General features: G+C 36.1%; 1 protein-coding gene across 1 annotated transcript; it reads right to left on the reverse strand.

Moving 5' to 3' along the window:
* Nucleotides 1-24,023: 24,023 nt before the first annotated feature.
* On the reverse strand, nucleotides 24,024-114,364 carry MMP16 (matrix metallopeptidase 16). Its single transcript, XM_032223050.1, is given in 11 exon segments — nucleotides 24,024-24,392; nucleotides 29,268-29,383; nucleotides 35,939-36,089; nucleotide 44,467; nucleotides 46,132-46,163; nucleotides 46,166-46,268; nucleotides 69,021-69,235; nucleotides 76,468-76,629; nucleotides 89,789-90,093; nucleotides 100,114-100,236; nucleotides 114,222-114,364. Coding segments are annotated over 11 exon segments (1,647 nt in total). The 5' UTR covers nucleotides 114,326-114,364; the 3' UTR covers nucleotides 24,024-24,057.
* Between the last annotated feature and the right edge of the window lie 29,815 nt (nucleotides 114,365-144,179).

A 144,179-nucleotide genomic window follows, 5' to 3' on the forward strand; every position in this document is an offset into this window, starting at 1 on the left:
AGGTGACAAGAAGCACCTTGAAGCGCACCCGGAGATCAATAGGTAGCCAGTGCAGCTCGCGGAGGATAGGTGTTACATGGATGAAACGAGGTGCACCCACGATCGCTCGCGCGGCTGCATTCTGGACCAGCTGAAGTCGCCGAATGCTCTTCAAGGGCAGCCCCATGTAGAGCACATTGCAGTACTCCAGCCTAGAGGTCACAAGGGCACGAGTGACTGTTGTGAGAGCCTCCGGTTCAGGTAGGGACGCAACTGGTGCACCAGGCAAACCTGGGCAAATGCCCCCCTGGTCACAGCTGACAAATGGTGTTCAAAAGTCAGCTGTGGGTCCAGGAGGACTCCCAAGTTGCGGACCCTATCTGAGGGGCGTAGTATTTGACACCCCAGCCTGAGAGATGGAACACTTGGCCAATTATTGGGAGGGAAGCACAGCAGCCACTCGGTCTTATCTGGATTGATTATCTGGATACAAGCTTGTTAACCCCCATCCAGTCTCTAACAGCCTCAAGGCCCTGGCTCATCATGTCCATCGCTTCATTGAGTTGGCACGGGGCGGACAGATACAACTGTGTATCGTCCACATACTGGTGGTATTTTATCCCGTGCCGTCGAATGATCTCGCCCAGCGGTTTCATGTAGATATTGAAAAGTAGGGGAGACAGGACCGAACCCTGCGGCACCCCATATGTTAGGGGCCTAGGGGTCGATCTCTGCCCTCCAACTAACACCGACTGCGACCTGTCCAAGAGGTAAGAGGAGAACCACCGTAAAACAGTGCCTCCCACACCCACCTCCCGCAGTCGTCGCAGAAGGATACCATGGTCGATGGTATCGAAAGCCGCAGAGAGGTCAAGGAGTACCAGAATGGAGGTATGGCCTCCATCCCTGGCTCTCCAGAGATCATCGGTCAATGCGACCAAAGCGGTTTCTGTGCTGTAGCCAGGCCTGAAGCCAGACTGGAATGGATCAAGATAACTGGCTTCCTCCAAGGACCGCTGGAGCTGAAAGGCCACCACCCTCTCAACAACCTTCCCCACAAAGGGGAGGTTGGAGACTGGACGATAGTTGTTTAGAACGGCTGGATCCAGAGATGGTTTCTTCAGGAGGGGTCTCACCACCGCCGCCTTTAAAGCGGGGGGAAAGACCCCCTCCCGGAGGGAGGTGGCAACAACCGCCTGGATCCAGCCCCGTGTCACCTCCCTGCTGTTAACAACCAGCCAGGAGGGGCACGGGTCCAGTACGCATGTGGAGGCACCTACAGCTCTCATAGCCTTGTCCACGTCCTCAGGGGTAACAGCTTGAAAATCAATCCAGCGATGACCTACCAGATTATCCCTTGGTGCCTCGGCTAGTTCTGCAGAATTGGAGTCCAGGTCCGCCCGAAACCGAGCAACTTTATCCGCGAGGAACTGGACGTAATCCTCAGCCCTGCCCTGCAAAGGATCACCCGTATCCCTCCTATTTAGGAGGGAACGGGTTATCCTGAACAGGGCGGCTGGGCGCGACTCAGCGGAAGCAATCAGAGTGGCAATGTAAGTTCTTTTTGACGTCCTGATTGCCCGGATGTACTCTCTGATGCAGGATGTTAAAAGTGCCCGGTTCGATTCGGATTTACTGGATCTCCATTGGTGCTCTAGGCGTCTCTTCCGGCGCTTCATCTCCTGGAGTTCCTCGGTAAACCAAGGGGCCCTCCTGGATCCACTGCCTCGGAGCGGCCGTAGAGGCGCAATCCGGTTAATAGACTCCGTCGCTGCCGAGTTCCAAGCAGCAACCAGAGTCTCCGCCGGACTGCGGGCGAGGGTATCAGGAATAACCCCAAGTTCTGTCTGGAACCCCAAAGGGTCCATAAGTCGCCTGGGGCGGAACCACCTGGTCGGTTCCTCCTCCCTACAGTGGGAGTTTGGTCTCCGAAAGTCAAGCCTCAGTAGGTAAGTCAAACCTCAGTAGGTAGAAGCAGGTCAGAATTGCCAACTAGTTGAAAGGTCAGAGTTGAACAGAATTCACAGGAATAGCACGCTAGACCAATAGATCATACGGTTGTTCCCAACATTGAAATATGGGTCAGGATTGCCTCCTAAGTCAGATTTCAGCCAGCTATCCAATGCCTGGCAAGGAATCCCACTGAGTGTCTTTGCTCTGCTTTGCTCTCCTGTTTTGGATGAGAGGTAAGTTCAGGGCCCATGTGAAGGCTCAGGAAGAGGAAAAACAGACCTCCTGGAAGCTCCAGAGGGCCTCCAGGGCAGGAGTTTTCATCCTCCCAGGAGTTCAATAGAAGCCTATGGAGCCTGGGGAAAGTGAAAACATCCCTCCCGCCATGGTGTAGGATGCCAACTAGGCCACACTCACCATGCCCACCCAGCAACCAGGCAGAGAACCCGTTGCTGAAATTTTCAAGGCCCACCCCTCATAGTTGCTGGTCATAGTTGCAAGTTTTCAAAATGTTCAGGGAAAAAGTTCTGCCTGCAGAAAACCAATTTGTTTCACACATTTGAACAGAAAAATCCCATGCATTAGTTATTTATTAAAGGCATTTATGTCGCATCTATTTGTTTTACTATAAGATGCATAAACTGGATTCTACTGAAGTTAACTCCTACTTTGTCTGAGTTTTGCTTTTATCTTCCAATCAAATTAATAGGTTTGGAGGCTGTTTTAGGCACTATCAAGTCAATGGTGTGTTTCAAAAATTTTTGGAACCTCTTCTGTAGGTGTGGCCTGCTTTGTGGGAGTGGCTTGCTGGCCATGTGACCGAGTGGGAGTTGCTTGCTGGCCATGTGACTGGGTGGGAGTCGCTTGGCAGTCATGTGACCATGGGGGGGTAGCTTGGCAGTCATGTGACTGGGGTGAGAGTGGCCAAGATGATGTCACTGAATTCTTTGCCCCAATGGATGATCTATAAAAAGAAGATATAAAAAAGAAATTTATTACTACTTAAATAAGATTAAAATAAGTACACAAAACAATAAAAGAGCTACTTACAGAAGGAAGATGCCTGTCCTTGCCAGTCTTCAGTATCACTGACTCCAATGAATGGCCTGCACAAAGAAGAGACACAGAAATGAACTCTTCCATTGCATGCACTGCATATGGATGAAACCAGCACATAAAACAATAAAGACAGCTACTTACAGAGGAAGGATGACAGTCCTAGGATCATACTCTGTTGCCTCTTCATCCTGTTAAATAATACTAACTGTAGAAGAAATAAAACAATATTGGACAATCACAATCTTTGCTAACCTATGTAATAATCAATCTAGTATGAGTTTCTGTTACTATTATGGTTCACTGCACAGTCAGCCAGATGTTCAGACTACATTTGGCATTTTTATCCACCTATTGAATCTTTCCCAAGCTCCTGCTCTGCTGATTCCAAGGTAAATTGTTCCTCCACATTCCCTAGGAACTGGGCCTACTACCAAAAGCACTTAATAATTATGTCAATCAGGCAATTAAGAAGCAAATGAAGGCTTGCTGATCTGATTTACTAAACTCAGTTTACAAATGTAATTCAGAGGAGGATGGCTGAAGTAATTCTTGATACAAACTCTGTACAGCCAGATGGGTGAAACTTTCTCTTAAGGAGATCCAAAGCAAACATTTTACTAAGAGACGAGCAAAAATATACAGGACATGCCCTAGGAAATGTAATTCTCAGCAAGTTGAACAAATGGTGTAATAATATCTGTATCCCATTTTCTTAAAGATTTGGTGGGTGGGTGCTTGTGTGGGTGCATTTAGAAACAAATGGAGGAACTGAAACTGCTAAGTCAACAGTAACTCCTGCCAATGATTCAGCATCAACTATAACAACACTTTGGATTACAAGCACTGTTCCTGGGCCTTTGAATCATACTAACACTTTTATTTAAAGTACTCAGTTTATCATAATCCTGAAAATCAAATAACCATATTTCTAAATATAAAAGTACTTAATTTTAGTTATAGGAGTGTAGCACTCAGGAAGCAGTGTAATAATATATAATTATAGGACACTAAGAAGTTAGAATTAGCTCACTAAATTCAGCCAGACTTACAACTAAATGTAAATACAGCTATTGGCTGTAGTGTAGATAACATATTAATTGCAGAACAATCCTTAAGACATCAATATTCTTCCAACACTACTTAGCATTGCAGGACAGCACCCTATAAAGGAAAAGGCATTGAATCTTTTCCCAAGTTTGTTAACCACCACTTTTGTTTATTTGCTTCTTTGAATAACAAATGTATGTTTAAGCTTCTTAAAGAGAAGAGTTAAAAGCTGAGTTTATGATTTTCAGACCGTATATGCCAGCAAATTCTGGGTTGCTCAAGTTCCATAGGAAAAAGAAAGTAGGCCATTGACAACACACCTACTAAAAAGCAGATTTTTACCTAAGAAATCATGTAGTGACTTCATGCCTTCTATTGTTTAGTCTAAATCTTAGGAAGAAAAGATAGTCATTATACCAAGCATTGCAAGTTTGTCATTAGTTTACAAGCATTGCAAGTTCAAATGCCTGCTAACACATAGGATTTATATACTTTGAATTTAAGTAACATCTAGCATCTTATTTTCTGGGTAGGCAGAGAGGAAATGTGGTTCTCTATACTTTAGGATACAATGGGATTGTTGTTCATTTTGCTAATTCTTTGCTAATTAAACATTCATTTGCTGGTATTTATATTTGATAGTCTGTGGTGGCACAGTCAAATTTAGCACTAAGATTTGCTAACAGGTAATGTTGTTTCACTTATGGAGAAAAACCTGATCTGCATTACAAAACTGCTAGTTCTTTTTCATTTAGAATATTTCATAGATGTAAAGAAGATGCCACTAGCAAAAATAATCAGTACATGACCAGTCAGCGTGTCAGAGAGGACCAATAGTTGGAAGAAAAACAAGAGAAGAATTATTCCTATCTCAATACTTTCAGGGTGCTCCCAGCTCTTCAAATGTCTTCTCCAGTGAAGTGGCATTCTGAGAAATGGAGAGTCCTAGTGAAGTAGCTTCATGTGAGGCGTAGGAGACCAATTAGAATGCCTGTCAAATCAGTTTGATTTCCTAGGCTTCAGATCCCTCATCCCTGATATGTTTTTTTTTCAACAACAAAACAATTTTGGCCTTAATCAAAATATTTAGAAATTGGCTTATTCCTATATGAACAAAATCTGGCATACGACAAGGTTGACTTTCTATTTGACAGAAAATATGTTCAGCCAGGGGGCTGTGACAGGGTAGATAAATATCATAAATAAATACATAAATAATGTGTTCATAATACACAGAAGAAGAGAGAATAAAGATTATTTTCCCCTTAAAGTTTTCCCCCTTTTTTCTGTCTTGTGTATTAATTACACTAGCTTCCAAATTCCACCAGCTGCTGCCAGTGCAACAGATAAACAAATCACTTTGAGGAGACATTTAGAGAGACGAACTTTGAATACATATGAGAATTCTCTGGGAATGAAGGTTTTGCAACACACTTTTGGAGAAGGTTAGGACAAATTGATTTCTATGCATAGAAGAAGGTTAACACCTGCACCTGTTGAAATGGGTCAATGAGTTGATGGAAGTTCACATTTAAACTGATTACAGTGGAAACCATTTATTTTAATCGACTTATATTTGCTTTGTAGAACAAAAGTGACTAATGTTTAACCAATGAAGATAAAAAAAGTCAAATGGACATCATTTTGTAATGTTTGGGTAAATCAGATATGAAATGTACTGTAAATGATCGTGAGTTTGTGCTGAAGACTGAGTGAATGACTCCAGAGTGTGTCATCATTACATCCTGCCATAACATAACACTCAACAGTAGTCAGGATGAAAGACTGTTATCTATTCTGTTTACTAACAGAATAAGGTCATTTTTACTCACATGTTGTTAGTCACACTTGTTTAAGGGATCACGTAATGATATAATGGTGGAAAAGATAATCTAGCTCAGGATTGTCAAACTGGCGGCATCATTTTTTCTCCTTCACTAAAATTGGGGTAGGCGTGTTCAGTGTGTGACGCATACGGCCCATGGGCCGTGAGTTTGACACCCCTGATCAAACTGATAGTTAAGCAAAATGCTACATTGATTTTTGATTTTAGTATCCTTTAAAAGTTTTTAGTATAGAATTTTTAAAAAGAATACGTACCATAAAAGGAGCCATGATGGTGCAGTGATTAGAATGCAGCATTGCAGATTAACTCTGTCCACAGCCAGGAGTTTGATCCTGACCAGGTCAAGGTTAACTCAGCCTTCCATCCTTCTGAAGTTGATAAAATGAGGACTCAGGTTGTCAGGAGCAATATGCTAAACCGTTCAAAGAATGCTATAAAGCGCTATGGAGCGGCATATACAGTAAGTCTAAATGCTTTAGCTATTGCTAAAGTTATGTGTGGTAAGTATTTTAATAGAGTATGCTGTCACCTAGCTTGAGATAAATATTAATTAAATAGCACAGCTGTTTTAAAATCTACCTTATTAAATCATCTAAACTTTGTATATTAGACAAGAGAAGGTGCTAGATCTTTAACTAACTTGTTAAGCATGTTAGACCTAGAGTCTAGGGTCATCAATGTTGAAAATAAATCAATAACTGGTCATCATTAACTTCCCTCATCATATTTTCTTCACAGTAAAAATAAGTCTCAATGGAACAGCCATTTTTTTTTAAAAAAACTTGTTCATTCTACTTTAAAATCTGAGACTACTGTTGTAAAAGCATTTAAACTTCTATTTAAATTGGGAAGAAATAAGAGTGTAGACAAAATGCTTGAAGGAGGATGGCTGATTAGCCATGATTCATTTTGTCTGTTGCCATATTAATAGAAAGTGATCAAAATTATTGTTCTATTCAGATAAAGATTTGGAGAAGAGATATTTGATTCAGTTGAAAGTCATTTTGATGATATGGACAACCTGCACTTACCTAGACATGGATTCAATATGAAAATTTGATATTTGTCAGGATGGAGATGGAAAGTGTGACCCTACTTATTGATCCCACTGCAGTTGTGAATAATCATCACCAATAGTTAGATCTATTCAGCAGTTTGTTGTTGGAGAAATCTCAATCAAGTACAGAAGATTATATAGTAGGATTTTTGTTTATTTATTTACATAACTCAATGATTTTTTTAGCTGTTGGACACCCAAAAGTTTATCTTATACCTTGTGCTCTTTAAAATGTATAATAAACTCTGGATAAAGACTTCATATTTTGGAATAAGCTGTGATCATTGTTTGGCTGACATTCAACTCTATTGCTCTCTTATTATTGGAAGTAAAGGGAAACAGTGTAGGTTCTGAGAACCATTCATAAAACTAAAAATGAACTTTAACAAAAAGGATTATAGTAAAACTCAGTGCCCATGGGCTGGATGTATGATGTACTGGCCACGCCCACCCCATTTAGTGAAGGGGAAAAAAGTTGTGCTACGTCACATGAAGAACACTTATTGTCACGAGTTTGACAGCAAATATTACATCATAGTAGACAATTCTTTATGTATTAAAGGAACCATAGTGGCACAGTGGTGCAGTATTGCAGGCTCTTTGCTGACTGCCAGCACCAGTTCTGACCAGTTTAAGGCTGACACAGCCTTCCATCATTCTGAGGTTGGTAAAATGTGAACCCAGATTGTTGGGAGCAATATGCTGACTCTGTAAACCACTTAGAGAGGAACATAAAGCATTGTGAAGCAGTATATAAGTGCTATTGCTATTACAATTGCATTATAAACTACATCATTGAATATTATTAAAATCTTTTTTCATCTTAGATACACAATTTACTTCTGGATGATGAGGTTTAAAATAGATCTGTAAAAGTTGGGTTGAGGTAGTTTTCTTAGTTAACAATTGATTTCTCTGTTTAAAATCATGTTATGCTTGCAACAGAAATGTAGCTACACAAAGATCAAGGAAGTGACAATAACCTCAGGTACCCTTTGGTACTGGAATTTAATTTTATATGATTCTGAAGAAGAGAGCAAAAGCCAGATAACAAGATGGCTAAACATTTCAAAAGGGTAGTGTAAAAGGGGTACATCTTAGAATACTTATAATACTAAAAGAAGGTAGATCAGAGTGACTGCAAGTTAGGTGTTAGCCCCAAGGTCTGGATTTGGGCCTTTCTTACTGATGCAAATGTAATTTATTTGTGATTTATAAAGTATATTTTTCCATACAATCCTTAACAAGTCTTTACTCAGAGCTGTTGGTTTTATGAGCTGGGAGCCTAATAACCACTATTTTAGGGCATTTTAACAAAAAATATTTTGGGACTTCATTGTTTAGTAGATTGCCTTTTTCATAAAAGAAAAGAATAAAATAATACTTGTAAGATATTTTTTGGAGAGATTACAATTACATCTATTTTATTTTCTTAATCCGTTTTTGAGTTTATTGTTTTATTTTCCCTGGGAACTACTATCTGCAAAGTAGGCTCAGCTGAGAAGGAGGAGGAAAAAAAGTTGATAATTTTAATTTAATTTAAATATTTAACTTTAGGTGACATTTCTGAACTCTTGGTCTTTCCATATTTTCCCCATCTATTTCCTTTCTTAACTGCCAGAAGAATGCAGCTGGAAATTCTAAGTGTCCCAGATGTTCAGATATCAGCTTCACTATTTCACCTAATGAAATTATGCCTGGCAGTTCCATATAGCAGATGTCACAACTTCCCAATAAATACCTTTGCTGCGGAAATTGAATAATATATTAAGCTTCTCAGAATGGCAAATGGTACGACTCCCATGCAGAATATACAACTGACATAAATTGGGATTAATTTTCTTTGCGTTTATTAAATAATTTTCAAACTTAATTATATTTTGTGATATAATCAGGATTGGGGACTTAAAGTAATAACTGTTCATAAAACTGGAGTGGGAAACCTATAGGATACCAGATGTTGGTTTTACTTTCTTCAGCCTCAGTTATCATAGACAATTATAAGAGATGATTAGAACTATTTTATAACTTTTGAAAAACTATATTATTGCTGATCAGGCACTGTTTTTATCAGGAGATCTGTTAAAGTATATACAGTAATAGATTCTTAACAGAGGGATTTGAAATTTAGTTTTGTTGTTCGCTTTATTGTTAACTGATTTTTCTTATGGTAAATAGATGGTAAGTCAAATTGGTTGGGCAACTAGAGCTGTAGAAGTGTATAAATTGTCTAAATCCCCCCTGTTTTGCAGGAGGGAAAGTATTATTGTTGAAATATATTCATCAGTATTCAACTAGGAAGGGAAATATATGTGTATTTGTTTTCTTTTTTATGCACAATTTACCTTGTTTAGTTTTGTTTATTGTTTGTTTTCATTTTTCTGTTGAAGTTTGCATTCTAACTTTGGAAATAAAATAAAAACCACCATATAAAAAAAGAATGTGAACAGCAGTGTGTTTTGCAGCAGGAAAAAAGGCCTATGCAGTATTGTGGAAACTATTCGGCAAAGAGTACTATGTCTCAAGATACTGCATTTGATGACTTCTGACACTGGATATGGGTTTGAAATTATTTAACATCCTGTAATATGATAAAGTTTTTGGACTCTTGAAACTTGGTTATCGGTGTTTTAATACCCTCTTTCTCACATTCTCTTTTCTACTTTCTGGAAGCTATTGATGTTATACAGTAAAGTGAATTACGAGATATGTATTAGTTTTGATGGAATAAAACCTGAGCGAGGATAGTGAGGGTTCTCTCAACGGCTATTAGAAATGAAGACTACATAGATTCACCATGTTTAGAGTAGTTTGTCTGAAAAGACCAAATCTGAGTTATCCTTTGACTCTAACTAGAACAGTAAAGCCTGCGAAGCTATGGAAAAGGAAGATATTTGGAGGGCGGAGTTCTGGTAAATGGGAGAAGGACAACGTTGCATGTACTTTATTGAATTAACAGAAATGTTACTTAATGAATCATGAGCTGGAGTGCAAGACAGGAAGAAATAACTCCTTAAACAGTAGTGCATTCACATGCATGAATGTGTCTTCAGTTCACATTCTGTAATCTAAAGTAGGCTGTCTTTACTGACAATGTATTCCTTAAGTCCTCTTGCTACCAACATTCATAGCAAAGAAGACAGAATGAATAAAAAAACCCTGGTAAATGTGATGGCTGTACCAGTGTAAATGGCAGAACTTAAATGTAGGAGAGAGAAATAGGAAATCCTTGTTCTATAATTTACAGTGATATGGAGATGTCTACTGTCACAGTAGCCTCTAGATAATCTAATATTTCCTTTAAGTGTATGTCTCTACCCATAAGAAATATTATCTCGACTCATCAGAAATATTTGATTTTACAGCAGATTGAATTTAATGAGGAAGAAAATTATTCAAAAGGAAAAGCTTTCTTTCCTTCTTTCATTTCAACCCTATGTCAGTGTTCCAAATAGCATACAAAAGTAAACCAGAGTCCAAGACAAAGTATTGCTTAAAATTCCAATTTATTAAGAGGGCCATGTTGGCACATCTGGGAAAACCCGAATCTGAAAGCTTCCCAGTTTTCCCCACCTAGTTGAAAGTTCAAGATCTTGCCCCACACCCACAAGTCCATCACATGGTCCAATCTCCACTGCCATGCTGCCAATTCCACCCATTCAATTCCAGTCAGGTGCAGAGGTGCAGAGATAAAGGGTGACCTTGGCTTTCCAGAAGAAATTTTGTTTTGGCTATATAGCCTCTAACTCAGTACAATCCCTGATCCCATTTTTCCACAATAGAAAATTCATAGTAGAATAATATAAAGTGTGGCAGGCCAAAGATCCAAATGAAAAGATGGCTGCTGGCCTGATACCCTATATATCAGCCAGTGGCTATGCTGGTTGGAAATTTTGAAAACTGTATCCCAGTTTGGAAGGTATTAGGTTGGACAAATCTAATATGAATGTGATCCGATCAGTTTTACTGAACTTAACATCTCTCCCTCTCTCCCTCCCTCCCTCCCTCCCTCTCTCTTTCTGGACTGGAATATGAAGGAACCTGTATGATGTTTATAAAATGGTGTTTGGCCTAAGGCAATTTGCTTCATTCCTTGTCAGTTTCAGTTGTTACTTCCGATAGTAGTAGTTGATAAATATATTTTCTTCTGCATAATTAAGCTCTGTTATTCAGAGAATAGTTAGCATAATAACAGAATAGGCATGTATCAACTGGAAAAAATGAAGAAAGGACAAATGCAAACATAGATTTCTGCTGGAGCTCACCAAAAGTTTTGTCTAGTTTTATTTTTTTTCTTCCAAAATGGCTATAAGAAGGCATGCTCTAATCCAGAAATTATCACCAAATTCATGTGTTTGCCTGAATATTTTAGATAGAATCAGACAGCTACTCACATTTTGTGCACCCTTGGCTAGTTTGCTTACTACCTGTATTCTCCAGTCTTATTATGTTGAGTAATGAATGCAGGACCATATAAGCTAAAATGGGGGGGGGGGACGACTGAAAAAAACAATGTAAGAGGGATGCAATTACAGATCCCCTTTATACCTCTCAGCTGAATGCATGGATCCTGGGCAAACAAGGGAGAAGGATGGATAAATCACAGGTGTTTAGAATAGTGGTAGGCAATTTGTGGCCCTTGGTTCCTCTATTTTGCAGCCCTCAGATCCTAACAACTATTGGCTTTATGCCTATTGCCCATCTCTGTCTTATCACACTTTCAGAACAAACAAACAAACAAACAAATTCAATACAAGCCCACAAAAATACCTCTTTAAGGAGATGCTGATAGGAACCACATGTGGGCTTAATAGACATCCTAATCAGCTGTGCAGGTCTACTCTTCAAACTTTCTGCATTGGTCTCAGCTATTAGAACTAAAACCGTAATGATATTTTTAAGTAAAGTTGTCATTTCCATTTTATTCCCAGCCCATCTTCATGCAGATCCTTCAGGTTGCTATGGTGTTCTTGTCATGTCTCAGGTTTTCACATGCATATTATTGTTGCCTGACTTTTTCATCCTGATAATATTGCTCTCAAATTTTTAACATTATATAGTCCTTCTTGGGTTTCCAAGGATGGAAAATCACTTTTTTAATTTGTTTTTTTCAGAGAGAAAAAAATGGGTCCAAGTGCTGAAAACAGATAGTCAAAGCAACAATGCAGAGAACTCAATAAAGGTATCCAAATTCAGTTCATCCCAGATGGTACCACAAGACCAAGTGTGGGTCCAGCTTGGAACAAATATGAGCAGCATTATCTGCCAAAGAGCTAGAATATTCTTCACAGCAGCCTGTAGATGGTCTCCCCCTCCAATAGGAATAAGGTAATTATAAACAGCCTTTTTTTTGTGAAAAGGCATAATTTTTAAAAATGGTGAATGATATCAATTTTGAGCCAGCAATGTGCAGCAGCTGCCAAAAAAGCCAACACAGTTCTAGGCTGTATAAACAGAGGGATAGAATCAAGATCACATGAAGTGTTAATATCACTTTATAATGCCTTGGTAAGGCCACACTTGGAATACTGCATTCAGTTTTGGTCACCACAATGTAGAAAAGATGTGGAGACTCTAGAAAGAGTGCAGAGAAGAGCAACAAAGATGATTAGGGGACTGGAGACTAAAACATATGAAGAACGGTTGCAGGAACTGGGTATGTCTAGTTTAATGAAAGAAGGACTAGGGGTGACATGATAGCAATGTTCCAATATGTCAGGGGTTGCCACAAAGACGAGGGAGTCAAGCTATTCTCCAAAGCACCTGAGGGCAGGACAACAAACAATGGGTGGAAACTAATCAAGGAGAGAAGCAACCTAGAACTAAGGAGAAATTTCCTGACAGAACAATTAATCAGTGGAACAACTTGCCTCCAGAAGTTGTGAACACTCCAACGCTGTAAGTTTTAAAGAAGATATTGGATAATCATTTGTCTGTCTGAAGTGATGTAGGGCTTCCTGCCTAAGCCGAGGATGGACTAGAAGACCTCCAAGGTCCCTTCCAACTCTGTTTATTCCTTTTTCTGTAGTTTGTGAGATGAAGCATTATGACTGTTAGCCCTGTTCACCCAACATAATTAAGCTTTAATGCATGATACATATATTTCTAATTGAATATGCAAATAATTCCTTCATGAATTCTGTCTAAATAAGACACAATTTTTAAGATTTGCAGAAATATTTGCATACATGTCTGCATACTTATTGCTTCTATTTATTTCTGAGCAGAAGTCATCTATCTTATTATAGTATTTTCTTTGGTGCCAGTTGTGAAATTCATCCAGTAATTCATTTATTAAATACATACATACAATACATTGATACATATGTATTTACTTTCTTTTCTTTTCTTTTTCTGTTTCTTTCTTTTTCTTCTCATCAGTTCTTTCCATGAAGTAGTTGCTGAGGCACCTGTCAAATATTCCCAGTTTACTGTTTCTTCCAGCCCTATTGTAATGGTTCATACTCATTTTCATCATGAAAAATATCCAGTATAATCTTTTCTTCTTGGAGCAAACATATTATCTCTTGTAAATATAAAAACCTACCTGTTTATTAATCAACATTATTTACTGCTATGTTAAATGGGGGAGGGTGTCAATGGATTTTTCTTTAAACAATGACTTACAAGCTCGTGTTGTACTTCACAAAATTCAATAGGTTTCATTTTTTTGTTTTAATTACATCTTATTCTTCTATTCAGTTTATTTACATGCTTGCTTTTCATAGATAATCTCTTGAAAATCAGTTGCAGATCAATTTAGGATTGACAAGGTGGAAGTGCCCCCTCAAAAGAACATCTATGAACTTTCAAAGACAAATTTAACTTGTAAGTAGTACAGGAGATTTGGACATATATGGTGCAGAATGTTCATATTGACTAAAATAATGGAATCGGAATTTTGCTAGATGAAAAAATCTGAAATATTTAAACTAAGTACTATGCTAATATTCAAGATAATTATTCCCAGTAAAGTTTGGTGTGTATCGATTCTGAGCTTTTTGAGTCAGAAGATTCATATAATGATATAGATAATTTTGAACCAATTCCTTCTTCACCAATGCTTCCTCTAAATTTGTCTTAGAATTTTTAGCACTGTGGAAAGAACTTCTAATTTCACTTCAGACAATGAAGGAACATGTATAATATAACTAAGGTATCACTATCTTCAACATGAAAAAGTTTTGTTCAGAAAAATATAAGTACCGCTGTTCAGGAAAAAAAATGAAGCTAAGGGTCAAATTGTGGTGAATAATAAAGGCTAAATAAAATTATCTTTTGAAACATTTTTCTGCTTTCTTATTTATTGACAGTTTTTTTTAATACAACACAATGAAATGATGATAAGTACATAAGATAGTATAAAAAAGCCATTTGAACCCTTCCCTTGGTTAAGACACTTACAGCAGATGAGAACTGCCCCACCCAAATCCCTCCTCAGATAAAAACAAAAAATTCCCCACAAAATAAATAGAAATTAATAAATAGGAAACAAAGCACTGCACAGCCCTTAACTCTTTGATTGCCGAACAAGAACCAAAAAAAGACGATTCTAGCATATGACATTTTTATTTTGTGGTTAAAGGTTGATGCAGCAGTTAATGGGTTATTATACTATTGTAAACATAAGTATTTCATTGAAAAAAAATGCTGAGTTATGTAACTGATTTACAGCAATATGATTAATATCATGACCCTTGACCTTTAATTATGCAATATTATAAAGAATAAAACAATAATAATTTGATGAACTGGTACAGAGATTAATTAATCCATTTTATTTAACAGTGCATTATAAGACTTTGATTTACTAATAAAAATAATGTATGTATAATAAAACACTGTTAAACTCATCAAGAAAAAAAAATCTCTAGAAGCACCACAAATATTTGCCTGCTTATATCTGATGGTCTTTAATATTATACACTTTAGCACCATTTAAGTCAGCCTTGCTTTAGCACACAAACAAATATTGTGTTTGTCCATAGAAAGTACTTGAAGGAATAACATGTCATTTGTTAAATGATTAATGAAGAAATGTTTTGGGAAAAAGACAGTAATGTTGTTTAATTTTGTTCAATTGTCCTATGGTAAATTCATAGAATTTGTTGTTTCTTTACCTGCAGTACTCTGTACCTACTCTGCTCTAAATGAGGGAAAGTCAGAAGGAAAAAAAATGTGGTTATATTTCTACACATAGGTATATAAGTCTGTTTTGCTTGTTAGCTTTTTTTTAATAGCAATTGTACTTGCCTCTAAAAGGACCTTCCACTTACTGAAGAATATTACAACTTGTGGGCAGAGGGTAGGGTGGGTTTGAAAACATAAGTGATACTAAAGTTCCTATATTCTTTTTTGTCTTGTCTGTAGCGTTAAATCAAATACATTTTCAGGTATCATATTGTAAGTGAGAAAGTAAATTAAAAAGGAGGAGAGTTGATTTGTCATAATTAGATAATGTATTACTTCTAGGTCAAAATCTTACTCTTCATCCCTAGAAGCATAAAGGAATCACATCAGAATAATCCTGTTAAATAGTTAAGCGCTCTAGAATGTTCCACTAACATTCTACTATATTGTGTAAATTGATTGACCTTCTAGTGTCTTGCTTGTATCATGTGCCTTACAATATAGAGGTTTGCTGGAAAAAGTTTTTCTTGCAAAGTATGATAAACATCCTTGAAGTAAAGGAAACCATTGATGTAGATCACTTAGCGAAAAACAAAACAAGACAAAGCTACAGAAATTCAGATGGTCACTAGGTGACAGCAATTGATAAAAATTAGCTGTGTTTCTTTGCTGCTATCAACTGTGTAACTGGATATTTTTTTTTCATATGGCAGCTCTAATACAGATAGTGGTAGTAGTGTTTTTATTTTTCAACAACTATTGAGTTAGGAAAAACCTAAAAGCAAGAGAGTGAAAAAGGAAATCAATTCCTTCCAGAAATTGCTGATTTCTGATCAGCAATAAATCATCAGGTAGGAATCATATTTTAGTTGTGAACTTGGGCTAGATCAGCATGTAATTTTGAAGAAATATTCATAAACCTTCCTTTTAATGCATATAGGTAAGTATCAGGATTGTGGACACATTGGAAATGATTCACAATCAGTGCAAGTGCAGCACCTCTCCTGTCAAGTCTGAAAAAGTGTCATTGCCGAGAGAAACCCACTCATTAAAATTAATGTGATTCTTAAAGCAAGTGGAACCATTTTTCAGGTTTCAACAAAAGCCTAAAAAGAAACTACTTCAATGAATAGCAAGAAAGTGTTGAGTTTGTATCAGGTTCAAAGCTCCAGAGTTCTGAAGATGAAGAACCCTACAAAATGTCTATTTTAAAAAAAAACACCTCTGGATTTGTTGTTTTCTTAGAAATGACAAACAGATCAATCACACTACATAAGGTCACCTCTACATTGGGTTTATATATCCTACCTCCCATATTCCTTAAAATAAACTGCTGAAGTTTTAAAATTTCCAGCTTTTCCTAAAGATGCATGAGGTGCTTAGAGCTGGAAAGAGGTATTGCTACAGAGAGGATCAGACCAGAGAAAACTGCATTTAAAGGCCATGTCAACATCTTGTAGTTGAGTAGTCTGGCAGCATATGGATTACATAGCAAAACTAAGACAGAAACCTCGACAGTGCAGAAATACCACCATAAGATTCTTAGTCATAAAGTGAAAATAAGTGGCAATCCCGGGCTCAGATAGAATTGTGTCAATGTTTACAGAATGGTCTGAACAGAGCTTGTTGAATCATAAAGCTGGTGAGAGCATATTCAGAGAATCTAAATGGAATTCTACAAAATAGTAAATAGTTTGACAGGTAAAGGAAAGGACCAACATCTAACCTATGTAATGATGAAACTGTAAGGCACCCATAAAATGTATGCTATTATTATTTAGACCCAGCCTAACTTCTGGAATGATGCCAGGCAAGTACCACCTTGGACACTATACTCATGCCAGCAAGGGTATAGGGAAAAATCACCAACCTACAATATTTAACTTTGTAATTCAAGACTCTATGTATGTTTATCTTAGTCTTATGTTGGTGTGAGTCAATGGCAGACTGAAATCTGAAACCCAAAGACATGTCTCACCACTAGGGGCTGCTTGCACTAATTCAATCAAAGGAAATCAATGGAAAACACAAAAAATACTGTTAGCAGAAGTTCAACATTTTAAGAAACTGGTTAAATTTATTGGGAAATGACCTTTACCCTTTATAGGATGCCAAAAAAATTACAAGAAAAGAAAAATGCATGTCAATGAACTTGCTGAGGACTTTTTTTTTTGCATTTTACTTCATTCTTTCCTTATTCTATTTTAATTGGTTTGCGAATCTGTAGCACATCTTCTATATGCCTAGAGAATATCATAGCACTAATACTGAACATTTTGCTCAACTGGAATGATATATTCTTACACTAATAATTAACTTGAATGTTACATCTATATCCCTGCTTTAAACAGCTCCATCAATGTTGTAGCATGGAAATTTTGCATTTGATTATTTTTCATGAGAAACCAGCAATTTGGGAAACTTAGGGCACTATTAAATTAAAGGTTGTGTTTAATAAATCTACTTAATTTGAGAAATAAATTTTAGTTTGCCTTTTACAATAGTCAACTATTTAAACTCAGAATTTGAATACTTTGAGTATAATTAGTAGGATAAAATGGGAGTACAGCATAGTTTGCATGTAACCCAGATATCAGCATTAATTCCGTTATCACTAGGTGTAATTCCTCTAATAACTTTTTAAACATATTGTTGTAACATAAAGTACAGCCAGTCTACCATGCAGCAATGTCTGACAGATTCCTGCAGTTTGTGAACTTAAGAGTTAATGAAAAAAGAAACAGATCTATGATTTAATAAACTTGTCCCAAAGTATATGGGATTAAGCATTTCCTATTCTTATCTGCTTAATTTTTACTAAAGTAGTCAGGAATGACAGAAAAACAGGTCTTGTTTTTCTTGTTATAGGAGTTACCACTTAATGTGCTTAGTTGATCTAGATGTCCAAAGTTATCAAAATATTAGAGAAGATGCTATTTGCCCAATTATGTAATGTAAAGATGTAAGGATCTATTAGTGAATGTGCACACCAGATATTACAGATATATATTTATATTAATTGATAATTTGAATCTTTTTTTTCCAGTGGGTGACATTCACAAGCCTAGTTACAAGATGAAGAATAGTGAAACTTCATTCAAGATTGTCACTTAGCACAATACATTCATATCAACAAACCAGAACAGAATCCCTTGTTTTATATGATGCGTAGCAATCATTTCAAACACCAGAATTGTGGTCTGGTAAAATAAAATTATGAAGATAGTTGAATAGAAACCTCTCAGTCCTCAAATAAAGAAACTAAACGGCCATTAGTGTATATGATTTGAAGAATACACTATTATAACTAATGTAGTCATCTGCACATTACAGTTTATACATAAGTAAAAACTCTAAAGAACTCAAGAGATGGCAAACAAACATGTATAGAATTGGGTTATATAGTACAAATATATAAGTATCAAAACTGTACTTATTAGATTCACTTATTGCATATGTTTTAGTAGGCAAAATTGGCATGAATACTCAATTATTTCCATAATCTAGTTAGATATGGAAAGTTTCAATACAACATTTAATTAGTTGATATGTTTTCACAAAATTTTGACTACATTCTTCTGCTTCTGTAAGCTGTACTTGTCTTAAAAAAAAAAAGAGAGCCAGAGAGGGCGAGAAAGAGGAGAGAGAGAGAGAGAGAGAGAGAGAGAGGGAGGGAGGGAGGGAGGGATATTTTCAAATTTTAGTCAGAGATTTCAGAATCTCTTATTTGGAGTCATAGCCTATTTTTTCCATATCAGATAATTGAATATCAAATATTTGTTTTTCTCTAAAGTGGTTAAATCAAAACAGTTTATGACAAACAGAACATGCTATTTATCCCGTTACAACTATAGCACACCCTAACTATGCAGATGGGCTGACCTAACAATGTTGATTGAGCAATATAAGCATAGGTGTGTTTATTAAAAATAGGTGTGTGTGTGTGTGTGTGTGTGTGTGTGTGTGTGTGTATGTATGTATGTATGTATGTATGTATGTATGTATGTTGTGAAGTTTCACTGATTTACCCATTGTCCATATTGTATCTATGATGAAGTTATTCTCATCTATATAGGAACATTTGTATTTTTAAATTCAAAATAAATGATTTATTTAAAAGCCAATGCTACTTTTCATTTCTAAAATTGGAATTTTCTTGAATTTCTTACTAAAAGTTACAGGTCCTTCTTTAAAAAAAAATTCTGGAATGTAATATTTTGCTTTTTATGTCATAAGATTTCCATTACTCAATAAATTTACATCCTTATACTGAACTTATATGCATCCACATGTCTGTGGAAGTGAAGATAAAAAATAATTTGAAGACTGGAGTTACAAGAACAGAGGGCTGAAAAAAAAATAAGTTGATTGCTTTATAAAAGAAATAATGACGTAACTTTTCCTTCTATGACAAAAATATGCCCCAACTTTTCATATTTATGCATTCATGTTGTATCTAGCACTATACATTATTACCATTCACTTTTTGTAAAACTATTGTATAACTCCATCAAATACAAATATTTGTTTTCCCTTATTTAAAAAAAAACAGTGGTGTGCCTTCTTCTTCATTGTTTTTAAGGAAATCTGAAAGGGAAATAAAATATTTAAATGAGTAAGGGAATAAATATTGTCATGGTATATTAAAGTAATGGATATATAACAGCAAAGATGCAAAGTTTATTGACTGTTATCCATCTGTCAGTTTTGTGAATGTTCATAATATATCTACCGTATGTTTCCATTTTCCATATACAGATCAGCCAATGCTGACAATCACTTTTGGGAAGTTTCAATTGATGTGTCCAAAGTTTTTATTATTTACCAAACCTGTATGCAATCACCTGTCTTAATGTATCAATATCAACATTCACTTTTAGTTTCTTGCAATAACATATAAATGTTATGGATTCAATCCAACTTCAGAATAGATTCATTCATATGATGAATGCCAAAGCTAACTAATTAGCTCAAATTAAATACAACCAATGTAATTTAATTGTTTTAGTTGAAATTAAGCACAAGAGTACTTGAGACAAAAGAAAAAAATACTATCTTAGTAGCATAACTGATTAATGATAAAAACCTATAATGCCTTTTCCAGCTAACTGATATGTTTTGAAAGGAAAGGGTAAAAAAATGGAGAACTCTGGGATCTGTTCACCATGCATAAGTCATGTAATGCATCATCAGCTGAGTTAGATATAACTGGCTAATATAATGATCTCACAGTGGTACAATTGTTAAAATACCGTATATCATACCTTTAAGAGATTCCAAACCTCTATTTGCAATGCATATGTGCTATAAATGAAGAGATTCTTTTCTCTTTCATTTTATCATCCATTCATCGATCTGTTTATGTTGATGGGAGTGTTGTCTGCGCAATCCTGTATTACATGCCTCTTTTACAAAATAAACCCTCAATTCAGAATAAAAAATAAAGCCCAAAATCATGTTCATTTGAATCATACTAATCTTCATGCTGTACTCAATAGAAATATAAATTCAAGGCAGTCCAGCTAGTCATTACCAAAAAATAATACGCATATATACTTACACTCTCTATAAAATGATTTGGTAATGTTGATTAGGAAATTAGTAAGAAACCGTTTTCAGCCTAGTATATGTCTGTGTATTTGTGTGTGTACACACATGTATGAATCCATACATGTCAACGATGGCTGTTTTCAAGTATTTTAGTATTTGTATGCATTTTAGAATGCATTTAAAACAAGTCATATGTAGAAAGGATTGGTTTCACATGAAACATTTTTATCAAAATTAAATAGAAATGTGTATACTGTAGCTCATTATTAAGAGTATGCATGTATACATAGCAATTTTTCTATTCTCCTTGTACCAGTTACTAATGCTGGGCACATTCCATTGAGAAATTCTCTCCCCATGGAGTCAGTTGGAACTAAGCAGGAATAAGATCAGATTGTCTGCATATATTCCAACTAGAAGAAGGACTTCTCACTCCTTTCCCTTCTGTGATAGAACAGATGAATTCAGACAACATACATTAAGCTTTTTTTCCCCTTGTAAAAATGTAGTCCCAATCCAAAATGTTTGGAAACATCTTATTTCCCATTCAGCTTGTGCCAGTTTGCAAGTTAAAGGTCAAAGAGCAAAGACATCAAATAGTACACAGTAAGGAAATTCAGACAGCAAAGGTTTTTCTCTTTTTCATGAAGACAATGTTTAACTCAGTCATGACAATCAACAGATCAATGAAGTTCAAGGCAAGCTGTTCATTGTATCAAAAGCTACCTCCCTGGAATCCTAGCTTTCATAAAAAGTCAGGTGTCTGTCTAGTGGGGTGCATTCTTTCTGAACACTTTTCATAAATTCACAGCCTAGTGACTGTAAAAAACTTGTCACTGCAAGAAGCAGCTCCTAAAATCAATAAAAGAGGTCTGTCAGTTGCTGACTTTTCTCTAGGAAAAAAATAATAATATATAACCTGCTCTGCAGGTCACATGGAAATGACAATACTGCTGTTAGCATAAAATTACATAAGATGACAAAATGCCAGGTAGTCCCCTGGGTTCTTTCCGTGACTTAGTGCACAGCTAAATGTCAGAGGTCTTGCCAATCCTTTGAGAACCAAGATGAATACCAAATGACCACATTTTGTGAAGAGGGGGGAAGATGAAACAGCAGCCAAGCAGTATCAGATGTTGCTTTCTCTTCTCCTTGATAGGGTTAACTATGCCTATAAGTGTCCATATTCAAAAGCAAGTTCTGTACTCATGCAGAATAGTATTTTTTAAAAATAAAATAAAAAGACAAGCTCTTTTAAAAATAAAAAATGAAGCCAATTGCTACATAGAAGAGTTATGTCTAGTTCCACAATTAAACCCCATTTTCCTATTGTTCTTAAGCTGGAGAAGGACCAACGCTTTCATGAAAGCTGAAGGTAGTATGATAGAGGGACTGTTTCCAGCAGCGTCTCTTTCTCTTCTATTCATCCACATTATACTGCTGTCATTTCTAATCAACAGAGCTCAGCACAAAAAAAGCCCCACAAAACTAGGGAGCAGAGACAATGTAATCCATAGGTAGTATTGCCTCATGCTAGCATGCGGTGTTTGAATTGCTGCAAATTATATGTATCTGTCTCCAGCCAAACTGCAGCCAAGTGTTTAATTCTACCCATTGTGGTTCACAAAGGTACGATGGATGGCCCTCCAAGCACAGTACCAAAGAAAAGGTCACTTGCATGATAAGAACGTAATGCCACTCATCAAGTGCTCTGCCATGTTTTCTGGCAGAATTTAAAAAAAAAAAACAGTTCGCACACCCACTTTTCAAGAGTGTAAGGGAAGCTCATTATTTGTCAATGGGACCCATGGGGTCTACCAATAATGAGATCAATAGTGTTGGGAGAAAAAGAGCAGCAGAGAGACATGGGAGACTGATAAAATGGCTTGGCATAGCACCAGCTGAAGACAAGGAGGCAATGTTGAAGAACTGTCACTACACATTGGGTATGGCAAATTTAAAATAAATAAATAAACCCAGAAATCAATTGGAAAATCCATGGTAACCTTTTATTGTATTATCCCCAATGGGGCTATTTACTAGAAATAGCCACATTCTTATTTCTGCATTCTGTCTAGTATTGCGATGGACTGATTCAATCCCAGGCCTAATAACTGTCTTCCATTATCTGCAAATCCACTTGACCACTGCCAAACCCATTCTGGCTTCCTCTTCATTATGCTACTATGGGGTAACATAAGAAAATGTGTCCTGTAAACACACTAGAAACAACAGTGATAGGAGAAGGTAGCAATGGCATTGAAGGCTCTGTAGATCTGATTTATGAGTTATAGAGTGTTACCTTTAAGTAAAAGCAGAATCTGTGTACTATTACCATTTCAATCAATATTATTTTCCACTCTGAAAACTGGCCTGATAGTTCTCAAAGAAACACTGATTATATAAAGTTAGCACTAGTCTTACATTTCTCAGTAACTTTTAATGTTATTTGATTGCATTTTTAATTCTGGATTTTGCTGTTTTCTAGTCTGGTTTCAAAATAAGGTTTCTGAGAAGCTTATGGAAAGCCTGGGACCAAGTCGCCTGATACAATTCTGGAGAAAAGAGGAAATGGACTGGCGAGAAACCAATAAGTGCTAAACCAATAAGTAAAAAGGATACTCTCTGAATATAGTAATGAATATAAATGTGTGAAAACATTGAGGACATATCTCTGAACAATTGTATAAAACACAAAATGAATATATTATTAAGGCTGTTACTATATTGCAGATATTTTGGCCCCTTGTTTGTTGGAAAATGGCTGTCCAAACAGTCAGAATTCCTGTGTGTCATCCTGATCTCCCACTTGATAAAAATTATATGTAGGAGTATAGGACTATATCTGTAGCTGACAGAAAGTAATCCTCTTTGGAGACAAAGCTGTTTTGGATCTTCACACTTCCTGAAAGTTCCATTGTGATTGTTGTGTTTTAGATATTCTATCTTTTCTCTTTAAAAATGCTTATATGTTTTCTTTTCTTTTTTTTAACCTCACACAAAATTCTTTCAAAGTGAAAAAGAAAGAAAAAGAAAGAAAGAAAGAAAGGAAAGAAAGAAAGAAAGAAAGAAAGAAAGAAAGACCGACCCAACTGGGATGCCAGAGATTCTTCTTTTTTTTCCATGTTGTTCTTTTTTTATGAATATCCTGATTGTTTTGCATTGGGTATATTGAGCGTGCAGAGGAAAGGCTGGAACTGAATGACAAAGACAGACGAAGGACTGGAGAAACGGCAGGTACTGTGTACGACTGAAGCTTCCTACTGGAGAAAATTCTCACTCTTGTGCAGGACAAGCAGCCCCCTGGAATTTAAAGATCATCCCTGGCTGAGACAGACCCAGGCCTGCTCCTTGATAGGAAACTCCGTAACAGCTCTTTTGTTGGATTTCATGTTACCACTACTCCTGGGAGAAAAGAAGAAGAAAAAATATCCCTACATCACACCCACTCTTGCATAGAGCGTTTGCAGTAAAGTATGTGGCGGGGTGTTCCTTTCCTCTTGAACTGGAACACAGTGTAAACCAATACAAGGAGGCACAGGGCCAGTATGCAAGGAATGACAATGGCTATAGCTTTCACAGTGCTGGCTGTGTTGTCCAGTTTGATGACAATGTCTACATCATCTTGAGGGCTGTGTCGGTCTTTGTCCCGGTCTGCTGGTCCATCACAGCCCATAAAATCCTTGAGGATAGATCTAGGATATCCCGGTTCCACCCGGAGCATTTGATTGTTGAATTTCCAGTATTCTTTGCCTTTGTAGAAATATGTAAAGCCTATTTGGAAACAAATATTGAATTATTTCAATGGATTGATATTTGGACATCTCTCAGTAAAAGAACCTAATGCAAGTGAGAATGCAACTGCAATTTGCAAATGAATACAAGAACTCTGCACTTAGTCAAAATAGCATCCTGATTCTATACACTAACTTTAGAATAGATTGCTATGCAATTTTATGAATCATTTTTTCCATAAAACAATTCTTCTATTTCCATAAAATTAGACTGTTTGTGCACCAATCAACAATTCTGGTTGAGTCATGCCCTGAAGTCTAATTTGTTCAATGTGATTGAAGAATTAAGTTTTAAATACAGTTTCAAATTGACATTTGAAAATAACTTGAGTCCGATTTGCTCAAGGAGCAAAGGAATATTGGTTAGTTGTTGCAAATTATAACAGTGAGTTAGTTAAATTGCTCCCACCCTCCTGAATATCTTCCCTGTTGCATCATCATCTTTAAAATGAACTCTGAAACATAAAACAGGTGTACACAGCTTCCTATCTTCAGGAGGGAGTTAGAATTTCATCATTCAAAAGCAAGCCAGGACAATTACAGGGTGCCTAATTGCAGAAATCAACCTCTCTGCCAAAAAAAATGTAAAGATTTCACTGTTTCAGCTGAAAAATGGTATCAATCCAATAAAAACTTTCACAAGGGGTATACAACCTCCTGTTATTTATCAACTGCATGCAAACAATTGGGAGTTTTACTCAGTTTTATAACTTTGCCTCTCGCAATGTGAGAGGTAGTAAAAAAAATAAGTAGAATTAATTTGGAAAAATCACAAAAGTGCATTCCAATAATATAACAAACATATAAACAATAAGCTTTGTCTTTGAATGACAAAGAACACAAATCTTTATTTTTTTAAATCACTTATTCCAGGGGTGGCAAACTGGCAGCCTGCAGGCTGGATGCATCATGGGCAGGACATGCCTATCCCAGGTCCACAAATGGGAAATACATGTGTTAGCAATGTGATGTGGCAAGTTTGACATCTGTGCCCTATTCAAATTAAGCACCCCCACTTTTTTTTTTTGCTTTCCAGTTCAAATTTCTATGACAAGAATGTAAAAACAACTTGGCTTGGCCATTTATTAATTTTCATTATCTTTCTAAAAATTAAATGCAGGTGAAGCTGCTTTGAAATAATTTTATTTTGATGCCAATAGACACAATCTTTCCCCCATTTTTAAATGTGCTTACTAGCTTGGGTGGAATGACAAGGCTTCAAATGAGAGGTAGGAGAAAGAAAATATGTACCTTGACATATTCTGCAAGTTTTAAGTTTCTGCAGTTTCCAAATTGTTTAACAATAAGTTCCACTGAAATCAAAGAAGCTTCTTTCAAAGAATATTTTCAATATTTCATTTGAATGCAAAAATACTTTGGGTGACTGGGGTAATGGAATATCTGTTTTAATGTGAAAACTCAAAACTGTTTTGTTTTACCACTGTGGAAGGACTATGAGTTTCCATGGATAGTTTCCATTATCCTTCCATAAATCTTTTATTATGAATGCAAGTTCATTTATCGACTTACTAATTAGCTTAATAATATGCATTATTTTGACACAATCTATCTTGTTTGGATTATTTGCTTGGATTGTTCTACTCTGAATAATCATTACTATTATTACCCTATACTTTTGAACAATTACTATTATGCTGTGGTATTAGACAATGCACTTGGAATCTTGCTGAACAATATATGTTTGTTATATCCATGAAGGTGATCTAATGCAGCAAAATAATAACATCATGATGATTTTTGGGTTACTATAAGCAAACTCCCTCAGAGTCTGTCACGTATGTCCTACAAAAGCTAAGATCCTACTGGTGAGGATAAAATTCTTATTTTGGAGCAACATAATTTTCTTAAGCTGTCGGACAACATTCCTTTGCACTGATTCCCCAAACACCTTATCCTCCTTGACCTCTTAGTTGCTTCTTTTTTACTCTCCCTTGTTCAGCTCCCATCACAGTGTAGGTGTCTATGAGTCAGTCTTCAGCTGTTTGCAATAGGAGCAATACTTCCTCTCTCTTCATTCTGGTTAGTATGTTCAAAATCCGTTTTTGGCAGTTTACTATTCTTTTTCATATCTGAAGTTGGATCCTGGTTAGCCATTCCTTCAACAGGATAGAGTGGGATAGGGAGAACCAACTTTCCTTAAGGAAAATGGGAAAGTGATTTGTTTCTCCAGCTCTGCAATGCATCTCCCAATGTTGAGAGGAAACTCTACCTTCAATTGCACCGAGCTTGCTGCTTCAAGGAGGCTGTAGGCTTTTATTCCCAGTGAGCTCAATGCAGCTGTTATTTTCCCTTACAGTACTTTCAGTGTAGCCAAAATCATTGGGGTGGAGAAGTTAAAGCTTCCCTGGTGATTATAAAATGCAGCAAAGTTTGGATATTTAACGAAGTAATGTGCTGTTGGATGATTAGCACACTAAATAGAGAATTTGTACTGAATACTCCCAGGGATTAGGAAAACAGATGAGAATGATGCCACAGCACATGATGATTTAGCAAAGGATATAGTATAATACATAGGAGACATGGAGAACTGGAAACAGAAGTGTATGTGCCTCATTTGGATAGCAACTCCAGTTTCTTACATAGTTTAACCCCACACTATAGTCCTACATTCTGCTGAAACTTAGGAGAAATCTAGTTTTCTTGAAATTATTTTTTGTTTTTATGCATTGTACACAAAAAAATGCACATGTATTGTTTAAAGAGAATAAAATTGACTGTGCTAATAAAAAACACTGCTAGCATTTTTATATATTAGCAAAAAGCTTTTAAGGTAGAACAAGATCTATGAGTTAAATAGCTTAAATCTGAACATAGTCTTCTACTTCTCAGTTGGCATGTTTTCCGGCTTCCTTTCAGCCTCCTCCAACTTTCCCCTCATCCAAATGATTGAGAGCCAAAAAGATTAATGTAAGTTGCTAAACTAAAAGCAGGTTGTCTGAACCTTTTCCCCCTAAAGCGATAGGATACAGTTTCAAGTGAAATCTCTGAAGAGGAGAAGGAAATGACTTCAGGCAAAGTTTAATCACAGTTCTGTGAAACTAGGTATGGTGTTTCTCCTGTGTAACCTTGCTTGCTATGCTTGCTTAAGCTTAATGCAATAGCCAATACAATCCTGCTTTTAGGGTACAATCCGCAGCACATTTTTGGTGGGCTTCAGCAGATAACTTGTTTCTTTCTTATTCTATGAGAATCCAAAGCATTTCCTAAGTTTATCTTTTAAAAACAACCCCCCCCCCAAAAAAAAGAAATATGCTTTCTTTTTAGTTTTATTGCCAGATATTTCATTGCCAACATTTTAGAGACTGTGAAGTTTAGTGTGACTGAAGGACTGGAAAACCAATAAATATTTCTGTTATGTACCATATAGATATGAGTCTAACAGACATGTAACTATGCCTACAACATGGATAATTTGCTTTTAAAGATTGTAGGAGAGAGAGAGAGAGAAAGACAGACAGACAGAGACACACAGACACAGACACACAGAGAGAGAAAGAGAGAAGAGAGATAGGGAGGGAGGGAGAGGGAGAGAGAGATATTTGTTTTTCAAATCACTTTCCTTTTTTGAAAAAAGAAAGCAAGAAAACCTCTGTAGTTAAAAGGCTTCATTCTGAAAAGAGATTCTCTTCACGGAGAAGGCAGACTTAGAGCAAGGAACTAATTATTTCTGAGGGAAAAGCTTTTGTTAGAGCAATTGGCGATTTGTGCTAAAGGAAGGAACAATGCTTAATAAGGGAAGAAATATCACATATCATTTACAGAGAAACAAAAATATTACTGGGGACCTGTCATGGATAAAGAGAAAGAAAAGTAAATAAATCACTGATCAATTGATTGCATGTACACTGCTTGCAGCCCAACCATTGATTGCAATTAGCAATAGCAATAGCAGTTAGACTTATATGCCGCTTCATAGGGCTTTCAGCCCTCTGTAAGCGGTTTACAGAGTCAGCATATTGCGCCCACAGTCTGGATCCTCATTTAACCCACCTCGGAAGGATGGAAGGCTGAGTCAACCCTGAGCCGGTGAGTTTTGAACCGCCGAACTGCAGCTAGCAGTTAGCTGAAGTGGCTGCAGTACTGCACCACTGCACCACTGTATTTGGAAATTTAAAACTTTACAATCAAATAGCCAACAGCCCAAAGCAACAATTAATATTCATACAAAGAAGGCCTTCATAATCAAGAATATAATGCACATATTTCTGTAGTTCAATTCAGTTCACTATTTGATATTCAAAAGAATATGCAATATTGTATTTGTTAAATGGACTTATGCAAAGTCTAAGCCTCTAACTCTGTATTACGTGGTTCTAACCAAGTCCAGACTTTTAGAACATTATATTTCCATTTGGGTGGTTTGTGAAAAAAGTTCTGACCTAAAATATTTTGTTATTTGTAAAAGCAAATATTTTCTTAGCTGGAATTGGAAGGGGCTGTTTCCTTTCACAGGAAGTAAATCATAAGCTTTGCCTCTAAGCAAATGGGAAGGAGATACCAGTTCCTGGATGTCTCGCTCATCTGTAGTTGTCAGAAAATGACATTAAAAGAAATAAAACAAACTGAATCATGGTCCCAATATGGCTCCTCCCCCTCCCTCCATCTACATCAGTTACAAGCTTGACACTGAAGATGTGATTTAAGCTGAGCATCAATGCAATGCCATATATTTAGAAAAGCTTTGGGCCTATTCCAATCATTAGATATCTTAAATGTATTTATTGCACTGTTGTGGCGACCCACTTTTAACAAAGAACCCTTTGAATAAATGAGGAAGGAAGGAAGGAAGGAAGGAAGGAGCAAGCATTTGTGTTAACAAGAAGCTACATACCATTTTCTTTATGAACAAAGGCTCCCTGAGGTGATTCTGGGATACCTTTCCAGATTGTGATTGATTTGGGATAACCTGTGTCCATAGTTCTTATATCTTCACTGTATCTCCAATACCTGAGAGAAAGAATGAGGTTAGAATAAATTTTATGAATGCCTTTTTTTCAGTGTGTGAAATGAAGTACTATGTGAAATGATAATATTAGGGCAAGCTGGTTATTTCTATTTAAAGATATACTTATAAATAGTAATAAAGACATTTAAACATTTGATGATTGAATACATGTTTCCAATAAGTACATAAAAGATTAAAGATTAATCTATCCTGAGAACCAAATCAACGAGTAGTTTTATATAATTGAAACAGTTATGATACTTAGGAGTTAAATCCAGCCCTACAATGATGAATTTATACCAATGCTTTATTCAAAATTTTAATCACATTCTGAGTTAAGGTTCCCATAACACTTCTAATTCTATGTTGTACTTTTCAGAGTCTTTTTTTAAAATTCCATTGTGCAATATTTATCAGCTCGAGCAGCTAGACTCCTTACATATCTTTATTTATAAGGAAATAACACACCATTTAAAAAGAAAAAGAAAATTAGATTGCAGTCTTATATATAAGAAGTAAGTCTCACTCAGTATTTACAAGAAAATTTATGGAATTTTCTTAATAAACACTTTTTTCTAAATTATTTATATTTTTAAAAAGGAGGGTTTTTTTTTTTACTCCTATAGCTTCCTCCCCTCAGATAGTAAAAAAGATTACTCCTGGCCTTAAGTACACCCCATTAATTAGATATTCTATATATTTATTTCTCCACATTTATGTCTATCTGTATCTGGTATACATACAGTAAGAATGCAATTTGCAACTGAAAGCATTTAGTCTTATCCTCCGTAAATTTGCAATACACCTTATTTATGCAGTTCTTAAGAAGATAGATTGCCTTATTAACTGGGAGCAGAATCCTGATTTTCTTATTGGCCTCAGAGTATCTACATGTAATGAGCTCTGAAATCCTAATCAAAAGAAATATCAAATTCAGTTTCAGAGATTCTTTGTCAGTATCCATGTACATTGGGAGAAGTTCCATATAAAAGCTCTATTTGCTAAGAAACATTTCATAGGAAAAAAACATTTTTTTCTAAAAAACAACAACAGGTAATCCCTTCCCTTGGACTGCAACAATATCTTAGTATTGTTGGACTGCAACAATATCTTAGTAAACCAGACATATGACTGCAATATGCTCACATTCGTTTCTTCCTAACTCGATGATGTAATTTCTTGATCTATATGCAAAGGGTTGTGATCTGCATCCATAGTGCTTTACAATGTTTATATTTCAAAGGAATTTGAGGTATAATTGATAAAAGTAACTCTCTAAGCTTTTAATAGGGCTTTGTATGGCTGTGAAAGTTGGACCATAAGGAAGACTGAGCACCAAAGAATGGAGGCCTTTGAACTATGGTGCTGGAGAAGACTCCTGCGAATCCCTTGGACTGCAAGGCAATCAAACCGGTCAGTCCTAGAGGAGATCAACCCTGACTGCTCTTTAGAAGGCCAGATCCTGAAGATGAAATTCAAATACTTTGGCCACCTAATGAGAAGGAAGGACTCACTGGAGAAGAACTTAATGTTAGGAAAGATTGAGGGCAAAAGAAGAAGGGAACGACAGAGATGAGGTGGCTGGATGCCACCGAAGCAGTAGGCGTGAGCTTAAATGGACTCCAGAGGATGGTAGAGGACTGGAAGGCCTGGAAGAACGTTTACCATGGGGTCACAATGAGTCAGCACGACTTCACAACTAACAACAAAAATTTCCAAGTGGGAACTGCAGAAAAGAAAGCATCTTAGCACTGCATTGCTGCCTAGAATAAAAGTCCATTATATTCATGTTTTGAAAAATCATGGAAAAGAATTTATTTTTGCATCAATTAAAACAACTGGGGAAAAATAGTTTTTGGAATTTTTTCTATGCACAGAAAAATGAAAAGCTCCATAGAATACCAGGTAGTTACTATGAGGAAAAATAAAATTATGAAGTTTGGAGATTTGTATAATATGACTCATTGCATTATAGATCTTTCAGTATTTTTCCCTTGCCTTTATTCAAGGCATATTCTTGTTATTTACAGATGCAGTCATTTTGAATGCAAAAAAATTTGTCATGTTAAAGAAATGCACAGTTTCGAGAAATTAAACATTCCTTTCATTATATACAAGCAGTGAGTGAGAACCAGCAACAGTCATTTCAATGCTTAAAAAAGGCAGAAATGGAAGGTTGAAATACCTGCAAAGCAGATATGTAAGACTTTTAAGATCAAGGATCAATTAAATTTAACATGGTTTGAATAGCAGAATGCACATAGGTGAAAGTTATTTGCAGAGATTGGGTTTATTCTCACCTGTTTTATAACTCTATGATGCCTATTTTATAACATACAAGACAGTTGTTATATGTTTCATTGAAATGGCTAAAAACAGTGGTGTCAATGTTTAGCATTCACAGTCTTTCGAGGACCACAGAATAATGGGGAGGCAAATGGGAGTGACTGCCATGACCAAAAGATGCAAAACAATCCAATAAGAGGCAGAGGAATAGCAAGTTGAAATCGATATATAATTCAAGAGGTGTGAAGACCCAAATGTCTGCCTCCTGCTTAGTTGAATAAATTTAAGATTTATGCAGGGAACATGCTCCTGCATTTGTTTGATTCTTTGCGATTTGCTTGTTTGTCTGTCTGTCTGTCTGTCTGTTCCTCCATCCATCCATCCATCCATCCATCCATCCATCCATCCATCCATCCATCCATCTAGCCATCCATCCTCATTTAAACTAAAGTTTACTTTATTGTCATTGCACTTCGTAAAATGAAATTAAGTGCCACCTTCAGTGTACATTATAACTATAAAAATAAAAACACAAACACACATCCTTCACATCTTATAATAAATTAAAATTGAAAACCTGCTATTGCATTAATATTGCACTTTACTGTAGAATTCAATATACTGCCCTGGGATAGAAGCTGTTTTTCAGCCTATTTGTCCTTGTTTTTATTATCCTGTACCATCTGCCAGATGGTAATAGTTAAAAAAAAGGCGCCCAGGATGAGATGGATCTTTAAGAATGTTTTGAATTTTCTTAAGGCAGCGGGGAGCTATAAAGCTCTTCCAAAGAGGGGAGAGGCAACCAATGATCCTCTGGGTAATGACATTGACCCTCTGGAGTGCTGTCCTACCTGTCACTGTGCAATTGGAAAACCATACACAGGTGCAATAAGTTAAAATACTCTATGGTGCAGTGGTAGAAGGTCACCATAGAGAATATTTTAAAGAAATACATTGTGTTGAAAAGCTGTGAAGCTTCTAATATAATCTGCCAAAAAAAGTGCTTCAGAGCACTGGAAATTACCTGCAATGTCTACATCTTTTCCCAGGATCACCTGGAAGTAGCAGGAAAAAGATGCTGCTAATTTAAGGTATCGCAGATTGGTGCTACAATCTGTTCCCAACACATTCCTCAAAGACTGAAGTCAAAATGTTATCCAGCAATACTGTATGGTTTCTCAGGTCTATCTTTCTCCTGGGAGGTCAGAACACCTTTTCACAGCCTTTGCAGGAAGGCAATTTTCCTCCTTTGGCTTTGTTATCACCTTTTGCCTCACTTTTTTTATCCCTACCAAATCATCGCAACTAAAGAAGCAACAGTGGGCTGTTCTCAGTTCAGAAAGAACTTTGTAAGAGGCTTATATGTGCAATTAAAACCAGTGGGAGAATTCAACCTATATTACATTAAGAAGTAAAAAAAGTGGGGGGATATAAACAATATGTGCTGAAAAGCTTAGTGTGATATGGCCTTATTCCCACTAAGTGGTCAATATCCTGTAATAGCTCAATTATCTTAGCATGGCTGGTATTTTTCAAATCTCCTCCTTTATACACTTTATTGCATTTATGACCTGCTGGGTCTCATTATGCTTGTTCTGGATCTAAAAAGTAACCTTCTCACCAACAGAAGTTTTTTCTGTTATTTTCCCTTGGTTTTTTTTTTCTTTTTGGACACAGTTTTTTTTCTCTTTCTCATCACTGTATTTTAAAGAAGACCTCAACTTTGTAAAATTGTCAATGGAAAAAATTCAAATGTATAATACCTCCAATTTCAAACATACAACTAGGATGCCTAACATTTAAATAGTCCTCAAAGCATGTGGACTGAACTAATATATTAAATATATTAATATTAAAATAATATTCACATCCATAACAAGCAGATTATAAAAAGTGTTTTCTCCTCCATAGAAGTTGATGGCAATTTGCTTAATGAACTTCAGCTTCCCATTTGCTGCCTGTTTTCTGTCCACACAATTGTACACTCTGAAGCAGGGGTCCCCAACCTTTTGGACCCCAGGGACCACTAAATTCATAATTTTAAATCCTGTGGACCACTAATATGATCTGCCTAATGACTGGCTGAGTGGGCGGGTCACTGAGTGGGAGGTCATGTGACTGAGTGGGTATGGCCAACTTGATGGCGCCTCATTGGCCTCTACTTGCTCCTCCCCTCCCAGCCACTTCTCGCCTGCCTGCCCAGGCTCCTTATGGCCCCAACAGAAAGCAGATGCTGGAGCTAAGCAGCCACCATGAGAAAGAGTTGGCAAAACCTCTGGCTCAGTTCAAATTGGATCTGACCAAGAAGGAGGCTGAGCAGAAGAACCTCACCAAGGATTATGAGCATAGGCTTTCTAAGCAGATGAAAGACCTTTAGGACTGCAAGGCCAGGTACCAGGACATGGAGGCTAAGTGGGCTGAGATGGTCAGCCAGTTCCAGGCCATGATACATTCCCACTATAAAAAGGCCCTCCAGCTCTTTTCCTCCAGTGGTGCTTCCTTCCAGTCTTCCCTTCAGCTTCCCCCCGTACCAGGAGGCTGAAGCAGACCCCAAGTCAGAATTTCTGCCGTTTCATTTCTAAAAATTGGATTGCTATCCTCTTAATAAAATCATGCAAGTCAAACTCAAACAAGAAAACAAATTGGTGAGATTGTTGAAAGTAATGCAAGATTTGACCAATGTTGAAGTTAGAAGGCAGAATAGACAACTGCACCTGTAAGTATCCCAAAGTCAAATGACCATCTATATAAGCGCATCTAGTATAACTAAACTGGCTTAATCTTTACTGCTCAACACTAAGCAAATGATAGACAGAGCTCAACTAAAAAAATAGGCAAACTGTAAAAAGTTTGATTTAATTGAAGACAACGTTCCTTATGTTCCTTTGGAAGTAAATTAACAGTATATCCATGCTGTTAGATTTTCTAGTCATTAGTGCAGGCTCACGATTGCAGATCTCCACTTATGTCTTTCTCCTATCTCCAACCCATGTAAATGCAATTTTCACCCATTTTTCTTGTTCCAGGTTGAAAGTACTGACTTCCTACTTGTGCCAGCTCCAGTGCAACTATGTGGTGTGCTTTCTGTGCTTTATTTTGTTCTAAGAAACCTTTGAAGTTTGATTGGCAATCATAACCCTAACCCTAACGGTAGAAATGCCAGCTTTTCTTCAAGAACACCTAATGAAGTTTTCATTACAGTTGTAACATTTGGTAGACATATAGCATGTTCCCAACTCAGTTTGGAACCTGATAGAAATATGTTGTTGTTTGTGTGTGATTTTTTTAAAAAAATATTATTTTTCCTTTCCTATGTGCTACCTCTTCATATGCCTTTTTTTAAAAAAAAAAAATAAGTCTATCAACAATGTACTGGTGGATTAATTAAGTAAAGAAATGCCAACTGGAAAAGTATATAGGTAACTCAAGGGAAGAAAATAATAATTTAAAAAAACAGCTGTGCAATTCTTCTACATTTCAAACTGGGGATACTTCAAATATTATATGAACCAAACGTCCAAAATAAAACACAAGCAGCAACAAAGCTTCCTGTAGAAAAGCTGAGAAAATACAACAAAGAATACTTATTTTAAAGGGTTTTTTTTAGCCTGGCTATATGTATAACTGAAACTTTAACGTCATATATAAAATTAATGTCAGCCCTAGAAGCCACCTTTCTTGTTGGAGCTTCAGGATTCCCACATTTAGTACCTGGGAAAATGAAAGGGGGAGTTGCAAGGAGTGGTGGAGGATTAGCCATAACAACATTTCTTTCTCTGGGAATCAAGGACATTCGGCCTGCACCTGGATGGGAGTGACTGGGGGTTGTCTCCAGTTGGGACGGTGAGTTGATTGGACCATGTGATGGACTTGTGGGTGCAGGGGATGGATCTTTGACTTTCTTTTGGGCAGGGAAAACCCAGAACTCTCAGATTTGGGTTTTCCCAGATCCACCAATATGATATCTTTAATAAAATGGAACTTTGAGGAACTTCAAGCCTCAGAAATTTCTTTCATTGGGTGTGTTACTTGGAACGCTGACATTTAATTTTACTCTGCATATTCATATATTTATATCTGTGTTTATTTGAGTAAATCTTAACTGCACAATGCTCAGCAGCAAAATGATAAATATTAGTGTTGCCATCGGAAACACTAATAGTGCCAAATAAATATTCCATATTTCAGAATATGTATTAATACTAATAATGAAGGAGAGCAGCAAGGCATGTAAATAGTATGGTTGTTCCTTCCAGAATGAACACACTCACCTGTCTCCTTTGAAGAAGTAGGTTTTCCCAACATCCTCCCACCAAATTGCTGAATCAATACCATGGGGAGGAATCCCACTTCCTAATGATATCAAATCATGAGGATACCCTGGTTGGAGGGTGGTATCTTTGAAGATCCAGAACTTGTTACCTGTGCAAGAGAAACAAAACACTATATTAAGCTTTCTACAGAAATTCTGACTAAGAAGCTGAAAGATTATTTTTTACCAGAGCTCAATGTGTTGCAATCTTGTAATGACATAAATAGGATGAGGACTAGGTCCATGACACAAATACATAGATGGGCCAAAGAGTCCATATTATATTGCTATGTAGCTCAGTGGTGCATTTCCAATTTTTTTTTATTATTGGTTCGCTTGCGCGACGCTTCTGTGCATGCGCAGAAGTATCCGGTTGGGTGGGCAGAACCTTCCACCACCATTACTACTAGTTCACTCGATCCAGGCCAAACCGGGAGCAACCGATCTGTGATGTAGCTGCAACCGTCTTGGTGGATTGTAGTTTCAGCTGGCTCTTCTATTTTGCAATATTCTGCAAGTTTCCATGAAATGGATAACTTTGCCAAAACATGTCCATCTTTAGAATTTCACTTATCTCCAAAAACCCAAATTTTTATGCAGCCAAACAGAAGCAAGTTGTCACTTTATAGGTCAGACATGCTCCAATTGCATACTACAGGATATATTTCCTATACCTGTTGCTTTAGAAACTGACAAGTATAAAAATGGGACCCCAAACACTTCTCCTTATGCTTAGCAAGTTATATAGGAGGCCTTGCTACATGAACACATATTCACCCTTAGGCACTGTTTTCTATCAACAGTTTGAAATGAATTTTTGTTTCTCCCTATAGACTAAGGATCAGATCTGTGCTAGAACCATTGTGACAGAAAAACATGAAAAATATTTCTATTTTATAGATGTTCCACAGTAGTATTATATAAAGGATAAAAAAAGAAAATGCAAGGAGGAAAGGGAAGGGAGAAAGGGAAGGAAAGTCTTTTTCTGATTTACAGCGTCTCTTTTTAACACACATTTAATTAGGAAATATGTTAAAGCTTTATTCCTTTGCATGCTGAGTGGTAGAATAAATCTTTCATCAACTTCTCTATCATCCACTTTTTTTTTTACAAATGCATCCCTTTTTATTCAAGACTTCAACATAATCACTCAAAGACCTCTTCTCAAAATTCTCTCTTGAAAATAAAAAGTTTTGTTACACCTGTTTTCTTGCAGACAATAAACCTTGTATTCGAAATACCTTGCTTTATTTGCATGTCTTTGTAGAATATGATTAAAAGGAAGAAGAAAGGAAAGGCATAATAGCATCCATTACAGCAGAAGTAAACAGCATTTGGTGGTATATTAAATCACAATATAGTTTTCTTATACTGCACAAAGGAAGGAAGGGGAAGGAGGGACAATTCACCTTGACCAAAGAAGCAGGCTATATTCAGAAACCTTTTCTTTTGCATCTCAAGGATCCTAGAAACATACTCCTATTCCAAAAATATTATTTCAGTAGAGCATAATCACATTCAGGGTGGGGAGGAAACATTTTAGAAAATATCCACTGCAGATCAAGGATTTTCTAGTCTCGTTGCTGCACAATTTCCTAAAGGTACTCTTAAAGACAAATCTTTGTGAATTATTAAAAGATCCAGTGAAAACCCAGGCCATTTTTTTTTCTTAAGGATTGACACTGCAAATTCATTTCATATTAAGCTATTGGCTCCCTTTACCAGTAAAATTGATACTTCAGCTTTTGGTTAGCAATTTTTCTAAACTGTATACTGACAATAGCTAATGCTTGTCCAGTTTCCTTCTTGGTGGGTTTCTAGGTGGGCTTAAGCTGGGGCCCTGTCCAACTACTGAGCCTTGAGCTCTTCGCAAGTGGGCTGCAGAAGCAGTGGGCAGTGGGCAAGGACGCGAGCAGTGGGTGACCACTTGTACAGTGGACTTGTGCAAATGGAGTTCCATCTGTGCACGCTTGCCTGCCACTCATGCAGAATCATCCCCTCCCGCTGATCCTCAAAGCCAGAAAGGGGCTCTGGATTTATGGATTGAAATGAACAAATTTTAACAACTACAATAAATTTCTTAAAATATTGATTTTTTTTTTCAGTCTTTTTTTTTTAAAGAAACTTTGGAGGAATTTGGAAGGCCAATTACTTCCACTTCCCCCTGGCTGAAATCATGTCCCTAAAATGTAACTTTTGTTGCAAAATGTTGGCAATATAAATTTAGGAATGCTCAGAATAAACCAGCTTTATCTGTGGGTTGTACAACTCTATTTTAAAATAAAATGGAATTGGTGGTGGGTCTCTCATGTTTAGTCAGAACTTAAATAACAGACAGGATGTCCCAAGGATGTGGTTGTTTTTAAAAGATGTTTCTCTTCTCATCTAAGAAAGTTTTTCCGTTCTGAACTTGAGCTGAAGAAGCTTCTTGCATGAAAAGTGAAACGTCTTCAAGGAAAAATAAAATCCAGTTGCCTTTTGAAAAAGCACCTTTGGGACAACCATAGCTGATGAATGACTGAGAATCTCCATAGACATTTAACCAATACAATCTTTTCCACCCAAGAACTCACGTGAGTATTCAGAAGCTTCATCTACATTGTTTTCTTAATCTGCTCTACTCTGTCCTTTTCTAGATGGATACACTGACCTTGATTTCAACTCACTGTAGTCTAATGTTCTAAGCATGCAGACATTCTTTTCTACATTATTTAAGAAATACAAAAACCCACCCACAAGACTTTGTTTGAGATCATACAGAATAAAACAGAATGTTTAAAATACAGTATGATCTTTCTTTTTGTTGTAAATTGTTGAAAACATTGAAGAGTTGGGTGGCCTTGAAATTAAATTAAATAAACAGACAAATGGCTGGAAAATTGGCTTGGTGAATCTCAGAGTCCTTGAAACCTTTGATTTATATATGAATGTTATTATCTATGGAAAATAGATAATATAGCTAGAGCTATATGGTGCTATATGCTGATATATTCATTCCCAGTGCTTGGGCTTGAATCAACTGTTCCTTAATCAGCCTTTTTCCCCTTTGTATTAATTTCTAGGTTGCTGATGGATTTCAGGAACATGGCTGTTTTATTTCTGGATGCATACATTGTACATTTCATCCTAACATGTGTAAAATCATGGAAATAGAACAGTCTTGTTAACCTTCCATTATAGAAGCATTATAAAGTAATGGAATTATATAATTCCGATCATTTCTTTTCCTCTGCCATTTAACTCTAAAAAGATTAAACTTTAAAAGGTAACTGAATATATCTTACTTTGAAACTGGTGAACAATGTCAACAGTAATTACTTATTTGCAAGTTTTCTCTTGGGTTCACACTGAGATATATTATGCATGCACTAGATAAAGGGTTTATTTTGCCTCGGCTGTCAACATTATCTGTAGTGCAGACTATATACAAGAAACCCAAACAGAACTGAAGCTTTTCTTAAAAGAAAAGTTTATTTTTTGTTTCTTAAGCTCAAGAAGTCAACACTGACAGATTTCGGTTGAAGGATGAGGTCATGAATAGAGAGCCATATTTTGGATGAGTTTGAGTAAGGAAACTGAACAAAAGCTTTCACATTCAGAACTGAACGCTAAAGGATTTAAAGACAAGAAACAACCCAAACTGAACTGAAGTTAAAGAATGAAACTGAGCCTAATTCAACCATTATGCTACACATTTCTGCTAGGTGGGTTCTATATAAGACATATTTTAAATTCTGCATGATTTTCCCTTTTGCGAAGCAAGTTGAATAGGTACAGCATACTATTGTTATGCATCTTAGATTTCAACTTGCATTATTATATGTACATGTATTTTCCAAAAAAAGGTCACAACTATTTCCTCTATAGTATAAATCTGTTGAAAAGCACAAAATATTGTCAATTAAAAATAACTAGAATCTATGTATCTGACCTGAAAGGTAGATTTAAGTGACAGTAGGTAGTACAATGCATAAATTAAGTCTCAGTTTAATATTAGGTGAACACTACAAACCAACAAGTATAAGCAAGTAACAGTTATTCCTGACCAAATTACTGTTCAGGTTGTATAGGAGGGATCACATACCTAGCTAGGTTATTATTTTTCTTATATCATAAATATTGGCATGGTTCATTTCATTACTGTTACAGCATCTTCCTCTATTTTATAATTAGGCATTATTTGATTCTTATCCATATCCTGTCTGTATATTTTATCTTGCGAAATATATCTGTCAGCAATGGCATCAACAGTGTTGAGAGTCATGGCAGTTGGGGTGTGAATTTTTCTACAATTTTATTTTGCTGCATTTAGCTTGGTACAAGTTTTAAGTGGCAGATGCCTTTGACAGTTCACTTTTCGCACTGTTTAAAATCTGTGTCACACTAAAAGAACTTCACAATCTTGTATATCTAATGTTAAAAAGCAGTTACATACTTCTGTAGCATTTCTTGTTCCTTTCAGAAGAGAAAGCAGTCCTGAATCAAATAAAAGAACATCACTGCCTTTTAAGAAATTATTCATATTATACCACCTATTTGCAGAAAGTTTGGGCAGTATGGCCATAAGGTACTGTTGAAGTTTATGTCATATAAAAGTTTTAAAAAGACTTTACTAAGAGATTATACTTTCAAGTGAGCTGTCAATTTTTTTGATTTTGGTACTCAAATATCAATGGAAAATATAAGATACATAAAATGTTTACACACAGAGAAACACACACACACACACTTTCTAAATTTTGAAATTAAATAAACCTTTCATTTTATAGAAAGACCATGCATCTTAAGATGGGCTATGGCATAGTACAAATCTAGTATGCATTCAAGAATTTTACCCGCTCTATCAAATTTTCTATTAGTTAAAAAAATCTGTTTAAAAACTTCCTTGTTATGATTTTGTAATCTTGTGGGTATACTGTATACAGTATATAGCAACTGCTATATCCTTTTGTATGAATCTTCTTAAAGTATATATTTTTTGTAAAACATATCTAAAACATGAATATTTTTTTCTAACAACTCTCTCAAATGCATGCAATTTTGGATTCAGCTTATCAATCAGTAAATATTTTGAAGTAAATGTTTGTGGAATCTTCATTCTGGAAAAGATCCCAGTTTAATTAAACAATTTTCTTAGAAAAAAAAGACGGTAGGTTTCTACTGCATTCCTAATTTGAAATTAGATCTAAAAGATGAGCTATTGTATCACACTAAAGTTACAAAGTAAATTTATTCTGAGTTACACACAATCTGCATAATAATGCTGCATAATATTTAACTTTAATTAAACCCATTATTGCACTGTATGTATATCCATATACTCATATATACTACATATATCCTAAACTAATTTCACATTACTACCTGGTCATTTTGCCAGTACAAATAAAGTGAAATGATGTTTGCTCATGAATATACATGTATACCTTCTCCAGAGAAAATTTCACTTACAAAATGTCTCGTGTCTCTTCTTTTCTGCCCCAAAATAAGCACCATGGGAGATGACTTACCCACTTACCTTAGGGCCCCAAACAGCCAGGCCTCCCATGCCCTGACACCTATGTGCCTATTATGTCCAACCATGAAGGAGGCTGTGTGGCTCATTGTGCCATTGTGCGCATGAGTGGCAGCACTGGTGCAACAAGCCTTATGGAGTTCTGCTATGAGTGGCTGCCACGGTGCAATGCACTACATGGTGTCTGGCCACAAGCAGGTCTGGCCACAAGCAGCCTCAAACAGCTGCAGAAGTCAGGCAGTAGTGCAACAGGTGTTGGGGTGTGCGAGCCCTCACTACAGCAGTCCTAAGGTAAGAGGGTGTGGGCACATGGAGCAGCTCCATCCCCCCAACCCCACCCTAGTTTGTTTTTACGCCTGTGCCTCGCCCCAGCTTGTACAACCGATGGTGGACAGGTTTTTAACTGGGAATTATTTTGGGGATAGGGTTTTATATTAGGCACAGGCATGAAAATCAGGATAGGGCTTTGTTTTCACGATAGGTTATATTTACGGGAAATACAATGTCTGTGCGTGCGTGTGTGTGTTGTGTGTGTGTGTGTAATTCCAGATTTCATATATTCTTTAAGAAAGCTTCTGCAGAAAAGACTTATTAAAACATTTAGCAATAGCAATAGCAGTTTAGACTTATATACCGCTTCATAGGGCTTTCAGCCCTCTCTAAGCGGTTTACAGAGTCAGCATATTGCCCCCAACAACAATCCGGGTCCTCATTTTACCCACCTTGGAAGGATGGAAGGCTGAGTCAACCCTGAGCCGGTGAGACTTGAACAGCCGAACTGCAGAACTGCAGTCAGGCTGAAGTAGCCTGCAGCGCTGCCTGCGCTACCTCGGATCATTTAATGATCCCATGGAGTTCAAAGAATAAATGAAAATCATTTCTGAGTAAGTATAAACAAAAATCAGTGGTACTAATAATACAAGAATAGTATTAAAATGAATAGCATTTTTTTCCCACTAGGCCATGATTTTTTTAAAATAAAAGATATAATTTAATAATACTTATAAAATGGTATTACTTATTTATGGCACTATTAGATTAGGCTACATTTCCATAAACTAGAAAGGAAAATTTATTTACATCAGAAATATTAAGATATGTACTATATATACATAGAAAGAAATACTTGATCAGATATCTGGCCCTTTTCCCAAAAATGAAAAAAAGAGAAACTCTTATTACTTATGACATCTTTTTGAAGGCTGGAATAGGTCCTCAAAATAGCAAAGACATTTTTCACAAAAATTAAACATCTGGAGCTGAAAGCATCCTGATTTTCTTAAAAGTCTGAAAACGGAAGATCACATCTACTGCTAAATTGCCTTAAAAGTTCTCCAAGTGCTCCCCAGGGAAAACCAAGCCAAACCAATTACACATGGCATGAATGAGGGGAATATATCAAATAGCAAATGTCTTTTGTTTTCAGCTTGGAACAAAACAATTCCTCTCGAAACATTGGAATATTCTGAGCTGCGACTGTTCTGTCAGAATAAACTCAAAACAGCTTGATTCTTTTTTCTTCTGATTAAAATTCTCAAAACACACTTGTTTTGGACTCAGAATCTTGAAATTTCTCTGTGGTATCAATGCTATACTCACAGTATAAACGCTAACAGTATGGACCCTTCTCTTCTATAAATCCTCTGGAGCTACCCATCAGTTTTGCTTCTTGCCTTGGTATGCAGCCAGGCAGTTTTCATTGTACCATCTATTTTCTAGGGAGCATCCTAGCACACAGACTCTACTGGTTTTGTCATAAATTAAAAGAAAATAGAAAGGGAAAAATGAAATAAATTATACAGCACTTATCTCCTATTCCTGTAATTCTGAGACATGTGGTCAATGAATTCCAACTCCTCTTTCAACCAAATGTCATTTTAATGTATGCCGAGTAGTGTACATTCAAAGTAACAATAAAGTCATGGCACGACATAACCGTGAACATCAAAAGCGTGCCGACAACACCGCGGCGCTAAAACCGCGATGTCAAAAGCGCACCCACAACAGCGCGCCGACAACAGCGCGCCGACAGAAGCGCGATTTACCTTAAGGTAAGGTTTAGGATTAGGTTTAGGGTTATTTTTAGGGTTATGTTACAGCACGCTTCTGTCGGCGCGCTGGTTGTCGGCACGCTTTTGTCGTGCGCTTTGACGGTGTGGTTTTGTTCACCGCACTTTAGTCACACGCGCTTTAGTCTACCGCGGTTTTGTGGTGGAACCAATAAAGTTATTCTAAGTTTCTGTCTACTCTACCCAAGAAGCTTCTTCAGTTCTAACTGACTGGTTGGGAATTGAAGGATTTATACTGTTTATACTTCACAGAATGTACACCTTTCCATTCCACACCAGTCAGTTAGAAGTGAAGAAGTTTCTTGGATGAGAAGTAAACATCTTCAAAGAAAAAAACCAAGAAAGTCCAGTTGCCTTTGGAAAAATTACCTTTGGATCACTTCCTTAATTGCTTGGACGAAAATCAATCTCACAAGAGATAAATGGAATCAAACTTTATTTAAAAAACGAATGTAAACATTCCTTTCCAATTTTATGTAGTTTCATATAAAATAGTTGATAGTGGAGAGGAAAAAGGGATGATTAAATCAAGACAGCATCTTAGAAAAATCCATAATACAAAAAACAAACAAACCTCAAACCCAATATAATGACTTAAACACATTGAAGCAGTAATGAAATGTGGTGCATTTTTAGCTCTTTCTGTTTTCTACAATATGTGTTCTCAGCATTTGTGTTCCACACCCTTATGTGACACTCTCCACCCATAATTAGCTGGCAAAAAGGTACCTTTCCATGTTAACTATTTATTAAGCAATAAAAATAAAAAGAAGTTTCTCAAAGCTGCACTACTTACATTCTTGGGATAGAAGCCTTCAAGTTAGGGGGTGAAGAGAAATTCAAAGGTAGCCAGAGCAATTTTCAAGAGATTCCAGTACCACCCAGCATGCTGTCTTAACCAACCCTTTAAGCTACAATGAGCCACTCATTATAACAGTTAAAGTTGAGAGTTTCATCTAATCCCTTACTGTGTTGCTATAAATGTACCTTATTTAACAAATACTTTATGAGTAATTATATTCTACATGAGTTTTCAATCCCAGTGAACAGGTTGTAATGATAAACTAGTATTTATTCAGTAGAATGTATAATTTTCACATTAAACTCAAATTAGATGCATATTTAAAGTTTTAATTTTAGGCAACAGCTGATGCTTGGTGAAAAACTGAGGGTGGGGAGAGGAATACAAAAAACTTCATTGCACATGCCATATTTTTGGTCTTTATGAAATTTTTAATTACGAAGGAAATTTGCATGAGAACAGGAACATTGTTAATACTTTCATTTCCCACATGAATTGGTAATGGCAGATAAATCACTATGTAACACAGATTACATGAAAAGCAAGACAAATAACTAATGCCCAATATAACTAATTCTGATTAAAATGGACATGACATATGAAATAGCAGGGACCACAGGATGGCACATGATCTCTCCTTCTCACCTATATAAAACTTTGCTCTTCTAAACTTTGGAAAAGTAACTGATTTGTTGGGTTCTTTCAAATGGGAGAAAGAAAGTTCATCAAGTAGTCGTAAGGTGACATAATTTTGTCCCCTAAAATGATCTTGGATATTGTACAATATAACTATGGATTAAAGTTAGCTACTGCAAATTGAACTAACTAATTTCTGTAATGACACACATGATATAAAAGCACATTAAACGGTCCAATTTAAAAATTGCCATTATTATCCACTGCTCAGGTCGGTAGGATACAGATTTCAAAAAATCAATAAAGTATAAGGATTATAATAGAAATTGGAAATGTATCCTTATGGCAAATGTAGTGCAGTAAAAAAAACTTTTGTTAATGTCTAGGATCTTACAAAATGTCATAATGTCAGAACGTGAAATTTTAGGGAATAAGAAATCTTCTGAATGTTCCCTAACTTGAAAGATTCACAGTTCCAATTCTCAGATGTGCATTACTTTATTAGAAATAAGCAAAATTGAATTTTACTTATTTACAGTTCACCATGTGACTTAGAAATAATGAATAAGAATAATTTAAAGTCTTTATGTTTCTTTGGTCAAAGTCAGTATTCACAGCTGTATCTAAAAAATAATAGAACAAAGTAGTTATACTGGAAAGTAAAATATCTTTTTTAACAAATAAAGGAGGATGCAATTTAAATTAGGAATATTGTATTTGTATAACTGGGATTCCTCCCACCCCACTTTTCATGCATTCAACCAGAGGTGGTATTCGGCCAGTTCTGACAGGTTCTGGGACAACTGGTAGCAGAAATTTAACCTGAAGCAGCTTTGGCTATCATTCAGAGAGATATGTTTTATTTTGATCTAAATAAGTACTTCCTGTGCATGTTTATGTATTCAGTTAATAATATTTTCACTACATTTAATCTATCTATCTATCTATCTATCTATCTATCTATCTATCTATCTATCTATCTATCTATCTATCTATCTATCTATCTATCATCTATTCTTCTATCATCTCTGCATAGGCCTTTCTTCCCACTTAGAATAATGATAAGATGCTAGTTTAAACAGTTTCTTAGTAGAATTTTATAATGAGAGCATTATTTTTAAACTTCTTACTTTAAAGAAAACAAAGTTCCCATCACTGTTTCATAAACTGCATCAATGCTTGGAGGCAGTCCCCTCCAGAAGTAGGTAATCTGCATGGGGTATCCATCCATCACCCTGTTATTTCTGACTCGCCAAAACCACTGATCCTGGAAATAAGCAAATGAACTTCTGATGATATTTGGAGGCATCCATAATTATCACAATAGTTATTGAGATACAACTTTCATTAGCATTAAGTTGGACAACAATTTTAATGTTTCTCTGCTTCTCTGCTTAGCCTTGGCATTCCCCACCACTACCACCACCACCAGTACAAACTGGAATAATATTTCCTACTCAAGTTAGAAAGGAAGATTATTTTCTTTATCTCTTCCCATTTCCATGACTTCACACTTAATCAGGGTGAATGCTTATAAACTTCTTGCAGACTTGGATTATGGGCCAATTGTAATTTGCATTAATTATGATCAGAGCAAATGGAAATACACTGTGAGATTTATTCTGAAGTTGAAGCAAGCTGCCTCTTTGAATAATTTTGTACAAAAGTTTGTACAATTTTGACTAAATTTATTCCTCCATCCCTTTTAATGTTGTGAGTTTTGTGTATGTTTTTCTTTAATGTTTTTTTATGTATACTTAATCTAATTCATTAGTTTGTTGATAAACAGTTTTATTTACAATACCTGAGGCATTAGCTTTATTTAAAAATATACATACATGAACACTTCCACATACTTTACCCATGTAAATTTAGAAATTGCTGGTACAGTCTGTAATTGATCCACCAATTCTTTCTCTCCATTTTTACAGTTTTACCATCTGTTGCATGCATAATGATACTTGTATAGGTATTGATCAAAATAAAACAAACATATTAAATAACTAATGTTATTTTATTAACATTGTACAGTGACCCGTATGTGAACTACTAGATAAAGTGGCCACAATATGTACATATTTTCCATATATTTGTTTTCAACTTTTTGAAATCTTATAGATGAATAATAATCTTTTGGGCTATATGTTTTGATTATAAATACTAATCTATTCTCTCATTAATTCTCTCATTACTTTGAAAAACCTAAAAATGGTCTCTGTTGCAAAACATAAACCTCACTCAGAGGACATTGACTGAGATGAGTGGCCATAGAAATTAAACAATGAATGAATGAATGAATGAATGAGAATGAATGAATGAATATGGTTGAATGAATGAAATGGTTGAATTCATTGGTTTATATTGTGAATGCCATATTGCAGTTATCCCTCGTGTTGAACATCCTTTGCTTTTCTGGAAGAAGGTGAGAGTAAGGTTGATTTGCCCAGCCCTGAATAGTACCAGAAAAAAAGACTGATAAAGAGAACAATATTGGTAGCTGTAGTAACTCCTCATATTTGTAAAAAATGGAATTGTCTTCATCATGTTAGATATGAATTCTAATAGTACATTTGATATTCACAAATATGTATTATATATTTACAGTAATGCAAATAGTTCTTTGTGATGGATATTCTTAGGACATCCTTTACTATCCTAGTACACTTAGATATACTACATTACAGGCCTGTATGGTAACCACAGGACTAGAAAAGGCATTTATAATTAGATGAATTAATCATGTCTCTTGCATGTGATAATGTATTTAAATAAAGCATGTTTGCAATTAGTTCCATGTGATAGTTACTGATTAATTCTTTAATTCTTTTCAAATAAAAGTTATAAACTTACAAAAACAAAACTTTAAATTGAGTAATTTCTATAAACAATTATGTTAAGCCTGACATACAATAACTGAGATCTTCTGGTCTAAGCATCATATTCAGTTCAGTAAAGGAACAATATATGTGGCTCTGTAGATGTGTCTGTGAGGGTATGTAGATGAGAGTGGGGTAAACAGAACTAAGTACTCCTTGAAGTCCATTCATCAGTTTGCTATAGATATTTTGTTTTTTGTAGATCCACAGTGTTCAAGGAAAACAACAAAACATTTTATGTTTTCTGTAGCTTCAGATGTGTCTTTTAACTATTGATTTCCAAATTTGAAAGTGCTGAAGATATTGGTATCCTTAGTGTCTTCTAAGCCCAAATTATTAAAAACCATACTGATTTCTTTTTCTTCTAAAATATTATTGAATCCAATTTCAGGGAATGCTTTTTTTTTTTTTTTTTAAAAAAAAGTCTGATCCTTCTGTCTGGAATTCTAGGGATATTCATCTTCAATAAATTTACTTCCATTTTTTCTCCAGCAGTCTCAGCTGTTAGTACATTTGAAAGTGTATCAGTGTGCAAAATGTATTGGTATGAGCAAAGCACCTTTCATAAAGCAATCAAACAACATTAATATTCTGAGGAGGGATCCTTTGCTTGTGCCAACTTGCTTTATGAAGCAGTTCAGGGGCTTTGCACATCCCAGATGCTTGTGGTATTTATTTACAGACTGTAGAAGAGTAAGGCATATATCATAGTGAAAGAAGAAAGAGTATTGTTGATTTATGTTATGCATTCTACAATTCTTGGGCAGCTCAAGGAAATGCACATACAGTTTTCTTTTGATTTTTAATACCGATTTGGAATACCCAGAGCTGTGCTAGGATTTTATTTTGAAATAATGACCTGACTGTCAAATAATGTACAATAGCTGAGCTAACCAGCATCTCTAATACAGCTTTCTTCCTTACTTTGAACAATCACATTACAAATCTATGGAGCACAACTAAATGACTTACCATATTTTACTTGGCTGTCTTTGAATTTTAAATCTGTCAGTTTCAGGCATGAATGATGACTAAAATTCTGATGCCAGTGCTCAAGAGCTTGAAATATTACAACAGAGTAGTATTATCACTGGGTCATCCTAATATTGGAACTAAACTGTATCTGTTGTGGGAGAGATATTGTTCTGTCACTGAAAATCTTTTCCTATGCTAATTTTATTCCCTCCCAAACAGCTACATTTTATGGAACTCACATTGCATCTTAAAACAGTATATATGAAACAACATATATTACTCTGCCTCTCCCTTCACAAGCCAATGACCTGGAGTAGTGACAATGCACAGTGGTGGAATCAAAAATGTAGTAATGACAGAACAAATAGTTTCTTATAGACTGGAAGTGGCAATAGGATTCTTGTGAACATCTTGCGAACATAATCTCTTCTCAAACTATTAAAAAATGTTAGTTGTAATGTTTTAATCAAAAGCAAATTAAGTAAAAAAAACTGCAAAGGAATATATTTATTTACAAAATGTCTCTGAGCCCCACAAGGGTTTCATGGACATTCTTAGAAATAAAATAAAATTGCTGATTGAGTCTTGCCCTCAGATTTGTTTGGCAGTGTGAGTATTTGTCTGAGAGATTGACAGGTAAAGTAATGTGGGCATGACTGAGAAAGATCCTGACCAGTTTGTTTTCCACAATGGCCACATTCTGACTGGCAGTTGTCTCTTTTGCAGCCATTCCAACATTTCATGTAAGTTCACTGTCCACCTCACAGGGCTACTTGGGGAAAATAGGAAATGGGAGCATAAAGGTAAAGGTTCCCCTCACACATATGTGCTAGTTGTTCCCGACTCTAAGGTGTGGTTACAAAGCCGGAGAGCCAGCGCTGTCCAAAGACGTCTCTGTGGTCATGTGGCCGGTATAACTAAATGCCGAAGGCGCATGGAACTCATATGCCAACAATTGGAGAATGCTGTCCATAAGCTTTCATTCAATTAATCCAAATAAAGATAGGGGAGGAAATCAAATTTTTTAAAAAAACGAGACTTGGAAAAGCAACTGGTTGATTACAAATAGAACTATCTATTTTGTCTAGTATATTTCAGTACAAAATAACTCCTGATAATTATGTGATTTTTTTTTTTACAACACTGCACAAACAATTTATCACTGTTGCCTTCTGGAAAGTTTTGGCCATTTTCCAAGCTATTCTATAGAACCCAACTCAATCTCACATTTAAATATATAGATAGAAACTTTATTTATTAAGTCAATTGACCATATCAAATATACCAAAACCTATGCAAAAATACAAAATATATATTCAAAAAAGTTCATGACCCTAAATAACTATCATGCCTACAATTAATCCCAGTTAACCCCTAGATATTATGTCTTCTTCAAGATAGCCTTTGATGAGTTGTGAATGATGAGTTGTGTTTCCTTTTTATTTGTTCGTTTTATTCCCTTTTTCTTTTTTTCTTTTCTTATAGTAAATACCCTGTATATAAGTGATTGCAAATGGAATGTGAAAATGAATAAAATATATTCTAAATAAAGATAGCCTTTGAAACAAACAGTGCAGCCTTACTAGTGATTGGCAGGTTTCTTTCCCTGTAAAGGTAAGAAAGTTTCTCCGGGGTGCATTTTTTTAGATTTTAAATAAGACTCAAAGTAAGCAGCGTTTCTGAAGGATACAGTTTGCAGTCAACACATTCAAATGGAAATCCAAGTTGACCTTCTTAAGGCTTACTTTGTTAAACATTTTATTTAAATATGCCTTTTTAAAATATTATTTTATTTAAATATGCCTTATGCCACCAGGCTCGAAATTTTGAGCTTGGACAACCTGGAACTGCGCCACCTGTGGTCGGACCTAAGCACAAAACACAAAATTGTCTACTACAACATCCTACCTATCAATGACTACTTCAGCTTCCACCACAATAATATATGGACAAACAATCAATACAAACTCAAAGTAAACTGCTCCAAATTCTATTGCAGAAAATACGACTTCAGCAACAGAGTGGTCAATACCTGGAATGCATTACCTGACTCCATTGTTATATCCTCAAATTCTCACAGCTTCAACCTTAAACTATCTACTGTGGACCTCACCCCATTCCTAAGAGGTCCATAAAGGAGGCATGCATAAGCAAACCAGCATCCCTACCATCCCTGTCCTACTGTCTCCATTTATTTGTATTCATTTCTTTTGTTCATGTCCATGTCCATACTTACACCTGTTATCTTGTACATGTTTGACAAACTAATAAAATAAATAAATAGTCCTAAAGACTGATTCTTATTAGCTGTTTACTGTTCCCAATATAGCATTGGTTTCAAATACAGCTTCTAAAATTTCTCTGGTTTGCTAGCTACTTTAGTTATTCTGAGTTTCAAGACATACGACTGTACTTAAGGAAGAAGAGTAAAGCAATTTTTAGGATTAATTGCCTAACTTCCAGGATAAGAAAAAGGCAAAAAGGCAAAATTAAATTCTCTCACAGAAAAGCAGATATAGAAGAAGACCACACTGAATCGTATTTCTCAAAGTCATCAGAGATGTCAGCCACCTAAAATTTTATTCAAAGGCAGTTGTTGATGAGCACAAATCAGTTATCTGTTCCCATGAATTATTTAATTCATGAATTTAATCAGTTAATGCATGACAGCCGCTGAGTGACTTTGGGCCAGCCATTCTTTCTCAACCGCACCTCACCTCACAGGGCAGTTGTTGTGGGGAAAATAGGAGAAGGATGTGTGTTGACTATTTTGCCCCCTTGAGTTACTTGTAAAAATAATAAATGCAGGATATACTGTAAATAAATACATAAAAATAATTCCCCCACAACAACAGCCAGTCTTCAAAGACATTCATACTTCTTAGCAGTACAGTCTGCAATAATTTGTACCTTCACCCTTCCACTTGCTTTGTCAATATTTCTCAGAAAATGTAACACAATCCTTGCTGGTTAAGAATTTGCAACTATAGTTTCAGCTGATTTTTGAAATTAGCCCTTGCATGTATTGCTGAGCAAAGATTCAGATCCAAAGTAAGTATTTGCATAAGACCATCTGGCTATTGCATCAGATTCACTTTATTTTGCACTCTTGACCTATCTTCTCTCATACACACAGAATATATATTTTCTACATTCTTTAGGAAACTTTGGTTTTTTAAAAAAGACTTCCATATGCAATGTACTTAAATATAAAAACAAACAAAAAAGCAAGCTTTTGTCTAATTTCTTTTTGCTACGTTTATCATCTTCAGTATTAAAGGTAATGATTTTTCCTGTCAATCAAGTCTGATTCTAGGAGGTGGAACTTATCTCCATTTTTTAGCTGAGAGAAACAGCATTGTCTGTTTACTATGGTCATGTGGCCAGCATGACTATACATCACGGGTGTCAAACTGGCTGGATGTGTCAGGTGGCCCATGGGTCAGATGCATTACACACAAGCTATGCCCATCCCAGCTCCGCAAAGGGAAATAACATTGTAATTTGTCACAGTTTGACACCTGTGCTATACACTGGCACATAAAATACTATTACCTTTCTACCAAAGTGGTATCTATTTATCTACTTGCATGCTGTCAAACTGTAGGAGGGCAAGAGCTGGGGCAAGTAACAGGAGCTCACTCTGTCTCACAGTGCTCAGGTGTCGAACCCTGGCTGTCAGCTTTTAAGCTGACAAACCTAGCATCTTTAACACTGAGCCACCTTTCAGCCTCTTCAGCATTAAAGGTATCCCAATGTGTTGTGTTGGGTCTTGTTACTAGAATTCCTAGGTTGTGTGACTAAACTGGCTGAAAATTTTGATGCCCTGACACATCTGGAATAAATGATATTAGGAAAGGGCAGTGTATTTTCACTTAAGCATTAAAAAGTGGAGGATATTAGCACCAGTTCTTTGCCATTTTCAGATCTTTCATTGATCACCTTTTGGTTTGCCAGTGGTGCCCCCATGATCATCTTTACAGCTTCTATGGGAATGTTTGGGCATCGGGGGATAAAGTTACTTGGCTTCATTTAGATTTAATGTCACTCAGATTCACTGGGAGTTAGAATTCAAAGTGCTTGTTGTAACCTATAAAACTCTTTATAGCAACAGCCTTGGTTTGTTGAAGGACATAAGCCATTATAATTTCTGCCTATCTTATATGATTAGTTTTCACACTTTCATAGTCCCATTGATTAGACAAAGTCACTTGATAAGGGCCAGGAATTGGGCCTTTTCTGTTGCACTGCCTGCTCTTTGAAATGGTATCCCATTGTTATCATAGTGGCCTTGAGCCATGAGTCTATTTAAATGAACCGTGAAACCTGGATCTTCCCCCAGATCTTGGATTAGAATGGTATGTGGATATCTTGTGGGATGTAGTATTGGTATTCTTTCTCCAGATTTGTTTTATATGCTTTATATATTGCTGTATTTTGTTAATTATATCATGTTACAGGCTGTCTACCACATTCATATGTACATACGTACATACATACACACCATGCCAATGGTGGGCAGCCTGCAACATGATATAATTTAAAAAAACTTTCTTAATAACGTATGCAAATCTGCAACATTTATGATCCATAGATTCTAAAAAGCCTTCTGACAATTTCTAGTTTTTGCTCTGGCCTTTGAATGATGGCTCAATTCCAAATCATGAGAATGCCCCTGCTATTAATTTCCAAATCTCTGCAAATCAATACTATACTCTTTACATTCATAAAAGCTTGCATCTCTACTGGTGCACCATCTACTAAATGGTCATTTAATACACTAACACGTTTACTGACAGAAAATGAAATTCATGACCAATTGCTCCTTTAAAACTGACTTTGTAATGCCAAAAGCATATTATAGAGACATACCAAAGCTTCTTCTATTTTATGCTTTCATTTCATCAAGCTATATGAAATCAAACCATTCAAAGATATAGTCCACATTCTAAATACTACTATTACTACTACTACTGCTACTACTACTGCTACTACTACTACCAGCACCACCACCACCACCACCACTATAAAAACAAAACATAAAACAGCATAGCCAGGAGCAACATTCAATTTGATTGAAAGGCAAGGTAAGGTACCACAAATTTAAAAACCAACAATGAGCATATTTTAAAACAGTAGAATCCAGAATAAAGCTAAACAGCATGAAACTCTGTGTCTCAATTTGACAGAGGAGAAGGGCTCAATAATGACAATGAAGGGAGTGGACTATTTCAAAATTGAAAACACCCTCTTGAGTGTGAAGCAAGCTATTTTGATACTTCTGGAAATATTCTGAACTTTTCTAAAACAGTCAATTGTATACATGTTTACATTTCAAATTGGTCATTTTGCATTCAGATTAGGGCATTCTAAATTCAAAGCTTCGAATAAGGAATGTTTTGTATCCCCACATGTTATGGCTCAAGAAAACCAAGGAAAACATTTTTTCGCATATAGGCAGTTGTTGATTTACAACTGTAATGGAGCTGCCCGTTACAATATAAGTCGTGACAGCAGTAAAGCAGATCATCCCATGTCTGCCCTGATTTCACCTTTTTTTGTAGTGATGATTAAAGTGAACATAATGGTAATTAAGCAAGGTCGTTGTTGTCTATGGGGTATTTTTGCCAAAAACTGAAAGTAAGTGCCAGATTTTTGACAGACATATTGAGAATTACTGTCAGATGACTGTGGGGCATTTTAAATGGCCATACATGTAAACTGGCTTCCCAGTGCCCTAAATGTGCTACATGACCAGATGGGACTGTAAGGTGTTTATAACCAGGTCATAAATACCTTTTGGAGGGTCTGTCATAATTTTGAGTAGTCGTTAATAACCAATTGTAAGTCAGGGTCTACCTGTATAGGCTAAGCAAATTCTGCGAATGCTATTTCCCCAGAAGCCTCTCTCCTGTTGATCTTAGTAATAAAGCATGTTAAAAGCAATGCAGATACTTAGTTGATGGACTTCAGGCATGATTGAAAGAAAGGACAGTAAAAGATAGGAGAGATGATACTGAGAGCAAATTTGATCTCAGTAGACAGATGAATGGTGGAAGGAGTTCAGATTTAGGTTAGATGCAAGTTTGGGGATCAGGCTATCTTCTTCTTCCTTCTTGCTGATTATCAATGATAAAAATGTCATAAACACAAGAATTGCCTGCAGGTTTCTCCTCATGTTGTAATTTGATAAGATAGGTAGTGAATGAACAAAATAACTTAGATAATTCAAGGTCTTTTTACAAATTCTAAAAGTTTAGTTTTCATACCATGACTCAATCAAAGGTATAATTGCATGGGGTAACATGTATCTTAATGTCCAAATGGATAATATGGCCTGGATCTTTTTTATGACTAAGAACATGTAAAAATATTGATGAATGTTCAGCTTAAACAGCAATCTATTTGATAGACTTCTGAGTATTACACTATTCTATTTCATTTAAAACTAAGAAGCAACAATAAATACTCACACATATGTATATATTATTTGGGGGTTTGAATCAGTCTTGACCCCTGGCAAGAACAGCGTGGACTAGTGCCTGTATTTTTCTTTACAATATTTTTTAAAGTGATTTGCCATTGCCTTCTTTCTAGGGTTAGTTTTGTGCTTAAGGCAGGACTCGAATTGACAGACTCCTGGTTTCTAGTATGATGTCTTTAATTACAGTACCAGACTGTTTAATCTTCGGGTATGTATGTAACAGTGGTGGGTTCCGGATCCCGTTGCAACCAGTACGGTGCAACAGGGCCGGGCATCCACCATATGCATGTGCACAGATGTGCCCAGTGTGTGCATGCATACTTACCCCACGCGGCAATCTGCAATGCTCCAGATGCTTGGCGGAGCATCACGCAGGTGTTGTACGCTCCGTGTGTATGCGCGTAAGCCCCAATCGGCTCAAATACAGGTAAGGAGGGGGGGCCCTCCAGAGCACCGTACCAGAACAGCACCGGGATGCCTGTACTGTGGCGTACAGGTTGTATTCCACCACTGGTATGTAAGTACTTATTGAAGATTATGTCAAGGACATTCATTGATATTCAATACCCACTTCAAAAAGTGATTCCTAGTAATTATAACTTTCTTGCTTGATTTTTGTAGAACCTAAATAAAGAACATTAGTTCTGCTGCTACACAAAGATTGCTTAATCCTTAAATCTTTAAAGTTGCTCCAAGCTTTCTCATCATGTTTAGAACTGGACAGCAAAGAGAGATTTACAGACTGTACTGTCGATTTGATATTCCTTAGCTACCTGCCCAGAGTAATCAAAGACATCTGGAATATATTTATCATACTAGGATTCAACATCCTGATACAAGTTGAGAGGTGAGAAAGAACAAAGTGTATCGGTTTTCTTTTAAAGTATGTCAATATGTAAACAGGTTTTGTATTTTAGATGTTTTGACTCACATAGACATATTGAGTGGTCCAGGATGTAAATACTGAACAGTTAAGAACAGTTATTTTAGCTAACAAGATAAACACAGGACAAGTTCTTGAAAAAGATTTGGCATGTTACTAAAGTTTTGGTCTTCAATTCTCATTAATCCCAATCAACAAGACCAAAGGCAAGTGGTTATGTGATACGAAATACGTATATGACACTAAGCTGTATTTCTGTGACAGAATGTCTTGAAATTAACATGGGAAACTTGCTTTGGAATTTGGAGTATTTTTAACCATTTAACCATCTCACTGTGTGCATAAGTAGCATATTTGTGCAATGGTTAACTTAAAATTAACTTAAAATCAAACTATTAATCTTCGCTAGCATAATTTACTCTATAAAGTTACCTGTCAAATAATTTTATATATTCACAAATATATTTATTCTCCCTGAATATTCAGTTCATCTACCCTCTTCTAATGTCATAATTGAAATCTGTTTTTTTTTGTCTTAAATCTTATTGGGTAACATAAAATACAACTAATGTATTTACGGATTATGAACATGCCCATTACTATATTTTCCATGTGCTGGCTTTTTAAAATTATATAATATTGAGTATGAGCACTTTCACCCTAACTAATCAGAGCAAACCAATATAAAATATCACACAGTGATATTTTCTACCAATTTTGCTGGTTGGTAGAATGAAGGGAACAGGAACAAATGATAAGATAATCCTTTTTTTTTTTTTTTTTTTTTTACTTTTGCCTTTATTTGTATGCCGCCCTTTTCCCTAAGGAGACTCAGGGCGGCTCACAATTCAAAAGGGAGGGGGAAACAACAAACAATACAGCATATTTAAAAAAAAATCCTTAAATGAACCAATAATTTTGTGCAAATAATATTTAAATAAGCCAACCTCATTGTAAAAAATATACTGAGGAAAGTTAGGTGGAGTATGACAGGATGAAGGGAGAGAATAGCTGTCCTGATCAAACATTTACAACACAATCACTTGGGATGGGAGATGACAAAATAATTGGAAATAGAGTAGAAGCTTAATGTTCTACTAGTGCTCTGTTAATCCCCATATTTCTGCCTATCTTACATAAAAACATATGCAAAGATACATATATTCACACATATCCAGGAAATACCATTAAAATAAGTGTATAAAATAAAATTAAAATAATACAATACTGAAATAAATAAAATCCAAAAGAGTCACAAGAGTTATTTTACTGATCTATTCTAATTTTAGATTCAGCCCGTATCTATATTTTTATAAAGTGAACATGTAGCAAGTATCTTTTAAAATACACTGATTTACAAAAATGATGCCAAAGTTCATATTAATTTTGCAATGATGAATTCTGTAGGTTAAATTCTGGTTTTTACATATAATAATATATATATAGTTAGTCACAAATACTACACACATATATGTGTGTGTGTGTGTGTGTGTGTAATTATCTCTCAGATTTTTTGTTTTATGTATGTATGTATGTATGCATGCATGTATGCATGCATGCATGTATGTATGTATGTATGTATGTATTTAGTGTCACAATCCCTGGTATGCCCAAATATGGGAGGAAACATACTGCTTCCTCTCTCTGTCTATTGGCTCATCACAAGAGACCATCCAGACAGAAAGCCATTATTTTTACTGTTGCATATATATATGACAAAAAATCTGAGAGATAATTATAAATGACACAGTTTTATGAATTTAATTTACTGTAGACATCTTATTGGAAGCAAATTGCTACAGACTCCAGGAAATGCATTCTTGTGTATCAGCTTACAATTGGTAAAATTCATATAATAATGTCCATCAGCTCTGAGTTACCAAGTAATGCAAAGTATTTTTTATGCTTTAAAAATGTCTGAATATTTAAAATTTACTGATTTCTATTTGACAGAAGTTCCATTGTGTGAAATTGGGACTTCTGATGGAGTTCTATTGAACTTGGTTGTTAACCAAGTCTATTCAGAAATCAATCCTCATATGTTCAATTCTTCCTTTCAATAATGGACAAAACATAACTAGCTTACATTACTTCATAATATGAGATTTCTGACTTAGCCAATAAAAATGTTTCTATCTTTAATTCCTATATCATATCCCGTACAACCAATTATAATTGGGGATATTGTATAGAAGCTTTATTTAGGTGTTCTAATATGTTTTGTTTTCTTCCCTTTTTAAAGAGACTTAGCCTATATTTGACTGGATATGATTAATTAACAAGTATGGATAATATTTTTGCTGCTGAAACCTCCTATGATTACCATTTTACAAATGTATACATGCCCAAATACAGTGGTGGGCTGCGAACCCTTAGCTTTGATAGTGGGGTAGGCCTGCCCACCCGCACTTGTGCTAAACTATCCATTTATAACTAAGTTTCTGGTTTGTTCCCTCCGCTCTCACTGCCCAGCTGAGTTTTGTGCCTCTCCTACTACACTAACTGCTTATTTGAAGCTCCGTTTCACTCCCAAAGGGGCGTATGTGACCAAAGCTTACACACATGCATGAACGCTCACAACCAGTGCTTGTGAACCTAAGTGCAGCCCACCTCTGCCCATATATATTATTCATATGTAAATTCAGTTGGAATAGATGAATGTTCCTAGGGGACTGGAGGCAACCCCATTTAAAGACACTGTCTGAAGCTTGAAATATTTCCAAATGCAACAAAGCAAGCATAGCTAAATAAAGAATAATGGTGACCAAAGGCTATTGTGTAATTTGCTTGCCTTTATCCAAGCCCACAAAAAAGAACATAACATCACACAAAAAAATAACACCATCTAAAATTTGATAGTAAAGAAAAGGCAAATTAAGCAGAATTAGTTCTACCATATCTACCATTAAGCATCCAAAGCTTTTGTTTTAATTTAATTTGAGGCCTGGGAAGAGAATGGCAACACCCAGACATAAAAATGAGAGAGATGTGGTCTGGCAATCCTTCTTCATTTCTTTGAAGGCCACATTATCTCAGGGCTGCTAAATATTAAGGGGGAAATGTTAATGACTGGAAGGACTGGAACAAATGGATAGAGTTTGAAGCTTTCCTTTCTCCCAAGCAGCAGATTGCCAGGGAAGTTATAGATATATTTATTACAAGGATTCCAAACTGATTAGTTGCAGAGGGATTTTGAAATCAAGCATGAAAAGTAAGCCAAGGGCTTCAAGGTGCTGATTCTGGATATAGAAAAAGTAATTCCTCGGGGCACAACTTTTCTTAGTCTGGTCCACCTGCAGGACTGACAATATACCTCTTGAAATTTACCAGGGCAAGACAAAGGGGGAAGAAGCTGATAGTTCATACAGACATTTTGAAAAGTATTGTAACAATATGTGGGAATAACCTTGGTAGATGGTGGAAGAGACAGTGTATAGGATAAAGTAAATCATAGCTTGCAACTGCTTAATGGGTGGAGAACGGTGCTAAAAAGGGATACCCCCATTTTCAGGCAATAAAGGAGATGGTGGGGAATTTGTAATTCCATGCTTTCAAGATTCTGCTAATGAAGATTTACAATAAAGTAAAATTAGCTCATCTGGCCTGGTATCTTATCTGGGAAGGCAGATAGGTATAAAGCAGTCCAAGTGAGTTTACAATTCCCAGAACTGCAATCTTGCTGGTCGATAATCAAATGGGCATAACTGTCTAATATTTATTTAAAGATATTATTCCATATTCAGACTTCTTTTGTTTTAGTCATTCAACTATGATGTGCACTTTCTTCTAATTTTCTGGTATCAAAATAAATAGTTTAAACTCTAAAACATGAAAGAAAAGGGAAGGAAGGCTACTAGAACATGTCTTCATTTTGTTGTCTGATGCTAAAGAGCACTGCACACTGAGACAACTAGACCCAAGAATAGTTTTTTTTCCTGAACGCCATCATTCTGCTAAACAAATAATTCCCTCACCACTGTCAAACCATTCACTCAGGCTGCATTACTATTACTATTAGTCTTCTCATTGTTCCTATCACCCATATCCTCCCACTTATTACAGCATGACTTTGTTGCTTATATCCTTATGATTTATATTGATATTGTTTCATGATTGCATATTTGTACCCTATGAATATTATTAAGTGTTGTACCTTATGATTCTTGACGAATGTATATTGTCTTTTTATGTACACAAAGAGCATATGCACCAAAGACAAAATCCTTGTGTGTTCAATCACACTTGGCCAATAAAGAATTCTATTCTATTCTATTCTATTCTGACTCAATAATCTTCATTCCAGGACTAAACACAGTATAAAAAATTGGGTCTCCCAAACTATGTTACCAATGGAATGATTACAATTTCTCTGGCAGTTGTTTTCCACATGGTGGCTTAAACTATTGGCATTTGATTGGATTTGTTATCACTTTGACATCAGTAGCTGACAATTCCTTAATTCAATTTGTAGACCCACCCATCTAAACAAATGATTCTGGGTAAAAAACAAAATTAAAATAATTACAATAATATATACATTAAAACACAGAGCAGCCAATATCATACCACACAATGATTAGCAAAACAAGAAATGGGTCCCTACACACATTCAGGACTCTAGAGTTTGTCACAAAACTAGTCTTTAGGACTTATGAAAGGCCCCTAAATCAAGTCCATCCTGACGTTTTGTCATTTGTGATTATCATTTTCTAACTCAGGCTCCCCAATGTACAGTATTGCTCCAAGATATCAACACAATTTCCCCAAGACTATGCAGCAATGGCACACACAAAAGAAGCTCTGTTACCATCATTCACTTTAAAAGCAAAACAAAGTTTAAAGTTATCTACAAAATAAAGATGCTCCCTAAAATTTCTCAAAGTGTTTTCTTCAATCCAGTATCAACTATGAACCACAATTTTATCTAGGATGTTTGAAGAGAATATTTGTCCAAAGAGTGTAATTCCCTTGTGGCTGAGTCAAGCCACTTGATAAGAAGGGAACAAATATTATGGGCACACAAACTTTTGAATCATCTTGCAATAGCCCTGACTAGCCCAAGACATTTTGGTGATTGAGGGGATGACCAAGAAGGACCTGTTCCTTATACCTTGTGCAAGAATTAACTGGAATTACAGAATCTGTGAATGTAGTAAAGGTAAGAGTCCTTCTACATCACAGGTAGCATTGTAGGTTAGAAATAATGGCAGATAAGGTAGCATATACATTTTGGACCGCATATTACAAGAACAAGCAGCTTCCTGCTAGTAGCTACTCTATTGATAGTGACCGTAAAAAAAATTCCATGGAATAATGAGCTGGAATGGGTGACTTCCTGAACTATAGGTCTACTTGGAACACCTGGAAGATATGCTACAATTTTTCTAATAAGTAATTTGTTATGTTTACGATTAGGTCTAATATACTCAGTAAGAAACCAAAGGAACAGTTTCTTAAATATTATTGCTATTTACATAGATTACAGTGTTTTCAGAAGCACTTGCAAATGTTTCACAAAATGTCTACCTAAATTAGTTGAAAAGCTATCATTTTGTAACAAAAAGAAATGTTAATTAAGCCTTGTGCTTGAAGTGTTCTTGCAATTATTCCCTTGGTACGTATTGTTAATACAAGATAACACTTGTTTCTGATAAAAAAAAAATGGAGAGATGTCTCAGTGTAATTTAAAATTATTCCTTGCTGAGATTTTTTTGTAATTATTTCTGTCAATTATGCTTTCTTGGTTCTCCTGCCAAAGGGATAATTTTAATCAGTTTATGGAACAGATTTGTGTTGTGAGTTTTGCATTTGATCTGTATATCTTTGGAATGTAGAGCTATCACAAATAAAATGCTAGCTAACCTTTGATCTCCAATAGATATGGATGTACACTAGCAGAAGTTGAATACAGATTCATTTTGAGGATGACTGATACTTTATCCATTAGACAACTTTATTGTAGGATGCTACTGTAATTCTCCAGCAATAGCCTCTTATATTGACTGCACAGGGTTAACTCAGTTTGCTGATATGAGCCAAGGCTAAAAGCCAAGTTTTGCTCTTAAGCAATGTTGCTATTAAGTTGAGCACCAGGCAGGAACCAAGCCAAAATGGCTGTTTGTTATTGCTTGTGGTCCCATTTGCTTGCCTGAAGTTTATACACTTGTCCAGACATTGCTTTCCATTTTCTCATCTGTTTGTTCTCATTGCTTTTTTTCCTCTTAATCATATGCCTTGTAGTATAATATATAGTATGCATTCTTGCTTAAATTTGATTATTTGTTTAAACATGTATATAACCACCAGTGGTGGGTTTCAAAATTTTTTAGAACCTCTTCTGTGGGTGTGGCCTGATTTGTGGGAGTGGCTTGCCGGCCATATGACCGGGTAGGAATGGCTTGCTGGTCATGTGACAGGATGAGAGTGGCTTGCTAGCCATGTGACTGGGTGGATGTGGCCAACTTGTAAAATGTGGTGAAATTCAATAACGCTCTTGCTTAGCAACCAAAATAAATATTGGCTCAGAAACTCTGGTATTTGAAGCACGCAAGTCTTAAAGCTGTCAAGTTACAAGACCCTTACACCCCTAACCCTTTAGAAAAAAAACCCAGGAGTGTTCAAACCTGACAGCTTTAAGACTTGTGGACTTCAACTCCCAGAATTCCTCCTCTCGCTCTTCATCTTGATGATATGTGGACGGGTGGGTGGAGAGAGCTGGAACTGGTTCTGAACAGCACTGTACATTTGTGAAACCTCTTCTATAGAAGAGGTGAGAACTGGCAGGAACCCACCCCTAAGCCACCCAACTTATAACCATCTCTGAATGACTCCTAATCAAAAATAAAAGCATCATGAAGAACATAACAAAGCTGTAAAACTAAACAGATTAAAAACAACAAAAACCTGGCATTAAGTAATATAGTCTCTTATTCCCCAACAAATCAAATCATTGTTGATTCTAAACACATTAAATAAATGATAGCAGAAATGCATTGCTCTGCTTAGTTCTCTTATTTTTTCATAGTCAATTTATTTCAGAGTCCATGAATTTCTTAGATAGATGGCTAAACATCAGAATGCCACCAATGTTTTGCTTTCTTTGTGTATCAAAATAATCTAAATAGCCAGCATTTTTCACTTTGTGAATAATTTCCAGCAATATCTCTAGGGCAGGGTTATCAAACTGACATCATCACGGCGGCGTCACATGACATATCAGGATTTCCCTCCTATCACTAAACTGGACATGGGCATGGCCTGCACATGATGGATCCGGCCCTTAGGCTGGGATTTTGATAGCCCCACATTCTTTACAACTTTTAGTATCAGCTGAGTAGTCAAACTATTCAGTAAATATTTTTTTTTTTACAAGGGAGAAAAATCCTTGTTAAATTATCTATTTAGGCACATAAAATTAGAATTAATATAAAACAAAATATAATATTCATTAAGGAAGGTGAGATTAAGGAGTTGAAAGCAAAAAATTGCTTAGGAATATGTGGTAATGTGATGCCTAAAAACAATGTTTTTCAAACTTGGAAAGTTTAAGATGTGAGGCTTTCAACTCCCAGAAATCAACATCTAACATGTCCATCTAACAAGTCCATGTATCATAAATTTACCAAGTTTGAAAAAAAATGCCTAAAACTAAACACTTTTTACTCTTGAGATCGTATGTTAGCAATGAAAACACATGATTGGTTTAAGGAATTATAGGAATATGGTCTGTTTACACCTCTGTATGCTCTGAAATCTTTTTTGTTTCTGATTCCAAAGTGCTGTACATACAATTTTAATATTCAATTGACAAACTGAAAAAGTTATAAAAATAATTTTATTTATTGCATATTATTTTTGAATGTTTTTGTTTCTGAAGAGGAATTGAATTATAAATAAAACATCAGAAAGAATCCTATACTTCACTACACACAATGCAATCTGTAATTTTTGTCTCGGTTACCTACAAATAATTTCCACCAAAATTCAGTGGGGCTTACTTTTAAGTAGACATGAATAGAGTTTTCTAAGATTAGATGAATGATTACTGTCTGTATCAAAGTTACAGCTTTGGTTTCATAACTAAAAGGGAGGCATTACACAAAATTATGGCTGATGGTTCCAACTAAAACCACAGTTTTAGGCTGAAGATAAGATTTATTTAAGTGATGTAGTAAATAATTTCTATGGCATAAAACAAATTAGAGCATGTTCTATTGTTTACAAGATGAATGGCATAACAAATGGCTGAGAATTTTAATATCCTGCTTAATGTCAAGTTAGAAAATGAGATTCTTAACCTTTCACTTCATTCACAAAGATGGATGGCCATAGGGTATTAAAAATAAAATCATAATATTACAAAGGCTTTATTCAAAAGCTGATAGTTCTGTCTGAAAAAGAATACATAAAGGACATTTTTCTATGAAATGAAATGAAGTAACCATGAATCAATTACCTAGAATCTGCTCAATTTGTTATCAGGGAAAGTTATACATTCTACTAAGTAGTATTGTTAAATAATGTTCAGTTATTTCAAATTATCATGAGCCAAGGTGGCGCAGTGGTTAAATGCAGCACTGCAGGCTACTGCTAGATCAGCAGGTCAGCGGTTCAAATCTCACCGGCTCAGGGTTGACTCAGCCTTCCATCCTTCCGAGGTGGGTAAAATGAGGACCCAGATTGTTGGGGGCAATATGCTGACTCTCTGTAAACCGCTTAGAGAGGCCTGAAAGGCCTATGAAGCGGTATATAAGTCTACTGCTATTGCTATTGCTATTGCTATTAAATGCCAAGTTGCTTGGTTTCCTGGACTATTTTCATTGGACTGGATTCAGGTATTTTTGTGTAGCAAATCTCTCATGACCAATTAATATATCATATCTGAAAAACCTGAAGTTCTATTGGCATAATCAATTGGCAATTTTATTGGTGCTCATGAGTCCTCTCATAAGTGAGACCTTTCCTCTATTGATCAGAGGGAGAGGAAAATCTTTTAATTTCCCAATTCCCTGAATTCATTTATTTCCTGCAATCACCAGACTTAAACTGGTAGTTTCAACTCAGATATCTGATAAGACAGAGACCATCAATTCTACTACTCAATGCACACAAAGCCTAAAGGTACAACGTCAGAACATCATCAGGAAGGAGACTCACAGGATGATAGTAGTGTTTCTTCAAAGTTGAAAGATGTTGATTATAGTTCTGGCTACTGGTGGTGATAAGAAATATTACTTCAAATGGCTTTTTTTTTTACAACACTGTCAATACAATGTTGGAAGAAACGTCAGATAATTTGTAAAAAGTTCTCAAAGGTTATGTCTAAGTGTTGTTGACAAAAGAATGGTAACAAAAGGGAGAAAATTAATAGTTATCTCTAGTTCTGATTTTTTTAAAAACGTGGGTGACAACCAGAGGAGATCATTCTTTAAAACTTTCTTCCAAGATTACCTTAGTGCTCCCAAGTATTCTATGAAAGAGTAAAAGGAAAAGAATGAGAAAAGTACATTATGAGAACAAAGGAAAAAAGAATTCCCAGAATCATTACAGAAATGTCATCCTATTTAAATGAAGTATTTGGTTCATGATGAGCACTGAAAGAATACACAGTCTTGATTATTTCTGGATATGAAATCTTCCTTTACATTGTAGTATAGTCTCATAGATTTAGATTCTTGAATAAGTGAAGACTTATGATATCAGTGAGGAGGAATCTTCTAGGAAAAACACTTTTTAATGAGAGCTTTTTCCAAATATATAATTTAATAAATTGCCCAACAAATCAAGAAACACTAAAAAAAATGCCTCCCTATGGCAAGAAAGAGATACCCCCCATAGGTACTTCATGGGACATTATATTCGGAAGATTTTGATGGGAGTGTGGGAAAAGATGAGGAAAAAGTACTATCTTAGGGTTCCATGTTGGTTGGCACCATTGGAGGCCTTAACACATCCTAGTATATTTAATTGGACAAGAAACATAATATATAAAGACATTATGACAGAAGATGGTAACATGAAAACAAAGATGGAATTAGAGCAGCAGGGCAGGAATCTGGAATGGTGGGAATATTTACAGATTAGAAATAGGTTTAAAAACAATAAGGAACGGTTTGGGATCTACCCAAACCTTCAGGAGTTGGATAAGATTTTGCTTGGCGGAGATAAGAAAATGTCATCGAAGATCTATCAATTCTTGGCCTGTCAATATGCTAAAGAAGAGATAGATAAAAGCCTTCTAATAACATGGGAGAGAAATTTGGGCTATGAGATTGAAGTAGGTAAATGGTGGGATCTATAGAGTAAGACTATTAAACTTACGATATCTACAGCATTTAAAGAAAATATATACAAGATGGTTTATAGATGGCACTTTCCCCCAACGAGGCTAGCCAAAATGTTTCCTGGGTTTGTATTGAGGCCACAAAATACTGGAGAAGGATTCAAAACTGGCTAAAAGAGGTTACCGGGGCAAGTATGGAATGGAAACCCAAGACTTTTTTACTAAGCATAAAATCAGAAAACATGAGTAAATCTATATGGCATTTGAGCCTACATATAATTGTGGCTGCAAGAATAACCTATGCGCAATTTTGGAAATCTACTACTATACCATCGGACGATGCCATAATTAAAAAGATTTATGAGTGTGCAGAAATGGACAGAATGATGGGTTGGCTGAGGGACAAAGGAGAAACGGAACATTATCTTAGCTGGAACCTATGGCATATGTGGGCAATAAAGAGAACAGCAGGGACTTAAAACTGGGAAAGTTAAATAGCAGTTGTTAACAATGGGAACTAAAAGTGAACGTGGTATTGTAATAGATCCCTGAATTTTGTAACAAGAAGATGCTAGTTAGAGACTAAACAATGAAGACGAAAAAAATGTTGGGCTGTGAATGACTGTCATCGGGAGGGGGGAGGGTTTGTATGTTTAAAGATATATTTGTATGTCTTATTAAAAAAATGTATAACCAATAAAGATTATTTTTTTTAAAAAAAAGAAACACTACAAAAATGCTTGATATTCATGGAGCTTGGTTTCTCTAGATCAGTGGTTCTCAACCAATGCCGCAACCGTTTAATACTGTTCCTCGGGTTGTGGTGACCCCCAACCATAAAATTGGTGTCTCAGTTCCTAAGACCATTGAAAATATGTTTTCCGATGGTCTTAGGTGACCCCTGTGAAAGGATCATTCGACCCCCAAAGGGGTCTCGAACCACAGGTTGAGAACCACTGACTAGATGGACTAATTTAGAGAATATGTTCATTAAATGTTCTGTAGTTTATATTCTAAAATACAGTAGGAATTAAAATGCAATCTTTATATTTACTGTTCCCTATACAGGTGTGTAGTTTCATTGTTCAAATGTTGACCGCTCCTATGTCCAAAGGCAGCCTGATTTAACCCGATGATTCTTAGCACCCTCTGCCTTTAGGCAGGTCTTCCTTCTGCTGAGGTTTGTTGCCCTAGGCCTCTGGGGAATGAGGGCTGTTTTTGTATTGGCATTTTGTATTGGCATTTGGAAGGATCACAATGCCCAACTTTACATTGAAGAAATGTCAGTATCATTTGTTGCCTACAATTTGATCCAACTTATCATTTGCTGAGAGTCCCGATGAATGTCAATAAAATTCTAAACTATCTATCAATCTGCTCATTGTATTTTAGATGTAATTTACATGCAAGTCCCTTGTATATATTTTCTTTTCTATAGGAAATGTAATTCAGTTATGAAGTCACAGAAACATCTCATATTGAATCAGTTGTATTCTATGCATTAGAGGTTGATATTTTTGAATTATCTTGATCTTTGTATAGCTCTGAGGCCTCAGATATAATGAGAAGGACCCCATAAAAATATATTAGGTAACAAACTAACAAATAGAACACTTATCCTATTAATCCTTAAATGTTGTTTCTATAAATATATTTTCTAAGAAAAGTTAAGAGACTCTGTGGACCCTAGAAGCACATTTATTTAAATATTCATATAATATTTTTAAAAAATCACAGCTAATTCAAGAAAATATAAAATTAAAATACATGTTTGGAAGCTAATAGAATGTCATATCCTCTGTTTAATTTTGAAAACTTGTATCAAAATATCCTGAAAAATTCATTTAAAATTATGGCCCTGTTGCATTTTGGAAATCATTCAAGAAAATGTGCTGTATTATTATTGTGGTCCAGTCTTTGATTGTCTTTGAATATTGACTGAAATCTATTTAAAATAAAAATAAGTGCCATATGGACGCATCTTCAAACAAACAAAAATTAAAACAACTCAGAAATATCGATAACAAAAAGCCTTCAAACACCTGCAAAGCTTTTCTTTTAACACTGGCCTCCACTCAGAATGTATCAAGGCAACCACAACACAATGTCAAGTATCTTTTATAAAGTGTCTGATCTAATTATAAAGTTAAATTACAGGGTCCTTATACATAAAACGCAATAATAGCAATGAGTGTGGAAATGGCTAAATTCCCAACCAAATCATCCCTATTAGCTTCTATTCATGACTTGAATTATGCCTTTTTTATCTCTCCATAACATTCAGTATTTACTTACCATCACATTTTTGAAGCATTGCAACTTCCTGCTGACATTAATTCATTCCTCAAAATAGCACATTCCAGCCTTTTCTCTGTTAAACATGTAAGCCATTCAGATGTCTCCCTTGGACTTGGAAAGAGCAAGAAATCTCAGAAGCTGAATGAGAGCTGGTTTTTGAAAAAGTGAAGATGCATTCTCTTGCTCTAATATTTTTTTTTAAAAAAAGAATGGCCGCCTACCTTGAAAACAAACATTTCATGGCGGAGAATGGCTAGAGTATTGAAATTTCCATCACAGATATTGGGTTTGACACCAGGGTAGGAGGGCTTATCCCCTGTGGGTGGGCGAGGAGCTTTAGCCCTATCATTCTTCCTAGGATCAGCTGGAGGGACAGAACGATGTGGAGGTACTGTCGGCAAGGGTCTTGTTGGTGGTGGGATTCTGTCAGGTGGACCTTCAAATGAGAAAGAAAACTCTTATAAGATTAATAGCAATATCAATTGCACTTAGAGTTATATGCCGCTTAATAGTGTTCTTACAGCACCCTCTAAGTGGTTTTCAGAGTTAGCATATTGCCCCCAACAATCTGAGTCCTCATTTTACCCACCTTGGAAGTATGGAAGAATGACTCAACCTTGAGCCGGTGACAGTTGAACTGCCGAACTGCAGCTAGCAGTCAGCTGAAGTAGCCTGCAGTACTACACTCTAACCAGGCGCCACCTCGTCTCTATATACATAAGTTGCATAATATTGGGTTTTTAGGAACCAAGATAATACTGATTTTATGAAATAGTATAAGAATGTGATGAACGTAATTTTTCAATAGAAAGTTAAATGATCAGAGAGCTCAACACTGAGTTATTTTAGAAGGTGGCAAAAAGCATTATATTAATGCCTATTGGCTATAGAGGGACATGACCTCCCCCAGGGATGGCATGCCTCCCTCTGGCAAGAAAGAGACACCCCCCATAGGTACTTCATGGGACATTATATTCGGAAGATTTTGATGGGGGTCTGGGAAAAAAATGAGGAAAAATATTATCTTAGGGTTCCGTGTTGGTTGGCACCATTAGAGGCCTTAACGCATCTGAGTTTATTTAATTGGACAAGAAACATAACATATAAAGATATCATGACAGAAGATGGCAACATGAAAACAAAAATGGAATTAGAGCAACAGGGCAGAAATTTGGAATGGTGGGAATATTTACAGGTTAGAAACAGGTTTAAAAGTGATAAGGCACGTTTCGGGATCTACCCAAACCCTCAGGGGCTAGATAAGATCTTGTTTGGTGGAGACAAGAAAATGTTATCGAAGATCTACCAATTTTTGACCTGCCAAGATACTAATGAAGAGATGGACAAAAGCCTTCTAATAGTATGGGAGAGAAACCTAGGTTATGAAATTGAAATGGGCAAATGGTGGGATCTATGGAGTAAGACCATTAAACTTACAACATCTACTGCATTCAAAGAAAACATATACAAGATGGTTTATAGGTGGCATTTCCCCCCAATGAGGTTAGCCAAGATGTTTCCTGGGTTATCTCCATTGTGTTGGAAATGTGGAAGAAAGGATGGCACATTCTACCATATTTGGTGGTCCTGTACTGAGGCCACGAAATATTGGAAAAGGATTAAAAAATGGTTAAAAGAGGTTACCGGGGCAAACACTGAATGGAGACCTGAGAACCTGTTACTAAGCATCAAACCAGATAACATAAGCAGTTCAATATGGCATTTGAGCCTGCATATAATTGTGGCCGCAAGAATAACCTATGCACAATTTTGGAAATCCACCACTATACCGTCGGAAGATGCTATAATTAAAAAGATCTACGAATGTGCAGAAATGGACAGAATGACGGGTTGGCTGAGGGACAAAGGAGAAACAGAACATTGTCTTAGCTGGAACCTATGGTATATGTGGGCGACTAGGAGAACAGCAGGGACTTAAAATGGGGAAAGTTAACATAGGTACCGTAATAGATCCCTGAATCTTGCAATGAGAAGATGTGGCGTAGAGACCTAATAATGAGGAAAGAAAGAAAAAATTGGGCTGTGAATGACTGTCACCGTGGGGGGGGGAGGGGGGTTGTATGTTTAAAATGGCATTTGTATCTGTATGTTTTACTTTATATTGTTATGTATGATTTGTCTTGCTTATGTCGTTGTATTTATGTCGCTGTATTTGTCTTCCTGTTTTTTAAAGGTAATAATGTTTAATAAAAATTATATTTTTTTAAAAAAAAAGAAATGTAAAAGTTATATTATTGTCAAAGAATGGTTGTCATAAATTTGTGACCTATCTCTTTTGGATAAGAAAGGGTGCCGTAATATTGTTTTACAAGGGTGCAGTAATATTGTTACTGCAGAGATTCTGTGATATATTTCAATAATATATTGTACTGTTCATATTATATTAGTGAATTTCATTGGTAAACTCGTGGCTGTTGATAAGTATAAAATACTATATAAGATACTTTTTCTTTTTCTTTGTAGTTTGTATTTTACTTTTTGCATTTTACTTTTTGTTTCTTTTTTTAAGATAATTTATTTGTTAAAAAATAAAGATACCAGAAAACAATTACTTTTTAATTATTTTGAATCTTCACAATTTTGGTGGTTAACTGTGTTCCTAACTTTTTTTTTGTATTTACTTACTAATTACCAAATAATTAAGAGGAATATATAAAGCATCAATCTGCACTTAAAATTTAAATAATCACATTGAATAATTTATTAAGGTTGTAGCCATATAGCTTCTTCAAGGTTTCTTTTTTTTATAAAACAGTTATCCACATTCCTTTGTTACAAAGAGATGTGTTAATATACTGTGGTTATAAAAAAAAATCTCAGACCAGAAATGCACATATTATAGTAATTGTTATTTTAAGACTAGATTATGAAAAAATAACTAATTAGTTAGGGTTGCATAAATTCCTCTCAGTTGGATTTTTGGCTACTGTATATCTGTTAAAATTTATTCTATTTTTTCCCCACCATTCAATTATGTCAAATTTTGGGGAAACTGCCTGAACAAGTCCTTGCAGTTTTCTTGGAAAGGGTTTCAAAATTGGTCTGCCATTGCCTCCTTCTTGGGTTAAAAAAAGTGACTGTCCCAAAGCTACCCAGTTGGATTTGTGTAAAAGGTGGAACCAGAACTCATAGTTTCCTCATTTCTATCTTAATGTCTGAATCATTACAACAAACTGGCTCTTTCACTTTTTTTTTTGATTGATTATAAATTGCTGAGCTATGGCTATTTCATATCATATTATATTGAAATAAACTAAATTATCTTTATAACCTCTACTATATTCAGTGAAGAACGATATATCTGGATGTGTGTGTTTGTGTGTGTGTGTTTATATATATATATATATATATATATATATATATATATATATATATATATATATATATATATATATGTGTGTGTGTGTGTGTGTGTGTGTGTGTGTGTGTGTGTGTGTGTGTGTGTGTGTGTGTGTGTGTGTATATGTATATGTATATGTATGTTTTCATAGATTTTCACAGGTGTACATATTCTGGTCTTGTTGTATTCGGGTCTTTTCCCGTGTGAGATTGAGATTGTCTTGGCAACGTTTTGGCGAGGTCTCACTCACCATCTTCAGGCTGGTGTTGTCAGCTTAAAGCGCGGCCGGAGCTGCCGTCTTTCAATAAATCTTGTTGGGGGTGTGTGGAGTGCTGGCTTTGTATAATATATAATTATATGTGTCTGTGTCTGTGTCTGTGTCTGTCTGTCTGTCTCTCTCTCTCTCTGTATGTATGTTTCGGTGAGGTCTCACTCGCCATCTTTAGGCTGGTGTTTTGTAACAAACGAGCCCCACCCACCACCCAGGCCATTACAACACGAAACAACAATGGACACACAGCCAGCACCAATCAGCACCAATCTACCAATCATGATACAACCATACAACCAATCATTCCACTTACTGAAACAACACCAGCACTCCACACTCACCCACCAAGATTTATAGAAAGACAGCAGTTCCAACCATGCTTTAAGCCCAAAACCCAGCCTGAGGATGGCTAGTGAGACCTTGCTGAAATGTTGCCAAGACAATCTCAATCTTACATAGGAAAAGACCCAAATACAATAAGACCAGCATACCTACACCCATGAATGAACATATATGTGTGTGTGTGTGTGTGTGTGTGTGTATATTACATACACACACATAGAATTTAAACCATCAAAAAATGAAAGCAATGGATTCTAATTGTTTTAACATAACATATAACATAACATATAGTCATAAAAATTAACTGTAAGTTAATTTTTTAAAAATGCTTTTTAAAAGTGCTTTAGTTCATTAAAATGGATTTCAAATGTATTTGACCTACAAATTAAAATATCAAATAGAACAGTTAATATGAACAGAAGGTGTGCATCTAAACAAGCAGCATCTTGCAACAATGTTGTTCTATTCAAGATAAATAGAACATTTTCTCTTTAATAGAATTAGCTGTTCAGGTCCAAAGTAGAAAAGGTGATTCATATCCAAATAGCTGCACATCTCTATTCTTTAGTCAATGAATTAAACATGAAAAATGTGCCACATTATCTTAAGATTATAATTATCAATGGTTTAAATGGTTTAGGGTGCTCTTTGCCAGAATAGCTGCTAAAAATATATGTTGTCATAATGATAAGCTGGAGGTAAACTATCTGTAAATTACCAGGTGTTTTGGTAGGGTCATACATTAGTCTTTTCCTTGCTTCTGATATGACCTTCTTAGTGACATTGGACTATACATATAAAAACAGAATGAGAGATGAATTTTTTCTTGGGACAGATCTAACAAAGTTTTTCCTCTTTCTTCATAGCACATGCAAATCAGGAAAAAAATAGCTTGATGTCAAGTAAAGGATGTGTTTCCTTAATATCTGATATTCTAGATGTAGAGAATAGTCAATAATATTTGGTGGCACCTATAAAATTCACTGCTTGTGTACAAGATATACGTATGCAGTCTTTTAAAGACATTAATTAAATTCAGTTTTGCATGATAAAATTATAATTAAAAATGCAACATTTGTTCATTTGAGAACTGTTTAATCTAAATATTAAGTGATAGTCAACTTCGGATTTTATCATCGACATGACATTAGGGGAATTGTAGCAGGCAATATTATCTAACTCCAAGATCCACAAATCTTCAAAATTCAGCTTGTAGCCGCTATAAATTGGTATTTAGTATCAAGGAAAATAAAAAAAAAGTCTAGACTTTTCTGTCTAGATGATCAACCCATGAGTTCATGGGAAACATATCCAATGAAGAAACCCTACACAGGAGACATAGAATCATCTCACTATCTCTGCAGAAAAGCAGAATATGCTTTAATATGCAATATAAAACTGAGCTACTTATACATTACGGCTGTTATAATTTCATAAGTCCAAATTTCATCAGTCTTATTAATATATGTAGAAATTACAAATAATCTTATTCAACTGTAAGAAAATTCACTTCCCTGCTCTAAGCAGTTTCCAGTCTAAATATATCCGAGATCCCAGACCAATCAAACAGAAAATAAATCAAGGGAACAAGTAGCAGTAGGAATCAGGGGACCCTGTTGTTTCAATAAAGATAACTGAACAAACTTAAAAGACAGGAAAGTCAGCAGTTAGGAAAAAGACAAAAATATTAAAATGTTATGACAAAGAGCAAACAAGAAAGGGATAGGAGTTGTCTTGGGTTGATCTGGATGCTTCGACTACATTCCCAAAGGTACTTTTACCAAAAGGCAATTAGACTTTCTTGGGTTTTTGTCTTTAAAAATGTTTAGCTTCTAGTATTTTCAATGAAAAAAGGCAAGAAATTTTTTATTGTTTGCGGGGGGGGGGGGGGATATCTTTGGGACAATCATGACCTGGAAGATTGAGAATCTCCACTTGAACTACAATGCTCCCTTTGCTGTAAACTGTTTAAACTTAAATTGTTTAAAACAATTTTTTATGAAATATTTAGGACATTTAGAATTCTTTGGGCAAAATCCAAAAGGTAAAGGGTTTTTTTAAAATCAAATACACTGATCCCAAAAATATGATTTCTACAGCTATACGTTTTCAAAGATTTAGTGATATTTTCATATTTTAGAGCAAATAGGCTACTATAAAATACGGAATAGATGTTTGTACAGAGAAAAGACTTAACCACAATTGTCATAATCTTGTGGCAATGACTTAGAACAAATTACTGCTTTTCAATACAAATGATGATCTGGCATTTCCACCATTAAACAAGATGGGAATCAGTTTATCTAGTGAAGGAATAGAAATATTTTGAACATATTTCAGTAAATCAATCTTTAGAATGAGAGATAAGATGACAAGAAACGTTGAAACGGAAATACTGCAGGGAATGAGGAAAGTTCAGTAGCGAATTAATAGATATTGAACCAATAAAACCAAACCAAAGAAGAACCAAATTCTCTCTCCTGTATTCCTAATATGAATGGACTAAAGAGATGCAAAATGAATCAGAGGATGATGCCAGAGGAAGCAGTAACAACAACAGCAAAACACATATTTAATTTGCACAATACATAATGGGAAGATTTTTGGAGAAACGGATATAAACAATAAGCCCATCAGAAACACAGAGTCATAGATTTGGAAGGAATATTGAGCATCTAGGCTAGTGTTTCTCAACCTTGGCAACTCTAAGCTGTGTGGATTTCAATTCTTAGAGTTCTTTAGCCAGAAATGAATGAGAAATATTCTAAGCACAAATTCTCTTAACGCTCCAAATAGATGATTGTCCAACTTGAAAGTTTCTTAGAATGGAGCACCCACAACTCAGAGTCAACTTGTTCCACTTTTAATAGCTGCACTGGTAATGAAATTCTTCCTTATTTCAAGTTTGGATTGTATAAAGCAATTGACATTCACTTCAACAGAGCAGTGTATTCTGTGGAGGCCTAGTGATGTACTTTGCAGACGTCAAGAGATGATTCAATTTAATTCTTCAACAAAGCAGCTGAGTGGTCTTAGACCATCTGAGGACAGAGTTATGGGAAAAGGCCTCATCACCACCTTCTCTGATGCTGATGAAATGCTTCAAAGCTTGACAATTTGCAGTGTATGTTAAAACTGCCTTGCTGGGAACATCACCACTGACCAGTTTGGAGAAGTTTTCAGGCTTTGAAAGTTCGGCCCATGATGCAGTTGTCTCTAGCACTTGCCAAAAATATTAAGTTTAGAAGACCTAAGGCATAATGCTAAGAGGACTCCAAGTGGGCCTCCAAGCTTAATGAAGACACATTTTTTTTGCATGTTCACTGTATCTTCCACTAGAACTTCAAGAAAAAATATGTGGCAGCACTTAGCTGATCTTGATTGGCCCGCAAGGAAGTGACATAGGATTTGACCAGATCAATTACTTGAATGGAAAAGTATCACAAAAATCCCAGGACTAGACCAGATTGAATTAAACGGACTAATACTAAAGTAATGGCAGCTAGTTTCTGAATAATTGTCATGAACACTGCAGGAATCATAAGAGCAAAAGGAGCTTTAAGCATGTCAATCTGCAGGCTGTTTGACAGCTTTCCATGAAACTGACCATGTATGCAAAGGTATCTCAGTGTACACAGCTGAAATAACCCTTTCTCACATTATACATATATTTTTTTTTTAAAAAAGAGCATACCGTATATCTTTTGGATTCCCTGCAAATCATCATTAGGCAGTTTGAAATTGTCAGTTTCCATGTATTGGTAAAATGGAGCCATAATGGCAGTCGGATCGTTTGAATGTTCTAATCCAAGGGCATGTCCCAGTTCGTGAACTGCTACTAGAAACAAATCATTTCCTGGAGGAAAAGAAAAAAATATTGTTTATAATATTTATATCTCCACTTATTTAAGCAATTTACATAAAAGCCATAATTTAAGTGTATTTCAATCTGGGTTTTCCAAAATTTCAGGAGTGGCCTCTATATACTGTACATCTTACTCTGCGAGGCCCCAGGATGTGTTGAAAATTCTTAAACAGAAGAGAACTCTAAATGTGTCCTTTTAAACATTTTATAGCTGTGAAAAAAAGAAAAGCACTGGAAATGCAGGTATTATAAAAACCTAAATTACACTGATTCCAAAAAGGTGACTTCTATATAGCTATTCAGAATTTTTCAAACATTTAATGAGGTTTTTTCTATTTTCCAACAAATAAGCTACTATAAATATGGAATAGAAGTATAAATGTATTTCTAAAGCAGAGAAGTAAACAGAAAGCAGACATAATGAACCTCAATTGTTTTAATGCACTTGTTCAAACAATAATAGTTCTATAAATACCAATTTAATACGTATGAAATATAAAATTTACTAGGTGTGTACCAGTGGTAGGATTCAATTTTTTTTTACTACCGGTTCTATGGGCATGGCTTGCTGTGCATAGCAGGGGTAGGATACTGTAAAATCTCCATTCCCTCCCCATTCCAGGGGAAGGTTACTGCAAATCCCCATTCCCTCCCAATCAGCTGGGACTCGGGAGGCAGAAATGGGGGCGGGGCCACTCAGAGTTGGTGTTTACTGGTTCTCCAAACTATTCAAAATGTCCACTACCAGTTCTCCAGAACTGGGCAGAACCTGCTGAATACTACCTCTGGTGTGTACCCTTTGTATCTTGAATAGTAAGTTGTTTTACTGTATATTGCACTGTTACTTCATATGTTCCTTTGATATACATTTATGCACTTCTCATTTCGACTGCAGATTTAGAAATATTGGAACCCTTGATCACAAGCCTAATATTTCTGCTGAATAATTCCAAGTTTCCTAGACCTTTCCAGGCAAAAATAATCCATTTTTATCAGTGCCCGTGCCAGATGAGTGATAGTTCTCATTCAGCCAGAGAAAAACAACAGGGTAGCAGACTTGACCACTGCCAAATAAGGAACAGATGGAAACCAGCCTGACTGACCAAAAAGAGATCTGGGCAGTTTATTTCATAGGGTATGCAAAAAAGTGTCACAAAATGGTTGAATATCTATTCTATAAATAGGATTTGCTCTTGTAATACAGCAGTTGGTAGACTTTTCATTATGGCTTCCTATTTTTCTCAAATTAACAACAACAAAATAATTATTGAAAACTATTGGATTCTTGTGAGATACAAGAAGGTTGGGAAGATTCTTCCTTTGTAAAAACACCATGGGAGGAAATGGATTCTTCTTCTATAGCACTATTGGCCAAGGAGACCCTAGTGCTAGGTGGTTCCAATGTGGACTCCAGAATTCCAGAAATAGAACAGAATTCCATCTTTCCACTGGATAAGTTTAACAATCAAAACAATATATAAACAAAACTTTTAAAAATCTGATAACTGTGCACTATTGTTATTGCCAGTTATACTTTCTCTAAGGAGATATTCACATATTCACAACAACTTGTGTCAAGAAAGCTGATTTTAATCCACTTTATGTTGATTTCTATTCCATATATTTTAATAGGACAAAAATAGACAGTAGAACCACTAAGCCTATTCTCAACACTATATAAGTCAATCAGTTTGATATACGGGTATAGTGGTTAAAGGCACTAAACTTTAAAAAAAAGCAGACTGAGTTCTAGCCTTACGTTAAAGCCAGCTGGCTAATTTTGGCAATGTAGTTATAGGAAGAAGGTAATAGCAAACCACTTCCAAAAATCTTACTAAGGAAACTACAGGGATTTATCCAGGCAGTCACCGGGAGTCAAAACTGCCCGAAGTCAATTTTTCAAACATTGATATTTCAAACCTTTACCTTATCTTCAGAGGTTTTTTTCCTCATAGGATGAAATAAAAACCAATTTAATTTACTTGGACATTGTGCTAGCATTTTTGGTACACCTGAGTTTGGGCATCTTTACAAGTCAAACAAACCGAAGATGATAAAGTATATTTATACATAGTTTATTACTGATGTTTTAATTAATAAATTAAAAACAACATTAGCTTTGGCATCCAAAACAAATTTTATTCTCAAAACTGATCTGCACTGTTTTCAATTCTACAGATTATCTCTTGCCTGTGTGACGTGTTTTAGGGAGAGATTATTGGGGCTATTATTCAGATGTCACACAAAAAGATCTATTTGAAGTATTCTTTGGTTTTTCAAGTGTTCACCTACTGCCATACCTTTTGTTAAAAGTAGTCAAACTAATTATTAAGATCCACAGTTATTTTGGTATTTGGATTTTTTCCACATACTTCCAATTTACTAGTTCATTCATTTCCATGAACCAAAAAAAAAAAAAAGCAGAAAAACAATATATTGACAGGATGCAATGAGCAGAAATGGAGAAGAGATCTCACAATCTATTGAGGTATCCAGAGCCTTAAAATCCTGGCCACTGCCTGGGGGAAAAGCCAGCTCTTCAAAGCTTTCTGAAAGCTATTAGAGTTTGGTCCATCTCAGGGATGGTGTTCCAAAAGGCAGAGAAGACTGAATTTCTAGAATTCCTAAAAATGGCCTTGATGGTTGGGTATTTTACAGCCTGAACCCAAACATTTGGAAAATGTACAGATTGGACAGCAATGATCCAATAAATTCCAAGGTTTAATCTGCTTCGTTGATCCCTTCCAAAGTCACCAGCTTACTTGCATCGCTGCCATATCAGATGCTAATGCCATACGTTTTGTGCTTTAAAGCATCTCTGGCTTGAAGTACTTTGTTTTCTTGCTATAAATGCCACACATGATTTATTCACTGTTGAGACATTTGCTTCCCAGGAAATTAATGTCTGACTTCAAGATTATTTGGGTTCAGTGCATCAAATAAACTGGAAGCCATATGAAATTTACTAGAAGGTGATCTCTGCAATTCAACAATGGGTGAGGATTGCCTGTCCCCAAGCCCCTTGGTTGCTGACATGCTCATCCAGATGAGAAAAATGACTAAGCCCAAGCTCCATTTATTCAAACATTTTTAACATAATCACTGTCTTTCTATCACACTTGAAAATCACTAAAGGTGACTCCATATTAAATGATATTTCTGTAAATGATCACAAGGAGGAAGGTTGGAAAAAACTTCTCCAAAAAGCTGCTGGATAAGCTAGTATTTGCACATTTATTCACAAAATGCAAATGTTCTAATGCAACACAGAAGATAAAAAGAACTCTAGCCCTTACCACCAACAAAATGCTAGGTTTTAGACATATAAAAATACACATTAGTCACTACTTGGCAATAAAAAAGAAATTCTGCAATGAAAATCAGGGTAAGTAACTTTGATAATATCTGCTTCTGCCATAAACATGAGCTGCATATTAAAAGCAACCAGACATGTTTTGATTATTCAGGTTAGTTTATAAGAACTTGTCTGCTAAAGGAACCATTTCTTTCAGCTACAGATGTGAAATACCAGAAGAAAGAGCATATTACCTTTTATGCCCTAAATTTTATAAGCCGTATTGATATTGCCTTTTCCAGGCATATTTACAAGGTTTTATCTGTTGTAGAATGGCCTGATTTGTAATTTCCTAGTTATCTTCAGCATCTCTACTGTTGATCCATTCAATCTAATTTAATCCTTCATTAAACCAGATTATCCAGATTTTGTGATTTGCAGAGCAAAAAGGCTTTGTAGTAGATAATGTGCATCTTTGTAAAGAATCTAGGAGCAATACTTTTATCTTATATTGAGATAAAGGTGGCCAAGGTGGCGCAGTGGTTAAATGCAGCACTGCAGGCTACTGCTAGATCAGCAGGTCAGCGGTTCAAATCTCACCGGCTCAGGGTTGACTCAGCCTTCCATCCTTCCGAGGTGGGTAAAATGAGGACCCAGATTGTTGGGGGCAATATGCTGACTCTCTGTAAACCGCTTAGAGAGGCCTGAAAGGCCTATGAAGCGGTATATAAGTCTACTGCTATTGCTATTGCTATTGCTATAAAACAACATAATCAGAGAGTTACCATGTCTAAAATGAACATACTACTGGGATCTGGCTGAAAGAGCTATGCTGAATCCTATGGATGTAAAGTTCCATTTAAGACATCAAATTCAACTACCAACTTACTGTGGGTAAGTAAATTAAAGAATCACAGATAGTGATTTGGACAATGAAGAGGAACTTGGGCTAGCTCTGGAGTCTGGGGAAGGCTCTGATGGATGTTGTGTGTTGGACACAGAGATAGAGCCAAGGCCGTTCAACATTTCCCAGCCACCAGAGAGGCAGCTGCCTTTGGGAGACTGAGATAAGTGGGAGGGAGAAGAATTGGGGCCTGTTCAGGATGTGCTTATGTGCAGAGCTGTTAGGAGAGGAGAATAACTGAGGACAAGGAGTTGACTCGGGAAGCAAGGCACGCATGGATGCTGAATGGCCCCTCCCTGGCTGGAGAATAAATAGAAGAAAAGTGGAGTGGTGGTCATAGGAGACAGCAGTTTGGATTTCTGAAGATTTGGCTCATTGTGTTTCATGCCACAGAGACTGCTTGCCAGAACTTCACTTGTAGCTTTTCGGCTGGGAGCTCGTGGCTTGGCAATTATGATAAGGAACTGATAAGGTCTGTTACTGCAGTAACAGCTGTGGTTGTTCAGTGATTACAATGCAATATTTCAGGCTAACTCATTATTCACTGCCAGGAATTCGATTATGACTGGCTCAAAGTTGACTCAGTCTTCTATCCTTCTGAGATCAGTAAAATGAGGACCCTATTTGTTGAGAGCAATATGCTCATATTTGTAAATAAAGCACTATGGAGGGATATATAAGCTAAGTGTTATCTACCATATAATTCATTATAATGATATGATAAACTATATGATCATTACATTTTGATGGACTAGATTTAAATATAGCGTAGTGGTTTTGAATATAGCATTATTTTTCTAGAAAATATCAATAATGCATTTTTCTTTCATTGTTCTTCTGTAATTTACAGTGTTAATATTTTTATTTAAAGTATTATGAATTATATTTTAGATTTCTTCTTTTTATCTGATACAAAACAATGAGTATTAACTGAAGATTCTTTTTCTCATTTTGAAATTTTACCTCTTCATTTGTAAACATGTTAAAATAAAACAATATGCAGGCAGCCACTTCTAAAACAGCAATATATGAAAAATATTGTTAGCACTTGCTTTACGCTTGAAAATATTCATACATCAAGGTCAAAAATATTCATTAAAAATAGTAAATTAAAAAAAATCGGATTTAAAGGGAAAATGATTTCACAAAAGAAAAAAATGGAACAAAAACCACCTTAAAACATAAATTGCAAACAATGAATACAAGGAATGAAAGAACAAGCAGTACAAAAACTTAAGAGAGCTATACAATAAGTAACTCTGGTTCTGTAACTGCAATTCTGGCTATAGTATAAAAAAGTAGTTCCTAGTAGTGTGAAAATATTTCCAATTTATCAAAATTATTCAATGAAACATTCTAATAGCCTCCTGCAAAGCAGTATGAAGAAATAATACATTCATTCAAAGTAGAAAATTATATCACAAAAGTTTAATAGGAATCAACATAACAGTGTTTATTAACATGTTAAATAGGAGTGATAAGCCATTTGTTGAGAAAATTAGAAGCTTGTTCTTTAATATTAACACACAGAGAAACCAGCTAGCTAACCAACTTTCAAATAAAATTTCTTTCCCAGGCCAATTTCTCAGTGGGATTCTTTAATTTTTAATAAAATACTGCAACAAATCTTACAGCTGTCATAAAACTCCTTTAAAATATAAGGTTTATTCTTAACTAGCATCTCCGAATGAATATTTTCATGCTGATTATATGGGCCATATTATGCCTCTCTTGGCACTTCCCAGCTTCCTTGTCCCACTTGACTTTTTTACATTCTTTAATTACAAGAACAAATTAAAGCGTCAATCTCTAACATTTTTAAAGATTGTCTCTTAGTTCTTCACAGTAGCATATTTCTTTAAATTTCTGATAAAATACCACATGTTTTAAGCACACTTTTAAAAGAAGCTTGATAGCTAGTTAATGTTGTCAAGAAATCTTAAACACGTTGACTCTTGTTGACTATAAAAATTTAGATGCTAACATTCCTGTAAAATACAAATTGTGAAATACAATTTGCCTGGGTTATGCACTGATGTCAAGTTGTAAACTGAAGAATACTTAAAGTGCCTACCTTCCAGACTGCCATTCTTCTGTCACTAATAAGTGGTCAGAAAAGGGGAAGGGAAGGAGGGAGGGAGGGAGGGAGGGAGGAAGGAAGGAAGGAAGGAAGGAAGGAAGGAAGGAAGGAAGGAAGGACCCAACTGCTAAAAAAACCTCTTCTAAATGACTATCAAGTGGGGCTGGCAGTTCATCTGCATATTATTTCTAGAAGCATCTGAGGTCAAAAGTCAAGAGAGTGGCCATTCCCCAAATACTTGAAGCCACATCCTTTGTACAGCCCAAAAGAAAGTGAGAGTGGATGAAGGTCAACTGAGGAGAGAGATGGCTCTGCATGCCATTTCCGGCATGCGTGCCATAGGTCATTAGGCCATTATGGGCCTAATGTGTTTGTGTTTGTAAATGAACATGTAATATTCATGTTCTGTGACAAGCTGATGTGAAGTTACTACATGTCTTTGAGTACTTTAATCAGATTGTTGATATTGTATAATTCATTTGTTAAGCTGTTATTTACAATGAGGGACCTAAACTCTAAAGGGAACTTAGAAACAGCAGAAATAATGAAATGCTATCTCCCAGTTTCTTTCAGTTAAGTCAAGGCTTGTTTCTTTGAAAAAAACTTTATTGCCCATGTGGTTTGGGAATTAATATGAATGATTTAAAAAACATTAACTCTGAACAAGATTTATGGAAACAGAAAGAAGACCATATTAAGGTTTTAGTGAGTACTCCAAGAAATTGTTCACCTGTTTTGAGAAACTGAAAATTCAAATTGTCTTCATTAGCAGAGGAATATAGTGCAGAAAATGAGTCAAGGGGATTAGGTGATTTGCATTTTGCTAAATAATCAAGCAATTGTATTTTCCCAGCCTCCTGTATACCAGAAGAACAAAAGGGGGAAAAAAACAACCACTCAGATAACTAATTCTCTTGACACTCTGAGTTCAATTTAGCTTCTTAACACATTGACACTGAACTTGTGGTCTGTTTCATCAGATATTTCGCATGGCTGACATTCAGCGGTACTTCATCACATAATAACCACAATTTATACACCTGAAAAGAAAAAAGTTGGGAGGAGGGAGGGGGAAGGAAAAACTTGAAGTCTAAATCCAAAGAATGATTCATGCTTTTAATTCACTTAATGCACTTTGTTTCACTCTCTCTTTTAGTGTTAAAAAGTATCAAAATCTGAAAATCAAAGTTGAAAGATTATGGCATAAACTGGCCCCGGTAGTTATCCGCACACTGGGTACCATACCAAAAAATCTTGGATGACAATTCAAAAATCTGAACTTTGATAAATTTATTTTTGTCAATTGCAAAAGCCCACACTGCATGATTCTGCACATATACATGACAACATCTTACTCAACATCTTGGGAAGAGTTTGATGTGAATGAAGGTACCTAACGAACCTAAAGAAGTCAGTTATAGTTTCATGATGTTGTATGTAGCAATAGAACTTAAATTTATACACTGCCCCATCCAGGGATGTGCAGTCATGGGAGGCAGGGGAGGCAGGGCCTCACCAGTCTCATGAGGAAAAGGAAAGAATTTTTAAAATAATTAAAAAGGCCAAGGTAGTTGCTGCCAGACTCCAAGTCACAGTGACTCCGAGTCTGCTTAGTGCTAACTGTAGGGGGAGGCGAGAGAACTATGGGCCTCCTTTGCATAAGGTATTTTTTGCCTTTTAAGAGTTAAGCAAGGGTTAAAAAGCGAAAAATTCCTTATGCAAATGAGGCATGTGATTCTCTCACCTCCTCCTGCAGAGGGCACTTTGTTTAGAAGCTTTTAAAAAACATTTAAGCAGAGTCATCCACGTGGTGACTCTAGCAGCAACTATCCTAGCCTGTCTGGCCCTAGCTAGACCAAATCTTGCATTTTTGATGCAGCTGGAAGGTATGTGGGTCAGAGGGAGGGGGCAGGGGAGAGGAATTCAAAATTATATGTAATATAAGTAATTGTAATTTGTTTTTATTATGTGTGTGTGCGTGCTTTTTTTTTTTAAACCCGCCTCTGCTGGCGCGCGGGCTGGTACATTTATTTTTATTTTTCATTTTTCTGCACGCCATAGACCGAAACATTTCCTGGTTTGTGGATGGGAGGCACGCTGGCACTTTAAAGTGCATGCCGCCGCCCCGCTGTATAGCCGGGGCAGCAGCATGCACTTTAAAGTGCCAGTGTGCCTCCTGGCCACAAACCAGGACATGTTTCACTCTATGGCGGGCCGAGACGGCATGCACTTTAAAGTGCATGCCTTCCGGGCCGGCCATTCAGCGGGACATGCTTGATGTGCTCCATCCTGGCGGGCGGAGAGGGCGAGGGAGGACTGGAGGTGATGGGCGGGCGGCAAAGCGAGGCTGCTTGGGCGGATGAGCCAGCCTGGGGGACGAGGGGCAGTCACAGGCTCCAGAAGCTGAGGGGCCTCAGAAAATCTACTTAGCACGGGTGCGGGGACGGCAACAGGAGCTTACGCGGCACAGCAGGTCTCCTAGGACCTCCTAGGCACCAGATGCGCCGCTCATTACCATCAGTCGCCCCGTGTTCAGCAAAGCAAGCACGGGGAAGTCCTTTGCAGGCGGCTAAGACTGGCCGCCCGCAAAGACCTCCCCAGATTTGTTTTGATGAGTGCCAGGTGACTGACAGTAATTTGCGCTGGCTGTGCCCGCTCAAACTAGCTTCAGTCGCCCCGTGTTCAGCAAAGCAAGCCCAGGGAGGTCCTTTGTGGGTGGCCAGTCTTAGCTGCTTGCGCCCGGCACTGCGGCTGAAGTGAAGCCCCAAAGCCCTCACTGCCACCGGAATATCTGCTGCCACCTCCTCCTCCTCCTCCAACAGAACTGCTGGATTTGCTGCCCGACGCTGCGGCTGAGGTGAAGCCGGCAAAGGTCCCATGGCAGCGGCGTCTCCCCCTTCACTTGTAGCACCTGATCTGGGCTCCGCATTACCCCTGCCCCCTCCTCTTCCGCTGTGCTTTTGAGGAGCCATGAGTCCATGGGAGGGAGCGGGAGCAGAAAAAAAGGCCGCAGCGCCGGGCAGCAAATGTGGTGGTGCTGTTGGAGGAGGAGGAGGCAGCAGCAGTTATTCTGGTGGCGGCAGGGGCTCGTCAGCATCTTCAGTGGCACACACACACACACACCGTGAATAAGACGAAGTGGAGCAGATCCATGCAGATGATGTCATTGCAACATGACTGGAGGAGGAATTCTGGGAGTTGAAGTCCACAAATCTTAAAGCTGTGCCGGGGCTTCAGTGGGGCTTTCGCACTTGCCTCACCAGCCATGAAGCTCACCGCACGTCACTGGCCCCATCGTAGTTTACACCATTCTCTAGGTGGTTTACAATGTCAGCATATTACCTTCAACAATTGCCTCCACACTTTACCGACCTCAGAAGGGTGGAAGATTGTGTCAACCTTGAGTCTTTCAGGATTGAATTCCAGATTGTGAGCAGAGTTGGCCTGCAGTACTGCATTCTAATCACTGTGCTAACAACAACAACATAGGGACATAATAACTATGGTTTCAGCTAGGACACCCTACATAGCTGAAACCATGCAAACATAAAATCGAATGGACAAATTCATTCAACTTCTCCCTACCTGGGAGAACTTATAAGGCCTCCAAGCATTTCTGAAATGCTAGCAGGACTTAGTTGATCCAGGTAATGATACTATTGGTGGAAATGTAGGGGCAAAGTCTACATTTGGATAAGTCTGTTTCATTATTGACTGAATAATCATTTTTATTAAATTTGTTATTTTATTATTGGAAAGATGTTCCAGATCCCTTCTGATTTTGGGTGCTCATAGGTAGCTATATTTTATGTATATGATCAGAATGGTAAAAAATTCAGAACCTGAAAAAAGGTCGAAGGGGGGAATGGAACAAAGCTAATTCTTAATATTGCTATCTGATGATAGCACTACATGATGATATATCAACTCATCCTGAATTTTTACACTGTTAGCATGTTTTTCTGCATTTTTTCAAAATAAATCCTATGTCTAAATGCTACCTGATAATGCAGCAATTTAAACTAATTTTGAACCTAATAGTTATATTGCTTTAAATTAAAATATTCATTTTTAAAAAATAAAATAATCATGTAAATTTATACAAGAAAACTGGTCTTACTGGTCTTATAACCTGCATGTCAATTTTCCTTTATTTACCAGGCATCCCTGTATAAAATTCCAAATACTAGCATAGAAAAGATTATGAAGAGTAATTTTGCCACAAACTGATAATTCAGAAATGTCTCAGATATTCACTCTATTATTTAATGTATGTTAAATTAACTAACAGAATGAAAAATATGTGTATTTTTTTAAAAAAATACTGATATATGTAACCATATCAATATACCTGATCCAGAAACCTGTTCTACAAGAAAAAAATGCTTAAGGAAAGAATACTGACAGTTTATAATATTATATTAGCAAAGTATTAATTTTATCCCAGAATACTGTGGCATTGCTATATATATATGAGGAATATGTAATTATATTCTTAAAGTTTACAAATATCTAATCATTTATGACAGTGCAAATAACACAAATCTTTCCATTATTACATTAACTTACATTCCAATATGAGATGATTCAGTCTGAGGCAGCTCAATGTTATTAAGCTGCGGTAAATCTGGTTTGGCAAGCAATAGCTGCCTTGTTAAAATTATAGTTATAGCTTTTGGTTGGCCATAAGGACACCATTTACTTTTTTCCCCTTAAATACACAAGTTCACTTTGCATATTTAATTTATAACCCAGGTTCTTTGGTTCTGGAACATGACTCTCCATAATTAAGTATGGGTGGTTAAATACATACAATTGATAAAGTTGATCTTTAATTTAGCAGATCAAAATAAAGGTGCTACAGTGTAAATTCTATCTATTTCCTCATTTAGGTCTTTAATAAAAATTCTACCCATATAATCTTCATCCTACAGAGGTTCTTAGATTATTTAATTCTTCCTGTGATACAGAGCTGAGATTTATAGCTCAAAGAAAACCACAAGCAGCAGAGTTCATTTTGCTGTCAAGAAGGTAGGATTCCATTTGATGTAAGCAAAGTTGCTATTAGTTCCTGTGATAGTTAAGATCAATAAACTGCTGTCTTATTGAGCCTACTGCACTGCAAAAAAAATTGGACTATTTAGACATATTGCCATGCTCGACACATCATAGATAATATTAGATTAAATCCTTGTTACAGACATTTACATGTAAACATCATTCAAACAAAGCTGAATCTTCAAGTATTAGATCCCTAGGAAAAATAAAAAATTAAAAGGAGGCCCAAACCAATCAATACACCTTAATTTATTCTTAATCCCTTTTTAAAGTCTTGTTGCTGTAGTTGAAAGGCCACTTGAGTTCCGTTCAGAATTAGTACCTTCTTTTCCTGTCATTACAAAGCTTTCCCTAATGAGCTCAAATCATTATTCAGCCTTAATTACCATTAAATGTATTGTTTTAAATGTATCATTTACTGCTACTTTTGAATCCAGACTTGATGTAGGAAGCCATTCAAATTAATTGACATCTACATCTTACATTTATACTATTCATTTACTATTCAATTACTACATTGAAATGTTCTTAAATGCATTTATATTAAGTGCAAACATTATTTTGATTTCTTGTAATAAATTGCTTTTGATAGTGGTAATTGCTATGAAAAAATTGGGAAAATATAGAACAATATTGTCAATATAGGACAATATTTACATCAGTGGTGGGTTGCAGGCGGTACCGGGTACCGTTCCGTACAGTGCTACGGAGGACCCACCTTCCCGCATGCCTTACTGTGTTTTTAAGCTGTTGGTGCTTACGCCCATGTGCATGGCACGTACAGCGCCTGCATTACACTCTGCTGAGCAGCTGGAGCATCATGGAGGCTTGCGGAAGCATCATTTCCAGCTACAATGCATGTGCACGCCACACACATGCAGGTGGGTGACGTCGGGGCTGTTCCAACAGTACCGGTTGGAACGGAATCTGGAATCTACCACTGATTTACATTCTTTTATTTGTTTAACTTTCTTGTTTTCTCACTAAGAATCCAAAACAAATATATACATGTAAAATAAGCCAGTGGTTGCTTGGACATAGTATAATTAAAGAATAGTTTGATGTCCTTATTTCTCTATTACACTAGATTGTAATCTTAGAGTAATCTAGTATATTATTGTAAGTAGTATAGGTTGTAGATGAATGAATACAGACATGGAAGGGAATCTGTTCTTGTGTATGTCAGCATTTAACTTCACCAAAAAGTTTAATGCTGGAAGATAATTAATTTTTAATAGCTATTCCTGAATTATACTTCCCATGTAATTATATTGGGATAGGGCACTGGGCCTTACAATGCCCCTTACAAAAGGATATTAAGAAAGTACACAAAAGAGTCTGCATCTATTATGATAAAGAAAAGAATTCTTTTCATCAGGTTGTAAGTTGTAGAACCAAAATTAAATTTGAGCTTTCCCAGTAATGATCCAATTATTATCAAATATGTTTCCCAAAAGGATGCACATGGACCTTTCAATACTCGCTTTGTAGGTAACTGTCAAAATTCTTTATGTCCAAGGCATCCAACTTTAAATGATTTATGTATCCCATGACCCAAGGATAGCATGGTATCCCCACACGTTTTGACATCCATGATCATAGATCAATAGAAGTAACATACAGTGTCCAAATACCAAATTGCAGAGGTATAAATTCCTGTTGTTTTCCACAGTTTATACCACACTATCATATACAACACTCACCCCTAAATGTATGAACTATTACCTTTTTTTAAAAAAAAAAGTTGCTTTCAAGTTAAAAGTAATATGGACACATCCATCTATTAATTATATTTAAGTAGAATTGCTCTTACCGTCATGATTGGGATTTCCCAAAGTCCATGGCTCATCTGAGTCAAAATGAGTATCACCTCCAATTCCTGGCCCAGGAAAATAAGCATGAGCCAAAAATCCTCCTTCCCCATCGAATGGAGAACTGTCTCCATGAAAACCTGATGCAAAAATTATAGTAATATCCACGTCTTTCTTGCCATTCTCCAGTTCTACATAAGGAACTTCCTCAAATGTCAGAGGGGTTACATTCTGCCACACATCGAAGGCACGGCGAATAGCTTTACGGGTTTCAGCATCTCCTACTTTTGGAGTGACATTCTTTATGCTGCACCAAAAGAAAATCAAACAACAAGTAAACATGTGTCACCTTATCAATAGTGCCACACACCTTACTCTTAACTGTACTTTGTATCAACCCTTCTGATGCAATGGGGACCGAATGACAATTCTTGAAACTATATCCAGTACAGTGATTTCACATATTGAAAGTAGTTCATATGTAACAATATAACAACTCCATAAAGGAATTGTTTATTAATGTTCATTACTACACATTGGTGACACTGAGGTCAATTACATTTATTACTACACTGGCAATTTGATTTGTATTTAAATATCATTTTGGTCAATTCGTTACATTATTAGTAACTCCAAAAGTCATTGTATAAGTCAGTCCTCCTTAATTTGGTGTGCTTTAGATGTGGAAACTGTACAATCCAGCATGTAAATCAGTATTATCTAGGGTGGACCTGGTTAAGTGAAGCTTAAGTCCAAAAGTCCCGAAGGGAGGAAAAGCTGTTGAGGAAAGAGGTCTGTATAGCAAGAAAAAAACAAGCCAGGGGAAAAAACGATCCACAAGTTTTATTTTTTCCATTTTGTAAAGGTACACATTATAAATGGTGCCTGAAGCTGAATTTTGGCACAGCCATGTCCCAAACCATTGCCACTTGTGGACAATGTCAATATAGACCATTACCCAAAGATATAGAGAAGACATTAAATCAAGTTTATTCCCATGGCCAAGATGAATAGTCAGCTAATATACTTTATAAAGATGTGACAAATAAATATGTAACTAATTCTATATTTTTTTTAAAAAAGTCTCAATACAATTCTCTATAACATTTGACTTTCCTCTGAATGAGATCTATTTTGTCTGATTGGAAAATGTTCATGAACAAAAACTTTTGATGATTCATTTAGAAACATTATAAATATATACTTGATTAATGGCATCACATATTTCCTAAAGCTAGACCTCTTATATTTATATTTCTTATTTTAAATTAGCCATATTTCAGGTATCCGTTCACAACAGCCTCTCTTGCTACTGAAGCACTTAAACCCACTGATGTTCTCCATGAAAGGTCAGAGATTATATCAGTAACAGAGATTAAAATATGTTGCTACATGACAGCTAATTGGGAGCTGATTCTTTTGAAAAAGTAATGGGAACATTCAGTGCAGTTTTCAGAAGTGAAATTGAGCTAAAAGTAAGTCAGTCTTTCAGTAATGAGGTAATATGGGCTTTCTTCAGAAAACCAACCAACGAGATTTAAGACATTAGGGTTATTTGGAAACTTTGCTTCAATGAATAGCTGTCTAGGCAAAGACTAACTCTTCCCTGTAATCTTGAAAAATTACTGCCAATCAGTGTTAATAGTATTGGGCTACCAGACGTATGATGGGTCTGCTTTTTTCAGATCAACTTAGTGTTGATCCATTTAGGAATAGGAATTTACCAACTGGCTTACCACCCAAGCTTGATGCTGTTTATTGAGAGAGAGAGAAAGAGAGAGAGAGAGGGAGGGAGGGAGGGAGGGAGGGAGAGAGGGAGAGAGGGAGAGAGAGAGGGAGAGAGAGAGAGAGAGAGAGGGAGAGAGAGAGAGAGAGACTGGCTCAAAGTCACCCAATCACCATTCATGGCTTAGGTGGAACTAGACCTCACAGACTTCTGATTTCTAACCTGGTGTCTAATTTCTTTACCCACCCATTTCCACACACAACTATCTAATCTAAAGGCCATGACATGAATTCAAATGACTCTTTACTGTCTATACTGACTTTTGGAAGGGTCCCAAAGACCTGGATTTTTGTTCAGGCCTTTAGCGAAGACAACTGACATCCTTTTTTTTTTGTCCCCCAGTTTTCTTTATTAATGTTGTTCTTTTATCTTGTGTTGTTATTGCATTTTGTATTATTCTAGGTTTTTTTTTATTTTATTTTAAAAAAGCTAATAATTGTTAACTGGGAGTCATTGGGAGTCAGGCAGCATTTAATAAATTTAATAAACGATAATAACCCAGTTCCTTAGGAAGGACTTGATAAGTGGATAAAACTGCCAAATCCAGTTTGGTGACTGTGCAACAAACCACAATAAGAATACAGCAAAAGAAAAAGAAAAAAAGAACTAGAGAAGATAACAAAATACAAAGACCTGAAAATAGAAATAGAACAACTGTGGCAAAAGAAAGCAAAGATAGTACCAATAGTGGTAGGTGTCTTAGGTGCAAAATGTCTATGGAGATTCTCAGTCATCCAAGTCATAGTTGAACAATAGGAGAACAAACCCATCAGGACAAGATTCAGCAGTCCATCTGCATTTAAAAGACAAAGGCCACTCTTTTGAGGACAGCAAAGACCACATTTTGTACAGAGAGGAGCACTATTTTCAAAGAGAAGTCAAAGAAGCCATCTATGTCAAAACTGAACAGCCCTCTCTCAGCAAAGAGAGTTATTTACAACATACTCCTTTCAGCAGTTCCAAGAAGGCTCCACACCAGTGTTGGGTTCTAGACTCCATCGCAACCGGTATCTGATGCGGTATGCTGCATCCTAGTCGGGCATGTGCATTGCACACACATGTGCACTCCACCACCCTGCAACACCTAGCTGCTCAGCGGAGGTCACGCAGGTGCGGCACGCTGTGCGCACATGCGTAATTGGCCTGGTTGCTTCAAAAACAGCTATGGAACGTGGGTGGACCAAACAAGCCACTGTACCAGTACGGTGGCTGCTGCTCCCGGCTACTACCAGTATGGCCATACTGGGCCATACCATCCAGAACGCACCACTGCTCCACACCCATTTGCATTACTCAGGTGAGTCTGATGACACAGATAAATCTCCAGGAGGCCTCAATGACTCTCTAAAAGAATGCAAATGATCAGCTATCTGCAAAGAGTATAAATCCTACCATCCAGTCAGAGGTGAAGAAGGTTCTTGGATAAAAGCAAAACATCTTCAAAGAAAAACAAGAAAGTTCACTTGTGTCTTGAAAAAGCACTTTTGGGACTTGGATGCAATACAAAAACAACTGGAGAAGAACCTGAACACATTGGCATTGACAAAATCACCATCAGTCAATTGTGAAAGACAGATGGAACACACAGCATCGTGTGATGATCCCTACATCATCATCAAACAATAACATCTGCCTAACCAAGTTTCAACAAGTGGATAAAAACTTCAAATCCCAATCTAAATATCTGACTGATTGTGTCACCAACCATAATAATTGATTGTTCTAAAATTAAGAACCAAGTTACTTACTGAGTAGCTGAAAAGCACTTATATGTAAATACCAGTTAGGAAGATAGCAGTATTAATAAAGTTAAACTGACAGAAAGAAAGGATTCCCAAAAATACGCTTGGTGATCCTTCTATATATAAATTTAATTTAAAAACTTAAAACTATATCCTTGAAAAGACATTTTATATTCAGAAAAGGGGAACGGGACATGACATTTTGATAGATGAACTCTAACAATAATAATGTAACAGAACAAATTCAAGCATATATACAATTTTGTATGATGGATGAGTCTTCCTTGTTGATGACAGGTTGAAGGAAAGCTGAATTGGTGAAATGCTCAGTTTCAATAAACAGGTAAATTGTTAAGTAGCCCCTGTCTGTCTGTGATGCCCTTTTGTCTGAAATGGAGCTGTTCATGGACATCCTCAGTCATCTATTTAATCTGTTGGAAGAAATAGGAGCTTGTGACAACAAGCACCATTTTCAATTTGCTAAGAGCTTTATGCACTTGAACCTTTTATAGCCATTTCTAGGATACAATAAGATTTCCATCAGGGCAGACACATTTTGTTATTACACAGGTTGTACAAACAGTAAGTAACATTCCATAAAGCTATTCATTATTGATATGAGTTACTGACTATATATGATCTCTCCAGTGGTGGGTTTCAATTTTTTTTAGAACCTCTTCTGTAGGTGTGGCCTGCTTTGTAGGAGTGGCTTGCCTACCATGTGACCGGGTGGGAGTGGCTTGGCAGTCATGTGACTGGGTGGGAGTGGTCAACTTGTAAAATGTGGTGAAACTCACTTAACAACGCTCTTGCTTAGCAACCAAAATGTGGGCTCAGAAACTCTGGCATTTGAAGCACGCAAGTCTTAAAGCTGTCAAGTTACAAGACCTTTGCATCCCTAACCCTTTAGAAAAAAAAACCCAGGGGTGTTCAAACTTGACAGCTTTAAGACTTGTGGACTTCAATTCCCAGAATTCCTCCTCCAGTCATGTTGGCTCAGGAACTCTGGCATTGAAGTGTGCAAGTCTTCAAGCTGTCAAGTTACAAGACCGTTGCACCCTAACACTTTAGAAAAAAAAAACTCCAAGGTTGTTCAAACTTGACAGTTTTAAGACTTTAAGGTTTAGATAGAACTCTTAGAGGCGGGTGGGGCAATTGGTGAGCCAGCCAATCAGTGAGCAGCGGGCGGGACAAGCATGGTGCGGACGGGCAGGGGGAGGGAGCTGGAACTAGTTCTAAATGGCGCGGTAGGTTTGTGGAACCTCTTCTATAGAAGAGGTTAGAACTGGAAGGAACTGGAAGGAACCCACCCCTAGATCTCTCCCACACACAAAAATAAAGCACAGAAATAAACAACTGTCTGCCTTACCAACCATTTCCAAACAATCACATATACCAGGGCTCCCCAACCCCAGGTCCATGGATCAGTACTGGTCCATGGCATGCCAGGAACTTGGCTGTACAAACAAGCAAAGTTCCATCTGTGGAATGTGGGCAGCACACAAAACCATGCCCCTTACATCCACTGAAAAACCTTTATCCATAGAACCATATCTGGTATGTGGCAATCCATCCATATCCTGCCTTTCCCAGCACAATACTATCTCACTTACTTATGTATACATTATGTATATTCTTATGTTCTTAATCCATAAGAATGTTAATATTGAAGAAATTGACATATCCAAAAGCTATGGCCAAAGCTTAATAGCCTACATACATTAGGACCTTGGATATTCATAAGGTAAAGGTAAAGGTTCACCTCGCACTTATGTGCTAGTCATTCTTGACTCTAGGGGGTGGTGCTCATCTCCGTTTCAAAGCCGAAGAGCAAGCACTGTCCGAAGACGTCTCCGTCGTCATGTGGCTGGCATGACTAAATAGGTGGGAAGGAACACTATTACCTTCCCACCAAAGGTGGTTCCTATTTTTCTACTTGCATTTTTACGTGCTTTCAAACTGCTGGGTTGGCAGAAGCTGGGACAAGTAACGGGAGCTCATTCTGTTATGTGGCACTAGGGATTCGAACTGCCGAACTGCTGACCTTTCTGATTGACAAGCTCAGCATCTTAGCCACTGAGCCACCGCATCTCTCCTTGGATAGTCATACTGAATCATAAATCAACATGGATCATTTTATAATATTTTTAAATTGAATTAAATTTCCTTCTACATTACATCTTAAAAACTGGTTAGCAAAAGTATTATGCTTTAAAGTTCCCCCAACTTTTTTTTTTACTCATTTATCTTACTATCATTACACAGTGTATTTGGATGTTTTTTTGGGGGGTGGGGGGGGTGTTTCTCATTTCTTTCATGAACAAATGAATGATCTTTGACATTTATTCCACTTATTTCAAGTTGCAATCTTCTATATGCCATATTTGTTACTAGAGGAGCCATACATATTGAATAATAATATATTATTCATAAAACGTACCATATGATATGGAAGAGTAGATTAGATAAGAATAGTTATTAGCATCCACATTATTTATGCCTTTTTATAGCAGCAATTAATTTTTATTCATTTACCCAGCATCTGATCAGCTCAACTAAAGACCAACATGATCATGTATTCTATACTACTTATACCATACTATCATGTATAACCTAGAGACTACCTTGCAAACTGATATACTGTACAATTAATCATATTGATTTATTATCTGGCAGAATAGTATAGATCTGCTGATAACACAAAGGTCTAAAACAAATGGAGAGGCCTCTAACAGCTTATCTCAAAAAGAGGCAACTGACATGAAAATGGATTTCACAGATGGCAAGTGATACTGGGAACAAATTCATTCAGGGAATAAAAATATCAAAATAATAATGGAAATGTTTCTGAAGCAGAAGCCAGTACAAATAAGAAACTTGTAAGACAGAAAATAATATATTACTTAAAATACCTGGTAGTAAAATATTAGCATAACACATGAATTTGAAGGCACTTTTTTTTTTACTGAATGTCTATCTTAGTGGTGTAATTGCTTACAGTAATTGGTGATTGCTGAAAATAATTGGTCAGAAATAGGCCAACTATTTCAGACATAATATATATTTATATATTTATATATTTATATATTAAGTATATAATTACAGTATATTATCAAATTATTCTATTATTAGCAAAAAATACATAAGCAAAAAATTATATATTATTCCTGACAAACTCATTTGATGAGATGGGCATGACATAAATTTAGTAAATAAATAAATAATAAATAAATATTTAAAGGTAAATTTAGAAATTAAAATTGAAGATTTTTCCAAGAACTCATTTATTTATTAGCAAGCACTATTTGTAATGCCTTGGCTTAAAATGTATATGAAATTAGATCACAGGGGTAAAAAAAAGCGAAATATTTTCTAAGCTGCCATTAATTAATTTATTGTTCCTTGGATGATACTAAGGCCATTAAGATGACTGACTACTAAACAGGTTAGAACGATAAATAGGAAAGGTTAGCGAAGGTATCTGAAGGATATCAAGAGATTAACATGTTCATTTTGTTCCTAAAAGACTGAAATTTCTTGTTGGGATACCAGTAACCTTATAAAGATAAGGTAACAACTTGTTTTCAGGAATTGTGGTAGTTCCATAAATAGATAAATAGCCTTTGCGTTGAAGTCCTTTCTCACTCAAAAGTAAAAAGTATATGGACCTGAGGATGTATATACATGCACCCCTATTTATGAATGTATAGTTAGTTATGTAGACCTTCTTTTCAGTTCAACACTAAAAACTGGAAGTGGGTAAGCAAATATATATTTAAATGAATCCATCTACAAATATCTACAATGGGAAATGATACTCTTATTAGCTGAGGTAGGCATCACATACTGTAACAACCGGCTCACCCAGAACCAAAAATATGAGCATGCAAGCGCCTTCCACAAATGTGCGCTGCATGGTAAAAATAGTGATTATATAGGATGGGATAGCACCAGGGTCGGAACTACCGGTTCGCCTGAACCGGTCCAAACCGGCAGCATCCCATCTCTGCCTGTTAGATTGTCAGTATTGGGATGTTTATAACGGTGTTCAGTTAATCATAATATCTCAGTATTCAAAACACAAAGCTCTGCAGAGAAAGATCGTCTTTAATTATCATTTGAATCATCAACTGCTAACTCCACTATTAACCTATATATTTGTAGACATTAAAATAAAACTACCATTCAAGAAGATCTTTTTTTTAGTTACTGCATCCATGTAGTAAACTTCACTCCCTTTTCCCCAATTCTAAGTAGAAATAACATTTTCAATGCTATTTAATTTCCCCTTTTAATGGCCAGCCTTTGTTCATACATAACTTATTCCTGTATTCATGCATAACTTACTGCTAATGCAGCAGCCACCATGTTTTGGGCACCAGGACTGGTTCTGTGGAGAGATGTTTTTCTGAGGACTGGAGGGGGTGTGTGTTGCCTGCATCCGATGGGCCTTTGCTTTTTTGTATGGCCAGGTTTCTGGCATGCTGTAGACTGGTGCCGGTCCATGGACCAGGGACCCCTGTGCTAATAGCTTCACCATACTTTCCTACTTGTTCATGCTTTACCATGTATACCAGTAGGTGTTCTTTTTTTCTCCTTACAGATTATTCTGTTTTGCTTCTTTTTTCAGGTTTTATTTTGGAACTCAACTCTTTTTTCTTTTTTTTTGAGTGGGAGAGTATTGACCCTTGGGTCTTATCTGTTTAAAGAGAAAAGTCTTGGGTCACAAAGATACTTTCTCTATCTTCTTAATGTCTAGTCACAAGACAGCAAAGAAAAAATGATTGGCCATCTTCAGCCCACAGAATAGTTTTACAAACCTAAAAAACAGATTTGAACATAGACTGGTACACTGAGCCCAACAGGGAAAGGTATTGTTTGTGAAACAGTCCATGCATGGGTAAGATATATAGATAAAAATCTTGTGATGAAGCTTTTACTTTCTTTTTGGAACAACTTATTGACGTTAATGTCATGAACTATTATGGATTAAGTATCACCTAATGTGAATTATTAGGCCCAGTTTAATGTACTATTTATCAGCTAATTTGCTATTTATCACAAATTAAATAAAATGTATTTCATTGCCTTCCAGAAATAATAAAATTGGTTCACAGTAGTTTGATTTCTATTAAGTTATGTTGTCATTCCCTAAAGATATTCTCCATATAGATTTCCTTGTTCCACAAAAATCCTTTAAATAAACTTGTAAATATACTGGTAGAGATCAGATTTCTATAATGTGAAAAGAAAACGTATCCCTTCTATACCTTTTCTGCATTGTTAGAACTGTTTTTTTTAACATTAATCCTGGAAGGGGGATGAATAATTAGCAGCTATAAGCAGTCCCGTAAAAGGCACGACCTCATCACTAATTTGTGATTATTGCTATGTTCCAAAAGGAAAGGTGACAATGAGGCACCCATGATATGCCCCAAATCTCCCCAAAGAATCCAATAAAATAAAATAATAAAAACAATATAAATTTCACAGCACTGAAAATGTCCCAAAATTTTCGTGAGAAAATAATAAAGCCTTGAGAAGCATTGGTGATCTTGTGTAAGATCTCAGGAATCCAAAAATATACAATAACTGTGTAAGTTGGAAAAGATTTCCAATTTTGATTCAAATTATATTTCTTCCTAATGACCCAAAAGTGTTTTTTTCAAAAGACGACTGGACTTTGTTTTTCCTGGAAGACTGAATCTTTTTCACTGAAGATTATTCTTGGATAAGAAGTAAAATGTCACGAAAAACAAAGTCCAGTGGTTTTTTGAAAAGCACCTTTGGAACAACCATGACCTAGATGACTGAGAATCTCTATAGACATTCTACTTTATGAGTAGGAATTAGATATAGTCGCTGCATGTTTAAGTCAGGGCTTTATTTGGACCCGCTGATAATTTTGTCCTTGGGTTTTTCACTAAAAAGACTTCCGTTCACAACTTTTCAAACCTAATCTTACTGGCGAAAAAAAGACAAAAAAATGACTTCTTCACATTTCCTTTATAATATACAGTTACTTTCTCTCATTCTATCCTAAAGTTGCTAGCTACATACTGTTTTTTTCTCCTGTACATTATAAAATGTATATCATCCTACTGTTATTACTGATAAATTGAAATGAGTAGTTTTTGTTTCTTATTCCTTCCTGGTCAAATCCAATTTAACTAGACGGGATAGGCAGCACAGAAATCAAACAAACAAACACATAGGGAGCAACTGATTTGAACTTGAAAACGTCAAAGTTACATTTGATATGTAAACCAATTCTCCACCTTTGTAGTAAGGTAAAGGTAAAGGTTCCCTCACACATATATGCTAGTCATTCCCAACTCTAGGGAGCGGTGCTCATCTTTGTTTCAAAGCTGAAGAACCAACACTCTCCAAAGACGTCTCTGTGGTCATGTGGCCGGTATGACAAAACCTTGCCACCAAAGGTGGTTCATATTTTTATACTTGCATTTTTTTTAACATACTTTCAAACTGCTAGGTTGACAGAAGCTGGGACAAGTAACGGGAGCTCATTCCTTTATGTGGCGCTAGGGATTCAAACCGCCGAACTGTTGACATTTCTGATCAACAAGCTCAGCGTCTTAGCCACTGAGCTCTGATCAACAAGCTCAAGGTCTTAGCCACTGAGCCACCCTTTGTAGTACAAGAGCTTTTTCTCTTCAAAACATTCAAATCCATATTTTTAGACAAGAACCAATTTCTTGTCTTTCACTAAGCAGTAGAATTATATTTTTCAAAGTGTTAAGAAATTACAAATTAAAGGGTCACAGTTTTGCTTTCATACCTGTAAGTGATATATTTGTGTTGCCACTTCTGCCCTGTTAATGCATATCGCTTTCGACGAATGTTAAATCTGGAGTTGCCTCTCATCTGATCAGGAACTCCACAACGAGGCTTCTTCATCCAGCTTTAAATGAACAAAAAAAACCAAAATCAGTACCATATGATGACAATAAATGTAGAGTATCATGTCGACGCATCTGATAGTATCACAGATGTGACACGACTATAATCTCTCTTCTTCAAAATGGTTAAACGTTGCTTTTTACATTTCCAGTTTCTCAATCTTGACAACTTTAAAATGTGTGGACTTCAACTCCCAGATTTGAGAAACACTGAAATACAATATACAAGTGGTCCACCACTTACAACTATGATTGAGCCCAACCTTTATGTTGTTAAGCAAATCTTCATTGACTTTGCTTGTTGGAAATCAATTGGGGAGGTCACATGACCCAGGACAGTGGAGCTGTCATAAATACATGCCAATTGCCAATTGCCTGAATTTTGATTACATGACCATGGAGATGCTGTAATGGTTATAAGTGTGTAAACCAATCACTAATCACTATTTTCAGTGCTGCTATAACTTTGAATAGTCACCAAACAAATGGTTGTATTTGAGTACTACCTCTAATTCCTGGTTAACATTATTAAACAGCAAACCTTCATAGAATTTCCAAATAAAGAAATGATATGGGGCATACACGTTGGTAGATACAGCTGGTTTGACTGATGTTTGTTTAATTATTTGCTGGGGATTATGCACTGTTGTCTGTTGTAACCTAACAGGACATGCATTGCCACTTGTTCACACTGATTTTGTACCATTAACTGAAAATCTTATAGCAAATTGAGTTTGTCGAACTAGTTTGTGAAAGAAAGAACTGGGTCCCTGAATAAAGTTTCATTAGATTGTCCTTCAGTCTCAAAACTAATAGTTTGTGGGAGCAGGAGCAGGATACAGCAACAGCATGAATGGCTTAAATTATCAAGTGAAGCCTCTGGTAATTGAAATTGCTCATTGAAACAAAGGAAACTACCTTTTTTTCTTATTCATTCCCTTCATCAATCTAACTCAATGCTGTTGTTTTTTACCGGCTTCCAAACAGGACTCTACATCTACAAGCCATGCCCAGAGATAGCAAGACAATGAACCTGGCTTTTGCATGCAAGCCATATGTTGTGTCTCTGAGCTATCACCCTTCAGTACCCCACATTATGAGATATAATACAGATTGTAAGGATGAATTAAATCTATATTATTGTTCCATGAGATGCCTCTGCCTGGCCTTCCAATCTGCTGCTCTACCTTGGTGCATCTCTACAACTGCTTCTGGGCAGCTTCCCATATTTCTTTCATTCTCTCCCTCTCTCCCTCCCACCTTTCCTTATAAATGCTAGCATGGAGTGCACACAATATTAATAGGGTTCTGGGTACCTTCTCCCTGTATTATTATTATCCATGAGCTCTTGATATGATATGCATTGGCAACATCTGGAAAACAGAGGCTGAAAAATCCAATATATATTTGGTTCATCACAAAATTAAATCTGGAAGGAAAGCACGTAATTGGAAGTTCACAGATTCTGGGAGCATATTCAAAAGTGGACAATCTTATCAGTATCACTTGTGTACTATTATTTTTCCTCATCAGTTTGAAATTTCAGTTTAACCTAATAAATACTGTTTATTATTGCCAGGCAATCATTGCTATTAATATGTCCTGCTTTTCAATCCACCATTTCATTACATTATAAACATCATTATTACTATATTTCTATAATTGTAGCTGATTACATCTATTTCCCAGTGTTGCATTAAAATTTGTACTACTGAAATTAAAGTGGCTGGGTTACTCATATTTTGCTATGTTTATGGAGCTGTTCTCAACTTCCAGTGCTGGAATACTGCAATACAAAATAAAAATAAATGAAATTTTATGTCTAACTTCGTGTGTTGGATAAAATTCGTGCAGAATGAAGTGTGCTGGACTGATAGTACTTTGTTTGGTGTTCCCTATTTTTACAGCTTTTGCCACTTAATGTTATGGTTATTTCTTCTGAAGATCAAAAATATTGTATTTATTTCTATCTTTTCCACTTTATACTAACTGTACTTATGAATAAACAGCTTATTGGAATAAAGCATAATAACTGCAACGTCCTCTTAAAAAAAAGGGAAATACCCAAATGATAACCTTTGGCCACACAACAGCTCTATGTCAGTGATGGGTTCTGGAGCCTGTTCCAACCGGCACAGTTGGAACGGGCCCTGCGTCATCCATATGGATGTGCGCAACGTGCACGTGCATCTTACAGTTCAGCGATGCCTCCGTGACACTCTAGCTGCTCAGCAGAGCATCGCATAGGCACTGTAAGTGCTGCGCATGTGCATGTAAGGGCCAAAGACTTTAAAGAAGGTAAGGAGTGAGAGCAGGTGGGTGGACCCTCTGGAGCACCATACAGGAACAGTATCCGGTGCTCCGGGCAGGCTCTGGTATGCCCGCACAGGATATACCACCTGCAACCCACCACTGCTCTATGTACATGAAAAATGACTGAAGGATCACATCATAGTAAAATGACTGTTAAGACACATACATGATATGAAGCATAACCCATAATCTTATGAAAAGAAAGTAAAGTTTATCTGAAATGGATATCTTGTGGTTTAATTAGAAAAATGTACAAGGCAATTGTTCTTCAAAGAAGTCAAACTAAGTGCTATGTTAGTATATGGATAGTTTCTGACAACTGAATAAATTACAAGGACAGAATAGACAAAACAATTTTAAAAAATCTGGTTTTGCTACACAAACAGGTTCTCTATTAAAGCTGTAGTTTAGTGCTAAATATGGCAGAAAATATATTGTTTTGGTGCAAGCCAAATGAGTGGTTTAGATAGAAGTTCCACATATTATTTTAAATGGGACACAAATATCTATATTTTATATAATTCCTAGGAAATTATAGGGTTAATATTATTAAATTCCTAGGGATATTACAACAACCACTAGACTTTTATTAATTTTGATTTAAAGTGTATGGCTTTAAACTTAACATACAATGAGTTCAAGACACCAAGGTTCCCCAAACTTTAAGCTCTGTTCCCCTCTAAAATCAAGTCTCCTCCGCATTGAACTCTTCATCCATCACAGACAGACCAGAGGAAGAGATTCGTTATCAAATAAAAAATGTCCCAAATCGATCCAATCATTTCCAAGTATTTGAGTATACTTAAAGAGGCTTCATAGGATAGTAGTCCTCATGCCATAAAATAGTCACTAAATATAATCAGCTGTGAACAGAAATCCTAACTATCATTTATTCTTGTCCAACAAAAGCTTTTAGCTCAATGTAGTGAAATAGATAAAAAGTCTCTTGGAGTTACCACAAAAGAAACTGTAGGCTTATTGAGATAAGAGCAGGTTTCCAATTTAAAATGAATGCTTCCTTACTCCCACCTACCCTCAAAAAAACACATTTATGTGTTTAGGAAAACAGATCTTTTCTTCCACAAACAATAGTTTGCACATTTCACCGTAATAGCTATGTCCAGCTTCAATCAAATTCAGGAACACAAATTCAGGTTTCTGTTTTAAGTATTAATTTTCCAAGCAGGGAACCTCAGTGAATGGCTTTAATAAGTATTTAAATGCAACATGGATCTGCTTCTCTAATACTTTTTAGAAACTCAGTAACATCCTCATATGTGGGATATCCCAGACAGGTGAAAAACACACAAAAATTATATCTGCTCTCACATTTTAACGGAAAAGAACTCCTAAGGAAACATTTGTTCTGAACCAGATTTAAATTTTAATCAATGTCAAAATAAGTAGCATAAATAAGGGAGGAGCCTCTAACTACCCTTCCAGAAGATGGTAAGAGTCATTTGTAGAAGATAGATGTAAATGGATGGATGGATGGATGGATGGATGGATGGATGGATGGATGGATGGATGGATGGAGATGGAGACAAATAATTCAAATGGTGGACATACAGTTTAACACACAAAATACAGAAAATGTAGAGTGTAAGAGAATTTCAGTTACCTGGTTCTCAAAACTATATATGTGCTTTAGTTAGGCTAAAGTAGTTATCTACTTTGAAAACAAAGGTTCAGTCATGAAATATGACTATATTCTCAATAAGAGGACATATGAAAACGGGAAACTTTCTTTTAACTCCTTATGACTTATTTGGAGATTGGAGGTGCATACACACATTTGGAAAATAAACAGCAGAACGGGATCAAAAAAATGGACGCCTACAATGGAGTTGTGTAAATTTAAAGCTTTGCATCTGCTAAATAGAAAATGTATCTTGGATAGATGGGTGGGGCAACATTACAATTGATTTCTGTTGATTTTCTTTCTGTGGCTGCACATGGAGAACTACAGCCCATTAAAGAGAACATGGCCTTGTGGTGTATTACTTTTTGATGATTTGAAACACATTGTTTGATGGCCATTTCAATGTAATCAGCAGATCTGACAAAATCTGGCAATAATCTTTCTGTCAGCTAAAGCTCTAATCAAGAATAAATTAATCATCTGATTTAACTGATTCTTTAAACCTGCAAATTTAAATGTCTAAATTTTGGCTAATACAATTTGAATATTTTGCACACAAAAATATACACACAATATATGGTTTTTAGACAATAATTATAGATGAAATATATATCTATATATCCCAGCTAGAATTTTGACATAATTGAAAAAAATGCAGGTTAAGTGATAACAGAATTTGTTGGTTCTTTTTTGGCAGTTTCTGTAAAAAAATTTAATCTTTTCCATTTACTGTACAAATGTACGGTACACAGCTACTTGTGTATACAAATTATCTTTAAATTGCAATTTATCTTTAAAATATACAAAGTCCATAATTTTCCAGGCACTGATAGTTCAAAGTGAACAAATGTCAGAATAGCATGCAATTTCCATGCATTTAAACTACAGATACATAACACCAACAAGAAGCAGTTAAACACACTATAGTTACCAAATAGAAAAGATGGATGCTCTCACCTTAAGGTGATATCACTACATCAAACGAAAGAGGCAAGGGATTTAAAAGAAGAGAGAACTATTATCTTATGTAAGATGTATTCTAAACACCAATATTAAACAGTACTTTAACAATGTCATGACCAAGTGCTTATTCCGAGGGTCAAAAGAAAATAAGACTCTTATTTTTGGGAAAACACAGTAGAACATCTATTCCAAAGTGTTGGGGTATTTTTGTGAGTATGAGTTACTTATTTATTTATTTACTTATTAACTTACTTATTTACTTACCAATCTTACTAATATAGCAACTTTGGGTGGCTAATTCAAAAAATTGGAACTCATATAACTGGTGGCTTAGTACATAGCTAAGAAAGAACTTATTTCAGTCACAATTAAAGATGATAGGAAGATTGAAACTATTCTTGAGGCGGTATAATTATAAAAATCATTTTATAGCTATATAATATTGAACAAGAGTTCAATCAGAAAAATCAAACTGTGTTTAAACAAAACAAATTTATAGGCAGGAAGTAATTTTAATTCAGAAGCCGAGTGACATTTTTATTTTATTTATTTCAAAAAAATATATGACCATCTATCTTATACATAATTGAGGACTCACAACATTCCATAAAAACGACGGAAAAAATCTACATTATCAATCTATCACCCTTCCCCCTCAGTGCCACAATATTCCAGTGGCATATGCTGGGGTCACTTCCAGCCTAACCCAGGGTTTGGATGAAGAGCCAAGTCTTCACAGCTTTCCAGAAAGCTAAGTGGGGACCTCAAATTCTCTGGGGAAAAAGCTATTCCAAAGAGGCTGCTATGGAGAGGACATAGAAGCAAAATCCTATACTTGAATGGAAATTGCAATGTATGGAATCTTAAGTATAAGCCTCACACATGAAAAGGTTATTAGAAACTATATTTTAGCATTGATATGATTTGTTGCATCTGTCCTTCAACTGTCCAGTCTTACAAACTGAATTCCACTCCCAGGTTTTGGAATGTGAAAGATGCATCAAAAATCTTATTATGTAATTGCAGTCTCCCATCACAGCACTGAGTACCCTATTTACTTTTAAAACAAATACATATAACATATCATAACTTTACACATCAGTTATTTGTTGCATAAAACATGACTGATTCAGACCGTCAAATTTACAATACAAAGTGCTCTATTTATACGATACTAAAACTGAATAAACCACAGTCTGTCTTTGTATAACATGTGAATTCAAATTAGTGTGAAATATCTTTACCAGTAGTACTATTATTGCTTCATATCAGCGTTTACTCCTGATGACTGCTTGGACAAGTCCCTGCAGTTTTCTTGGCAAGACTTTTTTAGAAGTGGTTTACCATTGCTTTCTTCCTGGGGCTGAGACAAGGCGACTGGCCAAAGGTGTCCCAATTGGCGTGATGCCTGGAAGTCACAATTTTCCAGTTTCTGTCCTGATGCCTTAAACATCAAACTGGCTCTCAAATTTTATTATAAACACCTTATACTTTAGACAATTAACACTGGAGCAGATCAACTGCTGTTCCACAGTAAATAAAGATGATGACCATTTCCAAAGTCTTGCAGCATAAGAAATTTATGTCTCCTAAAAGAAAGCCCTTGTATGCCATCCTATCATCCTCACCTAATCAGCTATGAGACACTTTTACATTCCATATTCAGTGAGATGCTATCCATTCAAGAGTGACAAGGTTATATGACAGATACTGTCTGCATGAATAAGGTCATCTGGCTAATTAGAAATATTCCAAATGCTATAGAGAAGGCAGTCGCTACATCAATAAGAAAATCTAAACAGGGGGCAGCCTTCCTTATTTTTGACACTCACTTTGAATTCTGCTTCCTAAGAATTTGGACACTCTGTTCTAATGGAGCAGCAGTGAATCAGGTTGAGGAATACTGGCATAAACCTTATCAATACTTGGGAATATTCTCCATATTCTTTGGTCAATTTTGAAGGTCAAATGCCCCCATTCCTAAAACCCTGCTGTTTTTATTGCAAGTCTTGAGAATTATTGTTATCAAGAATCATTAGATGCACAATGCATGTGATATGTATTGTCAGAGTGAATATCCTGCACTGAGTCAACCTTGAGCCTGAAGATATTTGAACTGTCAAATTGCAGGTAGCCAGCAGGCAGCAGAAGTAGCCTGCAGTACTGCACTCTAACCACTGTGACTGCGCGGCTCCTTAATTATGGCAACCAAAAATTTTGAAACTATTATCATATGTTGATGCATTCAGACGATATTTTGCCTTACGACTATATTTTTTTCATTTTTTTCTCTATTCATTTTGCTTTCACAGTCAGATCCTAAAATTATATTTTAATATCTCTACTAGTTTTATGCAAGTTGCTAAAAGAAGAATTATTGTGGACATGACTTCCCAGCCTGAATAAGCTAAACAGTAAGAGTGTTATACTAATGCAGTAATTGATTTCATTTTATTTATTTATTTTATCATGGGAATATTTATTGTATATGAACTGAAGAATCGATTTTGTTTCTGATAGGATATAAATTTATTACAAAAATAAACAGTATTTCAGAAGAATAAAGCATAATGGAGGCTTTCCATGAGATCAAGAATCCTACAAAATATCAAAAGTGGTTTTTATGTTTTTTAAAAGCAACTGGACTGATTTTTTTTTAGGACAAAGATGTTTCACTTTCTATGCTGGAAGCTTCATCAGTTGTATTGGATATAAATGATGAAATTTCCAGGACAGGAAGCAAAATGTCTTCTTCCTCCTCAAAAAAATCAGTCCAGTTGCCTTTTCAGAAAATAAAAACTATTTTTGATACAACTGTAACCTGGATGACTGAGAATCTTCACATACAATCCTAGAAAATAAAATAGGCTCTTCAGTATTGAATTCCATTCTTAAGACAAAGAAGGTAAAGGCATTTGTTTATTTTCTTTTTCTAACTGATGAACATCTCTTTCTGTTATGTCTGTGTAAAAAAACAGATCAAAATTGAATATTTCAACTCTTTCGAAAACATTTTTTTACACAGGCTGCTAATACTGTTCCATCCAATTTAGGGATGGTTTCTCTTGAAAGAATATTGTGATTTATATATTTTCCCTTAAAAAAAACTCTGTAAAAAGCCATTAAGCATGGAAAACTATTATTCTGAAGGACTAGGAACAATTAAAACAACTGAAGCTATAACAATTAGGATTAGATTAGCAGTGGAAAGTGTCAGGCTACCCAATTAGGATTTTGTTTACGCATAGATTTCTCTGGTTTTTCCAATCCATTCTGCTTTCTAGTTTCTAATTTTATTGATAATTGTGGTAAAGTGCACAATAACATTATTGATTCCTTTTATACAAAATAAGAACCATATATTACATTTCATTTTAGAGGATGGTCTTTCAAATTGATTATACATATTTGACTCTGCTGATCCGTGCCACATTTCTGTATATTCACATCACAAGTTTACAGGCAATACAATTGCTTAGATTTTGAGCATATTAAGAAATTAAGCACCTTAGAGGATATCCCCACATTATTTTCAAAAATCACATATTTCCCCAAATGCTTTCAGATTATATAGTTCATGGAAAAGTGTATTAACATTAAAGTGATATTTCTGATAATTACCAGCTTAGAACTTCAAGTCTTTTGGTTAAAGCAGAAATTCTAGAATTATATCAATACTCTTCTCCATGTCTTTCAAGCATAGCTCAAGGTTAAAGCAGACCAATTTCCATAATATCAGTGTAATGTTGCCTGACTCATTTGGCTCCATCACCATTTAGGTTGTTATATAGTGCAGTCACTCCAGCTTTCAATATGTCTTCAGCATAAATTTTGTTATAGTAGTCCAGTTACTCGTTTGTCGGAACACAAATAAGTAACTGAAATAAGTATTTTGATAAGGTAGTAGCTGGCACTGATCCCCCTACTTCAAGCATCATACTTTCATGCATAGCTCAAAGTTAAGATAGGGTAGCAAATCATAACCTTTTCACAGACAAAGCCTGTGAAGAAAGAAAAAGCTGAAATGAAAATGGAAATTTAGGATCAGGTAATATAATCGTATTATTAACATTAATAGTGTATTAAAGTATATTGTGAATTTAAAATATTAAGGATTGGAAATTGTGGGGATTTTAAGATACAAGTCCAATATTAGACATATAAACTCATTGGGCACTACAACATCTTGCTCAGATTTACTCCGGGATTGATTAAATATTGTTAATATTTGGTTCTATTAATAATCCTACAAATTTGGAACATTGAAGTTATGGTGGAATTATGAGCAATTTGTAAAATATTAAATAAGAGTATTTAGTAGAGGATAACAAATACAAGGTGTACAGAAATGTTATTTATGTTTAAATGTGGGGATAATGATAAAGGATTATATAAAAGAGACTAATATTGTCAAAGTTGGAAGATTAGAATTACATATACCTATTTGTATTATTATTGTTAACATTGTGCAAAATATACTTGACCTAGTCAATACACTGTCCACAAAATATGCATGGTGAGAAAAGAAAACCGCAAATAAAACATTAAAAAAAAAAGACAAGCTGAAAATGCTTATAGATCTACTAGCTTTTTTGTCTACAATACTTTCAGAATTAAATTACATTGCGTTTATCTCTAGCCATTCACAAACTGTGTCTAGACACCTACTTATATCAGGTACATAAGTTCAAGTCCAATATTAGATATATAAATTCACTGGGCACTACGACATTCTGTTCAGATTTACAGATTTGCTTTTGTAGGGATAAAATAAAGAGAGATGCCCATATGACCTATTTTGAGCTCATAAGGTAAGGCAGGATATGAATATGTCTGAGGAACATATCCATAATGTATGCAAGGTATTGGGATTTTATTTTTCCAGATAGGAGAGCGTCTCCATTCATTTTAGCAGAGAGGTCAGGTTTTATGTACACATCACTTTATGTCTACTGAAACATCTCTGCTGAAGTGAATGTGAAAATCCCATTTGTGCCATTTAAATTCTGGAGTAGATACTTTATATTTCACATAAGTAGCCCACTAGAATTGTTTGGCAATATCATTTGTGTTTATATCACAATAATAATACCTGCAATACAATAATACAATACAATAGCAGAGTTGGAAGGGACCTTGGAGGTCTTCTAGTCCAACTCCCTGCCTAGGCAGGAAACCCTATACTGTTTCAGACAAATGGCTATCCAACCTCTTCTTAAAGACTTCCAGTGTTGGGGCATTCACAACTTCTGGAGGCAAGTTGTTCCACTGATTAATTGTTCTAACTGTCAGGAAATTTCTCCTCAGTTCTAAGTTGCTTCTCTCCTGGATTAATTTCCACCCATTACTTCTTGTTCTACCCTCAGGTGCCTTGGAAAATAGTTTGACTCCCTCTTCTTTGTGGCAACCCCTGAGATATTGGAACACTGCTATCATGTATCCCCTAGTCCTTCTTTCTATTAAACCTGATTGACAATCTTTAATTTCAATTTATTTATTGACACTATCATGTTTTAAATACTCAAGTATATACTGAAATAGCAGGTCAATTTCTATGTAGAAATATGTATGTTGATATCACTTTATTTAAGAGCTTCACATTCTATTGCAATCACAAACTAATGTGTGGAGCAGAATATTATAATTTGGAAGATTTAATCCTTTCCCCTCTTTGTGGAGCTCTATGTAAGGGCTTCTTGTTTTGTTTTGTTTGAAACATTCAAGTGTTTGATTGTTTTGACATTCAAGTTCAACCTACATTTCATGAGGATTTATACTAGAAAAAATAGGGGGGGGGGAATAGGGAAATCCCTAGATTGATAGTATCAGGTCCCTTTACTTTGGTGCCCTCCAGCCAGCACCACCTTCATTGATGGGAATCTAGAAACTGAAAAGAAGTTACTTTACTTTATTTTTAAAATATTCTTCTGTATTTCCAACCTCAGTTTTGAGGGGGGGAAAATCAAATCAATCAATTTGTTCATACATTATTGCACTATGAGAAATAGGTCTTTCATGGAAAGAAATTAGATTGGAGTCCTTGAATTTAGATAATCCATATACAAGTATCATCTGCCTTTAGAATTAGAAACCCTTCAAATAGATCTAGTGCAGAGGTGTCAAACTCATGTCATCACATGACATATTGGGACTTCCCCCCCCCCTTTGCTAAACTGGGCATGGGCATAGCCAGCACATGACAAATCCAACTCCCGTGGGCCGGGCGTTTGACTGCCCTAGACTAGTGTCTACTAAGGTATTTCATTATTTAATAGTTAAAATAGCTAGGCTAATGCAAATAAGTGTTTGATAAAAGAAGACAATTCTGAGTGTTCTAAGTTTTTAAATGCTAAATTAGTGGCATTTGGGAAGGAAGCTATCTTTTTCACCAACAGAAAATTAGCTACCGGAAGCTGACAACAAAGGAAGTTATAAATGTGCTGAGAAAGATAGCATTGATCTTTCAGTCAAAGTACTATAATCAAACTGGATGGAAAAATAGAGAAATGTCATTCTGTTGTAAATAAAGTGTAGTCTATATCTCTGTTAAGTGATTTTCAAAATAGATCTTAAGACAAATATCATCTCCCATTTGATTTTATCAATTAGTATTTACCATTTCACCCTTATAAAAATGTTTTAAAAATTAATGCAGAAAGGGATTTCCAACAATCATTCATATAAAACAAAACAAAGAGTAGATATTATCTGATGATCTGGTGCTATATATTGTCATTGTAATTTAATATAAATGAAAAATGAGTTAAAATTAGATTGAAAAAACAGCATATTTAATTATCTTTTTCTCCTATAAGATGCTATATGCACAATAAATCACAGTTTTGATACTTAACATCAAGGTTGAACAAAGCATACAAAAGTGATTTTTTTTGCAAAGAATACTAGCAAAAGCAAAACACTCTCTTTAAAGTATTAAAGCAGCTGCATCCTCTGAAAAGTTAATACAGTTGCTTACAAGAGTGCATCCAGCTGCTTGAACAGTTGTTTATTAGATTTTGAAGCTGCTTTACTCCAAAAAGATTAAGGACAACTTATAATTTAAAAAAAATATATAATATGAAAAGAAAAACATGAATACTCAAGAGATACATTAATAATATCTCAAAAAATCACTAAGAGCTACACAAACCACTTCATCCTGGGCCTGGGAACAGAGACATAGATAACAATACCACTGGGACCACCAACAAATGAATTGTGCATGTCCTCACAACAGCCAGCGGCAACATTTAAGGCTGCCTTGTACACTTTCCAAAGAATCCAGATATTTCAACTTTTCAAGAAGGTTGCATCATTCATTCTAACGTGTTTCACAAGCATTCTTTCCAAATACTTTGCCCAATCCTATCATATACCTACCCTTATGTGTGTCTTTAAAACGATCCCAACAAATCCAATGAATCTGGCTTCCAAATGTTGCATAATTGCAGTGTCCATTGTTCATACACTTATACTCCAATGAATTTGGTCTATTATTTATATTTATTTATGTGACATCATTGCTCAACATACTTTTAAATAACAGAGGAAACAGCAACATGCCTAGAAACATGTAACAAAATTCTGACAATTGGGAAACTAAAAAGGTAACAAATCAGAGAAATAAATAAAAAGAAATTGTGAGATAAGATCAGGAATGGGAGACGCTTGCCTTGTTGTTATTATTAAACTTGCCACCTGACTCCTAATGACTGACTCTGGATCACTCACCACAATCAAAACAAAGAAATTGTAATAAAATCAAGAAAAGGAAGAATTTTTTTAAAAAAAAGAACAACAGACTGAAAGAGAATGAAGCAAAAATCTGGGTTAAAGAGCAGACTGCTTGGGACTGCTTGCAAAAAAAAAAATTGGTTTGAAGGTCATGTTTCATTTCTGCATGGTTTCTGTGTGTGTGTTGTGTGTGTGTGTTTGGTTGGCCCTCACAACCACTGACCTAATGTGGGAATCTTCGGTGTCAAGGGGGAAGCTGGCAAACCTTTTTTAGGCTTTCTTATTTTTCTTATAGGGAAATGGAGCTGGGGAATTATACACAGTCCTTGTGCACAGAATTAAGTAGATTTTGCACTGTTTCAATAGCTAGATGTCTATGGAGATTCTTAGTCATCCAGGTCATGGTTGTACCAAAGGTGCTTTTTCAAGAGGCAACTGAACTTTCTGGTTTTTCTTTGAAGACATTTCACTTTTCATCCAAGAAGCTCTGAAGATGGAATAATAGCTTGAGGTTTTCCAATAACACCTGCCCAGTTTCCAATATAAACTATATGAGCAGTTTATTCATTTTTTTATTCATTCATTCAATTTCTACAGTGCCCCATCTCAGTCAACGACTCTAGGTGGTTCAGATGCCTTATATGTCATTCCCAATTCTACTGCTGCTTCTGAATATCTCTAAAACAGATGTAATCTACTGACCTTAGAAGCTGTGCATGATGGGATATGTGGTTATTAGAATAGAAAAGACTATTTGTGAGATAATTGGGGATGGGAGGAGATGGGGAGAAAGCCAGGGACAACTGGGTCACAAGTACTGATAGGTACCAGAAAAAAAAGATAGGTTACTGAATATTAAATTAAGGTTTAACTTCTTCTTTTTTTTTTTTACAACGGATTCATTTAAAGTCTATACACAGCTTGATAATTATACTCTTCACACTCTTGATCATGATCTGGCTGGCCTCAAACGTGTCTTAACTTTGTCCTGAGCCACAAAAGGACATCTGATTATTATCTCCCTGTTCAGCTTCTTTTGTGAGTTTTGATTTAACACTCATATCAGGATAAAAATGTCATGACAGTTCAAATCCATTTTTCATACTCCTTTTTTCCCTCTTTCTTGTAGAAATTGACTTTTTAGCAAGGCTTTAATTGCACCTTACATTGCTTCTCCTCCCGCCTCCCGCCTGACATGATGAAAAGAAAGGAATATTCTACATCACAGACTGTTCAGAACTGCCGAGACAGGATTTAGATAGCCAATGCTTCTAATTTTCCACATATATTTCAGGAATTCCAAAAAGGAAGAGCATTGCAGTAAAATGTACTTACTCGATTGTGTTCCTGTCCACTTTTCCTGTCATGTTAATGCCATAGAACTGCTGCATGGCAGCTATAGCAGATTTCATTGTCTCCGCAGTGCGCAACACGGACATTCTGGAGTCAGAAGATGGAAGATAGCCGTATTTTTGTAACCACACCTACAACAACAAGCAAAATGTGCATTAGGCAGTATTTAAGGTCCAGGATTTCCTAATCATTCATCTTCTACTTCAAACATTGAAAAGACCATTTCAAGTTTGTTTAAATCCTTTTACAATGGAGGAAAACTAAAAGTGCATTTATGTGCTTCTTTTCCAATAATTTATCTGGGGTACATGCGCTAAAATAATATACAGGTTAAGTCTAGACATACAACAGTTCATTTAGTGACTGTTCAAAGTTACAATGGCATTGAAAACAGTAACTTATAACCATTTTTACACTTATGACCATTGTAGCATCCCCATGGTCACGTGATTTACATTCAGATGCTTGACAACTGAATCACATGTATGACTGTTCCTGGGGTTATGTGATTCCCTTTTGCAACCTTCAATGGGGAAGCCAGATTTACTTAACAACTGTGTTACTAATTTAACAACTGCAGTGATTCACTTAACAAATGTGGCAAGAAAAGTCATACAATGGGGAAAAGTTCACTTAACAATATAAATTTTGGGCTCAATTGTGGTTGTAAATTGAGGACTGCCTGTATTGCATTCACGGACATACACATTTGTGCATTTTTTTTAAATATAAGAAATATTATACAGAAATATTACTTGGTACTGTGGGCAGGGTGTCATGTTCCTGTATAAATTCCTATATTTTTTTTAAGTATGAAAAATAATTCTAATGCAGGTTGTTTTACGACCATAATTGAGCCCCAAATTTTCTGTTAAGTTAATTTCAAAACATTTGTTAAGTGAATTTTACAACCTTTCTTGTTAAGTGAATGATTGCATTTGTTAAGTTAGCAACACAATTGTTAAGTGCATCTGGATTCCCCATTGACTTTGCTTGTAAGAAATTCACAAAAAGTGATGACATGACCTGCGGTCACTGCAACCATCATAAATATGAGTCAATCACCAAGATCAAATCATTCATTTTCTGTGCCACTGTTATTTTTAATGGACACTAAAGGAAATGTTGTAAGTCATGGACTACCTGAAGTTGTGGGGTCCTGCCGGTTTAACAACCAGTTCAACGATTGCTTGTTGTGACGCATGCTGTGTGCATGTGCGCATTTTTAGCAAAACTTCCATATTATTTCTGGGAAGTAACACTGCTGAGGCGCAGCAATCAGCTTCGCCATGTGAATCAGATGAGAGGATAAAGGTAAGTAAAGCACAGGGGCAGGTGGGCAGGCTGACCTGATCATTGGAGCAAACCGCTTTGCTCCCAGCTGATCATCGGAGCTACCGGTTTGCCTAAACCACTCCGAACCAGCTGAATCCTACCCCTGACCTGTATTACCATTCAGCATCTCAGGCAGCTAGTATTACCATTCACTATTAATAAGCCAGCTGAAGCCTTCTCTCCCTCATTTCTAACTGCTATAATTATCTTCTCTAAATACAGCATCGTGCGAGTTTCCTGGTTGTGAGGCACCTTGTAGGTAAAGAATGGCTGCTGCTACAAAGACATTGTCTTTTAAAAATGCCCCTGACAGAAGTTCTCTGGAAAACTAAAAAAAGATAGCTACTGTTAGGAGCACAGAAAGCCATTGGTCCTGCCTCCAGGCCTCCAAACACAGGCTTAGAAGAAAAGCTTTAGTATGAAAGGATATGCTTGCTCAGTGATTTGCTCATTTTAACCTTTAATCTTTGCTCAAGAATTCGCATGGAATTCGCAAATTACAGAATTGTTATACCAAGTAAGACACAAAACACAGTTAAGAACTATGTTAATATATTTTTCCCATTTTAAAAAAAATAAGTAAAAATAATTTTACCCAAATATCCGAAATGAATTGAGCCTGTTTTACTAAAGAAAGACACTAACCTAGTTATGCTACAAAATTGGCACAGTTCCCTTCATGGCACTTCAGGTGAACATTTGTACAGGTGAAAAAGAAGAAGCAATGAAAAGGCTTTGGTAGCAGGAAAGCACATTGGACTAAGCTGCTATTGGATGTTCAGGAAAGGTGCTCATCATTCCTGATCTATAGATTAACAGAGTTGGAAGGGACCTTGTAAGTCATCTAGTCCAACCCTCCGCCCAAGCAGGGGCACCATTTCTGACAAATGGCAGTTCAATCTCTTCTTGAAAGCCACCATTGATGAAGTTCCCACAACTTCGGAAGACAAGCTGTTCAATTGGTTGATTGTTTCCACTGTCTACCATTGTTTCTTTTGAACCTGAAACCCAGCTTCCAAACCTTGAATACCTTCTTCAATCTTAAGTCCATGTGGATGGATTCAGGAGTCAGGGATTTCTTCTGAAGAGGCTATGCTACATGGAAATTAATGACCCCCAGATGAACTTGTTATCTGTTATTTTGGCAGGCAGGTCTTCAGCAGGAAGCTAACTGAAGCTGTTCCACAATTTTTTGAGATTCCTATCTGTAGTTTCAATTGGCAGGATCCCTGTAGTTCAGTCTAGATCATTCCTAGTAATTATTCTCTTGGATTTCCCAATATTGTTCCAGTTGTTTTCCATTTCATTCTCAATTACTCCAAATGTTGCCTGACTGTGACAATTGTGTTTTATATCGACCTCTTCAGAGCAAGGAAATCTCTGTCTATCTTTGCGCATCACATCAAATGCATGACATGTGTAAGCAAAGTTTATTCTCAAAGCAAACATGTCACATCAAACTAACAGATGATTCGAAATTGTGTCCTGAAATATTCAATTATAAATTTCCATGGAAACACCTTCTAACTATTATGTTAAAATCTTTATGAATTCTTTATCTCCCTTTCTTACTCTTTTCTTATCCATATTGTGAAATAATGGTTCCCCAATTCAGAACAACCCAGGTCTGAGGTCATTCTTGGTTTAGACAAAATGAACTACAGTTAATTGAAGATTTAACTGATGAGAATGGATGTATGTACAATCAGAAGGCCAATTTATATTTTAATGTAATATAATTTCCCAATAGTGGCAACTGCATTGGTTCAGTAATTTTGAACGCTATTCAAAATTAGCATTCAAGATTTATTGCAAAGTTTTTCTAAAAAGTCCCACTAATACGTCATTAGGCTACAGGTTGAATGGGAATCAATGGCTGGAACCTGACATTACTAATATAATAATACTAGTATATTATTCCCTAACCTGCTTTTTAACCATTCAACAAATTTGACTGACTTTTCAAGAATCTTGTAAGGAATTCCTTTGGTTAAAATACAAGTCCTGAAAATTGAATCCTTACTAAAGTTTCTTGAACATAGAGTAGCTATGCAGGACTACTTTATACAAATAAAATAACATTTTACATATTTGAAAAAATTTACATTGCTTTTACATACATTTGTTCTTTTGTATTTTACATTCTATGCTATAATATTTTTTTAAAAATTGTACTTATCCTGTTTTTATTATTTTGGACTGTGAGCCACCCAGAATTATTTCTTAAAATAAGCCGGCTGTATAAATTTCTTAAACATAAATTAATAATCCATACAGCTAAGCAGTTGTATAAATTTCTCTATCATGTTGACAACTGCCTAGGCAGTTGCTTTCTTGCAAGATTTTTTCAGAAGTGGTTTCCCATTGCTTTCCTAGGGCTGAGAAACTGCTCCAAGGTTACCCAAATGACTTCTTTTGTAAGGAAGGCCTAGAACTGGTGTCCTGGTTTCTAGACTGATACCTTAACCAGTATACCAAACTGGCTCTCTCTCATGTCAGTCTTGGGTAATGGAATGGAATGGAGCTGGTGTGTCCAGTCCATGGCTCATGGGCCCTATGTGGTCCTGGACAGTAAGTAATGCAGACACACACACACACACACACACACACACACACACACACACACAAACACACGTTGCATTTTTGCTGATAAATAAATGAAGGGAGACTAGTATAGATCTATTTAGCTCTCATCAGCTAGCCATACACTTGCTTGGATTCAAACTTGGGCTGTTTTTTACATATTTGGCACTTGTATCAACCTCTAAGCCACAAGCTGTCCTCCCTTTTCAGCTGAGCCAGGGTAATGATTAAGTGGTTTTTTTTGTTTTGTTTTGTTTATGTGGGTGTGTGCGCCCGTGTGTGGGTGTTTTTGTAGATTTTCACGGGTGTAGGTATGCTGGTCTTGTTGTATTCAGGTCTTTTCCCATGTAAGATTGAGATTGTCTTGGCAACCTTTCAGCGACGTCTCACTCGCCATTTTCAGACTGGTTTTGGGCTTAAAGTGTGATCGGAGCTGCCGTCTTTCTATAAATCTTGGTGGGTATGTGTGTGTGGAGTGCTGGCTTTGTTTCAGTAAGTGGAATGATTGGTTGTGTGGTTGTATCATGATTGGTAGATTGGTGCTGATTGGTGCTGGCTGTGTGTCTATTGTTGTTTCGTGTTGTAACAGCCTGGGTGGTGGGTAGGGCTCGTTTGTTGACTGGGCTGATTTCCGGACAACGGCATTGCCCTCCTCCCTTACATCAAAGGCACCACGGATAAAATCAGCAAAATTCTCCACAAACACAATATCAAGACAGCCTTCAACACTGACCAAAAAATTGCCAACATCTTAAGAACAAAAGACAAAATCCAGGTAGAAAACCAAGGAGTCTACGAAATACCATGCAAAATCTGCCCTGCAACATACATAAGACAAACGAACAGGAGAATAAATGCACGCATCGCAGAACACAAGAACGCAGTATGAAGAAAAAAAAACCTTCCTCCCTTCTCCCTTTAAAGCTACAGGACATGAAATTAATTTTAAAGGAATCAGATTAATCTCCAAAACAGAACACTTCAACAAGAGAATAATTATGGAAGCTACCGAAATAGAGAAACACCCCCACAACATGAATAAACGTAACAATACCTCCCGTCTACCAGACATCTGGAAACCAGCCCTAGTCAACAAATGAGCCCCACCCACCACCCAGGCCGTTGCAACACGAAACAATAGACACACAGCACGCACCAATCAGCACCAATCATGATACAACCACACAACCAATCATTCCACTTACTGAAACAAAGCCAGCACTCCATCCTCCCCGCCAAGATTTATAGAAAGACAGCAGCTCCAATCATCACACACACACACACACACTATCTATCTATCTATCTATCTATCTATCTATCTATCTATCTATCTATCTCTCTCTCTCTCTCTCTCTCTCTCTCTCTCTCTCTCTCTCTCTCTCTATATATATATATATATATATATATATATATATATATATATATATATATATATATATATACACACACACACACATACATACATACACACACACACACACACATACATATACATACGCATCCACATATACATACACATATAATTTTAAATGCAACCCACAACAATTCCTCTTCACTCAATGTGGCCCAGACAAACCAAAAGGTTGGACACATCTGGACTACAGTATCTACTATAGAACACAGTTTAATCTGATCTATCTTTTGTACTGTTTCCTCTGAATAGTAATTCCTTAAGAGGAATTGTGATAGAACCTCCAAAAGGTAATTTAAGAATACATATACACATACATATTCCTTTAAGTAACATAGATGAGACTAATAGACTAATGTTGCAGGTTATATCTATCTATATCAGGACTAGCAGTATCCATAGCACCTGCCCTTTGGAACATCTTACTCAAGATGAGATCTGCCTTCATCCTCCTATCTTTCCATAAGAGCCTGAAGACATGGCTTTGGTAGTTAGTCTGAAGACCCAATAAGGAGGTACCACACTAGCTACTAGACTGATAGCAAACCCCACCTTACTTTCTGCTTCCCTACCCTACCTGCCCATCTTTTACTCTCACATTGCTGTTTTTCTCATTGTTTTTTTCACTGGTTATTCTACTGTTCCATTACTTTGTTACTGTTTTGTTTACATGCCTTTTAATTTCTCAATTTTTATTGCTAGGAACCACACATACATTCTAAAGTTTGAAATGTCTTAAGGTGCAGATTAAAGAGAAAGTTTTCATTAGTGGCAGTGACTCAGTGACCACCAGCTCCAATGGAACAAAAATGAATGCCAAACTAAATGAAGGAAACTTGAGTTTTCATGCAACGGAACTTCATTATCTCTCCTTTCCCATTCACATTTTTGCAGAACTGATGTAAATTAAATTGTAATCCAACTAAAAAAATAAGGTTAACGAAAAGTTTTATTCATTTAGAAAAATGCAATGGACCTTTTCACTGAACACATTGTATCGCTACACATTTCCTTCACTTCTAGCTTTACTATTGAGAATAGTTGGATAATGAACAATTAGATCAGTTTTTACTATATGGATTTTAGATCTATCTCAGAGTCATTTTTTTCCTAGCAAGGATCTCTAAGGTTCTCTAGATTGATTGGCATATTTGGAATTTATATATTTGCTTGAGTGCACATGTAATATAATATTGAAGCATTTTCTATCTTTTGCACAATGCTGCATAGAGTGGAAGACAAGTATCTACTCTTTAAATAGCATCTGCTGCTTGGTACAAGGTCTATTTTGCCCCTGGCCAGAACATTTCCAGATGTTGCACATTCCCAGCCAGTCCTTTGTTAACAGATTCAAATGAACACCACCAAGAAAACAAAACAAACTCTTAAGTGATTTTAAATAAATAATAACTAGCTCATAAAATTAACGGTTCATTTACACATAGGTTCAAAAGTTTCATTTTCTGTTTTTCTCTCTAAAAGGCAATATTTCCCAATCTTTCATTCCCAGAATTCCATAGCCAATATGGTCATTGACGAGAATTCTGGGAATGGAAGTCCACACATTTGGAAATGGCTAAGGCTGGAAAACACTGCTTTAAGTTATCTAGCAGGAACTAAAAGGTTAATGCCTGTTTAAACATGCTTTAAAGGCATGTTTCCATCTATTGGACATTGCATCATCCATAAATTTATACAAATTTAGATCATTGTGTAAATGTAAATAGTCACCAATAGGAATGGATAATTTAAGCATCCCTAATTCTTTGAGCTCAGACTGCAATAGAGTATTCTTGGAAATGTGGCTTCTTAATGCAACCAAAAACAAGTATGGATGGCAGTGTTGTCCATACACCAATAAACCATGTTCAAATGTTGATTTGAAGTTTGGATGTAATACTTTTGATTCTGTGCTTTGAAAACACCAAGTTTATAACTTAATATATGCAAGCAGTATTTTATGCTTGAATGAGGTTGTATGCATCTCCCATCTGCTAAAATCAAGATTTTTTGTCACCGTGTGTAATCCATTAAAAAAAATCTTGAATATAATGTTGAGATCCTTAACTTTCACTGCCATCAGCTAACAAAACTAATATATCATGCCATTTCCAAAAGCAAAAAATTATACATGATTCTGCAGCATAGTTAATGATACAATATAATATGAGATTACTTTTTAACAAAAGAACCTCTATTGGAATATTCATCAGTGAAAATACTAAATGTCTGCATTCAATCAGTTAGTTCCTGTTGTCCTATGCCTGACCCATTTTTTCTGGTTCCACCACAAAACCGTGGTAGACTAAAGTGCGCTCGACGAAAGCGCGTACCTGACGTCATCACAGCGCGACAAAAACAGCACGGTGTGAGCGGTAAAGTTAAAAATAAAGCGTAAACCTAAACCTAACCCCCCCAAACCTAACCCTAAACCTAACTCTTAACCTAACCCTAAACCTAACCCTAACCCTTAACCTAACGCTAAACCTAACGCTAACCCTTAACCTAACCCTAACGCTTAACGTAACCCTAAACCTAACCCTAACCCTTAACCTAACCCTAACCCTAACCCATCAAAACCGCGCTCGACTAAACCGTGCCCGACTAAACCGCGTTGCTGATGTCATCAACAGGGCGACAACAGCCAGCGTGGAGAAAGAAGGGCGCTTTAAATAGCGCTTTGAAAGCAAGCCGATTCAACTTAAGGTAAGGGGTAGGTTTAGGGTTAGCTTTAGAGTTAGTTTTGGGTTAGGTTAAGGATTAGGGTTAGGTTTAGGGTTAGGTTAAGGGTTAGGGTTAGGGTTAGGTTTAGGGTTAGGTTTAGGGTTAGGATTAGGATTAGGTTTAGGGGGGTTAGGTTTAGGTTTAGGGGTTAATTTTAGGTTTAGGGTTTACAGCGTGCTTCTGTCTCCGTGCTGTTGTTGCCCTGTTGATGACATCAGCGACGCGGTTTAGTTGGGCGCAGTTTAGTCGAGCGCGGTTTTGTTGGTGAACCATTTTTTTTCATTTAATAACCATATCACACAGCAATAGAGTTGCCTATTCCAACTGTATTTGCTAAATACAGTTAAAGAGAAGAAACAAATAAAAACAATTTGATACAAGACACAATTTTAAAATAGTATACTCTCAGAAAATGAGCAAAGTCAACTTTTCAAGTCCCTTCGCGATATAAAACCTACCAGGAACAAAAAAGAGATATTTGAAAAGCAAGGGTAGTTTGCCAGAAAAACATGAGTGAATAGGCTGAATCTCTTGCAGTTACTCAGAGATGGCCTTGAACATTTTATCATACTGTCAGGGATGGGCTGCTGGGGATTGCAGGGGCTTGGGAGAACCTCTAGCTAAGATTCTGTGCAGCTTGGAGAACCCCCAAATCCCACTCCTTTCTGGCCCCTCCCCCATATCCACCCCTCCCAGGAGTCTCCAAGCAGCCCATTTTGGATGCAGGTAAGTGCAGGCCACATGCAGAGGCTTGGAGAGGGCAAAAATGGACTTACCAGAAGTTCGGGAAGGCCAGAAAAGGGCTCAGCTTTTGGGCAAGCTGTTTTCTCTCTCCTGGAGGCTTGAGGAAAGCTTCCAGAGCCTGGGGAGGGCAATACACCCCGCCGTAGCGCAGGAGGCCTAGTAGGCCACACCCACCATGGCCATATCCACCCAGCAACCAGGCAGAGAACCCCTTGCTAAAATTTTTGAAGCCCACCCCTGACTGTGTTCATTAATAACATGCTGCCTCTGACCCTGATATTCAATACACTTAAAGAAGCCATGATTATATAACCCTAAACCAAATCAAAACAAAATGTGGCTTAGCACTATGGGAGAATTAATCACAAATACTCCTTGAACTAAAAACTATATTTGTAACAAAAATCCAGTGGCAACTTTGCCTTGTGAGTGAGTGGCTTTGGGTCAATTTGGAGAAATGTTATGGAAAAGAGAGAATTCAATCACTTCCTTGTCTGCTACCAATTATCCTATTAGCTTCTTGAAGAATCAAACTCTGAAATAGTAGAGGGAAAGTAGCTTTAAAAAGTAATTTGGAAAGGGAAGCTGGGGTAGAGGGTAAGCAGGGGGAAAGAGGAAAATGAATTAACACCGCCATCAATTCTCAATTTCACATCTTCCACACAACACTTTCTTGGGTTTTAGTTATGTCCATTTGCACATCCAAGTTAAATTAAAAATTGATCTATCTAGTGCTGCCCTAAGTCAAAATCCACTGAGGCCAAAACAGGATTTAATCAGAGCGCACTTAGTAGATTTATAATACTAGCTGAAGATGTGGCATAGAAAACACTTCAGGAGCAAAAGATTGTGAACTTTGATGGCTACACGCTTGAGCTGCCATTAGCTATGCCATTGCGAATATTAAGGAATAGCTGCCCATTCCATTTACTTTCACAGCAGTATACCTGTTTAAGTTCAAAGCAACATCATAATTAGTTTTAGAAATGGCTGTATGTTATGCCTGAAAAACTTTGGAACCCTTTATCACAGCAGAGCAATATGCTAAAAAAGAATATATTAAAATTCATGAGACTTAACTGCACACTTGTTCACATGCCCCATATCACTTCTGTTGCTGAACAACTCTGCTATTAAAAAGGACTAGAAAGAACATAAAAACCAGTATCCGTTCAGTCATGTATTTTTCATTATGTGTACTGAGAATGATAGAACTGAGGGGAAGAACAAACATAAGTATCCACAATTCTAACAAAACCACTAATTAATGCTCAGATATTGATACAAATAAAAATCTCAAAATAAAGATCATTTTGAGAAGAAAACCAGAAAAAAAGTTTACAAAGTGTTTAAAAAAAATACATAAACCTCCACTTAGAGAGGTCATCTTATTGGTTCAGTGCTGTTGTAGGTCAAATTCCTCACAGGTGTTCATCCAGTTTCTTGCTCTTCCACCCTACAAGCTATACCTTCTATTCAGAGGTGGTATTCAGCAGGTTCTGACTAGTTCTAGAGAATCGGTAGCAGAAATTTTGAGTAATTTGGAGAACTAATAAATACCACCTCTGACTGGCCCATCTATTCTCTGCCTCCCGAGTCCCAGCTGATTAGGAGGAAATGGGGATTTTACAGTATCCTTCCCTGGCATGGGCCATCAAGCTACACCCACCAAGCCATGCCCACAGTAGTAAAAAAATTTGAATCCCACCACTGCTTCAATTCTTCTAACATTAACTTTGGATTTGTGTGCACTAACACAATCATGGTTCTCATAAGCAGTTTTCTCAAATTAAACAAAACCAATCCATTTCTGTCCTTATCTGTCATGTATAGTAATTGGGATTGCCAGAGAAAGTCCATTAGTTCAACTGAAAGAATCCTGGCCTTCACCAACATCAACCTTGAAACTTTCAAGAAAGTACTGCTGCCAGAATTGAAGGCTCAAAATGAAACCGATCCTAGTTTTAATCTTTAAATTATATACATTATTGAATTTTGGGACACAAAACAAGAAACCCTCCTTTATTTTTAGCATGCTGGAATTATATGTTAACACTGTACAATACTGGAAGATGATAATCTTCAAACAATGCATGACACTTTACCCCTCTTTTCATCTATTGCAGTGCCCCAAAATTATAACTCTAAAAAAATAAGCAAAACTTTAGAATCTTTTCTCAAAGTTTTGACAAAATAAAAACAAAAGGCTGAGTACATACATTTGGCTTAAAAAGATTTAAATGAGCCACTCTACTTCTTTCATGCCAGTATCATGCCCTTTTCAAGGAAGAGCTCTGCTGAACATTTGGAAGTGGGGCTAAATGAGGATAGCAGCTCAATCTGCCAGGAACTGTCAACTTCCCAAATAAACCAAGCAAGAAATCCAACAAGATGAACTAATTTACTTTATTATAATGCTACAGTATCAGAATCCTTGAGGGGAGTGGTGGCTCAGTGGCTAAAATGTTGAGCTTGTCGTTCAGAATGGTCAGCAGTTCAGTGGTTAAAATCCCTAGTGCTGTGTAATGGAGTGAGCTCCCATTACTTGTCCCAGCTTCTGCCAATCTAACAGTTTGAAAGCATGTAAAAACGCTAGTAGTGAACTAGGGACCATCTTTGGTGGAAAGGTAACAGCGCTCTGTGCGCCCTCAGCATTTAGTCATGCTGGCCATATGACCACGGATCTTCAGACAGAGCTGGCTCTTCGGCTTTGAAACTAAGACTAGCACCACCCCCTAGAATTGGGAACGACTAGCACATATGTGCAAGGGGAACCTTTACCTTTTTATCAGAATCCTGCAAATCAGAAGAAATAAATCTCCAGTCAGCTCTTTTTACCACCTAATTATTTAGGGTGGAAAAGTATCTTCCTTTGCCCTTTTACTTAGTTGTGGGTTTCTTTTCCTTTTATCTGATTGTTCCTTAGGGAGCATGTCTCCCTCACCTTCCAAGGTCATTTTCACATTCTATTATGGGAACAGTCAAGTTCTTAAACATGGCTTATCCTGTGCAAAACCTTGTTTGATATGAAAAGGGAAGTGGCATAAGAAATCACTCCAGAGTCAGAAGTAAACATCCATTCCTCATCCTGACTCCTGCTATGCAAATTGTAATTTTTATAGAGCCGATGTTTCATTGACATTTGCCAGTATTCATGCTATGTTACAGATGACCTAAAATATTACAAACCTTAACTCTTGTTTTAAAGATGGCAATTGTTATCTCTCTCTCTCTGCTCCAACAGTTAAAACATTTATAGTCTGACCAACAACCCATTTAAGTCCAAATACTTAATTTTAAACTAATTTAGCCCCATTGTGCCACAACAATTAAAATGCATTTACCTTAGGCTAACTGAGAAGTGGAGCAGGCTGCTAGTTATTTCATCTATAGTTGCAGTATCATCGTGAATCTTATTTCAGTGTGCCTCTTTAATATGTGTCAAATTCACATGAGTAAAAGCAATCTATAGCAGATATAGATTTTCAGAATCAAAATTCTTTTGAAGTATATTCTTGAAAGGTTTGCATCTTAATAACCCAACAGTCATGATGTAAATCTTTACATTTTAAATGCTTTTAAATAGTGAAATAACTCAAAACCTAAATTAATTCTATGTTGATTGATGACATAAGGTATGTATCTAAGGTAAGAGCAAAGAACAGAAATCTTTTATAGCAACAATGTATTTTGAAATTTCAGAATTTTGGACATCCATGCTTTAAAAAAAACCCTTGCATGTCAGATGTACAGAAAGTCCAGTTCATTCTGTTAAAAGTAAAGAGAAAGAAAGAAAGTACATTATATGGGGAAAACACAATACAATAAATAGCAATAGCAGTTAGACTTATATACCGCTTCATAGGGCTTTCAGCCCTCTCTAAGCGGTTTACAGAGTCAGCATATTACCCCCAACAACAATCCGGGTCCTAAATCTTTTTCTGGTAAATTATTTTATTAGTCTTGCCATTTCAATTAAATCTATCAAAATAGCTTGAAGATGCCAGATCACGCAATTATCTAGGATCATATAATATATTAAAATGAATGGATTCTATGAACTCAGAAACACAAATACCATTGCAAACCAAATTTTAGTGCCTACGTTGAGGCTGCAATGTTTAACAGCTTTTGTCTCTATACTTCTTTTTCACATCCTATAGACTTCGATTCACAGAGAAGAATTAAGACATTGTATTGAGCCATGATCTACTTTTAGAAATAAACTGCTACTTGTTGAGCTTACACCATTCACTAGACAATACTAAACAGATACCTTTATAGCTCAGTGTGTTATATGAACTAGACTTACATCTTAATAGCTAAGAACATGTTCACATGCCTATTTAATTATTGGTAGTTGTTATATAAATCCTAGGAAGATTCTTGCAACAGAGTGGCAAATTTAGGATGCTATTAAGTTAGACAGACCAACATAATTTACACATGCCACCACTTCTCTTGCACTAAAGCTGAAGGAAAATATATACATTATTGTATACGTGTGTGTGTGCACACGTATGTATACATACATGTGCGTATGTGTGTATATATATATATGTATATCTATCTATCTATCTATCTATCTATCTATCTATCTATCTATCTAATATATACATGTATTATATACATATGCCTATACATATATAAAATAGAAACACTTTCTATGTTTCTGTCACCTTCTTGGAAAAGTGGCATCAACGGTCAGCAACCGAAACAGGAGGTAAAACTCATGTTGCATATAAAATAATTTTGGAGAAAATGGCAGAGAGAAACAAATTTCATAACATCATGGTATTTTGTGATGGACCAAAATTTCTGGAGCCTGAAAAGTTATTGGTCTTTAAAGCTAATGCTGGTGGCTTTAAATGTCTCTTTAAGTAGGTTATTAGTTCTTCAGAGTCATGCAGTACTGCTGTGACAACCTGTAAAACTACCAGATAACTCAAGTTATTCTTTTAGAAGCAAACTATTTCAATGAACACTGTTTTGTAAGTGCTGAATAGCACACACTATTATTTTCCTGATCTTAGAAAACTGTTTTTATTTCCCTATGTCCTGATTTTCTTTCACTGCCATGCTTCCAAACCCTGAACACTTGCAGGCTGAATATCAAAGCAAGAATATTAATATTACTAGAAGCTCCCATGTTTTTGGCGGATAAATGAACAGCCCACACAAATTCTAAAATGATGCTGCCATGCAGTATATATTCATAATACTACAGCTCGGAATTAAATTCAAACCAAACGTCTTATCATGTGTATTATAAATTTCTGCTGACTTCCAAATGAGGAAAGGTTTAAATCCCATGCCTAAGGAAGACAGAAAACTACCATATAAATTTAATATGATTAAAATTAACATTAAGTCCATTTCACAAATGTTCCTGTTTCATGAAAATGGTCTCAATGAAAAAGGAGCATTTTCAATATTTAATAAAAAATGTACCACAGTGGAAAGTGTATGCATGCATGTGCATATCTAAATATGGTAACGTGGATCTTCCAGTGACGTGCGGTCAGCTTTAGGGCTGGTGAGGCACTTTTTAGACTTGTGGACTTCAACTCCCAGAATTCCACAGCCAGGCATGCTCAGTTCCGAATTAAGGCAACAGCATTTTTCCCCCTTGCAAAATAAGTTTTCCCATTTTTTTCTTCTCCCTCCCCCTCCTTCCTCCCTCTTTCTCTCCCTCCCCTCTCTCTCAAACAGACACACGCACACAGAGAAATTGGATCCCTCACTCACTCTCAAACAAACACAAACACAGAAGTTGGATTGGATATATTTTCCAAAGGCTTGAAAGCAGTTCCTCTGCCATACCCTCCCCCCATTCCCCTGCTGCCTTCCGATCAAACTTTTTGAATTCCTCCCCCCTCCCCACACACGCACCTTTTCCAGCTGTTTCAGAGACGATTTCAACTATGCTTCTGCCTGCCCTGCCCTCCCCTCATGAAAGGCCAGAGCTCTGGGTCAGACTGAGCTAGTTGCTCCCAGAGAACTCTAAAAAGCCTCTAAAAATGCCCTCTATAGGCGGTGAGAGAATACGTGCCTCATTTGCATAAGGAATTCTTTGCATTTTAACCCTTGGTTAACTCTTAAAAGGCGAAAAATTCCTTATGCACAGGAGGCCCCTATTTCTCTGGCCTCCTCCTATGGTTAACACAAAGCACTGTTCCAAGTCACTGTGAATCTGGTAGCAACTACCTTGGCTTTAATTATTTTTTAAAAATTCTTTAAAATTCTTTCCTTTTCCTCATGACTGGTGAGGCCACGCCTCCCCTGCCTCTAGTGACCGCACGTCCCTGGGATCTTCTCATATAAAAATGAGAGACATTCAGAAAGACTAGAAATTTGTCCTTTCTCAGCAAATGTTCAGCATACCAGTTATGTTTAGACTTGAGTTCTTCATTCTTACACATATACTTAGTTTTGTTAAAAAAAAATCTGACTGGTCTCTTTTAGTAGCTTGCTAAAGAAATTCTAGCATGGTGTAGTTTGGTTGAGGTTAGAAACTGGGCGATCAGGAGTTCTAATTCCACCTTAGGCTCAAAGCCAGCTAGTTGATCTCTCTATCCCTGGAAGAAGGCAATGGCAAATCATTTTTGAAAAACTCTGCCAATAAAACTACAGGGACTGTGGTGTTGTAGTAGTCTCTGAGTTTTGTGGTGTTATCTCTGATAATGTTATCTAGCTTGGTAATGAAATGTCTGCAAGAATACCATTAAATCCATAGTTTAATTCTGAGCTATAATCTTTTATCAAAACTTTGGAGATTTGTCCAGGCAGTCTCTGAGAACTGAATACAATTGAACTGGGGGGGGGAGGGGGGAATTCTGGAATAAATTAGATTGATTCATTTATTCTGAGTGTTAAATAGATAGCATGATTTTTTTCTCTCCTTTTATAAACTTCAGTCCTCTAAAGAAATGTACTATAAGTGCCATCCCTCCTGTCAAAAAAATAAACAAATCTGTGGTCAAAATGGCTGTTTTGGGGTTCAGAACAAGAACAGAACACAAGATTCCAGGAGTTTTGTTTTCAACTCAAGAGCTAAACCAACCTTTCTGTTTCAATCCGCATCACTTCAAGTGTTCCATGATATTTTGAGCACTTCAACTGGACCTTTGTTTTGCGAGTTGTATACACACACAAACATCTTGTCACTTATATAGTGGCAAGGATCAGTTCTTTTTACTCTACTGACGTTTTAGACTGGGGGGATTATATGGCAGGAAGATTATGACATTCACAGGGATTTTATTTAATGTTTTCAAAGAATTAAATAACCCATTTGGCCAATATTTGTGTTGCCTAGGTGATTCATTGTTGGTGCGTATATGTGGTTCGGAGGAAAATGCAAGGAGGCAAGAGAATTAGTATTCTGTATTCTATTGTTTTATATTCCACTTATTCTGAATTCTTTCCTATGGCCTGAACATTTGTATTGCTTTATGTTTCAATCCTTCAGTGTGCCATTTCTGGTGGCACTGCATGATTCTCAGTTTAAAAAAAATGTGTGGGGGTTTTTTGTACATGTTTCTCCAAAGCAACATAGCATTTACAGAGTAGTGTAATCCTAAATGCAGGAATAATCCATATTTTTTTCCCTTTGGACTCTTATATGATTGTTCCGTGGAAAATGAGATGGATGTGGGATTTCTGAATTGGATGAAATTAAAACTTCACTGAAGACAGTACTGGCTTATATCACACTGATACCCTAGAGTAGACACAGTATTATTTGTATTTATTGTGCAGTTATACCCAATAATATAAATCTCAGTACAATATGAAGCAACTTATATAACAATCACCAATTACAAACATCATCTAACTGTAGTATTACAATAATTTAAGTAGTAGAACTGAATGAATCCGTTGAACTGTAATAAATATACATTGCAATAAAATGTGCATTTATCCAGAAAAGTACCATATTATATATTCAAGTGTCCATTGCTTAGTAAGAACGTTCAGCCTTGCAGTCTTAGTTTGATCCTATGCTAAAATTAATTTACAATAATTACTTTCTTTAATATTGCAGTATCACCAGGAGCTAAACAACAATTACTGAATGTGTGAATGAAATATCTTTTTGAAAACATGTGATTTCTGAATAAAACCAGAAGTATTTACTGCATTCTAATAAGTACGCATTCAGTGCCAAGTGTGCATCTGCTGCCAAGCAATATATGTTTTTTAATTGTACAAGCAATTCAACTGTTGTGTATTATTTGAAAGACATTCTAGTTTCCTGTTACTGCCTAATGCAAAGATTCTTTTTAAACAAAACTATTGTACATATCTAATTATTATTTTATGAGTGTTCAAAGCCAAAGTATTAAGCCTATTATATCAGGGGTTTTTTTTTAGTCTGTAAACTAACAAAAAGGAATATTAACAAATACATTCTAACAATAAAGACAAGATTTAATTGTCTACTATAAAAAGTAATATTGCAAAGAAATGAATCATTTTTGATTGGGAGCTGGCCGTTGTTTGTCATAAGATTGGCGGCTATAGAAATGTTTTAAGCAGATAAATGTATTTTAGTGTTATGAACAATATTACTGAGCCAGTTTGGTATGGTAGTTAAGAAAGCAGGGTAAAAACTGGGAACCTGTGAGTTGTAGTCCCACCTTAGGCACAAAGCCAACTGTGTGACTTAAGCCAGTCACTTTCTTTCAGCTTCAGGGTGAAGGTAATGGCAAACTACCTCCAAAAATTTTGCAACAAATTGCAGGGATTTGTCCAGGCAGACACCAAAAGTCAAATTAACTTCAGGGTACCCACGCCACTTATCTGCCCCACCAGGGGTAGGATTCTACCGGTTTATACCAGCTCAGGTGAACTGGTAACTCCAACAATCAGCTGGGAGCAAACTGGCTCGCTCCAATGACCAACCACCCTTGAGTTTTACTGACCTATATCCGCTCAGTTGAGTCGCACCTCAGCTGTTTTCCTCCCCAGCAGTGATGCAGAAGGTAAGTTTTCTCAAAACTGTGCGCATGCACACAGTGTGCGTCAGGGCGCAATAATCACCCAACCGGTTGTTAAACCGGTAGGATCCCACCACTGAGCCGCACAAAAAAACCCATATTACTGCTAGAGAAAAGTTCTCATGACTTTTATTATATGCTTTTTTTTCTGTTTTGGGTAAAATCATACTAAACTGGATTGTCTTTCATTCTTATTCATTGTCTTTGTTTTTTTCTTTTATTATTTTTTTTATCTTATTAACTGCAGGATCTTTTCTTACTCACCAGTTTTAGATACGAGGCATGAGGTAAAGTATAACGGCTTTTATTAACAGACAACAGCAACTAGCAACTTCAGAACACGGACAGCGCTCGGCTGCCTGACAGCTCTTTATATATGACAGCTGTCAGGCGGCTGGCCAATAGGTGGTCAGTGATTTCCCCGCCAGCCGGCAGGCGCACCGGGGCCAATCAGGAGCCTGTGGCTCCGGCCCCGCCTGCCGGCTGCGTCAGCAGGATGCAACAATAAACAGCAAAAAAAATTTTTTTTTACAACTGGTATCCATGTATATATTGCCTCGATAAATTAAATTTCAGTAGCAACACTTAGGAGAAAGTCTTCTATCTTCTTTTCTCCCTCTTACAAAGTCCAAGTACTACAATAACAGCATCTGACTAGGCCTATAAAGACTGAATTCAAGTTTCATCCAACCATAAAGTTTCTTAGGTGACCTTGGCCCATTCATTATTATTCAGACTAAATTATCTCAATAACAGAATAAAAGAATATGCCTTAATGACAGGAGCCTAAGATGAAGGAGAGAAATTGAAATTGTACATTTATTGGCTTGATCATAAAAATGATCTATATTAAGGCTCTTCCTTCAAATGTGATTTATTTTAATATGAAAAATCCAATTAAATCCAAAGATGTTACTATACCTGATTATGTAATGTCTCATAGATGCAAGGGAGGGAAAACCTTTTTTATAAATTCTAACACAAACTGTCCTACAAATACATGAAAAGCACTGATCGTTCTTTCTACTTCTTATTTTTTGGCTCTATCCTGCTGAAGTAAGTGATGGTTTAGCAATTAAAAATATATAAATTTATACCACATTAGAAACTTAGAAACAATTTAATCAGCAATGATTGCCACTCTAAAATGCACAACTTAGAGCAAGAAAACCTATTCCACTAACCTAACAGACTTTCCTAGGTGACTTATTTCTTCCTCTAAAGTGCCAAAGCAATTCATTGACATTTTTACTGAAGTTGATTCTGTGAACACTCAGATTTATAGTGACAGCATTTCCATTATATCAAATATCTGATTTACATAAAATCTCTTTTATTAGATGAAATTTTATTGAAAAGCAGAAAACTGAGCATTTTATTGCTCCATATATTCAATTCTTATTCTGCTAAAAAGACACCCAGATTTAAGATCAGTACGATAATACCTTAATAAAATAAGTGATGTTTTTCAAGAGCTGCTTTTTCATGCTGTTTCTGAATAACAGTTACCAGATTAAGAAATTGTTCTACAGTTACACTGCTAGTGTATCAGTCCTTGCAATGGCTTAATGGGAAAAGAATATTTGAAGTTGCTCTAAAATCAGAAAATTCAATTTTTTTCCTTTTCATGAGCTGCTAGTAGTTATTCCATGGATTTTCTTATATTTTTATTATTTCGTTATATTTTTATTGTAATAATAAACAAGCAAAAATAAAATTACTCAGGCTCTAAAAATAACAGTCCCAACTGTATTTTTTCCAAGAAAACAGAAGTAATTCAATGACAAGTTTCTATGGACCAGAAATTTCAGGATGTTTTATTGTGGTCAATTTGTTGTGAAGAAATAAACACAAATCATCAAAGTAGGTTTATGTTTAACACCAACTCATAAAACAGTTCATTGTTAGTTCAGCAGCCAACAGACTCAGCATATTGACTCCAACAATCTGGGTCCTCATTTTACTGACCTCAAAAGGATAGAAGGCTGAGTCAACCTTGAATGGTCAGAATCGAACTCCTAACAGTCAGCAGAATCAACGTGCAATACTGCATTCCATTTATTTATTTTTTATTCATTTTATTTGTCAACAAGTACAAGGAAACAATTATGAAAACACATGAAAAAATGGCACAAATAAATGGATATAAATAAGCAAAATATAGCAATAAAAACGTAAAAAGAGCACATCTAAATGGGACAGTAGGACAGAGATGGTAGGCATGCTGGTGTGCCTATACACGCCCCTTAGGGACCTTTTGAAAATGTGTAAGGTCCACGGTAGACAGCTTAAGGTAAAAGATATGGGGGTTAGAGGAACATCAGGATCAGGTACGGTGTTCCACACATTTACTACTATATTGCTGAAATCATTTTTCCTGCAATCAAGATTAGAACGGGTTACATTTAGTTTGTATCTATTACACAATTGCGATAGTGTTATTGCAGTTGAAGTAAAACTAGTCAGGTAGGATGTTGTGGCAGATTACCTTGTGCACTAAGCTCAGGTCAGAACGTAGACGGCATAGTTCAAGGTTATCCAGGCCTAACATTTCAAGCCTGGTGGTATACAGAATTTTATTACGAGCAGAGGAGTTGAGTACTCTTCTCGTAAAATACCTCTGGATCGTCTCTAATGTTTTAATGTCCGAAATGCAGTGTGAGCAGTATTCAACTATAGGCCTGGCAAAGCTTTTGTATGCCCTAGTTAGCATAGCACCACCCAAGAGAAAACTACGTAAAATAAGGTTGACAACTCTGAATGCCTTTTTGGCAATGTTACAGTGAGCTTTGGGGCTTAGGTCTTTCGAAATGAGTACTCCTAGGACTCTGTGCCACTGGGCTCTTCAATTGTTTGTAATTTTAACCACTTAAGATTATCTAGCTAAAAGTTTTAACTTATTTCCAGAAAGGCAACAGAGTCAGGGGAACCTTAACCCACCCACCCCCACACTAATCTGTTCCACTATACTGGAAACATTATGGAAAAGGCTTTTTTTTTTCTCACTCAGACATTTAATCTCCCAGTACTGGGAGACTCCCAACAATTTTTTTTCTTTACTTTACATTCTTTTGTCAGTGTTCTCTTCATATGCAGCTACCTAACAATAATTTATCTCACTGCTTTATCATAGGATAAACTTACCCTGCAATATAAGTGGTTTTCCTGGGTTTCCAAATATTTAATACATGAAATTGTTTCTTGCAGGAACTAATGACTTTGTACAAGGAGATGGGTAGCATTTAAATTTAATAGATAAGGTAATGATTACAAAGAGATAAAATTTAGTGGAAAGAAAGAAGCCAGTAGTTTATCCCCACCATATTAAAACAAGTTGTGAAGAAAAACATTATCAGCCGTCTAACCCATCCTATAGATGCCTTTAAATCAAAAGTGTTTCTTCCACAACCAAAAAGTCTTACTAATATTCTGGTGCCACTAAGAATTCATAACAAATAAAGCATGAAGTCTAAAAGGAATGATTATCAACTAATTCATCAATATTTCATAGCAAACATCCCAAAACCAATCATAACATTTCTGAAAGCTATAATTTTGTCATGCACTAATAAATCATCGCAGACTTCTTTTTTCTTTTATTCCTATTTCTTCAAGGAAAGTTCAAAATTACTTTAGAAATCATACTGTGAAATCTACGTGCATGATTATTTTTTGTCTTAGATTTGCCTTAAGTATGGAAGATTAAACAATGGCTTGTCAGTATGAGGTTGATTTGTTACATGCTATTTGTATATATCAAGCCAAGTACTGGTAGCCTATTAAGTAAATATAATATTGAAATGTATTTTAGAAAAGGAAAGAAGAAAATTGTGACAAATTAGGTATTATTGAGATTATAATAGCTTTTCTACTCTCAGAGTACAAGTACTATTTCAATTACTTTCATTATTCACCTAGGATTCTTTTAATTGCAAGCTGCCTCATGGAAATTATTAAAAATGTTCAGAAATACATTCAGAAAATTAATGCTATAATTTACCTACAGCTGAGTAAGCAGTTATGGCTGCATCAAAGTGTTATTTCTTTTGATAAGAAACACATATAGGAAATAGAACTAAATCTTCAATTAACTCCCTGGATTTATTTGTCTGTAAGAAAACAGTTCATTGTTCAAACAGTCGTTCATTCTAAATTCACTTATAGACAGTAACTAGGGGAGGGCAATTGCTACAGTGGTTAATTCTCTTAAGGCAAGAAAAAAGACAACTAGACATACATATGTGTCTATCTTATTATTCTTTTTGAGATAGAAGGGATATCTGGGCAGAACGAGTGTCAATAAATTACGTGCATTGCCCCTAAAAAGGGTATAGCTTCAATCACACAATCACAGACACCATATTTGCTTTTTTACACACACACACACAAACACACTGCTGTAGACCCTTTTAGAAACAGATACAAACAGTTAACAAGAGACAGGAGAGAAAGAATTTGGAAAAGATAAAGGAAAATTAAATTTATTTTTGCAGACCTACACTTCAGTAATTCTCAGTCTTCCTTTTTGTCTCAGTTCATTCATTCTTCTTTAATGTATATATTTTGCAAATCTGAGAATAAATGCAATGTAAATGATAATATATAATCTATCAGGTTTTTTCAGAGAAGATACATATTGTTTTTCCTAAATATTAAATTTTAAGCTATTATGTCTGAAAAATAGTATATTTGGGGGGGGAATAAAAATTTATGTTTTTCTTTCAAACTATAACATATGAAGAACCTTCTTCTATCAGTTTAAACCTGGCACCTCAGCAATAGACTGATGTGACAAGGAGTCACATCAATCTTGTCAATTTTGTCTCTAATGTTTGCAGGCACCTGGACACATTTATAACTGCCAACTACTCTGGATGGCATTCAAGCTGCTTCATATCCATAAGGAAAGCAAATGTCCGTGTTCTTCTGAAACTCAAAATCAGTGAAAGCTCACAAGCTTCGATTCATGATGCAAATTATCAACCATGTGGATGTACAGAATAGTGAGATATATTCAATATTCTGAATCTCCCTTAGGCAACTTTAAGATACATCAACTTCCACTCTTAAAATTCCATAGCAATATCTTAAAGTTGACAACTGCTATACAATACAATAGCAGAGTTGGAAGGGACCTTGGAGGTCTTCTAGTCCAACCCTCTGCCTAGGCAAGAAACCCTATACAGTGAATCTGACTTTTTTTTTTTTTTTGCTTGTCAGAAGATTGAAAAAGATGATCACAGGATACTGGAACACTGCAACCACCATAAATATGAGCCAATTACTAAGCTTCTGAATTTTGATCAACCATGGGGAGGCTGCAATGATCGTAAATGTGAAAAATAGTCATGTCACTTTTTTCAGCGCTGTTGTAACAAACAAGTACTAAATAAATGATTGTAGGACTGTAGGATTATAGGTAGTCAAGTCTACTTCTAGTAGAATACTGACTTGACTGCTTAGGGCATTACACATGAATATTCTTTCCTCCACTCTTTAGTAAATGAATTCTTATAATTAATGACCCAAAAGGACATATGATTAAATTACTTCTCTACTGATAGGGAGAAAGTATCAGAATTCAGACCTTTTCAAACTTGCACTTTTTCTTAAGGAAAAGATTTACATGCTATTTAATGCTATTTGCAAATCATTTGTAACAGAAAATATGCCTGCATCTATGATCTATTTAGAGTGCTGAAGGATATTATATAGTTGATACAATAGGATCGACTTGCAAACAATAATAATTAAATAACACAATACCTCTACTTTAATAACATTTAGGGAATGATTAAAATTTTAGGTGATTAAATAATAAGTTATACTTTCTAGTCTCTGGTTAATCACAGTACATATTTAGACTGTAATAATCAAGGTCAAACACTGTTGAAAGGAAATTAGTCATTTACATTGTAAACCTGTCTAGGATATCTAAAATCTAAAATTTAGTTCACAGTCTTGAAGCATCCTAAGATACAATTATTAAATACCAGGTAGAAATGTGGGTCTCCTGTGGCAGTGCTGAACTTAAATCTTTTAACGTTCTTCCATCATTATCATTTACATTATTGAATTTTATGTTTTTCTTTACTCTATTAACTGGGATACTTTGGTGTTTCTAAAGTGTGCTTTGGACAACTCTGAGGTTCTTCAAAAGCTTATTGTGAGATCTTCAGTGACAAAGTAAAATATGAAAAGCAAGATTTATGAAATAAAATTTCTTAACAATTGTGTTCTTTCATTCAGATTTTTCACATGAAAATGCCAAGGTGCTAGTCTGCACTAATAAATATCCCGTATAATAAAAATGTATGCCTAGCACATATTCATATATACTTAGCCATTACATGTTACATGTAGACAAGTACACATGGTACAGACTAGCTGATCTTTAGATGCATGCAGTTCAACAATATAACAGTACGCTAAATTGCTTCACCAAGATATTATCATATGATATAATTAAACACAATAAGGAAACTCAGTTGTACTAGAACAGGTATAATTTTATACAGATAATTCTTGACTTACAGCTATAATTAAGATCAGAGTTTCCATTGTAACTCATGGTGGTCATACGTTGAGCTGGACCCAATTTTACAATAATTTTTATGGTGATTATTAAGCAAATCACTGAAGTTGCTAAGCAAATCACAAGGTTTTAAATGACTTAAATAATCATTAAGCAAATCTGATTTATCCAGGGCCCTTTTTTGCAGAAACCAGCAAAAAAAGTTCCCAAATCATAATTATATGACCCTACAACCAATGGTAAAGGCAACCCAGTTACCAAGCATCCAAATGGTAAGCACGTGACTATGAGGTTGGTATGATAATCGTAAGTAGGAATACAGGTCATAAATTACTTTTTCTAAGACTATTGTTAAACAAATAGTCATAAGTGGAGGACTAATTGTAAAAGACTGACATGGAAAAATATCTATCTGAGACCTATTTTCCATTTTTTAAAATGGAAAATTGATTCTCTCTTGAACTCTACACTAATAAGGGACAGATGAATTTATTGTATGCTAACTATTTAATTTTTTCTACTCTAAAGTATTTCAAGTTGTTTGTGGCCGACTTAAAACTACAGAAGAAGTCTATGCAACTTGTGAGCTTCTTGTCATATTTTGCACAAGATAGTTGACCAAGACAGCTACTCTCCTAGTGAGTTTATTTACTTATGTGATGGCAGCATCTATGACTAATGACACAGTGCCATACAGGATCATTCATCTTTAGACTTCCCAGCTTCCACAAAAACTATGAAGTTTGGCAAAAAAAATCATAATTGAGATCAACACCTTTACAAGCAGAGTGAAAGTCACCCAGTTCTCCTCCCCTAAATCACTAAATATATTGTGTGAATAAGACAACTGAGCCAAAGCTGCAATATATTTTGTGTATTGTGGAGGGTTGAGAAACCCATGGCCTTCACTTCCCTCCTCTGAATGCAAAGTAAACATGCTTCACAATGTTGACAAATCTGTCATACATCTCTGGCAGAACAGACAGAAAACACGATCAGATGAGCTAACTTTATTTTATTGTAAGGCTATATTAGCAAAATTTTGCAGATCTATAAGTAGAAATATCCCACCATTTCTTTACCACTTCATAAGTTAGGAAGGTTCCTTTCAGAGTTTCTTTCTCTGCTCATTATGCAGCTACAGGCTATCATTCCCTAGGTAGCAGCTTCCCACCCGTCCCCATCCAATTTGATTTGGGGTACAGGTATGGAACACAAACATTTTAATTCAAACTACAGTTGTCTAATGACAACCAACCAAATGCTCTTCACAGGAAGTCAGAGAAATGTTCCTTAAAATCCCAGCCAACATGGAAAAAATATGGAAATTCAGAATTTTAAAGTCATAACATACTGACTTGAGAAAATTGATCTATGAGATAAGATCCCTTTGTAATAAGGTAGCTTTTTTTCTTCCATTCAATTTGGTCCAATTTTTGGAGACTGCCTGGATAGGTCCCTGCAGTTTCCTTGGCAGGGTTTTCAGAAGTGGTTTGCCACTGTCTCCTTCCTAGAGAAGAGGGAAAGTGACTGGCACTAAGTCATCCAGCTGGCCTGCTGAAGGCAGGACTAGAAGTTACAGTCTCCCAGATTCTAGCCTGATGTCTTAATAACTGCACCAAACTGGCTCTTGGGCAGTTATTACACATCATTTATTTTCTACTCTTAAGTATAGGCAACATATTGACCAAATGATTAATTGTGGAATTTTAAGAGTTATGTTGTAGGATCTTTATATGACAGCTATATTTAATTAAGAAATACGTTGATTTGTTAGAAAGCAAATGTGTGATGTTAGTTCTCCATCATTGCCCAGGATGTAAGTCTACCTCCCTGGTTAATCTTTGCTTTTTCTGTCTCCACTAGATGGGGTATACATGCCTCTGAATAGAGCAGTGAACACCTACCCATTATTCATCTCTTATATGAATGTTGTAGGGTGGAGTCCAAAGTTATTATTAAAATTAAAAACAATGCCAGCTTAATGCTTTGCTTTTTGAGACACCAGAGTCACATTTATTTCTTACTGACTTATTGTAAAATATTTTTAAAAATTAGGATCAAATGGTGCAACATTATTTATTTACTTCTACTAGATACATTAAATAGTTCTCCAAAAACTAATCATAAGGTATTTTTCTTAGGTCTTCCTTATTTCAATATGAAATGAAAGCAAAAGCATTTTTTTGCATAAATATTTTTGTGTTCTGAGCTCTGAACATAACATTTTTTTCTGAATTTTTCAAGTTCTTGGCTAAAGAAAAGGGTTATTAATTGTGATAATCAGAAATTGAATAGCTTACCAACTCTTTTCATTATATTACTTCATAAACTTTGTTAAGGAAGCCATTGCTCTTAGGCATACATAACAAGAGTTGGAAGGGACTTTGGAGATCTTCTAGTTCAAACACTCTAGTCAAGCAGGAAACACCCTCTACTATTTCAGTCAAATATTTGTCCAATCTCTTCTTAAAAACTTCCAATGTTGGAACACCCACAACTTTTAGAGGCAAACCGGTCCACTGATTAGTTGGTCTAATATAGCAAGAAATTTCTTCTTAGTTCTAGGTTGGTTCACTCCTTTATTAGTTTCCATCCATTGCTTCTTGTTTTGCCTTCAGGGGCTTTGGAGAACAGACTGAACCCCTCTTCTTTATATCAGCCTCTTAGGTGTAAGAACACAGCTCTCATGTCAACCGTACTTCTTATTTTTTAACTGAATTAGACATACCCAATTCATGAAACTATTCATATGTTTTAGCCTCCACTCCTCTGATCATTTTGTTGCTCTTCTCTGCACTCTTTCTAGAGTTTCAACATCTTTTTAATATTGTGGTAACCAAACCTGGATGTAATATTCCAAGTGTGGTCTTAACAAGGCATTATAAACTGGTAATAACGCTTCATGTGATCTTGATTCCATCCCCCTGTTAAGGTAGCCTAGGACTGTGTTGGCTTTTTTGGCAACTGGAGCATGCTACTGCATCATATTTAAGTGATTGTCCTCTAGTACTCCAAGCTCCTTCTCACAATTACTACTATTGAGTCAGGTACCACCTATTCCAGTGATGGCTAACCTTTTTCCCCAACTACTTAAGCTCTTATGTATCAAATGACAAGTCTTTGGTTTTCTTTTACATGCCGTAATTGCTGTCCATATAAAAGCAACTATTCATTTGTCAAACATTAATCCAGTATTTTATGTAGTTATATTCCTTTGCTTCCTATGTTATATGGAAAGCTGATCTTACAAAGTGGCACAGAAGAGCAAGTCTTTCCTAGAAAAGTGAAAACACTGCTTTTTAAGCAAAAAAAAAAAAAAAACTACCAAGATCTATTGTGCTCTAGCAGTAGGTTGGAAGCCAGCCAATGACTCATCATGTGAACAACGTTCATTGACTACATCAAGGGAGAGAAAGAGGAAAGAGGATATTGCCGTATGAAGCAACCTTGATTTTTTTTCAAGTATAGAGTTTGTATGCCACTAATAATAGAGTATTCACATCTGTGCCTGAGTCAGGAAATTGCAAGTTGACCTACTACCATTTCTATTCTCTCAGTGAAGCTGCCTACATCTCTCAACTGGCTGCGTTCCTCACAGTTGTCAGGCACAGAATGTCTGCATGTAGGTATTCTCTTTCTCTTTTTTTCCCTCTCTCTCTATGTGTATAGATAGGTAGGTAGGTAGATGGATGGATGGATGGATGATAGCAATAGCACTTAGACTTATATACCACTTCACAATGCTTTACAGCACTCTCTAAGCAGTTTACACAGTCAGCATATTGCTCCCAACCATCTGGGCCCTCATTTTACCGACTTCGGAAGGAGGGAAAGCTGAGTTGAGTCAAACTTTAGTCGGTAAAAATTGAACTGCTGGCAGTCAGCAGAATATCCTGCAATACTGCATTCTAACCACTGTGCCACCACAGCTGTTATGATAGACAGACAGACAGACAGACAGACATAGAGGTGAGGGGGGAGAAAGGGAGGGAGACAAGGTGAAAGAAAAAGAGAGAGAGATAGGGGAGATATGAACCCTGCAAACAAACACACACAAATACACAAATACAGACTACAAGAATTATCATTTAGATAACAGACACATACAGACACACCAGGTCCTGAAGGGACTAGAGAGGACATGGAAAGTAAAGGCCAAAATAGTCCCAGTGGGAGAACTTGAGTCTGTGACTCCTAAATTGGAAAAGTGGCTCCCATAGATCCAAGGAACAGCAAAACATCAGAGCTTTCTATTCTGAAGAGTACAATACTAGACACTGTGCAGAGTCCTCAAACCCCCACTTTCTGGTAAAGGAAGCAAGATTGAGGAAGACACTTACCACACATAGGAGTGAGAAGAGAATTTTGCTCATAAAGCATAAATGCTAATAGAAGCAAAACAGTACTTTTTAACACCTTCATAAGATAATAGACATGTCTATATGTTAGAAATAGATTCAATAAGTAATAAGTATTAGATTTACTTTTTGTGGCTAAAGAAATCCTAATTACCTCATTCATATGATAATATAACAAGTGAGCCATAGAGCAAAATCTTGAAATAATTCAAGTCTCTAGTACTTGTAACTTCATTAAAACAATTATTGCAGCCATCTAATATTCTACTTCAGAGGTGGGTTCCTACCAGCTCACACCTGTTCGGAGAACCGGTTCGTCAAATCTACCAAACCGGTTAGAAGAGGTTTCACCAGTGGACCCGGAAAGCACGCCACACCTACAGAAGAGGTTCCAAAATTTTTTGAAACCCACCACTGATCCTTGGATATGATTATTCTACACTATCATGCTCATATTTATAAAACTCAGTGCCTCTGTGAAAGGTAAGGATGACTACTGCGTTTGTGGTGCAATCAGAACATTGCGTGTGTTGAAGTTGTTTTAATGCAAACCAAAGATGCCTTTTAAAAAACAAGTTTACATCATATTCTTATGCATGCCAGTGTTGTGTGTGAGGTAATAGTGTGTGTGGTTCTGACAAGTGTCGTCGGCATCTTCATATCCGGTCACATGTGTGGCAAGCCACTCCCATCTGGTCACATGGGCGGCAAGCCACTCCCACAAAGGAGGCCACACCCACAGAGTAGGTTCGAACAATTTTTGAAACCCACCACTTTTCTATTTATATGTTTTGTGTACAAAAGAAGGAATATATTCCATCTGACAAATACAGTAACTCTGATTAACAAGCACATTAATTTACAGCAGCAAATCTTGCTACTGATGCTTTAAAAAAATAAAATTGGAGCAGAACCATAAAATGATGAGTCAGTAGCAGCCATATCTATTTGCCCTATGATGTTACACAATTTTACTTAGACCTATGAAGTTATTCTAAAAGGTTTTCCAGTTTAAGCACATATTAAAATATCCCTCTCAAAACAAAAGCATGACATTCAATTTCTTTGCTCTATGAAAGATGAATTATATAAGTAGTGACATTTATCACTGTCACGTCTAGCAAATTATCATTACTTATGCACTTATGCTGTGTTATGTCACACAGAGCCTGGGATACATCTAGCCCTTGGGCTACATTATGTGGACTAACTTTAGCTCTAGATGGAGTTGTACTCTGAAAGAAA

Source organism: Thamnophis elegans, chromosome 8 (assembly GCF_009769535.1).
Source record: "Thamnophis elegans isolate rThaEle1 chromosome 8, rThaEle1.pri, whole genome shotgun sequence".
NCBI lineage: Eukaryota > Metazoa > Chordata > Lepidosauria > Squamata > Colubridae > Thamnophis > Thamnophis elegans.